Source organism: Misgurnus anguillicaudatus, chromosome 12, assembly GCF_027580225.2.
Source record: "Misgurnus anguillicaudatus chromosome 12, ASM2758022v2, whole genome shotgun sequence".
NCBI classification, from domain to species: domain Eukaryota; kingdom Metazoa; phylum Chordata; class Actinopteri; order Cypriniformes; family Cobitidae; genus Misgurnus; species Misgurnus anguillicaudatus.
The window spans coordinates 20,343,881-20,488,059 of NC_073348.2; the positions used below are offsets into that span (position 1 = coordinate 20,343,881).

General features: G+C 39.3%; 4 protein-coding genes and 2 long non-coding RNA genes across 9 annotated transcripts; 4 read left to right on the forward strand and 2 right to left on the reverse strand.

Annotated features, from left to right (window-relative positions):
- The first annotated feature begins 44,334 nt into the window (after positions 1-44,334).
- On the forward strand, positions 44,335-47,212 carry nfkbil1 (nuclear factor of kappa light polypeptide gene enhancer in B-cells inhibitor-like 1). The gene is made up of 4 exons (XM_055208877.2): positions 44,335-44,756; positions 44,862-44,974; positions 45,940-46,051; positions 46,525-47,212. The coding sequence occupies exons 1-4, from the start codon at positions 44,483-44,485 to the stop codon at positions 47,106-47,108; spliced, it is 1,083 nt and encodes a 360-aa protein (XP_055064852.2). The 5' UTR covers positions 44,335-44,482; the 3' UTR covers positions 47,109-47,212.
- A 700-nt stretch (positions 47,213-47,912) lies between these two features.
- On the forward strand, positions 47,913-64,851 carry atp6v0a2a (ATPase H+ transporting V0 subunit a2a). 3 transcript variants are annotated; one of them, XM_073874088.1, is made up of 21 exons: positions 47,913-48,186; positions 48,460-48,625; positions 50,211-50,289; positions 50,545-50,642; positions 54,553-54,690; positions 56,393-56,490; positions 56,765-56,891; positions 57,109-57,191; positions 57,284-57,377; positions 57,496-57,708; positions 59,088-59,238; positions 59,907-60,046; positions 60,168-60,325; positions 60,461-60,551; positions 60,667-60,785; positions 62,087-62,297; positions 62,382-62,519; positions 63,418-63,516; positions 63,618-63,735; positions 63,829-64,000; positions 64,079-64,851. In XM_073874088.1, the coding sequence occupies exons 2-21, from the start codon at positions 48,509-48,511 to the stop codon at positions 64,179-64,181; spliced, it is 2,547 nt and encodes an 848-aa protein (XP_073730189.1). In that variant the 5' UTR covers positions 47,913-48,186; positions 48,460-48,508; the 3' UTR covers positions 64,182-64,851. The 3 variants fall into 3 exon arrangements, with proteins under 3 accessions (XP_073730189.1, XP_055064848.2, XP_055064849.2); XM_055208873.2 differs by having other exon boundaries at positions 48,486-48,625; XM_055208874.2 differs by having other exon boundaries at positions 47,914-48,186; positions 48,486-48,625; positions 62,382-62,501.
- A 348-nt stretch (positions 64,852-65,199) lies between these two features.
- On the forward strand, positions 65,200-74,156 carry ewsr1a (EWS RNA-binding protein 1a). Of its 2 annotated transcripts, none has more exons than XM_073874091.1 (15): positions 65,200-65,270; positions 66,045-66,081; positions 66,173-66,224; positions 66,315-66,453; positions 67,124-67,337; positions 68,054-68,367; positions 68,540-68,729; positions 71,379-71,416; positions 71,733-71,750; positions 72,151-72,266; positions 72,668-72,797; positions 72,888-73,007; positions 73,087-73,326; positions 73,448-73,685; positions 73,769-74,156. In XM_073874091.1, exons 1-15 carry the CDS (start codon positions 65,255-65,257, stop codon positions 73,806-73,808), a joined length of 1,902 nt encoding a protein of 633 aa, XP_073730192.1. In that variant the 5' UTR covers positions 65,200-65,254; the 3' UTR covers positions 73,809-74,156. The 2 variants fall into 2 exon arrangements, with proteins under 2 accessions (XP_073730192.1, XP_055064851.2); XM_055208876.2 differs by lacking the exon at positions 71,733-71,750 and adding an exon at positions 72,061-72,072 and having other exon boundaries at positions 65,201-65,270; positions 68,051-68,367.
- Positions 74,157-75,088: 932 nt separating this feature from the next.
- Positions 75,089-77,947, reverse strand: LOC129447214 (uncharacterized). Its single transcript, XR_012372545.1, has 3 exons — positions 77,150-77,947; positions 75,705-75,782; positions 75,089-75,459 (listed from the first exon to the last, which is right to left on the reverse strand). It is a non-coding gene; the product is annotated as an uncharacterized lncRNA (long non-coding RNA).
- Positions 77,948-85,247: 7,300 nt separating this feature from the next.
- On the reverse strand, positions 85,248-101,793 carry LOC141369041 (uncharacterized). The gene is made up of 4 exons (XR_012372546.1): positions 98,957-101,793; positions 91,435-91,512; positions 85,726-85,816; positions 85,248-85,604 (listed from the first exon to the last, which is right to left on the reverse strand). It is a non-coding gene; the product is annotated as an uncharacterized lncRNA (long non-coding RNA).
- Positions 91,811-97,347, forward strand: LOC129418986 (uncharacterized). The gene is made up of 3 exons (XM_073874090.1): positions 91,811-93,369; positions 95,993-96,149; positions 96,323-97,347. Exons 1-3 carry the CDS (start codon positions 93,237-93,239, stop codon positions 97,008-97,010), a joined length of 978 nt encoding a protein of 325 aa, XP_073730191.1. The 5' UTR covers positions 91,811-93,236; the 3' UTR covers positions 97,011-97,347.
- Positions 101,794-144,179: the final 42,386 nt, after the last annotated feature.

Genomic DNA, 144,179 nt, shown 5'->3' on the forward strand with positions numbered 1-144,179 from the left:
TATGGGTTCAAGAATAACAAAATACTGGCAATTTAAAACTAGAAAGTCATCACTTTATTTTGTCCCATTGTTTTCCATTTTGTGGGTGGTAAAACTACTGTGCGCGTTGTTCAAATTCATTGAAATTTCGTTGTGCAGTGTCCCAAACCAAAAAGGGCACCAAGGGGGGTGGTACTATTAGTTATATTACTAGCATCAACTTAGACAAGTGATTATAAAGGGAAATATAATAACAAGAATTAAAGTGTGACAAAAAATATTCAATATGATTTACCTGCTGGGTTGATGGATCTTTGAATCCATGTTTGCAATGTTGAACTGCCTTTAGAAGCAGCCTCCCTTTCCGTTCTCTGTCTTTATTTTGTGAAGGCATTTGTGTTTTTTGTATTTTTGCCTACAAAGTGTGCCAACAACAGCAAATTTAGTGTTTATATTAACTTAGATCTGATCGGGAACATTAAATCCATTAGACAAGCGATAAGAATGTGGATATTTTGTTGTTGTTTGCTTGCTAAGTTGTTAGCACTTTTACATTTTACAAATACATAAACAAACTTCCAAAGGAGTAATTCTGCGGTTTAACAGCTGATATAATGTAATAAATCTACCTGTTAATGCAACGAACTTCAGAAACTGTCGTCCAGGCAGAGAGTGCACACAGAGATGCTGCGGGCGGGCGGGAAAACACGAAGTGGATTAGCGGAATCAGTGGATCTTTAGCGATCTTTAGGATCTTTTTATAGATCACAACCTTTGCGTGCGAAATTACGGAGGATAAAATACGGGAGATTTAAGGGAAAATACTAATACAGGAGAACGGCGGGAAAGAAGGGTAAAATACGGGACTTTCCCGGCCAAAACGGGATACTTGACGGGTATGAGTCACACCTCTCCACACCACGTTGAGGCTGACTGACAGCAAAGGCGACGCATGCGCTTTTAACTTGTAAACTCAAGGGTGTATGGGTAATGTAGTCTTTGCTCTCTGTGGGACGAATTAGGAAGTGTACATTGTGAAGAGCGCTCTGAAAAGCGGCAGCGCAGCCAAAGGATTAAAACCTATGATTTAAACAGATGTGCAAATGAGCGTTCCGGTACGCTAAAAGCACGTTCTGGGCTCAGGGAGAGGTGGTGGTACGCTCAAGAGCTATTTTTAGAAGTGGCGGTACTGAGTACCGGCGCGTTCCGGCCCACTTAAAGCACTGCTTATAACACATAATGACACACATCTTCGCCACCTATGTAAAATTAAGAAATGGTCACTGAACGAATCAGTGAACGAGTCTGAACGAATCATTTTGGTGAACGAACTGAAAATGAACGATTCACCTAAATGAACGAAAATTTCCATCACTATGTGTAACGTGCAGTTTAAAGTGCGCCACCGGTTTCTATGGCGATAACAACTGAAAGTCACGACCACGCGCTGCACTTTATTTCTCCTATTTTTTTTTATATAAAAGATGGTTCATTAATAATAATATCTAAATTTTGCTCAGAAATCACAGAGATGGTAGCAAAAAAAGCAATGCAAATGTCAAGCCCATTGCACTGAACGAGCAAAGCTCAAGCTGACTCCCCTTACGAAAATTAACCATGGTTTTATTGTGGTAAAAGTGTAGTAACCATGGTTTTTTTGGTGTATTGATTACTATCAGCAAAACCATGGTTTTACTGCACTGGTTTAAGTATGGTTTTTGAAAACCATGGTTTTGTGGTTACTATGGTTTTACTACAGTAACCATGGTTTTTTGGTTTTAACTGTAGTAAAACCATGGTTAATTTTCGTAAGGGTCAAGATATAACTGTGAGATATAAGTGAACTATTTGCACTCCGTTATGATGCAGTTTTGCAAAAAATTCAAATCTGTATTCCAGACGGAAGGCACTGGATACATTGCAGGAGGTGGCCAGGAAGAATTACTAAAGCAAGAAGAAGTGCTATATATTTTGAGTTTGTTTAATAAAAATTAAATTGAATTTTCCAAATTAGTGTCGGCGTATTTTGATTTTTAAAGTTTCATTTTACTAAATATGCCTATGGAGTGGGCCGGGGATTGCAGGGGCCGGTGGCAATGTAAGTATCTGAATATTTGCCGCGGAGCGAGGGCTTCGATTATCTCTCTCTTTTTTGACCATACATGTGTTTGCATCCCTGTGTACAGTGATAAAATGGTTGCCCCCTGTTTTATTTCCTGTATATTTTACATAGTTTAACCAAAATCTTTAAATCTGTAAAACTTTAGTTATCTAAGAATACTTACAAAATAAGCAATATACTAAACCAGAGGTTTGACTGTGGCTGGTTGCTTCCTGTAGTTGTTGTTGTGGTCTTTTCTGCTTTTGTGGAGAAATTGTGGCAAATATTTGCTCTCTGTACAGTTATTTTGTATAAAAGTATTTATAGTTAATGGTTTGTTGGTTTAAATCACCCACTCTGTGTCTGTAGTTATAGTGATGGTGTTTTTTACCTTAAAATAGCATTTCCAAAAAAGTTTCAGTCATTCATTCACTCAAAACAGGGTGAATGGCACTTTCACATTCGCTTTGCAGCCCTCTATCAGCCAAAACTGCACTAAAGAAGTTTCCAACCGTCGGGTCGCGGTCCTGTAGTTTGAGTAAAAACTACAAAAACTTGCTTTACGGCAGACCTACAACCCAATCAGAGTCAGCTTTGCTGCAGTAGGCTAAATTATTTACGACAGTGGTAATGGACATTTCCGCTTCCAACCTGTTGGGGGATGCAAAGAGCAAAAACTTGCTTTAAGCAAACTTTACTATAACCATGTATGTATTCTTCTTTCAGCTGTTACAGAGCTGAAAAACCATCACATCTACAACTTAACCACAGTAAGAGATGAGTTAGTTACAAACAACAGCAATCTGCTAGAGGAGAAAAAACAATGTCTATTGAATACTCGAAGTCTGTCAGAAGAAAGAGATCAGTTAATGAATGAAAGAAAAGAATTGAACAGATGGCTTACTGAACAAGGTAAACTTGTGTTTTTTAAACAAACATTAAAAAATCTTTTATTTTTAGTTTGATATAGTATTTTCACATTATTTCAGCATTGTGTGTATTTCAGCATTGACAATATGTAAACTTTTGTTTTAACAGATCGGCGCTCTGATAACTTTAAATGGATTTATTACAAATTTAGTTTTTATTACATTTCATCTGAATATAAGAGCTGGAGTAACAGCAGACGAGACTGTGAAGAAAGAGGAGCAAATCTGCTGATTATAAACAACAAAGAAGAACAAGTGAGTGATTAAGAATGAGATTTAATCTGTTTGTGTGTAGCTACATTAGTGTTAATGGTTGTCTGCTGTATGTGTTTGTATCTGATACATGTAATATTTTACTGTTTAATCATGACAGGAGTTTTTGCAGAAGGCTACAGCTGGTTATTATTATTGGATTGGTCTGAGTAAAGATGGAGGGGAGTGGAAGTGGGTTGATGGCACCAAATTGACATTTAGGTGAGAGATCATTACATTTAACTGAAGATCAGAAGGTGTCAAAGGTTTTAAACACTTGTACTTCATTGGTATTTCAGGTCCTGGATGAAAGGATACCCAAGCCATTATAGTCAATACTGTGGTCTTATATCTACATCAGGATTGGCTGATGATTCATGTTCTGTTAAATATACATGGATCTGTAAGAAGAGCATTTTAACATTACTCATGTGATAAATATGTACAGGCAATAATTTAAAACTCAATATCTTTTTGAAATACAGTACCAGCTCTTCTATTTAATAATTTAATAATTCAGATTTTTGTTATGCAATTTACTACTTGCGTTACGATATACAGTATGTATATATATATTTGTCAGAATTTCCACTCACCATTCCTATCACTATATGTTTCCACAATCCTCCATTAACATCACCAGCTCACTGTGATAAATCACCACACCTGTTAGTGCTCAGCTTCATCATTAGCTCAACAAAATCAGCTCTTTTCTCACACATCATTGTCTGATCTTTTCAATATCTGCCTGTTAACTTACCGGACTCACCATCCTCACGACTCCTCCTTCATCTTCATTGGCTGCTCAGCTGCTCTAACTGCTTCTCTTCATCTCCTACCAAGACAAAAGACTTTAACTAAGTTAAGCTCTTATTCCCTCATTTGCTCACCTGGTTGTTGCATCTGCCATCTGTACCAATCCAGATAAACCTTGTGAATGATCATAACTGTTATGTCATCTTCTGTCTGTGACAATGTTGTTGTAAATATATCTGTAAATTTTGTCTAAAATTGTGGTTGATTGTGACATAAGACATTTTGATTTAGATATGTGAACTTATGTTTCTTGTTTTTGAAGATTATATAAGCAGGTAAAGGTTTGTGTTGACCTGCTGAAGATCAGGAATAATTTTGAAAAAATCCTTTAAAGCGTAACTAAACCCCTGGTCAGAGCCTGACTCCACCCACTGGCAATATTTGAAAAATGCAAGAAAAGTGGGCAGATCCCAACGGAGATAGAGGGGACGGACTAAGCTTGTACCAAGTGTGTGGTGAGATCGTAACAAGGGCGTGGTGAGCTTGAACCTGCTTACGTCACGAGTTACTTTTTGGACCCAACATCCAATAGGAAAATTCAACTGCAGTACCCACCGTTCAACCTGAAGAGGGCAGCACTCAGACGTTTTTACACCATATATTATAGTATTGAAACACTTTATATCCAAATGTCAAAAAACTTACTAAAATCAATGAACAGCACTAATAAAGCATCATTCTTACAGATCATTAACTAAAAAAAGTTGGTTTAGGGTTTAGTTACTCTTTAAAGCTGTCTGTCAATTTTATGAGAAAGAATCTGAAATGCATAAATTACAATTTAGCTCTAATGTCAAATATTTCTAGGTCCGAATAAGGTATTTTTCATTTCACAGTCCTGTCATCCATCTAGGTGTTTTTCTAGTTTATGACAGGATCATGACAGCTCTGCACTGAAAAGCAGCATTTTTGTCAAGCAGCATTTTAGCATATATGTTTATGTTACTTGAAAAAAGAAAAAAATCCAACTTGATTTTAAAAGTTATGTCAACTTATCACAAGCCAAAACTTTGTAGATTGAATTGATCTGCAAAATCAATTTGTTTAAACTTCATTTTTTTACAGTGTGTGTTGTGTCTGGACCCTTACTCTCAGTTCTTGTATTGGTTTTAGTCCTCAGGGTCTAACCAAGTAAAATCACTTTCGTTGTCACAATAAAAGCAACCCACTGTCACGGTTTATCCGGTTGCCACATTATTTGTTCTCAGTAGTAGCAAAAACATCATAGCACTTGTTGTTGGGATTTGTGTCATGAATAAACAAACAATGGCTGCGTCAAAATACCCTCACTTGTGGTCTTGGCAACTTGAGAGCACGTGGACGTGTCACAGGTCGGAGCGGACCACCCCTATCATGAGTCATGCTCCTCCCTCAGTTTCCACCCCGAGGAGGTCCCAAAATACCCCTATAACAACACAGACAAGAAGATATAAAATTTAACAAGGTTTATTAATTTATTTAAAAGAAAGTTCTAAAAGAGCTGCCGTAATCAGATGAGGGGTTAGGGAATTTAATGTCGATGCCCATGCTCGTCCTCCTGAACTCGAGGGGGCAGAAAAGGGAATTCCCTTTTGATAGGCCTTGTGCACAACAGGTAAGTGGTCCCAAGTTCACTTCCTCACTTCACCAGGAGACAGCAGGTATCTTCCTCGCAACCTCTGGCCCTGGGCTTACACAAGGGAAATGACAGTTGAAGGTGCAAGGGTAAGTTCGTAGACAGAAAACACAACTCTTACTGTAGGTTATCCGAAGGTTTACGGTCCATCCACTGATCACTCTGTGTTTGTTGCACAACAGGGGTCCAGGGGGGTAGATCGCTATCACAACTCCAAATGTGGGCCAACAGACATGCAGGTGAGTGTAAAGGGCCTTTAACTCAGAACAGCAAGTAGGTGTATGGGGCCTTTAACTTCGGACAGCCGGTAAGTATACAGGCCTTTAACTTCAGCAGCAGGCAAGTATACGAGGCCTTTAACGTTGGGCAGCAAGTAGGTGTACGGGGCCTTTAACTTGGGACAGCAGGCAAGTATACAGGGCCTTTAACGCTCTGGACAGCAAGTAAGTGTATGGGGCCTTTAACTTGGGACAGAAGGTAAGTATACGGGGCCTGTAACGTTGGACAGCAAGAAGGTGGACCTGCAGGTGAATAGCAGAAAGCACACACTTCACTCACATTTGTCAACTTCTCTAGATTTTCGGTGAGCATACAACACCTTTCTACACGGGCATGGGGGGATGAAACCAGTCTCTGAATCGTGTGCAGATATAGAAAATGCCGTCCAATCCCACCACTCAACTCCTCGTATGCAGGGCTCTTGACTCAGCCTAGGATGTGATTACTGGCAAACATTTAGAACAGCACAGCACTCTTCCACGTGTACTCGCATCCATTGTTACTACACACAGACGAAACTCAGAGAGTAACAGGGCAGAGATAAGGGCAGCAGTATATCACAGAAGGGGTTTTGGTCCGTCACACTGTTATATTCAATTCACAGTACCTCACAGCAGATGTACTAATCCTCCGCCTCCACTTCTTCCCTTCAGATTTCCTTGTTACATCCGTTCGACATCTCTAGTTCCTTCAATACACAGTGAAATCATAACAACGCTGCAACAAGTATGATCTTCCACTTATCTTCCAGTGGAGTCAGCTTGATGTCCGCAGTTTCCTCGCCCAGTCTGTAACCCTGATTAGCCTTCTCCTTGTACACACTCAAACAGCTTTGCCCACAACAAACTCCACACAGATATGCTTCACCCGGAACAGACTTCACCCGCAGCACAACTTCACCCAGAGCAAAACTTCATGCTTCCGGTCTCTTCGCTACCCTATTTATGGGCCTCCTCTTCCATGCAATGTCCAATCATTGATCGTCACATCCAACTCAGCACACCTGATCCCAATTATCCTTGATTTCTCGAAGTCGGTCCGGGCGGAACTACTTCCGCCAGTTTGGTTCCGCCTGCACAAAGTCACTCCGTGACAGACGCGTCAGGAAGTAAGTGCGCAAGACTGTCCCATGTCTTAAAACTGGCAAAGTGCAGTGCCCTTAACGCACACTAAACTCACACTTTCTCGAATACCGCTTCGAAGTGGTATTCAAGGCTTAGTGTATCCCGTCATACATCACGTTCAGGATGTAGTAAATCGTGAGACTTTTGCACAAATCTCGCGAAGTGTTTTTTTTTTTAAAGTTGCCAGCCAGCGCCAGCCTTTTTAATGATTTTCACAAAAGTTGACTTCCAGAAAAATGTTCTTCTTTAAATATATAAACATACAATCTATCGAATGAAAGAACAGACCCTCTGCTTTCAAACAAAAAACAAAAAAAAAAACATTTCATCCTACCTTTAGTAGTTCTTTTGTAATCAGCTCTTAAATATGGGTAGGTTTCTGCAAAAACACCATATTTTGAGCAAAAAGCAGAGATAATTCCATTTTTGTGACAGACTTTTTATAGAGATCCCATTCAGAGCGATCTTTAAAACAGACACGGACATGCAGCCGCTTGCCATAGGGCAATACTTCCGGGTTTAAAAAGTTGCGGAAGGGCGCCACCTGGTGGATAATAGCTGTATTGCGGAAAGCCGGAAATACTCGTCATTGGCAGGAAAGCGTTTTCTCGTGATTGATGAGATATTTCGTCAATGGCGGCGAAAGAGTTAATTGTGACTTAATAAATGGATTTGACATATTTTGGTAATAAAACGGAAAGTGTTCCACATTTCATTGGTACAAACATTGTTGTGTATTTTGTAAAACATCTGTAACTGCTTTTATAACATTAAAACAACATTAATGGTGTTGTTTATTCAGGGACTACTACATAAACAATAAACTTTAATAAAGTTACATGCACAAAATTAACAAAGGCAAAGGCACAGTCCAGGGCGGCGCTGCGGGCGGCGCAGGCATGGCTGGACGCCAGAGCTGGACTGGAGACCAGTGTGGTGCTGGAGGCAGCAAGAACCTGGACAAAGAGAGGGGAAAACAAGAGGCCCTCAGGGCCAGGTTAGACAAGGCGCAGAGTTCAAAATCGGCTATCTTTGGCCGGACAGAGACTTCATGATTGGCCGTTTTAGATAGGGAACAGAGTTCAACATCAGCCATCATAGGCGGAACAGAGAGTTCATAACTGGCCATAACAGATCGAGCACAAAGTTCAGAGTTGGCCATCTTGTGTGAGGCAAAAAGTCCTTGCGAGTCGTATAGCGCTACTTTGTCTAGGATAGAGAGCTTATGGAGCTTAGGCGGGACCGTAGCTGACCTAAATGACTCATGGAACTCAGAGACAACCATCTCGGCCATTACAGGAAGCTCAGGGGGCTCGGTGACAGGCCTTATGGTCAGAACAGGAAACTCAGAAACGTTAGGCTCAGCAAACCTAGTCAGGGCAATTTGCTCACAAAACTCAACTCACAAGACTCAAGTCTTCTTATCCAAAATAGGAAGTGTTTTTGACTCACGTGACCTTAGTGACTTTGGTAGCTTAATAATGACAAATGGCTCAGTGGTGACTGATGGCTCAGAGACAGAAAAGGTAGGAGGCTCAGGTTCAGACCCTCTAGTTGTGGAAGAAAGATCAGAAGACACTGGTCCAAACTCTCTATCCGTGACAAGCAGTGCATCAGATAACTCCAATGAACTAGTCTCGGGGGCTTGGGAGACATCACATTGGACAGAAAGAGCATAGGACAGACCACACACACCCCTGGGTTAAGGTAAGCTTAGAAAAATCTGAAGAACGTACCTCTGTTGCCACACTGAGAGCAGGAGCAGGTATAATGATGGCCTCCTTAATAGGAAAAGTTATGGCAACGGCCCTCTGGGGAATGGGTGCAGGAAGGGGAACCAGAGTCTGAAACACAGGTGCAGGCATGACAGCCGCCATCCTGAGAACTGGTGTGGATGTAACAACGGCCTCATTAAAGGGATAGTTCACCCAAAAATGAAAATTCTGTCATCTTTACTCAACCTTATGTTGTTACAAACCTGTATAAATTTCTTTGTTCTGATGAACACAAAAGAAGATATTTTGAGAAATGTTTTTAACCAAACCATTTGTGGACCCCATTTACTTCCATATTATTCATTTTTCTTACTATGGAAGTGAATAGGGTCCAGGAATGGCTTGGTTACAAACATTTCTCAGAATATCTTCTTTTGTTTTCATCAGAACAAAAAAAATGTATACCGGTTTGTAACAACATAAGGGCGAGTAAATGATGACAGAATTTTCATTTTTGGGTGAACTATCCCTTTAAAAACAAGTGCAGATGTAAGGCTTTCTGAAGAACCGGCGCATGGATAATGGTGGCAGTCTCAAACACTGGTGCAGACATGACATGGGGTAGACTCCAGCAATTCAATGGAGAAAGGTGTTCTTTTAATAACCAGTCTGGAGCCTTGTCCTGGTCTAGCTGGCATGATGGGTTCAGAAATGACCGATTTTGGAGCAGAAGTGATTATTCCAGCAGTCCGCACTGACACCAATGGCGTATCTGCCAAACTGGAAACTAACCTTCTCGTCCTATAATCCGCCATAGACGCCGAACAGGCGGCCATCTTGTGACATGACTCAGGTGAATCAGATGACTCAGGTGAATCAGATTCAGGTAAAGCAGACAACTCAGGTGAATCAGGTGAAGCAGACGACTCAGATGAATCAGGTGAAGCAGATGAATCAGATGATACAGGTAACTCATGTGCGGTGGCAGCCATCTCGTGAAGTGGCTCGGATTTCACCATCGAAGCGACGGAGGGAGAGAGAATGACGTCACAGCTCGCGTCTGGACTTTCTCTTGCGTCGTCGATTGCGCGAACAGCAAGAGGGAGTAACGCTCACCGGCTCGACAGTTCTTAGCGCAGAGGCTGCGGGTCCCGCTTAGGGGCATTCCGACGTGGTTAGCGCACGTCCGGTGCTATGTATGTCCACGTAACGGGCGAAAAGAAAGAAATCAAAATCAACAACCCCACACAAATACTCCAGCCGAACGGGTTCACCCAGGCAATGGGTAAACCATAACTTAATCTCATTGTTATTGAGCCCTAAACCATGGGAGTCCTCCCAAAACCTCCGGGCGAATTCTTCTACCGATTCCTCCTGCGGGCACAGGAAAGCCAATCTAGCTCGACTCAATCTCCACTCCTCTTCAGACATAGAAGGAGAGAGACGAATGCCGGAACAACAAATCCTACCCGCGAGGCTCACAGACGAGCTAGATACTGCTGGATACTGTTGACGTTCCATTCTGTCACGACGGGCACACAGACGAAGAGAGAGCGGATCCAAATGCAGTACGAAAGAGTTTATTAAAGGTAACAAAAACAAAGCATAAACACGCAGGGCAACCACGTCGTAACAAACACAATGGAACATAAACAAGGGGTGAACAGGAAGTGACTAAATACAAAACATTAACCTTCAGAATACAGAAACAATGACACTAAACAAGGGGGAGAAGCAAGGAACAAATAAAAAACCATAGCAACTGAAGACGGGGTGGAGATAAAATCAGACAAAGGGAAAAACACAGGCAAAACTAGTTTCAAACATAACTCTCAAAATAATACTAAAACACAACAGCATAATACAATGCAACACAAAGACAAAGAACACAGGTACAATAATCAAACTAATCTTAAGCATTGCAAAGAAATAATAAACAAAACACACACACAGAATCCCAACACCTAAATGGCACCTGTAAGAGATGTGACTCTGCTCGATAAACGGAGACATCACGTGGCAAGGGAAAGCATTTGATTTTGAGGACCCGTTTGTGTCCGAAAACCTGTAAGAATCAGCCAAAGTGCGATTTATTGTACAAGGCAGACACCGAGAAATGATGTCTACTCAAGTAAACAGCCACGGCGCAGAGCTCGTACAGGCAAATGCCTTGTAAAGGGGTTTGCAATGTACAAGAAGAGGCCTCGCACTGTGCTCGCACACGACAGGCCCTGAAGAAACGCATTCCCTTTCGAGAAACGGTCTCTTAGGTCTGTCGTGTCTAAGCAGTGACTGAAGCACATGAGGGAAGCGGCCAAAGCACCCATATGGGCTTAGTTTATTGTGAATGTTTTGTGCGTATTGTGGCACATTCCGCACTGTGTTGATGGGAAAGGGATACATATGCACGTGGCTGCACAGTTTTTATAGCCTCGAACACCACAGAGGGAGGCTTATAGGGCGGAGCGCCTCACACTGCTCGGTCTGCCTTTCTCTCTCTGCGGAGCGTGTGTGATGGGCACATTCAAGAGCAGGGAAGGCACATTGTGTTTTCTACAGTTTAGCTGCGCCCCACAAGTGGCACGCTGGCGCCGCCTCTATACGTCGTCATGGCAGGCATTTGCAAGTACACTGGCGTTGTTCTATAAAAAAGCTTTAGGAAATCGGAAGAGAGGAGGACCTCCCATAACTTCAGCTTCTGACGCAATGTCGAGAGACTGTTCTCGAATGGGAACTGATCTTATATTCTCTTATAAATTACTGCAAGCAGGTGATTTACTGTAGATGTGTGACAAGAGAATTGTTTACTGGTTTTAACTGCATTATTAGTTGAAACATGACAAAATCACCAGCAGTCAGAGCAGACAGCGGCAAACAGAGGATGACCCTTATGAAAATTAACCATGGTTTTACTACAGTTATGGCCAAAAAACCATGGTTACTGTAGTAAAACCATGGTTATTTTGTGGTAACCATGGTTTTACTACAGTTTTACTACATTAGTGTAGAAAAACCATGGTTTTGCTCATAGTAATCAATTGACCAAAAAACCATGGTTACTACACTTTTACCACAATAAAACCATGGTTAATTTTTGTAAGGGGAGTTACTGCTGGAGAATGAATGAGGATGAAAAAAACTTTGTCTGCTGACACATATTTATGCATTTGTCAGAAGCTTTTATCCGACTGATGCTTTTATTATCTGTGTAATAATGCGTGTACTGTGTACTGTTATCTATTATAAAACAGCCAGTTCTGGTTCTTCATTCTGATTGGTTGAAACGCGTTCTCAGCTGTGATAAAACTCACCGGTAAACCCACGGCTCAAACCGTATTACATAGCTTGTATCACTGCGCCACTGTTGTTGTGTACTGTAGAAAATAACTGTCAAAATGTCGGATTTTGTTGTCAATTTTGATTTATTGGGTGGGCTAATTATATTATATTGTATTAATTATAATCCTCAACAATTGAACAATTAATGGCGATATCCAGATAAGTGTCAATAAATATTGTTGAGTTTTCTTGTTGATTAATCATTAATGCTTCCGTGAGGAGTAGTTGTACCGTATATTATCCACTGGGTGGCGATCTTACACAAACACTGATGCTTTCACTCAACACTTTAAAACTCAAGTGTATTTTTGGATCAGCGATCTGAATCGGATCTCTAACAAAAGTCATTCACAGAAATGGAATTATCCCAACATTTTGCTCAAAATTTGAGAGGATAAAAGAACAATTGAAGGTAGGGTGAAACGTTTTTATTTTGTTGTTTGAAAGCAGAGGGTCTGTTCTTTCATTTGATATATTGTATGTTTATATATCTAAAGAAGAACATTTTTCTGGAAGGCATTAATGTTTAACTAAAGCTGGGTGGCAACTCTTTTAAAAAACGCTGGCAGGGAAAGTGTTAAGCATGCTTCCAAGCATATTTGATCCACACGTCAACAGTTGCACGGTATAAATGTTAATGTATAAATTAGATGAATGTTAATTTATGAAAATAAACACCACAGTCTTAATGAATCATATTTTCATTGTGTCTTTGCTCCATCTGTTTTGCTTGGGAACCGCTCTGTTGCAGACACACTTGAGTCTGAGGAACTACTTTGTTTGGCGGAAGACTAATATCTGTACTAATATAATTACAACTTATTTGCTGTGTTTTAGTATATGAAATCCTGCTATACATAATTTGAAGCAACCGTTTTATAAACGCAATAAGCCCCAAGAAGCAGTGGGTTACCAGTGCATTTTATAACGGCTAAGGGGCGTTGTTAGGCACGACGCGAGCTTTATTGCTTTATTATCTACTGCTGTCTAATGTTTCCTGTCTCAACATTCAAAGAAAGAGAAAATAAATCAGTTGCTATGAGTTACAGTAAAATCAGATTAAAAAATATCTGTGTTTTAATATACTTTCAATACAGACAATTTGAACATTTTCGAAAATCCCAATCGGTGGACATTTTTAAAAAAGAGCTTAAAACTGTCTTGTTCAGGCAGGCTTTTTAAATTGTCCTTAGGACTTGTTTTTATTTATCTATGCGTTTTACTGTTTTCCATTTTAACTTAGTCTAATATGTACTCTGTAGCACTTTGAGATTCTTTTATGAAAAGTGCTTTATAAATAAAATTTATTATTATTATTATTATTATTATTAATTATTTTTACAGTTGTATTGTTAAAATGCATCTTATGTATCTTGAAGTGGATATTTACTATGAATATAACGTTCTGATTGCAATCTGTGCAATTGCGACACCATTATATATTTTTTGTTTTCCTAATGTATGTACTGTTTTTAATATATATTTATCATCAACCTGCTTTGCAACAATGCAAAATTGTATAAAACCTGACGTGTGTTACGTGACATTGCTTAACTCTTTCCTGTTCTGGCTACTTGAATATCACATGATCTTAACTTTGACATTTGAAAGTTTGACATTTAGTTTGGGGCAATGGAACCAACCTGTGTTGCAGCAACCTAAAAAATTGGCACTGGGTTATAATCTTTGACATTAAGAGATCAGAGATGTCTCAGATGATTTATAATAATGTGATCACATCTGAGACTCTGGAAATGGACAGAGGAGAGAGAGAGGAGATGATGGTGGACATCTATGAAAGTTCAGATGCTGTAATAAACAATGAAGTGATGATAAACACAGAGATGATGAGTACAGAGAGACAGCAAGCGCTTCAACATACAGGTACTCACATTCATTTATCAGTTGATTTATTGAAGTGAGAAAGAAAAGACAAATGTAATCTGATGTGTGTGATTTTCAGGAAGAGTCTCAGTGAAGAACAGAAGACACAGATCAGTTCAAGTGTGTTTGTGTTTACTGTCTGTTCTTCTGTTCACTGCTGTAATAGTCATCTGTGTCTATTTCATCAATGAGATTAACCAACTACTAACACACAACTATAACTTGACTAAAGACAGAGGAGAGTTAATAACACACAACTTGACTGAAGAAAGAGAGAAATTCAGAAACAAGAGTGATGAACTCCAGCGTGGCTTTTATGAACAAGGTAATTGTGTAAATAGATATGTATTTAATATACCCTTTTGAGCATTTTTTAAATACATGGACATCTAAATATACTGCTAGTTTAAAAGATGAGCACTCTGATTACTTCAAATGGATTTTATTCACTTCATACTTACACAGCATAATGTAGTTATTATAGGATAATATTATCTCAGAACTGACGAAGTTTATGTCTATTGCTTTAAAAGATCAGCGGCCTGATAACTTTAAATGGACTTACTACATTTCATCTGAATATAAGAGCTGGAGTGACAGCAGACGAGACTGTGAACAAAAAAGTGCAAATCTGCTGATTATAAACAACAAAGAGGAACAAGTGAGTGATGAAGAATGAGATTTGATTTATTTATGTGTTAATGTGTATCTACCCATTTTTGTCAGCTCTGTGTAATATTTCATTGTTTCATCAAAAATAGGAGTATTTGCAGAAGGCTATAGCTGGTCGATATTATTACTGGATTGGTCTGAGTAAAGAGGGAGGTGTGTGGAAATGGGTTGATGGCACCACATTGATTTTAAGGTGAGAGATCATTACATTTAACTGAAGATCAGAAGGTTTTAAAGTTTATAAACTCTTGTGTTTCATTAATGTTTCAGTTTCTGGATAAATGGAAATCCCAGACACAGTCATACATGTGCTGTAACGACTTTATCAGGATGGGTTAGTCATTCATGTAATAAGTATGAAAGATGGATCTGCAAGAAGAGAATTTTACAGTCACCGATCATATGCACATACAGTAAAATAAACTCATAAAAACTTTTCTTTAAACACCAACAGCAGGTTATGTTTAGTAATCTTGTTTGTTAATTTCATGTTAAGCAATAAATAAACTACCCATAAATCATGTTATGCTTTTGAATCTGATGATATCTGCATTTCTGTAGAAATTACAGTATTACTTGCAGCTGTGGTTGCCAGTAACTTACTGTAAATTTTACATTTATGTTATTTACTGGCAACAGTTTGTTCAAAGTTAAATGAACATGAAACATTCTCAGTCTTTATCTTTTACGGTAAGTTACTGGCAACCAGCTGCATAATTACAGCTAATTTTTACAGTGTGTGCAGTGCTAGAAATGATGACACACAAAGGTTTTCAGATAACAACTTTGTGTTCCTAATGCAAACTCTTGCATGGCTTTAGATTTATGGATGTATTTACCACTTCTTGAATGGCATGAGGATTAACACAATATTTTTTTGTTTAATTTTATAAACTTTTAAAGCGTATTAACAGCAGATCAAAGGTCACTGATGTGGTTGTTTTGATTAAGAGCTGAAGACAAAGTCATTTGTCTGTGGTGAAGCAGCCTGCTGTGCATGAGCAACACAACAGCATGTAACAAACACTGTATGTATACAGTATATGATATGTTAGTAGGTTTGATCTTGATAGACTGCACTGATGCTTTTGCTGTAGAGCAAGCCCAAAGATTTGCTACAGATTATAGTTATACACAGACATGCAACAATGAGAGCTATGATTGTTTTGATATCAGATTACATGTTGAGGACTTATTTGTTTGTGTAGAGTGTTATGAATAAACACAGAAAAAATTACTTTTCTGCTTACTACAAACCAAACCAAATAGGTGGTTATCGCAAATACAGTGGCAAGAAAAAGTATGTGAACCCCAAGGAATGAACTGTTTTTCTACAGTGATTTGCCATAAAATGTGATCTGATCCTCATCTAGGTCACAACAATAGACAAAAACAGTGTGCTTAAGCTGGCAACACACAAATAATTCTAGTTTCTTGTGTCTTTTTTTGAAAACACCCATTAAATGTCACAGTGCTGGAGGAAAATGTACAGTAAGTGAACCATTGGAGTTAATAGCTTGTTGAACCTCCTTTGGCAGCAATTACTTTAAGCAAGCACTTTCAGTAGCTCTGAAACCTAAGCCTAAGGTCTTGGTTTTGACTAAGCCACTCCAAATGATCCATTTTGTTTTTCTTAAGCCAGTCTGTGGTGGTTAAACTTAAATTCTTCTACTGAGCTTCAACTGGCAGACAGCCCACCTAACATTAGCCTGTAGGATATTTTGTCAATACAGATATCAGTCCTTTCCCTCTCTCCGTCGACCAGAGTCGAACGGAGTTTTCCCACTGGGTTTTTCTCCTGGGGGGGGTTCATCCCCGGGAGAGTCAGCCAACTTTGGCTTAACTTAGCACTTTACTGTATACGTTACATTATTACTACGCCCGCTTGTACGGTTTATTATTACTAAGAAACATATCGTCGCTGTCCGATGAAAACCACGTATGTCCATTTTGCCGATTTTGAAATTTTTCGATGGATTGAATGTCCAGGTTCATTTCCGTATACATTATGCATCATATACCTAAATGGCCAATGAAAAGTTGTGAAATCATGTGATCTGATTTTCACATTTATCCATTTGGTGTCAAAGCTGTCAATCACGCCACGTATCTCCCGCCTGTGAAGCGTCTCGTCGGTCTCGTAAAGTTTCATCGAAGCTCAGCACTGGTTTTGTGGTCCAGGGTCACATATGTTGCATTGTATGCTTATGGTGTGTTTTCTTGTACATATGTAATGAAATTCATTGTAATCATTTATTAAACGCGCTGCTGTTTTCTACGGTATGGTGCTTTTGCATTGTTCGGTTGAGCTGGTGTTGCAGGGACTGTTACATGTGTGCAGTCGACATTGTTGAGCAGGGCCGGCCCTGGCCAATTTGCTGCCCTAGGCAAGATTTCACCTGGTGCCCTTTAGAATCACAGAATCACAATTGTGTTCCAATCATTTTGTTCATACACAGAAACAAACTGCACAGCTTTGTCTTGTTTTTCTTTATTTTGAAAATATTTTGGAAACAAACACACACGCACGCACGCATACTGTGGCTATACTGCACTGAAGCGGCAGTTTAAAATATAAACCCAGAATTTAGCAAACGTCAAGAAAAAGAAAACGGAAACAACAATCAGACCTAGACGCGGGATTTTAATTACGTTACACAGACCATGTTTAAATTTCAATGTTTCTGGACAGAAATACCAACTTGTTTACTTTGTCTGGTATTAATAAGCTGCACATTGGAGTGCTGACTGCTCGCCGCGGTGCTGAAGACGCGTTCTGACGGAGTACTGGTGGCACATATGCACAGATATTTACGTGCAATCTATAGGAAAGTGGAGGAGTCATTAGTTGGGTTAGTAAAATAACGAAACTATAGCTTTTAAATAGAAGAAAAAAAATACTTTTTTGCAAAGAGATATTTTTTAAAAAAAAGTTTCAAAGTGCACAACTCTTCTCAAGTGGAAGAAAGCTATACTTTTCCCCTTACGTGCAATCGGAAAGCGCAGTTTGGTAAGTAAAATAACAAAATTATAGCTTTAAGTACAAAATAGTATTTAAAGAGAAATATTGAAATAAAAAGTGCAGAACTCTTCTTAAGTGGAAGTAATAAAGTAAAATAACGAATAATAATTATATAATAACGAATAATAATTTCCAATAGGTTGCACATAAATATCTGTGCTGCCACCAGTACTCCGTCCGAGCGCGTCTTCAGCACCGCGCCAGCACTCCAATGCGCAGCTTATTAATACCAAACAAAGTGAACAAGTTGGTATTTCTGTCCAGAAACATTGAAATTTAAACATGGTCTGTGTAACATTATGTAAATTCTGCGTCTCGGTCTGATTGTTGTTTCCGTTTTCTTGTTCTTGACGTTCGCTGAATTCTGGGTTTATATTTTAAACTGCTGCTTCAGTGCAGTATAGCCACAGAGCTATTTAACAAGCACGATCTTCCGAGATACTATGCAATAATTCATTAATAACTACTGTTTTCTTGTGCAAAATTAAATATTTATAGTTAAATGTTTATATACATATATTAAAATAATAATAATTTGGGCGCACGGACGCCCCAAGGGGTCGGCGGCGCCCTTAGCATTTGCCTATTCCGCCTATGCCCAGGGCCGGCCCTGTTGTTGAGGGTTTTATGCTGAGTATTTTCTTGTTGTTCACTAGCCTACGCTATGCCCATTTTTGATGCGCCGTTATTCAATATTTTTCCCGTCCTGCAATAATGTTTTTTATCTGATCTTTTGTCCCCACCACTTTTCAACACAAACGGACGCCCCTGCTATCATTACCATGTCAGTATATTGATTCATTGTCCCTTCATAGCTTGCAAGAGACATTTAATACACTTATAATTAATATTAAATAAACTAAGCGTATTTAACTAAGACGTAGGCTATTTAATAAACTGAGTGTATTCATCTGTCAATATGAAAAGCGACTTGGGCATTCTAATTAATGATCGGAAGAACGCGTATCGACCACCGTTACTGTAAAATATGCACGTATGTCCATTTAAACTCAATTTTGGTCAAATGTGGATTATATCATTACACTGGCAAGAATATGGTTACATGTAAAGATGCCGTACCAAGTATGACAACGCTACATTTAACTGCTTTTGAAATACAGTGTTTTCACTTCCTGAAAAGTAACTGTTTTGGACATACGTGAGTTTCATCGGGCAGCGACGATATACATGTGTATCCTTGTCTGTGATAACGCGCCGACAGGGAGATAAACATACTTGAACTTCTTAAACATACTTCAGATATATGCAAACATACACGCAGTCACTTGTTGAGGCACTAAAAGCGAGTGTGTTTGTGTGGGACGCCCTCCCACACCCCTGGTCCGCACGGCATCCAGCCTATATCCAATCATCAAATTATTGATTATGTGTTTCACGTGCTTCAGATCAGTCATGCCGAGGCGTTCCCCAAAGCGTTGCTATGGCGACGCAGCTCGAGTTCCTCGAAAGGGAACTGTTCATACAAAATTGTTAAAAAAAGGTTTTTAAGACCATTTTTGAGACATTTTAAAAATGATATACATATCTTGAGTGATTTATGTACCCATTAATCGACAGTGGTGGTTAACCTGCAACACACCCTTTAATATAAATGTCAAATTAGTACAAAGGCCATCTTCATTACAAAATCCACTGTAACCACCTGAATAAATCAATCTGAAAATCAAACATTTAATCTGACTTTCTGCTGTCTTAGACTGATCAAATTAAACAAAAACAGAAAACAATGATTATGAGAAAAGCATTATGGTATACCACGTGAAGATTATTTCTATAAATAGCTCTTTCCTGTTCTGGTCACTTGAATATCACATGATCTTAACTTTGACATCTGAAAGTTTGACATTTAGTTTTGGGCAAAAGAACTAACCTGTGTTGCAGCAACCTAAAACACTGACACAGTGTTATATTGTTTGACATTAAGAGATCAGAGTCCGAGATGATTTATGATGATGTGATCAGAACTGAGACTCTGAAAATGGACAAGAGACAACAGAGATGATGGAGGACATCTATGAAAATTCAGATGCTGTAAGAAATGATGAAGTGATGATACAGACAGAGATGATGAATACAGAGAGACAGCAAGAGCTTCAACATACAGGTACTCACATTCATTTATCAGTTGATTTATTGAAGTGAGAAAGAAAAGACAAATGTAATCTGATGTGTGTGATTTTCAGGAAGAGTCTCAGTGAAGAACAGAAGACACAGATCAGTTCAAGTGTGTTTGTGTTTACTGTCTGTTCTTCTGTTCACTGCTGTAATAGTCATCTGTGTCTATTTCACAAACCAACTACTAACACAAAACTATAACTTGACTAAAGACAGAGGAGAGTTAATAACACACAACTTGACTGAAGAAAGAGAGAAATTCAGAAACAAGAGTGATGAACTTCAGCATGGTCTTTATGAAAAAGGTAATTGTGTTTTTTGTTCAAAAAAGAGATATATATTAATATACCCTTTTGAGCATTTTTAAAATACATGGACATCTAAATATACTGCTAGTTTAAATGATGAGCGCTCTGATTTCACTATTTTATTTACTTCATACTTACACACCATATGTAGTTATTATAGGATAATATTATTTCAGCACTGACAAAGTTTATGTCTATTGCTTTAAAAGATCAGCGGCCTGATAACTTTAAATGGACTTACTACATTTCATCTGAATATAAGAGCTGGAGTGACAGCAGACGAGACTGTCAACAGAAAGGAGCAAATCTGCTGATTATAAACAACAAAGAGGAACAAGTGAGTGATGAAGAATGAGATTTAATTTATTTATGTGTTAATGTGTATCTACCCATTTTTGTCAGCTCTGTGTAATATTTCATTGTTTCATCAAAAATAGGAGTATTTGCAGAAGGCTATAGCTGGTCGATAATATTATTGGATTGGTCTGAGTAAAGAGGGAGGTGTGTGGAAATGGGTTGATGGCACCACATTGATTTTAAGGTGAGAGATCATAACATTTCACTAAAGATCAGAAGGTTTTAAAGTTTTTAAACTTTTGTATTTCATTAATGTTTCAGTTTTTGGTTATATGGACATCCCAAACACAGTCATACATGTGCTGTAACGACTTTATCAGGATGGGTTAGTCATTCATGTAATGGGTATGAAAGATGGATCTGCAAGAAGAGAATTTTACAGTCACCGATCATATAATAAATATGCACATACAGTAAAATAAACTCATAAAAACTTTTCTTTAAACACCAACAGCAGGTTATGTTTAGTAATCTTGTTTGTTAATTTCATGTTAAGCAATAAATAAACTACCCATAAATCATGTTATGCTTTTAAATTTGATGATATCTGCATTTCTGTAGAAATTACAGTATTACTGGCAGCTGGTTGCCAGCAACTTACTGTAAATTCTACGTCTACGCTATTCACTGGCAACAGTTTGCTCAAAGCCAAATGAACATGAAACATTCTCAGTCTTTATCTTCTACGGTAAGTTACTGGCAACCAGCTGCATAATTACAGCTAAGTTTTACAGTGTGTGCAGTGCTCCTAATGCAAAGTCTTGCATTTTATGTCTTGCATATTTATGGATTTATTTACCACTTTTTGCATGGCATGAGGATGAACACAATATTTTTTGTTTAATTGTATAAACTTTTAAAGCTTATTAACAGCAGATCAAAGGTCACTGATGTGGTTGTTCTGGTTTAGAGCTGAAGACAAAGTCATTTGTCTGTGGTGAAGCAGCCTGCTGTGCATGAGCAACACAACAGCATGTATATGTAACAAACACTGTATGTATACAGTATATGACATATTAGTAGGTTTGATCTTGATAGACTACACGGATGCTGTTGCTGTAGAGCAAGTGCAAAGATTTGCTACAGATTATAGTTATACACAGACATGAAACAATGAGAGCTATGATTGTTTTGATGTCAGATTACATGTTGAGGACTTATTTGTTTGTGTAGAGTGTTATGAATAAACACAGAAAAAATTACTTTTCTGCTTCCTACAAACCAAACCAAATAGGTGGTTATCGCAAATACAGTGGCAAGAAAAAGACTAAACATTCTGCTTAAGCTGGCAACACAATTAATTCTAGTTTCTTGTGTCTTTTTTGAAAACACCCATTAAACATTCACAGTGCTGGAGGAAAATGTAAGTGAACCATTGGAGTTAATAGCTTGTTGAACCTCCTTTGGCAGCAAACTTTCAGTAGCTCTGAATCAGACCTGCACATCATTCAGAAGGAATTTATGCCCATTCCCCTTCACAAAAGCGCTTCAACTCAGACACATTTGTAGGGTTTCTGGTGTAAACGGCTCTCTTGAGGTCACATTAAGGTCTTGGTTTTGACTAAGCCACTCCAAATGATCCATTTTGTTTTTCTTAAGCCAGTCTGTGGTGGATTTACTTAAATTCTTCTACTGAGCTTCAACTGGCAGACAGCCCACCTAACATTAGCCTGTAGGATATTTTGTCACTACAGATTTCAGTCATTTCCCTCTCTCCGTCGATCAGAGTTCTCATCTCCAGAACCAGAGCCTATGCAACCGGACTTAAACCGGCTCTGACTGTTAGAACAAAATAGAAGACACAAGGTCTCTGTCTCTATTGTGGAGCGACGGGGCCTAACATCCAGATGTGCCCCATCTATCCTCCAAGGCCTTCGGAGAGTGTCATACAGCCCGAAACCTCCTTCTACCCTCCTTTAAAAACCAAAGTTTTAATATCTGTTCCCTGTCTCTCTGTTACAGTTTTCACTCTCCTCGATTCTGTGTCCTCCGGCAACTTTATTTCAGCTAAAGTTTGCAAAAACTGTCCATTCCCAAACAAAAGACCATGTAGGAGTACATCTCCAAAGCCCTTAAACAAGGATACATCCTTCCTGCTGCTGTGAAGGTCATCACACCACTGATCTACTGGCTGTCCTTCAACTTGATGTCCAGCCGATACGCGACCAACGACCTCCGGCTGAACCAGTTTAATCCGCTTACCCACTTCCTATCCCTACCGTGTTTATATATATATATATATATATATATATATATATATATATTAGGGCTGTCAATAGATTAAAAAAATTAATCTAGATTAATCGCATGATTTCATGAGTTAACTGCGATTAATCGCAAATTAATCGCACATTTTATCCATTCTAAATTTACCCTAATTTAACACTTTTCAGGTTTTTAATATTCTAATCATATATACATATATAGATGCTTTATGCAAATGTATGTTAACAACAGTCTGTTTACATTTTAACAGAATCACCAGCCATTGTTTTGTATATGAATTTTCCTTTCAGAAGATTTTTCTTTCTCCATTTTTGTTTGCTGCTGCATCATTTGTGACCTGTGCTGGCAAGTTGAGTCGGAATTAGCAAATTTTTAAAAAATAGTTGTTCATATTTTGACATTCTCTATTAAAACATAGAACAATGCATGATTTGTTGAAATATAACAAAATATGACAGAACTACACGTGTTTGAAGTTGAAAGAGTCAAATTACCACAAAAATATTACCACATCAATACCTTAAAATCACTGGTTAAACTAATAGATTTAGCGCACACAAAGCAAAAACATCATCAATGTATGTTCAACTTTTTTTCCTTTTGTTTGATTGACATTGAGACAGACTGCTTAAAATCTAAATGATCTAATATAATGTTACACATCAGATAGTTTTACCCAACAGTTAACCAAACATTTACTTAAAACATAACAGATTATAGAGCCTACCTGAGTGAATTCTTATCAAAACAGATATTTAAAACTGTAATTTTGTGTAGATGTCTATATATCCGGGTCGCGCACTCGCGCGTCTGTGTGCACGCGCTTCAGATGTCAGTCAGTCAGCGTGAGGAGATCGCTTTTGAGTCTTGTCGCTCTTAATAACTCTTTAACATTAATCAGGTACCGAACTTTATCTCTCTTAATGACTCTTTAAACATCAAGCAAGTCCTGCAGTCTATTTTCTAAGTAATGCATAAAAGCGAAACCAAAATGAATTGAGACGCATTTTTGTATTAGATTAAGCATTAGGAGGACGGTAACGTTACACCTCTCAGACGTACAAACAAAGATCACATCAGATGTCCAACGAGCATTTAGAGCATTGGATTTGGTAGATGATTTGCTTAATGTTCTTATTTCTATGAAAACCTTTTACTCATTTAGAGAGAGTCACATCCGTCTGCGTCTCCGCCCATTCAACCACGGGCTGCACCAAGGGCCAAACAGAACCTGCGCCCCGCGTCAATCTCCGTCAATAAAACTAGTGGCGCCAAAATGAATTTGCGTTAACGCGTTATTAACGCGTTAATTTTGACAGCCCTAATATATATATATATATATATATATATATATATATATATATATATATATATATATATATTTAATATATAAATATATATATATATATATATATATATATATATTTAATATATAAATATATATTAATCTCTCCCAAGGGTTTTTGTCCTTCTAGGAGTTTTCCCACTGGATTTTTCTCCTAGGGGGGTTTTTCATCCCCGGGAGAGTCAGCCAACTTTGGCTTAACTTAGCACTTTACTGTATACGTTACATTATTACTAAGCTTGCTTGTACGGTTTATTATTGGCCACTGTATTCTACTTCTTATATTATCTATTGATTATTCTGCGTTCTCCCCTACATCTACTCATGTAAAGCTGCTTTGAAACGATTAACAATTGTGAAAAGAGCTATATAAATAAAATTGAATTGAATTCCATCTACTTCACCAGCTGCCTCCAGCTTTTCTTTGTGGCTAAGAAGAATGGGGCTTATGGCCATGTATTAATTTCCGGGTTCTAAATAACATCACCACTAAGTTTTGTTATCCCTTTTCCCTCATTCCTGCTGCCCTGAAACAGCTTTGAGGATGCCAGATCTTCTCTAAACTAGATTTACAAAGTGCCTGTAATCTGGTGCGGATACGTCCTGCGGATGAACGGAAGACAGCATTGTTACCCCTACTTGCCATAATGAATATTTGGTCATGCCATACAGCCTCGGCCTTGTCAACTTGATTGATTGATTGAATACTTTATTGAACAACAAGAAGTTCAAAAGGATAAAAACACAAAAAGCCCATAGGCTTATTTCCATTGAGGTAAATTCATAATCATATATATTGATGACATTCTAATATTTTCCAAATCCCTTGCAGAACATATACAGCACGTCTCCGCTGTCCTCCAAAAGCTCAGAAACTACCATCTATACCTGAAGGCTGAGAAGATAACATAAGATGGTCTCCACTCAAACAAACTAGGTGCTAGGTTGCTTAAAGACAATATCTTTATCTTCCTTCATCATTCATCAACTGAGTGTGCCAGTCCATTCCTGAATGGCCTAAATGACCACAAGATTTCACACCAGCAACTGGATGGACATAAAAAATACATTGATTTAAGGCTTCAAAGACACTTTTTGGCTTAGAAAGACCATATGCTAGGAGGCATGAATGTTCCTGAATAACTGACACCTGAGGAAACAAAAACTTGCAAAATGAGACGCATAATGAGCCTTTTAGGCAGGTATGTGTGAGGGAACTACAAGAAAGAATGTGAGGGCAAAAGAAGTATACTTGTTTTGTTCGTGGTTAATTTAAAATTTAGCTAAAAAATATAATCTAAACAAATAAGGGTCAAGGCACATTTTGAGAACACATTTTGAGGTGGACCACAGGCTTAGTGTGTCACGCCCCTCCTTAAGTTTCACCTCGAGGAGGTCCCCAAAGCACCCCAATGACCAGACACTACGAGGAAGATAAGTAAAATATAACAATCTTTATTAAGTTACTTAAAATCAGTTGGGGATGGCGAAAAGGGAATTTAAAATAACTATATCTCTCTTTCTCCTCCAGGAGACGACGGGGGTCCAGAGAGCGAAGGGAAGGGAGTCCAGCCAAGTAAGTAGTCCCCGGGAAAGGACCGGACGGAGCTCCTTCATCCCGGCCCACTTCCTGTGGTGTAAGTTATTTCCGTGGCGCCCTTCGTTTCTCCTGAAGGCAAAGTCAAACACATGGTAAGTAATAGAAGAAGTGGGGGGAAAGACAGGCGGCACTACCTGGACCCTCACGGGGAAGGTTGAATCCAGTTCCACTCCACAGGGCTTCTCCGAGCCCTCGACTCCAACGGCCGTACCAGGCCCTGAGCTGACTACGGCTGAAAGAGAAGGAGCAGGTGAGTGCAATATTTATTTCAACTTCTGATGTCGATATCTCTGTCTCTCCTAATCCTGTGTCCCTTCCGCAGGTTCCTCTTGTCCACGTGGAAGTGCTGCAAGGTAAGTTTAGCGTGAGTTATGCACGGTGAATATCACCAACAATCACAGGTTCTTGATTCTGCTGGGTTCTTCTAGGTGAGTATAGCGTTTAGCTAGAGGGCGGTAAGTATCACTGATAATCACAGGTTTTTGGGTTCAGCGTGAGGGTTTCTTCTAGGTGAATATAGCGTTTAACTAGAGGGCGGTAAGTATCACTGATAATCCCAGGTTTTCAGGTTCAGCGTGAGGGTTTCTTCTAGTTGGGTGCAGCGTTTAGCTAGAGGGCCGTAAGTATCACTGATAATCACAGGTGTTGGCTGGTGTTGTAGCGGGCTATGGGTTGAAAGAGGAAGGACCACCGCGGGAGCGGTTCACTTTCGTCTCCGCAGAGCCTTCTATATCTGGAGGTAAGAAGTCACTCCGTGACATGTACATATTCCTAACCTATATAGACAACCTATATAATCTATAATATATATCCTCTATTTAAATATTTTATCATTTCAAAGTATACCTTATAAAAACAAAGGTTTTACTACAGAAAAATTATAGCAAGCATGTTTTGGGCTAAATGCAATTTGTATTACCATGAAATTTAATCCATTAAAGGGGGCTGGTACTCATCGGTAGGCAGTACCTGCACTGATCAATTTTAATCTTTACCGTACCTGCACTTTTTCTTGCGTTCCGGCACTTTTCACATGTTGCCGATACTGTGACTCTCCAAGCCTCTTTCATGAGGTAAACATCTTTTGATCTAGTACAATTTAGAACAGAATTTTGTTTTTATCATCTTATGATGTTTTATTAACAAAGTTCGGGAGAAGCACGTTCAGATAATTAATCACAGGTGGAAGCACTCAGCCATTATACACAGGTGGAATCACTCAGCAATTATACACAGGTGGAAACACTCAGCAATTAACCATGAGAGGGTACATATAGACTCAGCAGTCTTACCTCGATCCATTGACAGTTTGTAGCATCCCACCACCACCCCTTCTCCACACTTCTAGTTCTAAAAACCACTTACACAGGGGGGGGGGGGTACTCTGGGTTCGGGCCAAGTCCGAGCTCGAAGCCCTCCCCCGGACAGCACGCCAAACACGCATTCTAAATTACTCTATAAATTATATGTAAGTGTGAACTCGTGAACTGATAATGATTTTATTTTAGTGTAATAGATTAACAAGTGAAATAATTTACCAATGAATGTAATAAATGTATCCCCAACTGCTAAGTAATCTTCTACATCTGACATACATACGCACACACAAAAACACGTACTAGCAATATCTAAGGTGCACCAGAGAGTACTGGAAAAATTTAAAGAAAGATTTCTATAGATACATTTAGTTCCTGCATCAGCTGTATTTGAATGTCACGTGTTGAGTGTCACACATTAACCACTGAAGTTTCCAATCTTAACAGCAGGTGCTTTACCACTAGACAACTAGACAGTGTTATATTGTTTGACAGTAAGAGATCAGAGATGTCTGAGATGATTTATGATAATGTGATCAGAACTGAAAGTCTAGAAATGTACAGAGAAGAGAGAGAGGAGATGATGGTGGACATCTATGAAAGTTCAGATGCTGTAAGAAATGATGATGTGATGATAAACACAGAGATGATGAGTACAGAGAGACAGCAAGAGCTTCAACATACAGGTACTCACATTCATTTATCAGTTGATTTATTGACGTGAGAAAGAAAAGACAAATGTAATCTGATGTGTGTGATTTTCAGGAAGAGTCTCAGTGAAGAACAGAAGACACAGATCAGTTCAAGTGTGTTTGTGTTTACTGTCTGTTCTTCTCTTCACTGCTGTAATAGTCATCTGTGTCTATCTCACCAATGAAAGAAACCAACTACTAACACAAAACTATAACTTGACTAAAGAAAGAGAAGATTTAAGTACAAACAACTATAACTTGACTAAAGAAAATAAGAGGTTACTTACAAAATACATTGAGATATTAAACCAGAGCAGAATCTTGACTGAAGAAAGAGAAAAATTCAGAAACAAGAGTTATGAACTCCAGCGTGGCCTTCATGAACAAGGTAATTGTTTGTTTTGTTTAAAAAAAACTACCCTTTTAAGCATTTTATAATGCATTGACATCTAAATCATTGGTTATCAAACTGGGGTCCCTGAGATGGCGCCACGGGCTCCACTTTTATGACATTTTATAAAATGCATTCATTTAGTATGAATTGTGTGTAATTAAACTTCAGAAAAATAAGGCTACTAACCAACAGCACTACATTGTAAATTTTACGTTTTGGTTAATTAAAAATGTATGTTTTTATGTCATTAAATTTCTTTGGGGTGGGCCATGCAGGCACAAGTGGGGTTACCGTATAAGGGGGGCCGCACGCCGAAAAAGTTTGAGAACCACTGATCTAAATAAATCATCTAAACTGCTATTTTAAAATATACTTTTGATGGATTTTATTCACTTCACACTTGTAGCATTAAAATTTTCACAATTGCATTCTTACATTGTGCATTACATCATAGTTATTGGATTAAAGTCTTTCAGCACTGACAAAGTTAATGTCTATTGTTTTAACAGATCGGCGGTCTGATAACTTTAAGTGGATTTATTACAACTGCAGTTTTTATTACATTTCATCTGAATATAAGAGCTGGAGTGACAGCAGACGAGACTGTGAAGAGAGAGGAGCAGATCTGATGATAATAAACAACAAAGAGGAACAAGTGAGTGATGAAAAATGAGATTTAATCTGTTAATAGGTATCTATCCGTTTATGTCCACTATCCGTAAAATTATAACAGGAGTTTGTGCAGAAGGCTATAGCTGGTCGATATTATTATTGGATTGGTCTGAGTCAAGAGAGAGAGTTGTGGAAATGGACTGATGATACCACATTGACATTAAGGTGAGAGATCATTACATTTAACTGAAGATTAGGTGGTTTTAAAGTTCTGAAACTCTTGTACTTGTTATTTCAGTTTCTGGATATATGGACATCCCAAACACAGTCATACATGTGCTGTAACATCTGCATCAGGATGGGTTAGTTGTTTATGTAATGGGTACGAAAGATGGATCTGCGAGAAGAGAATTTTAAAATCACTGATCATATAATAAATATGCACATACAGTAAAATAAACTCATAGTCTTTAAACACCATGCAACACCAGGTCATGTTTAGTATTCTTGTTTGTTAATTTTGTTTACTGTTAAGCAATAAATAAACTACCCATAAATCATGTTATGCTGTTAAATTTCATGATATCTGTTTTGTAATAGAAATGATGTGACAAAGGTTTTCAGATAACAAGTTTGTTTATTTTTAATGCAAATTCTTGCATGACTTAAGATTTGTGGATGTATTTACCACTTCTTGAATGGCATGAGGATGAACACAATATTTTTGTTTAATTGTATAAACTTTTAAAGCTAATAAACAGCAGATAAAGGGTACTTACTGTATGTGGTTGTTCTGGTTTAGTGCTTAAGTCAGTCAAATAATATGTGGTTAAGCAGTTTGCTGTGCATAAACAACACTACAGCATGTATATGTAACAAACACAGTATGTATTAGGTTTGATCTTGTTAGACTACACAGACACTGTTGCTGTAGAGCAGGGGTGAGGAAACCTGGGTCCTGGAGGGCCACTGTCCTGCAGGAAAACCACTTAGACCCTAAATGGTGTCGATAGGACTTCGTAGATGTTCCCTTTCAGTCGGTCACTACGACGTCACGTCGTGACCGACGAATTGGGAGCTCGCTTAGAGAGACCAATCTGCTTCGAATACTACTAAAACGCCAATGAACTTGGCATTGAGATATTTGCATAATGCTGGCGCCGCCCCGCCAGGTGCGTATATAAGGCGCACGTGCAAATAGGGAAATCAGCTTTTTATCGCTTCGAAAGCCGGCAGTATCTGCTACTGAGAAGCTACTTCACTCTGTTGGGATCGATTGCGGAAGTTGGTTGGACTGGCAGTACCACAGCGGACGCTTCGCAGTATTCCACAGGCTCTGCATCTTTTTTGTTTTGAGTTTAGTGTGTGCGTTGCCTTTCCCTGTGCGCATCATCAACTGAGCATCTGAGTGAATTTCCCTAAAAGAGTGATACGAGAGAGCTTTGTGCCTTGTTAAAGGCAGCCACTCTCTCGTATATCCGGAGATTAGCGTCCTTTTCAGGATGGCTTTTCGTCCGTGCGATCTTGGATGCGGGAAGTATATGGGTCCGAAGGACGGTCACGAGCGTTGTCTCTCGTGCTTGGGCATCGAGCACGCTGAGGCAGCGTTCGCTGGGGGTAAGTGTTCTCACTGCGAGAACATGTCCCTTGTGGATTTGCGGAGACGGTTGTCTTTCCTCCGGGAAAAACACAACCCACGTCCGACGAGCTCTGATCGCCGCCACGGTGCGGCTGTGAAGCTCTCGAAGGATGATCTCCGCATCACTGTGCTGAACCGGGCAGGGGATTCGTCCTCTGCCTCTCAGCCTCCTCATCCACAGCCGGTTGATGCGCCGATGGAAACTTCAGAGTCGTGTTCTACGATGTCTGTTGGATCTGTCGTGCCTCCCTCCGGGTCCACGGAGACCGCAGCATCCGAGGGTGGGCCCTCTACCTCTGAGGATCTGGATGTCTTCCCCTCTTCCGGACGGGTCGTGACGCCGGATTTCGATCCAGAGATGGTGGCCGTGCTCTCTCGAGCGGCGGAGACCGTCGGGTTAGAGTGGGTTCACCCCCCATAGCCCGAGCCGTCCCGCCTGGATGATTGGTTCTTTGGAGCTGCCCGGGTTTCACAACCCTCTCCGCCGGTACCTTTCTTCCCCGAGGTGCACGAGGAGCTGACCAGGACCTGGAGGTCGCCGTATTCTACCCGTTTACGGCCGTTTCAGCCCTCCCCCCTCACCTCCCTCACCGATGGAGCCGCTAAGGGCTATACGGGGATCCCCCCTGTGGAGCGTGCGGTTGTGATGCAACTGTGTCCGGCCACCGCTTCCACTTGGAAGGATCGCCCAGCCCTCCCCTCCCGTGCTTGCAGACAGTCCTCCGGTTTAACGGGGGCTGCCTATCATGCATGTGGAGAGGCGGCTTCAGCCCTGCACGCTATGGCGTTGCTGCAGGTCCACCAGGCCAAGGCCTTGAGAGATCTGCACGAGGGAGGACACGACTCGCCTGTGCTTTCGGAGCTCCGGGCCGCTACGGATCTGGCCCTCCGTGCTACGAAGGTCACGGCACAGGCGATCGGTCGTGCGATGTCCACGATGGTGGTCCAGGAACGCCATCTGTGGCTCTGTCTGGCCGACATGACGGATGCAGAAAAGAACAAGTTCTTGGATGCGCCCGTATCCCAGGCAGGCCTGTTCGGCGAGTCGGTGGAGTCGTTTGCCCAGCAGTTCTCCGCCGCCCAGAAGCAGACGGAAGCGATCGCTCAGATCATGCCCCGGCGCAAGCGACCTGCATCTCGCCCCCCAGCGCCGGCGGCCCCGTCTGCTCCTCGCCGAGGGCGCCCTCCGGCGGCTGCCTCCGCCCCCCCCGCTAGAATGTCTTCTAGACCACGGAGAGGGAACAGCCGTCGGCAGCCCGCCCCGCCCGCACCACCCGCTTCCCGTGGCAAACGGAAATCGAAGCGGCCCTGAGACGGGCGACCTGGAGTTGGATGGGATCACTCTACGGGAGACGGTGATGGCACCGCTCCTTCCACCGGTAGAGGGCCGGGTGGAAAATCTTTTGTTTCGTTTTGTTTCTGTTCCGCCGGCTTCTCAGCCGGCACCCACAAAACCACAAAAAGAGTGCATTCCTATTCCTTCTCCAGGTCTCCAGAGGATCGAGAGAGATGTGAGCGGGCAGTCAGATGCTCTTCCTCCCTCTCCTCTGTCGCCAGTGGGTGTTCTGAGGAGTTCGAGCTCTCCCCTTCGGAGACCGGACCACCAGCAACCCCTTCGGAGTCTGCGTCCTCAGCTGAGGAGACCGGACGACCGTTTACCTCAGCGGGTTCAGGTCAGTGTCACACACACACACATACTGTAGATGCTTATGCTGTCACGGCAGACGCACCGGCAGTCCCGCTTGTCCCGCCTCGCTGCCCCGCCGCGGGTACACCGGTAGTGCCGTTAATTCCTCTCGTACGGTCCCTGGGGGCTTGGCTTCAGCTTCCCAGTCCGTCTCGTTGGGTTTTACGCACGATCCGCCTCGGTTACGAAATTCAATTCAATCGGCACACTCCCAAATTTGCGGGCATACGTTTCACCACGGTGAAAGCGTCCGTTGCACATGTACTGCGTGCAGAGGTCGAAGTCCTGCTGGCGAAGGACGCGATCGAGCCGATCCCTCTTACCGAGATGAGATCGGGTTTTTACAGCCCGTATTTCATAGTACCCAAGAAAGGCGGCGGGTTACGACCGATTTTGGATTTGCGTGTCCTGAACAAATCTCTTCAGAAGAGGTCTTTCAGGATGATTACACCGAAACAAATTTTCAGTGCAATACGCCCCAAGATTGGTTTGCAGCGATAGACCTGAAAGACGCGTACTTTCATGTGTCCATTCTCCCTCGTCACCGACCGTTTCTCCGGTTTGCGTTCGAGGGACGGGCATATCAATACAAAGTACTACCGTTCGGGCTGTCTCTCTCTCCCCGTGTGTTCACGAAAGTAGTAGAGGCGGCGCTAAAGCCCCTCAGAGAGAGCAGTGTTCGCATTTTGGCTTACCTCGACGATTGGCTTATAATAGCGCATTCTCGGCGGACGCTGTGCGAACACAGAGATCTAACACTTCAACATCTCGCCCGTTTGGGTCTTCGGGTCAACTGGGAAAAGAGCAAACTCTGCCCCACGCAGAGGATCTCTTTTCTCGGTATGGAACTGGACTCGATCGATTTATCGGCGCGTTTAACAGAAGAGCGCGTCCAATCAATTCTGACTTGCCTCGGTTCATTCCGAGGGAAGAATGCGGTCCCTCTGAAACAATTTCAGAGACTCCTGGGGCGTATGGCAGCAGCAGCGGCCGTGACACCGCTCGGGCTGCTCCATATGAGACCGCTTCAGCGTTGGCTTCACGATCGAGTCCCGAGGAGAGCGTGGCGCGCTGGCATTCATCGTGTAACCATTACACCTGCGTGTCGCCTAACATTCCCCCCGTGGTCAGACCCCGCGTTTCTCAGGGCCGGCGTGTCCATGAGACAGGTCTCCCGGCATGCTGTTGTGCACACAGATGCCTCCGACACGGGCTGGGGAGCCACGTACGACGAGCTCACGGCTTCGGGGGTGTGGACAGCACCGCAGTTGCATTGGCATATCAATTGCCGCGAGTTATGGGCAGTATATATGGGACTCGTACGCTTCGCTCAGGAGCTGCGAGGGAAGGATGTACTAGTACGCTCAGACAACACTGCGACCGTAGCGTATATCAACCGTCAAGGCGGTTTGCACTCTCGTCACCTGTCGCATCTCGCTCGTCATCTCCTCCTTTGGAGTCAGAAGCATCTGAGGTCCCTTCGTGCCATTTACATACCGGGCTCGCTCAATACAGCGGCAGACGCGCTTTCCCGAGCGGCGCGCCCCGGCGAATGGCGACTCCACCCCCAGACGGTCCAGCTGATTTGGAGGAAATTCGGTCGAGCGCAGATAGACCTATTTGCGTCACCGGACAATACCCATTGTCGCCTGTTTTATTCACTAACCGAGGGCAGCCTCGGCGTGGATGCGTTGGCACACAGCTGGCCGCGGGGCATGCGCAAATATGCGTTCCCCCCAGTGAGTTTAATAGCACAGATACTGTGCAAAGTCAGGCAGGACGAGGAGAGCCTTTTAATGATCGCCCCATATTGGACGACCAGGAATTGGTTTCCGGAATTAATGCTCCTCGCGACAGCCCCTCCCTGGCGGATTCCCCTGAGGAAGGACCTTCTTTCTCAAGGAGGGGGCACATTATGGCACCCGCGCCCCGACCTGTGGAATCTCCACGTTTGGTCGTTGAGCGCGCGCAAGGTTTAAGTGATTTGCCCCAGGCGGTATCGAACACTATTGACGCGGCACGAGCTCCGTCTACGAGACGGGCTTACGCGTTAAAATGGAACCTTTTCGTCACCTGGTGCTCTTCGCAACGCGAGGACCCCAGAGAATGCCCTATTAACATTGTGCTTTTATATCTTCAACATAGGTTAGATGGTAGGCTGTCACCGTCCACTATTAAAGTTGATATCGCCGCTATATCTGCTCATCACTCACCTATTAACGGCAGATCAGTGGGCCAGCATGATTTGGTTGTTAAATTCCTGAGAGGCGCTCGCAGGCTAAACCCCTCGCGCCCTCCTTCTATTCCTCCCTGGGACCTGTCCATGGTGCTGAAAGCGCTACAGAGTCCTCCGTTCGAGCATTTGCAGTCTGCGAGTCTGAAGCTTCTATCCATGAAGGCTTTGACCCTACTAGCATTGGCCTCGGTGAAGAGAATAGGGGATTTACATGCATTCTCTGTTGACGATTCGTGCCTTCAGTTTGGTCCTTCTGTCTCGAGCGTGACCTTGAGACCCAGACCAGGCTACGTGCCCAAAGTTCCCACTACTCCCTTTAGAGATCAAGTGGTGAGCTTGCAAGCATTGCCTTTGGAGCAGGCAAACCCAACCGAGGCTTTGTTGTGCCCCGTACGCGCACTGCGATTCTACGTGGACCGCACGCAAAGCTTCAGGACCTCAGACCAGCTCTTTGTTTGTTATGGTGGCCAGCAGAAAGGGAAAGCTGTCACTAAGCAGAGGATGTCTCATTGGATAGTTGATACTATCGCCCTAGCTTACAATTTGCAGGGCATTCCTTGCCCCTTTAATTTGAGAGCGCACTCCACTCGGAGTGTTGCCTCATCTTGGGCATTAGCTCGTGGTTCCTCGCTTACAGACATTTGTAGAGCTGCTGGTTGGGCGACACCTAATACGTTCATTAGATTCTACAATGTTCGTATCGAGCCTGTATCCTCTCGTGTTCTGTCCTCACCAGGGAGGACACGGAGAGCAGACTCGCAAGTCGGCTTGCAGCCTCCGACTGAGGCTCCAAATTGAGTTTCAGTATGGAAGGCTAACAGAGCAAAAATGCGTAATGGTTTGATTTGCTCTCTCCACTGCCTTGACAGCCTTTGTTGCGGAGCATTGGCTGTCAGCCTTTCACTAGTTGTATTCTTACGAACCTACGTGTTTGGCCAGGGCCCCACATTGTGTCCCAGCGGGTTCCTTTGTGAGTATTATTCCGTGGGGTTAATCCTACCAGCCCACGTTTCCCTTAGCAGAGCACTGCTTTGCTTACACAGCCACGGCTGTCATTTACCTCAACTACGGTTGACTTTCGCCCACCATTAGCCCTTAACGGGGCGGTGGCTTCCGCAGCGTCCCTATACCGCTCAGTTAGGGCGCTTCCCAGTCGCTGGCACTACTGTGGGGTTAAAGGAACATCTAGTGCCCGGCCTTCTGCCTTAAAACCTAATTCTCCTATCCTTAAGTGGAACCGGAGGGCTTTATGCAGACACTGGAAGAGGTCAGCCCCTAGTGGCGTTTTAGTAGGGTTTCCCAATTCGTCGGTCACGACGTGACGTCGTAGTGACCGACTGAAAGGGAACGTCTCGGTTACGGATGTAACCCTCGTTCCCTGAAGGAGGGAACGGAGACGTCACGTCCCGTCGCCACAGGTGCTGCCACCTGCTGTTTAGGCCGGTCACCTTCCGGCTTTCTCAGCGAACAGAAGCTGATTTCCCTATTTGCACGTGCGCCTTATATACGCACCTGGCGGGGCGGCGCCAGCATTATGCAAATATCTCAATGCCAAGTTCATTGGCGTTTTAGTAGTATTCGAAGCAGATTGGTCTCTCTAAGCGAGCTCCCAATTCGTCGGTCACGACGTGACGTCTCCGTTCCCTCCTTCAGGGAACGAGGGTTACATCCGTAACCGAGACGTTTCTCGACTTTAGGACCAAATTCCAACAAAAAGAGGTTAACTTAACAAACTCGTTTAACTTATGCCAATGCAAGTAGGAGAGCGGTTTTAAAGACTGTAGGTCTGGTGGCTTGAAGGAAGGGCCTCGCAGTGCTTTTAGAACTATAGATATACCCCACACAAGACCGAGCGTGGTCGTGGAGGGTTCAGTCTCCTAGCGCCACTGAGAAATGACAAAGTTGTGTTTCCCAATAGATTGACCAACGACAGGAGCGTGATTCGCTGCTATAGCTGCCATATAGAGGGCATGGCCACCATCCAGCAGCTCCTGTAAAAAGGAGAGGATGTGGCCTTGTCACAGCCCTCTGGATCTAAGCTCTTCACTGCACACCAGTTAGAGAAGATCGACCACTTTTGTGTATAAAGGGGCCTTGTGGAAAGAGCCCTAGCCTCTGTTAAGGTGCATAGTACATGTCCTGAGAGGCATAAAGGTTGACATCAAGAGGCTATTCATGCAGGTTCCAAAGTTCCAACTGCGGATGGCAGATCGTGCCTCCCACCTGAAAGAGTATATCTTTCCTCAGCGGTATTCGCCACAATGCTGATTTCAGCATCTGCCTCAGGTCGGGGACCATTGCTGGTTTTGCCATTTACAGTAAGAAGGAATGAGTGGGGATGCCGCTGCCATTAGACCCAGCATTTGTTTGAGTGAAACAAGTGAACCCACTTTGAACAATATCGCCGCGAGCCTGATCGTAAGCACGCGGCCCGGTGTCAGCCAGGTTTGAGCTCTGTTGGAGTCAAGCGTCATCCCTGAAAACGTGGTCCACTGCATCGGGGTAAGGAAGCTCTTTTCAGGGTTGATTCTGAACTGTAAATTCTCTAAGTGTTGGAGTAGGACGGATTTGTGCGTACAAATTTCCTGTTTCGATTGAGCTAGAACAAGCCAATCTTCAAGGTAATTCACTTTGCGAATGCCGCTCTGTCTCAGGAGGGCAAGCGCAGCATCTGCACATTTGATAAATGTACGTGGGGCTAGAGATAATCCAAAGGGTAGGAACGTCTATTGGTATACTGTCCTGTTGAATCGCCGAATCTCAAGAGTGATCTTTGACGAGGGCAATCGGGATGTAAAAGTGAAAAATCCACTGATATAAACCAGTTGCCCGGTATAATTAATGCCATAATTTGATTTGTTGTGAGTGATCTGAAAGGCCGTCTGGAGAGAACATGGTTCAAAACACGTAAGTCTAGGATAGGTCTAAGGCCACAGTCTTTTTTCAGAACGAGAAAATAGCGACTGTAAAACCCTGACTCGCCGGTACCCGGAAGTGATGGTGTTTGTAGAATTCGGTCCGGAAAGACGTGAATTCAACCAGCTTGTCTGATAGACCAAATGAGACCATACTATTGGCGCATGTGTCACGGAGTGACTTTTTAGGGCGGAACCAAAAGTGAGAGAAGAGGTTCCGCCCTAAAAAGTCACTCCGTGACACATGCGCCAATATTATGGTCTCATTTGGTCTATCAGACAAGCTGGTTGAATTCACGTCTTTAGCCTGTGAAAATAAGAATTGGGCTGCTTCGGATGACGACGGCCCTGCTGCTGATGAGCCCAGTGATGTATGCCATAAGTTTGAATCTGAGTTCATCAGTGTCCTCACCAAGGCGGTCTTCCCCGGCCGAGCCTGAACACAGTCGCCTCGATGAATGGTTCCTCCAGCCGGGACGTCTTCAACCGTCCAGTCAAAGGCAAGCCCCATTCTTCCTGGAGGTTCACCAAGAGCTTACGCACTCCTGGCGCGCCCCCGCACTCCACCTGCACTCACAGTTTTGTTGCTTAAGTCCTCTCGGTGGTCGATGGTGCAGATGAACACGGCTATTCTAAGCTTCTGTCGCTCAAGGAATCATAGCTGCCCACCTCTGCCCCTCATCGGATATCGGCCTGAAAGCAAATCTCAGTCACCCAGCCAAACCATGCCGTATCACCTCTTCTCTGGTGTCCAAGTCCTACGCTGCAAATGGCCATGCCACTTCTGCCCTTCACACAATGGCAGTGCTGCAGGTATATCAAGCCAAGGTCCTTCGTGATATGGATGAGCCAGACGTTAAATGTCAATGGCCAGCCGGACGCTGGTAAAAGCTCTCCCTCTTCTCGCCCTTTAACGAAGCCGAGAGGTGACGTATGGTTTTGTTCCCACTGTTGTTGATACCTACTCACACATCGAGCTAAAGCTATACCCACCCTGTGAAACTCGTAAGCCCAGAGAAAGAGCCTGTGAATGTATTGATACCTACCTTACGTCGAGCTAAAGCTATACCCAGGGGCGGACTGGCCATCTGGCCCACCGGGCAGTTTCCCGGTGGGCCGACGTACTTTTTGGGCCGCTACATCTTTGTCTGCTGAGCAGCCCAGTTAGCGTCTTTTTTTCTAGACAGACCGGCCCACTGACATTTAAGCAGCAGCCCATTGGTTATTTTTGTTTATGACATTAAGCTGGCCCAATGACTGCCCAGCCCAGTCATCGTCCTTTCTTTTCCTAGATAGACCGGCCCACTCAGCAGCAGCCCATTGGTTATTTTTGATTGACATTAAGCTGGCCTAATCACCGCTTTGGTCGCTGTGCAAGCGAGCATGCGTCGTCGGTCAGTTCACGTGACAAAATAGAGAGAGAGAGATGGAGATAACACGCAAGGGAGGCGCAGATAAACTGCGTGACAAAAGATACAGGCTACTCAGCAGACGCTGCAAAGTGTGTTAAAATAACACAGCAAGACCTTCAACTCACGTCGCTGATGATGATGATGATGGTGGCGGTGGTGGCACTTGCACTGCAGCACCAGCACGCAAAGTGTGTCAGTGAGGAGAGGGAGAGAGACGAGAGATAAGTGAGTGTAGTGGCTGGCTGCGGTAAGCAGAACTGCTTTCAAAACACAAGTTTAGATAGATACCCCTTGATAAAACCGAGTCAAAAACACAAAATTATGGTGATAAAGCTGCAATAAAATAATTGCACTCTTTGCTCTGTGACTACGAGATTGTATCTGATTCTTAGATTTTTCGTTGATTGTCTGTTTCAAAACGTATAATTTCTCTTCAAGCAAAATCAAACAATCCAGGAAAACTAAACTAAACTAAACTAAACTAAACTAAACTAAACTAAACTAAACTAAACTAAACTAAACTAAACTAAACTAAACTAAACTAATAAATAACATGTTCTAGAAGTGTTTGTTGTGTCAACTCTCACTCTTTTCTGCTATTAATTGGGTTTAGTGCTTTTATGGAATTGGAGTTGCTATTGCCACATATTTAAAGTCGTGCAAAGATGGGTGGTATTTGTAATTATACACTGCAAAAAATGATTTTTAAGAAAAAAATTCTTAGTATTTTTTGTCTTGTTTTCAGTAAAAAATATCTAAAAATTCTTAAAATAAGATGGTTTTTCTTAATGAGCAAAATGACCCAAGAACATAAGTCTAGTTTTTACACCAAAAATTTTACATTTAAGTGATTTTGTGGAAAAAACAAGCAAAAAAATCTGCCAGTGGGGTAAACATGGGAATTTTTTTGCATTTAGTGTTAAAGAAAATGTTCAAGATTTGTTGCTTACCCCATTGGCAGATTTTTTGCTTGTTTTATGCACAAAATCACTTAAATTTGATATTTTTGGTCTAAAAACTAGACTTATTTTCTTGGGTAATTTTCATCAAGAAAAAGCATCTTAATTTAAGAATTTTTAGATATTTTTACTGAAAACAAGACAAAAATACTAAGATTTTTTTTCTGGAAAATCATTTTTTGCAGTGTAGTGTGGGCCGGTTTGGGCCAAAATGCCAGGGCCGAATTTTTGTCCCAGAAAGAAAGAGCCTGTGAATGTATTGATACCTACCTTACGTCAAGCTTAAGCTATACTCTAAAGCTATAGCTCCGTCCTGTCCTTTCCCTGTAGACCCTTACCGGTGTCGGCTGGATCTCCCCCTCTCCATTCCCTGGACCCCCATCTTCTCCTGGAAGAGAGAGAGAAATATTTTAGATTCCCTTTCCCCATTCCCAAACTCATTTTAAATAATTTAATAAAGATTGTCTTAAATTTTACTTATCACTCTCATGTGTCTGGTCATTGGGGTGCTCTTGGGACCTCCTCGAGGTGGAACCTAGGAAGGGGCGTGACTCACAAAGTCTGTGGTCCACTCCGACCTGTGACACATGGCAGGGGTGCTGATCCTCATTGGTGAAGAGAACTGGGAGAGAGAGCAGGCTGGGGCTGGGCCGGCTTGAGCTCATCATCTGAACAGCATTCAGGCTCACTGCTCCACAGCTTTTTCCGACTTGGTTGGTGAGGGATCAGCAGGGAGCATGGGAGGCAGTGCCGCATAAAGCGGTGATTCGGGCACGCTTCGATAGGGAGACACTCGTAGTGGGCTCAACCGGGAATCCATGAGTGCCACCTCGGCATGGCCAGGACCCTGGTAGAAGATGCACTTAGTGTGGAAATCCTAAAGAGGCAGAGGGGCTCGGAATGAGCCGCAATGCAGATGCGACATTATAACAATGCGCATCTGCTCTTTTCCATAAAGCATCAAGGGGAAATTGCTGAAGACGTGAATTCCGTTGCAGGGCGACGGACTTATATATTATTATATTATATATTATTCTGCCATAACCAATGACTGGCTGTACATTATCACTTTTATAGGTATATCTGTGTGAAGAGATTTTTTTAAATCACTCATGCTATGGTCAGTTTGTTTATGTTTATTGAATATATTACAGTTTCTTTACTGGGCAAGTTTGTATGTTTTTTTGCTTGTTTGTTTGTTTGTTTACCATCAGGTACAAGTCTTTAAATGTCTTAGCTGCAACTCAACAAATTGAAGAAAACATTATAGACTTAATTTAACTGATTGATTGCAGACCAAACCTTATACCGTGACAAAAAATGGTGAAGCAATTTCATGTTTTCAAAAACAGAAGCTTCATTCTGAAAATACTTGTTTGCATCAAGATAATAATGGGGTCAGATGTGGTAGACATCCAAAATGTGCACTGTTGATGTGCCTCCAGAAACATGGTTGGGAAAAACTTTCATAGGCTGATCAATTTGAGCAGTTTGTGGACTTATTATTGCCTTTCATAGTAGAAAAAACAATTACTATAGCTCAGTTTCATTTTTGGGTGAACTATCGCTTTAAAATGATATAAAATTAGTACAAAAGCCATCTACAACTACATTACAAAATCCACTGTAACCACCTGAATAAGTCAATCTGAAAATCAATCATTTAACCTGACTCTCTGCTGTATTAGACAAAATTAAAATTAAACAAAAACAGAAAACCATGACTATAAGAAAAGTATTATGGTATACAGTGGCGGCTGGTGACTGCTCTTCAAAATATTCAACATATGTGTTTGGAGTGTCATGTGTGTTGCTCATGTTTTCAAAATATGTGTTGCTTTATGTGAACCACGCGTCAAAACCGTTCATGACAAAAGAGACGCTCACGTTCACAAAATACACGCAAAACACTAACTTAAAAGTACTCACTGATTTATGAGATTATGCGAGTATCTGGCAAACGCAAGCGTCTTTTTTATCATAAACCCTTTAGATGCGTCTGCAGCAGGCACTTATTTTGACAAAACACATGATGCACATAGGATCACTCGAAGTGGCGAACACATATTTTGAAATGACGAATCACACACGATGGGCTACATACATGTTGTGACGAACTTCGCATCTTGCGCCCTCGAAAAAAGAAGTCACCGGCCGCCACTGATGGTATAGCATGTGAAGATTATTTCTATAGATAACTGTTTCCTTTTCTGGCCACTTGAATATCACGTGATCTTAACTTTGACATCTGAAAGTTTGACATTTAGTTTTGGGCAAGCAACCTGTGTTGCAGCAACTTAAAACATTAACACTCTGTTAAATGGTTTGACAGTAAGAGATCAGAGATGTCTGAGATTATTGATGAGGATGTGATCAGAACTGAGACTCTGGAAATGGACAGCGAGACAAGAAGTTCAGATTCAGTAAGAAATGATGAAGTGATGATAAACACAGAGATGATGAGTACAGAGAGACAGCAAGCGCTTCAACATACAGGTACTCACATTCATTTATCAGTTGATTTATTGAAGTGAGAAAGAAAAGACAAATGTAATCTGATGTGTGTGATTTTCAGGAAGAGTCTCAGTGAAGAACAGAAGACACAGATCAGTTCAAGTGTGTTTGTGTTTACTGTATGTTCTTCTGTTCACTGCTGTTATAGTCATCTGTGTCTATTTCAACAATGAGAGAAAACAACTACTAAGACACAACTATAACTTGACTAAAGAAAGAGAAGAACTGTACATGTGGCTTACTGAACAAGGTAAACTTGTGTTTACTTATCAATAAAAACTTTCTCTTTCTCAAAAAAGGTGAACAAATATATTATAGCATCGTGTATATTTCAACTAAAATCTAAATGGTTGTTTTAACAGATTGGCACTCTGATAACTTAAAGTGGATTTACTACAACTGCAGTTTTTATTACATTTCATCTGAATATAATAGCTGGAATGCCGCAGACGAGACTGTGAACAGAGAGGAGCAAATCTGCTGATTATAAACAACAAAGAGGAACAAGTGAGTAATGAAAAATGAGATTTCATCTTTTAATGGGTATCTATCCGTTTATGTCCGCTATGTGTAATATTTTATTGTTTTATGATAACAGAAGTTTGTGCAGAAGGCTATAGATGGTCAATATTATTATTGGATTGGTCTGAGTAAAGAGAGAGGGGTGTGGAAATGGTTTGATGGCACTACATTGACATTAAGGTGAGAGATCATTACATTTAACTGAAGATTAGAAGGTTTTAAAGTTCTTAAACTCTTTTACTTTATTGGTATTTCAGTTTCTGGATAAATGGAAATCCCAAACACAGTCATACATGTGCTGTAACATCTTCATCAGGATGGGTTAGTTATTTATGTAATGGGAACCAAAGATGGATCTGCGAGAAGAGAATTTTACAATCACTGATCATATAATAAATATGCATGTACAGTAAAATAAACTCATAAAAACTTTTCTTTAAACACCAACAGCAGGTTATCTTTAGTAATCTTGTCTGTTAATTTTGTTAAGCAATAATTAAACTACCCATAAATCATGTTATGCTGTTAAATTTGATGATATGTGCAGTGCTAGAAATTATGACACACAAAGGTTTTCAGATAACATTTTTGTGTGTTCTTAATGCAAACTCTTGCATGACTTAAGAATTATGGATTTATTTACCACTTTTTAAATGGCATGGGGAGGAACACAATATTTTTAGTTTAATTGTATAACATTTAAAGCTTATAAACTGCAGATTAAGGGTGGCTGATGTCATTTGTCTGTGGTTAAGCAGCCTGCTGTGCATAAGCAACACAATAGCATGTATATGTAACAAACACAGTAGTCATAAGACATGTTAGTAGGTTTGATCTAACTGCATGGATGCTGTTGATGAAGAGCAAGTGTACAGATTTACTACTGATAAGTTGTACACAGACATGCAACAATGAGAGCTATGATTGTTTTTCTACAGTACGTACTTGTAGGCCCTGCTGAAAAAAAACAATAAAACCATTACAGAAAATTCTAATGGTTTCCATTAAAATAGGAACCATAGCTTTTACCATTAAAACCACTACACTGTAGTGTGTTTTGGGCAATATTCCATTAGAACCAATAGAACCAATACATACCATTAGAGACCAACAAAAACCAATACAATGTAGTGTGTTTTTGGCCATATTTCATTAGAACCAATAAAATTCCCAATAAAACCATTAGAATTTTCTGTAATGGTTTTATTGTTTTTTTCAGCAGGGGGTATAAGGGAACAATATGCTAAGTTTGGGGTAATAAATAAATAAACTCTAAGTATTTTATAACTACAGTGTACCTAAACATTTCAATCATTTAAAAGCACATTTGCATGTTTAACATCAAAAAACATTTGTGTTTCATCCACTTTACAGTTTTAAATTTAAACTTTTTAAAAAATTTTAAGTTTTGGTATTTTAAATATTAGTATTTATTACCCGTTATTGGACATTGATCTGAACATTTTCTTTGGAACATAAAAAACGTGTCCGTCTATTTTGCACAGTTTTCTATTATATTTTAGTGTTGTGTTATAGTAACCAATGTACAAATAAAACATGTTATATTTTATGATTCAATATTAATTGTTTACATTTTTTTCAACAACTCACAAACCACCCTGGGATAAAGCCTAAGATTATTTGTTACGAAACAGCACCACCTGCTGGTCTATCTTCAAACCTGCGTCAAATAACCTCGGAACTATCGGGCTGCTCTTGTTGACTGCGGAAGGATTTTACCGACGTACCACACCAGGTGCAACGTTAATTTATATCCGTGTTTAAGCTCGAACGACCTCTCACATTCAAATGCGATATGAAATACATAATTTTGTTCGGATACCGAGACGGATTTTAATTACCGCATGTCTCCTAAAGAGTCCAGATGGGGAAAAGTAAGCAGAAAAGAATTTTGCGGTATTTGGAGGAGGGGAGTCTTTTAAAATTGAAGGCATACCTTCGTAAACACAAGGATCTGGAGCTGAACTTCTCCCATGGCAGAAAACTCAGAAGTCCTTTACACATTGCGTGTTCTCACGGAGACGATGCCATTCTCAGACTGCTGTTGAAACACGGTTCTGATCCTCTCCAAACGGACCTAAATGGTGATGTACCGTTACACCTGGCCGCGAAGAGAGCTCTTAAATACGGCAAAGAAGGTACAAAACTTCAGGTTCTTTCACAATTTATTTCCTAATATTAATTAACCATTTCATTGTGACGATAGTATTCGTCTGTAATGTTTTAAATCTTGTTAAACGCAGCCTATGATGATCTGGTGGTGCCATTGCGAAACCACTGTCCAGAAGCAATGGATATTTCTAATAAAGCAGGAGTGACTCCTCATGATCTGCTCCAATGGATGAAACCTAAACAGGTATTGTTATTAAAAAAAACTAGACTGCCACATTCAGAAATGTGATTGTAGTAGTTATACCCTTGAATAGGTCCCTATTGGGTTTAGCTTGTCTTCTAGCACAGTGGTTCCCAACCTTTCTTCTTGGGGTCCCCCTTAAAGGGACAGTTCACCCAAAAATGAAATTATGTCATCATTTACTCACCATAAGTTTCATATCTGTATACATTTCTTTGTTCTGCTAAACACATAGGAAGATATTTTGAACAATGTTTGTAATCAAATTGTTTCTGAGCACAATTGACTTCTATAGTATTTTTCTTTCCTGCTATGTAAGTCAATGGTGTTTTGTTTCCTGCTTAATTACAAATATCTTCCTTTGTGTTCAGAAATTGATACAGAATTGTTATAACATGATGATGAGTAAATAATAACATTTTAATTTGGGTGAACTATGACTATCGACAATCTGAACCCCTCCAACTCTACTCTGTCTTTCCTTTTGATTTTGCAGTTACGTTGACAAACATGTTGAGAGAAAGCAAAATTAAAATAATTATTTTACACACAAAAATATTTTAACTACCTTCTCTTAGCATTATTAGCATATATGATAAAATAAAATTTTAATAAAATGATTAATGAAACATTTTATAAATCCTTGTTTGAGCTTAAAGCATATCAGATCGCACACCCCCCTAAGTGGGGCCTGGACCCAAGGTTAGGAACCACTGTTCTAGAATGACCAGCTAAAAGTGGCCAAAACCAGCCCGCTAAACCAGCTAAAACTAGGATGGGAAATTATAAATAAGTTAATTTAATTTTTTCAAATTGCATTGCTTTTGGTGTGTTATAGAAATTGGTATAGAGACATGACAACCAAAGAATTTCTTACATTAATTCTGATGTGTTTGCATGATATAGTTTAATTTTCATAATACATTAATAAGTATAACAAAACCGTTATGTTAATTTCACCAAAACAGGGGGTCTTCAAAAATGAATCTTCACGTTCTGTTGATCCTGAGCAACAATGGAGAGAGAAGTTGTTGGGTGAATGTCAGGATGAGTTCTTTGAGACATTTGGACAGTATGAAAGTAAGATTTATATTCTTTATTTAATGTACATAAACCAGAATTTTTTATTGAAATGGCCAGCTGCAATCTGATTATGCAACCTTTGGATGTGTAAAGGCACATATGTCATTTTTAACATCCTTGCCTGCAAATTGAATTGTTTGCAAGGTAGGGTGCTGATACAATGGCCAAATAATCTGTTTGTAATCAGATCAATGGCTAAATTGAACTGAAAAGTGTTTATGTAAACACCTAATCGATCCGATTGAGATTAATCCCTATAAAAAAATTAAGTCTTGGAGGTTTGTTGAAAGCATTGTGAAATAAATATAAACAAGCCTAACTGCAAATTTTAATTTATTTTGTAATTTATGCTTGAAGGTGCAATCTCAAGCAGATTTTATGCTTTAATTGTTTTAAATGGCTGGTTGTCCTACACATCATTCATAACTTAATGCATGGGTTTTATTTATAAAATGTCCTTTCTATTCTAGATCAATTCTTATGGGATGAAAAGGACGAAGAAGACTTTGGGGACTGGGCTGACCGAATCCGAAAGGAGTATTTTGTAAAGCAACGTGCCAGAGAACAAAGAGAAGCAGCTTCCTCCGGACACAAGAGGTCCAAGGGGCGTAAGGAGACTGAAGAGGATGAAAGGAGCCGCAGGGAGCTGCTGAAGAAACTGGAGCGAGAACATGCTGAGTATCTGCAGCGTGCAGCCCGAAAAGAGGAGGAGACGCGGATGGGGAAAAAGAGGCGCTATGAGGAGAGTTGTGCTGCAACATTTCAGAGCTCCTCAAGCAAGGCACCTCAGGGATTTCTGGGATATGATGACATCCCATGGCCCGCTCCCCGCGGCTCACTGGAGGAAATGGTGGCCGTTATGTTGCACGGCACAGACAAATCTGATACGTCCGCCTTTCGGAAGTTACTCCGTCGGCAGCAAATCATCTGGCACCCTGACCGGTTCGCACAGCGCTGTGGAAGCCGTCTAGTTGAGTCTGATAGACAGAGAATTCTGGATACGGTTACTGCCCTCTCACAGGAAATAAACAGACTTGCACAAAATCTCAGATGACCAAATAAACAGCTTTCAATACATTTAATTGCAATTTGTAATTAAGCTTGTGTGTTATTTATTGTGTATGATACTTGTGGAAAATTTTAAATAAAAAAAGAGAGGATTTTGTGTAATGGTTTTGATTTTTGCATGATTGAAATAAGAGTAGCTTATGAGGTATATATTTTTTAAGGATACCTTACTTGAACAATTTCCAAAATGACTATACAGGCAACATAAAATTTGAATGAAAATGAATTAAAATAATTTCTCATTGGTCCACGCTGATACATCTTCACATTTTAGACACTTAAACAAAGGACAGGCAGCCGCTGGTCTTAAAGAATACGGCACAGAATATATTAAAGGATGCTGTGGTTGCCATATAATGTAAAAACCCGTCCCAATGTACAAACGTTTAGTAAACAATTAAAACGTTGGAGTACATACAAGTACATTAAATTATGCATTGTGTTTAATAAATGTTTAATAAAACCCTTTTGTAATTAAATACGACAGCATAGTTAGATCTGTTGCATTTTTTTTTTAAACAAATAGGACATTGAAATGTTTTTTAGCTAATACAAATTATATATTGCAGGTATTTTCATAATTGTGTTCCCTATTATTTTCACTTAAATAAATAAAAAACAGCTAAATTACACTATTGTATAATGTGTTCTGGATGCTCACCGTTGTTTACAAAATGATTTTGCCATGAGGGAATACTTTAAAATAGCAAGACGTTTTTCAATGTTTTTGTTTATAAGGGATTCAAATGATATTTTTATAAGTTATAACGGGTTTTTAATTGTAAATGGGATTCGTTAACAAAATAACTGGCAACCCATGGGTGCAATCTGTAACACCGGCACGGTTTGCGCTTTATGTGACTGAGCTTTCAATAGCGCGATTTCATTAACCATCAAACCTTTTCTATATCCTAATATTTTTAAGACGGTATAGTGCTTGTTGGTTTGCTTATCGACGCTATTTTCTGTACGCTTTAATCTTTAATGCTATTTCTGTCGTTCCAATGCCAAGACGACAATTAAAGGTACAGACGCCTATTGATTATTATTCTCCAGCCAGCTAGGTAAGATAATGACTGAATATCGCATCTATACCAAATTACATTTACAATCGTTATAATTTGCTAAATGTTTATGCTATGATTATTTATTGTATTGCTAAAAATAGTAGTTTAATCATTGACGGGACAATTTATCACGAAACGCATTTTATTATGAATAATTCAGTATCCCTATCTTGCGCGTGAACTTTACTGCCAGATGCATTGAGATAAAATGCTGTTTGTGTTACCACGCTCGAGTGAGGTTGCTGTCCATTGCCAAATTGAATTTTAAAGGCCTGACGCGGATTGTGTGATCAAAGGTGGCCGAAAGCGGACAGATAAAATGGGCTCGGGATTTAGGAGCGAGGAGATGTGCCTGGCGCAGCTGTTCCTGCAGTCCGGTTCGGCTTACGACTGCATCAGCGAACTGGGAGAAATGGGACTGGTTGAATTTCGAGATGTAAGTTTTGATTAAATCTGTGTCGAGCTATCTAACGTTACATAGCAGGCATATTGAGGGCATCATTTAAGCGCATTCGAAAGCAGCAATGTAGGATGCACCTGATGCCTCAGTATGCTTTCTTGGTAGCACGCAGCCTGCATTTTCTGTGGTAAACTTTAGTATACACTGTAGTAGTATACCATAGTGACGATTATACTATATAGGCTACTTGTGTAATTATTATGTATAGTATAATATTCTTTGTTGATAAATTGTGGTAAATGCTGTGCTATACTTAACTTTTTTGAGTACGCATATTAGTTGTGCTATGCATAGCACTGTATACTATAGTATTCTGTAGTAAATGCTGTGGTATATTTTTAAATTTACTATAGTAAATTTATAAACACTTTGATTTAAATTGCATCTTTAATTATGCATATTATATTGTGTATATAGTCTCATGCATAGCTCTGTATACTATAGTACTCTTTATTGTTAGTAGTAAAGGCTTTAGTATGCAGTACTTCACTATTCACAATAGTATTAAATCATATTGACTGTAGTAAAGTTCATAAACACTATGATTTTATGTGCATTTTTAGTATGCATATTATATTGGGCGTATAATCCTATGCATAGTACTGTATACTATAGTATTCTGTTGTATTACCTAGTAAATGCTGTGGTATACTTCAATATTTACAATTGTGATGCTCATAAACAATACGTATTAAATTGCATCTTTGAGGATGCATATTATATAAGGGTGTATAGTCAAATGCACTGCATACTATAGTATTCTGTAGTAAATGTTGTGGTATATTTTAATATTTACCATAGTAAATGTATAAACACTATTATTTAAATAGCATCTTTAAGTATGCATACTATATTGGGTATATGGTACTATGCACTGTATATTATAGTACTCTTTAGTAACTGTAGTGAATGGATAAACTAGCTCTGGTATTCTTTAATATTTACTATAGTGAAGTCCATAAACATTGTATTAAATTGCATCTTTGAGTACTATGCATATTTTGGCCTGTTTAGACAGAGCTGTTAAAGAGTGCCGGCCAGGTTATAAGCGATGAGTTGAATCAATACTTGCTTAAAAAAATCGAGCAAATCTTGTTAAAAGCCTGTGCTTTCTATTCTGCCCGAGGCAGTGTGTCATTAATTAACCCTTTAATATAGGACCTATTGTGTGAGATCTTTAGTTGTGGTAATGACATAATGAGTTGTTGACAGTAGTATGCTTATTTGTGTGCTAATTATTATTGCATGTAGCTTTGAACGTATTTATTGAGGTCCAAGTGGAATAAAAAGTAATATTTTTATCACAGGACTATTTAACTATTTTTTCATGAATGCTTGACAGGGACATTGAAATTGGCTTAGAAATGTAAATATTATTGTGCATTTCAATGCAGCTCCCGTTTACGTGTATGTGGTCATAGAGTACAAATGCTTTTGATAAGAAGTGAATATCATTGTCAACCAATGGCTGCAGTCTTAAATTGACCACATATGATCAAATTAATCGACTCTGTTGTAGTATGAACAATACTTGAACAAGATCATCTTTGGATTGTTTCAGCTCAACCCCAGTGTAAGCTCCTTCCAGCGCCGCTTCGTCAGTGAGATCAAGAGATGTGAGGAGATGGAAAGGATTTTGGGTAAGGGATCTTTATTAAACAGTTTCTGTACAATTTCAATATTTTTTATAAGTAGGATGCATATAACATCCTATCAATGCAGTTTTATTTGTGAGTAACACAACAGACAGGCACAAGAAAAGAGAATGCCTTTAGCTCTTAGGCTGAGGACTATTTTTGTATAAAAGAAAAGGCTTTGATCTAAATGTAGTTTTTTTTCATGTAATAAGACCCGTTATGCTCCAATTTGACAGCATTTCTTTGTATTTCGTACAGGGTATCTGCTGAGGGAAATAAGGAAGGCCAATATTGCAGTACCAGAAGCCGAAATTCTCCCTGCTGCTCCAGCACCCAAAAATGTCTTAGAGATCATGGTAAGTACTGAGATCCATTATTGACTGCTTTTTTAGACACAGTGAAAGCCAGACTGGCTCTTTCTAGTTCTAGTTTCGAACTGCTGTCTTGTTGAATTTTCAAGCAGAAATAAAAATGCTAATAAAACATGTTATTAGTGGCCAAGTCATTGCTGCTTTATACTTTGGATTAAGGATTTGACCAAACCCTCAACTTTGGCACAAGTAGGTCATGAGATTTATTATCTTGATATGATATATGATATAATTTAAACAAAACATATACAGTATTTCCACACAAGAACAAGACACATTATACATTACACCCTCTTAAATAATAGCCTAGAATATGCCTTACCCTTCTACAATTACATCACAATCACAGTACTCTTGATTTTTGACGTTTGTTTAAGCTTCTTATTATTCAATTCTAGGATTGCATGAGGCACAACAGAATTTTTCAGCTTAATTTTATCTTGGGACTCTATATCCGGTTTGATGGTAGTAATTCAAATTTATTTAATAAAGTTAAGCATTATGCAGGACATGATTAGGATCGGAAACTATATCATTAGCCAGTCTCATCAAATTATTATAATATGCTAAATCATATAGCTTCTCAAGGGGCTGACCTACGATCTTTGAACAGATTTTAAATAGATTGAACAAACTTAACAGACAATCTCCTATACCAAATGGAGTTGCAATATTGCAGTACATTCATTATCACAGATATAAAGAACATGAGAAGGATCTGTTTTCTTACTCCGAATGACCGAAGACGAAGATAATAGATTCTCTGCTTTGTTCTTTTAAAAAATGCATCAATATGATCATTCCATGATAACACATTGTCAATCATTACTCCTAAATACTTGTATGTTGTATTTACTCTCTTGTATAAGTATCAGATGTAAACACAAATATAATTTCTTCTGTTTTACTTTTGCTAATGTGTTAACAAGATTATTGTTCTCACACCATTCAACCAAACTAGTCACACCCTGTTGATGAAATCCAGGATTGTACTCATCATGCAACACATCTTTGCCTGGCAGAAGATAAAAGCAGAAAAAATTATATCTGATTTACATTAAAGGAAGGAGCAAGATGTAGACGGTCTCAGCAGTAACAACATAAACACGCGGCTTTCGTGGTCATCACGTAACTTACGGTAAACTCTGCGAGGAATAAATAACAACAAAGTCCTTTTAAAGTAGTTTATTTATATAACAAGCAAAATAAACAACACATAGATTCCATGCTACCTAGGAAACCAAAACATTTGTTATTTTCCACAAGGTATTTGTTTAAGAGTTAAAGGAATAGTTTACTCATTTTCAATATTAAACTATGTTATTACCTTAACTAAGAAGAGTTGATACATCCCTCTATCATCTGTGTGCGCGCACGCAAGCGCTGGAGCGCGCCGCAACACCTCGACAGCACCTGGCCTAGCCCCATTCATTCAATGGCTCCAATCAGAGATAAAGTCAGAAGTGACCAAACACATCAACGTTTTTCCTATTTAAGACAAGTAGTTATACGAGCAAGTTTGGTGGTACAAAATAAAACGTAGCGCTTTTCTAAGCGGATTTAAAAGAGGAACTATATTTTATGGCGTAATAGCACTTTTGGGAGTACTTCGACTCGGTGCAGTAACACCCTCCCTCTCCCATTATGAGAGGGAGAAGGGGAGCGGACTTTTTAGCTAGTCGGGGTACTCCCAGAAGTGCTATTGCGCCATGGGATGTAGTTCCTCTTTTAAATCCGCTTAGAAGAGCGCTACGTTTTATTTTGTACCACCAAACTTGCTCGTATAACTACTCGTCTTAAATAGGAAAAATGTTGATGTGTTTGGTCACTTCTAACTTTATCTCTGATTGGTACCACTGAATGAATGGGGCTAAGCTAAATGCTATCGAAGTGTCGCAGCGCACTCCAGCGCTTACGTGCACTCCAGCGCTTACGTGCATGCGCACAGATGATAGAGGGATGTATCAACAATTCTTAGTTAAGGTAATAACATAGTTTAATATTGAAAATGAGTAGACTATTCCTTTAAGTTTCAGCAACTAGTCAGACCATTAAACACAAACAGAACCGCAAGTAAAGTTCAGACCAGACGCTTATCGCGCCACTCCACGTACGCCCATGAAACGAACTATAGGTCTAGTCACCTGAATATTTTTGCTGATTTTTTTGGTTTTTAATTTTAAAGCTTGAAGGGTTTTCTGATTAATTTAAAATAAATAAACAGATTTAAACATTTGGCGCTTTTCCATTGCATAGTAACTCACGGGTTGGTTTGGGTCGGGTCAGCTTACTTCTGGGAGCTTTTCCACTGGGTTCAGTTCGTAGTACCCAATACTTTTTTAGTACCACCTCAATCTGGGTTTCAAGCCACCCGAGCTGATACCAAAACGTGACGCAAAACACTGAGTGGTCTGAGAGAGTCATCACTACCAGCGTCATCACTATAATGTAAAAGATTAGCTTTACCTTCATGCTAGCTTGCGCTGTCTCGAGTCCTGTTGTCATCTGTGTTCTGCTATAAGTTATCAAACTACCTTTTAGCAATGAAGATCATCCACAGGATGAGAATCAGGAACACCAAAAAAAAATTCAGACTTGCATTTTGTGGCGGCACATTCACGACGCACACGTCCGCATAAATGAAGCTCAGCAGAGCGCGTCGACCAATGCCAAGGGTGTTTGTACAGAAATGTCATGTGAGAAAGAGGAAGTGATAAACAAAATGTGCAAACATCTATTTGTGGTGGTCAATTTTAATTTTGTGGCAGACTGAGAAATAAATGAATGTATGGGAATGTACAACAGCGCTCTCACTTGTATGATGTCACAGCAGTAGGCAGCACAAATATAACAATACGCCTATAATCCCTCCCACTCCAAAGTGTTACTTAACTCGATGGAAAAGCTAACCAAGCCTAAAGTGAGGTGAGCTGACCCGACCTGACCCAAACCAAACCTTGGGTATTATGCTATGAAAAAAGTGCCATTTGAGACACCTCGGTCACCATTAAATTGACCCAAAAATGTTCCACTCTACCTTTGTCATATATTTGTTTCTTTGCTTTTTGTTGTCGATATCACTGTTGTTTCAGTTGTTTCATTTTAAACTAAACTTCCTCCTTAAACTGCCTAAAAAACATTTCAGACACTGACAATGTGGACTGAAAGAGAGGCAACACTTTTTGAAGGACAAAGAAAGACCTTGGGTGTTTAAATAATGACAAAATTTTAATTCTGACTGAACTATTCCTTTTAAAACCACCCACACACCATAACAATCGCATTTATGACACAGAATACTTGCATATATGCTCTAATATATACAGTTTGAAAGCATATGTTTGTTATATACAACATTTGCGACATTAAATCCATTGGGTTAATTCGAACAAAAGGAACAATATAATTAAAGTGCTTGCATATAAATAGCTATTTAGGATTATAGCCCCCAAAAGTCGAAGAAAATTCTCTCTATTGCAGTTGCATTGAATTACCGTAGGTATTTTAGCCGTAATGGCCGTATGCTGTGCTGGTTTTAGGGTAATTGATTTTACATGAGAGCTTTAGGCCTGGGTTGCAAGATCTAGCGCTGGGTAATTGAGCATGTCAAGTGGCCTGAAGTGATTGATTGTTGTACAATGAGGTGAGAGAAATCATGCTAAATGCAAATGGAGAAAATCGATTGTGCATTGCGGATTGGTAACACGTGGCTTTCTGGTGTGCGTTTTATGGTAATTTCCTATGAGTGGATATTTTTTGATGGCCTATTTATCTTGTTAAACATTGCTTACAGTGACACGTGCACAGAGTTTTATTGATCAGTATGTTGTTTCAGATGCATTTGTAATGCATCTATAATGAATGTATGAATAAGACATTGTTTCTATGTGTTTAGGAGCAACTGCAGAGGTTGGAGGTGGAGCTCAGTGAGGTCGCCAAGAATAAAGAAAAGCTCCAGCACAATCTCTTAGAACTGACAGAGTATACGCACATGTTGAGAATCACTCGAACCTTCATACACAGCCGCACCAGGGTGAGTCCATGTCACGTTTATGCTCGAACAAGCTGCTTTTTCACTCATTCGGCACTTTCCACAAATAGAGTTAGGTGTCCAATTTCTTTTGTTTTCAAGGGCACCTCATTTTTTTTTATGAAGAAGGTAGATATTATTTACAGTGAGGAAAATAAGTATTTGAACACCCTGCTATTTTGCAAGTTCTCCCACTTAGAAATCATGGAGGGGTCTGAAATTGTCATCGTAGCTGCATGTCCACTGTGAGAGACATAATCTAAAACATTTTGTTTAACTATTTATTTGTATGATACAGCTGCAAATAAGTATTTGAACACCTGTCTATCAGCTAGAATTCCGACCTTCAAAGACCTGTTAGTGTGCCTTTAAAATGTCCACCTCCACTCCATTTATTATCTTAAATTAGATGCACCTGTTTGAGGTCTTTAGCTGCATAAAGACACCTGTCCACCCCATACAATCAGTAAGAATCCAACTACTAACATGGCCAAGACGAAAGAGCTGTCCAAACACACTAGAGACAAAATTGTACACATCCACTAGGCTGGAAAGGGCTACGGGGAAATTGCCAAAGAGGTTGGTGAAAAAAGGTCCACTGTTGGAGCAATCATTAGAAAATGGAAGAAGCTAAACATGACTGTCAATCTCCCTCGAACTGGGGCTCCATGCAAGAGCTCACCTTGTGGGGTCTCAATGATCCTAAGAAAGGTGAGAAATTAGCCCAGAACTACACAGGAGGAGCTGGTCAATGACCTGAAAAGAGCTGGGACCACCGTTTCCAAGGTTACTGTTGGTAATACACTAAGACGTCATGGTTTAAAATCATGCATGGCACGGAAGGTTCCCCTGCTTAAACCAGCACATGTCCAGGCCCGTCTTAAGTTTGCCAATGACCATTTGGATGATCCAGAGTAGTCATGGGAGAAAGTCATGTGGTCAGATGAGACCAAAATATAACTTTTAGTCATAATTCCACTAAACGTGTTTGGAGGGTGGTAGCATCATGCTTTGGGGGTGTTTTACTGCACATGGGACAGGGCGACTGCGCTGTATTAAGGAGACAATGACCGGGGCCATGTATTGCAAGATTTTGGGGAACAACCTCCTTCCCTCAGTTAGAGCATTGAAGATGTGTCAAGGCTGGGTCTTCCAACATGACAATGCCCTGAAGCACACAGCCAGGATAACCAAGGAGTGGCTCTGTAAGAAGCATATCAAGGTACTGGCGTGGCCTAGCCAGTCTCCAGACCTAAACACAATAGAGAATTTTGGAGGGAGCTCAAACATTCCTGTTTCTCAGCGACAGGTCAGAAACCTGACTGATCTAGAGAAGATCAGTGTGAAGGAGTGAGCCAAAATCCCTCCTGCAGTGTGTGCAAACCTGGTGAAAAACTACAAGAAACGTTTGACCTCTGTAATTGCAAACTGTAAAGGCTACTGTACCAAATATTAACATTGACTTTCTCAGGTGTTCAAATACTTATTTGCAGCCGTATCATACAAATAAATAGTTAAAAAATCATATATTGTGATTTTTTTTTAGATTATGTCTCTCACAGTGGACATGCACCTACGATGACAATTTCAGACCCCTACATGATTTCTAAGTGGGAGAACTTGCAAAATAGCAGGGTGTTCAAATACTTATTTTCCTCACTGTAGCTAACACATCTTGAATAAATGTGTAAATGTGTGTATTTAGCATGAAGCCCTGGGTCCCCAGTATGAAGAGTTCCCCTCTCTGGACACTGAATCAGTAACTGGGTGCACCAATATGCAGAGGCTGGGTGCCAAACTCGGGTGAGTCTCATATCCTCCCAGACTAAACAGTGTGATGGTGAGCGGGTCTGGTAGATGGGTAATTGTGTTTTCATGACAAAAGACGCACGTCTCCAGGGGGATCTGCATTCAATTCACTGCCAGTTTGCCAGATGGTGTAGTTAGGGCAGATTAAAATGGGGCAATGCTAACCAGCCAAACATTGACCTCTGATGTATTCGTATTGTATGATTGCATCATATGATACAGGTTGTGGTGTTATACATGTGTGTGATTTTGCCACTGTATACTGCAGGTTTATCTCTGGATTGATACAGCGAGTGAAGGTGGAGGCGTTCGAGCGAATGCTATGGCGAGTCTGTAAAGGTTACACCATCCTCAGCTACGCAGAGGTGGATGAGAGCCTGGTCGATCTCGAAACTGTATGCAAAACTCATCCAAATCGTATATATCCTCCGTCAAAATGATTTTAAATGACTGTAGTTATATTCAAATGATATTTGCTCTGTGGTGCAAACACGCCTCTGTGTCTTTCACAGTTTCGAAGTGTTAATAATGCATCTGCTGCAGATTGAGCATGCTAAATTAATCAGGATGACTATGCGGTTTGTTTATGGAGATCTGTTTTGTGCTTGTCAGGGTGAGATAAATAAGAACGTAGTGTTCCTCATCTCCTTTTGGGGTGATCAGATTGGACAGAAGGTGCAGAAAATTTGTGACTGGTAAGTGAAAAGCTTTTATAGCTGAGGCCTATACTTTATTCACTTTTTAATGACATTACAAAATATTTATTCGTATAATTTTGTTTTATTAGTTACCACTGTCATCTCTACCCACATCCTGAGTCTGACGAAGAACGAGCCGATGTCATGGACAGTCTGCGCACACGTATAGAAGACTTACAAAATGTATGTGCCGTTGATTCGATTTTTTAAGTATTGCTGATGGTATTGCAGTAACCACCAGAGGATCACCACAATTACATTGGCCTGCAGTGTTATAATAAAACATTCAATTGTATATTAGGTTTTGCACCGCACTGAGGATTACTTGAAGCAAGTCTTGCATAAGGCATCCGAGTCAGCACATTCCTGGGTGCTACAGGTGAAGAAGATGAAAGCGATTTATCACATCCTCAACCTCTGCAGCTTTGATGTCACCAACAAGTGTCTGATCGCTGAAGTGTGGTGCCCGGTTAGTGACCTGACTAACCTCAGGAGGGCGCTAGAGGAAGGATCTGTGAGTATTAACTTTTAAGTCATGATTTTATTATAATTGCATGAAAAACAAATAAATAAATGTATGCTACATATCTAGGAAATTACACTACTGTAATTGTTTTGGGTCACTTTTTTGTATTTGATTAATATTTTTCATTTAGAATAAAAGTAAACTATAAAAAAATATAGAATAACACAAATGTAACTAGATTTAAGATTTATGTTGTGACTAAAAGTATCAAAACTGTATCAACATAAATCAAAACTGTTTTACATTTTAGTATTTTTAAAGTGGTTACCCTTTGCCTAAATTTGTAAAATTGTATTCTTGTCATTTTATAAAGCAGCAAAGTCTTACCCTAAGACGATTTTTAATCAATAATTTCAATCATTTGTTTATTTTATTTGTCATTCAGTACAAGTCATGCATTTCAAAAACATTTTTAAGTATAATTTTAGTTTTCTAATGAGATAAATTTATATTTTGACACAATAATGTTTTTGTATAGGGCTGGGTGGTATATCAGATTTTTTTCTAATAGACCCCTTCAAGGTTTGTAAACATTGAATGACTATCGGGTGCACGCGCAGCATGGGGTCAAACTGTTCATACCATTTATGCTTTCTATTTTAATCTAACAGGGCTGAAAATTTATGACTTACCTGAAATGAAGTGAGCACTACAAACACAAGTCTCTTTGATCTTTGCATTGTTCCAGTCTGCACGTTAATTACTTGCAGATTCTGCAGGAATCCCGAAAAACTTAACGGCAGACCTGGTGCGATTTTCAAAGCCCACGACGCAAGTATAGGCATTTTTGAGGATACCGAATAATACTCAACTCAATCTGCTGTAATGACTTTTCTGACCCCGACATGCGCAGTGGGAAGCGCCTGTGACGTGAACCGTGAAGGGGTCTATAGGATATGGAATAAGACAATACCGTCTATATCAGTATGGTCTGATAATACCCTTTGTGAAACAGAAGCTCTGCCATAAAAATACAACAATGTCAACAATGTTGTGCAGCTGTGTATTTTCAAACAGGGAGGAAAAGTCTTTGATTTAGATTTTTATTACATGCCATTTAAAAAATATATATTGTGACATCTCACATGGGGTGAGGTTTACATTGACTTGCATGTTAAAATGTATTACACTGATATATTTACCGCATGTCACCATTCAACCCAAAATTACAGAAATATGAATATTGGTCAGTATCGCCCAGCCCTATTTTTGTGTACAAATTAATTTGCAACACCCTCGGATCAAAACATTTTATTGATCATAAGAACCATTTGAGTCACATGAACATATGTGTATTTAAGTCAGTTATTGTCTGAGCTGTGATTAATAAGTGGTGTAATGTGATTTTCTAATGACTTTCTGGATAGAGAAAAGGTGACGCAACCGTCCCATCCTTCGTAAACCGTATCCCTAGCAATGACACTCCACCAACCCTCCTAAGGAGCAACAAGTTTACCTCAGGCTTTCAGAGTATAGTAGAGGCCTATGGAGTGGGAGACTATAGAGAAGCAAGCCCGGGTGAGTAGGCCTACACATTCAACAGTATGTTTTTCAAACAAATCTTGCAATAAACATTAAAGGTCACCTAATATGGCAATTTTTCAAAATGCAATATTAGTCTCAGGTGTCCCCAGAACTTGCCTGTGAAGTTTCAGGTCCAAATACCGTATCGATCACTTATTATAGTACGTTAAAAAGGCCCATTTTTGGGTGTGCAGAAAGTGCTGTTTTTGTGTAAGTGTATCTTTAAATGCAAATGAGCTGCTGCTTCCCTCCATATTTACTGTTATCTATACCAAAAACGTACAACGTTTTTAATAAAGCAGTTACCTTACTTCATTGTTCATAATAAACGTGCAGTAATGAATTATGTAAAGAGGATTTATATTAGAAATTGTGATCCAACTCTTTGAATGGTTTTGGGCGGGGCCTGCTCAAAGTGATGTCATTTTGCTCAGAAAATGCCAACAGCTTGTCCCATGAGACTGTTGAGGTTGAAAACACTAATGATTTAAAAAAAAAAGGAGGCAACACACAAACAACATATAAAACGAAATTTCTCATATTATGTTACCTTTAAATGATTCGAATCTTAAAAATGTTTCCATGTGAATGCTTTTGAACAAAAAAAAAAGAATTCAGTGAGATAAAAAAATATTTTAAAACATGCTTTTTTTATCCTACAGCTCCTTATACCATTATCACCTTTCCATTCCTGTTTGCGGTTATGTTTGGAGATCTTGGTCATGGTGCAGTCATGACCCTCTTTGCTTTGTGGATGGTGTTGACTGAGAAGGACCATACAAGGAGACGACTGGGAAATGAGGTCAGAAGGATCAAATGAATTTAGCTTAATTCTGTAAACTGTGTTTGTTAAGAGTAAAGTTATGAATCATGTTCGACAATAACTCAGGGTAACCTTTGAACGCTATTTCGTCTCTGCTCAGATTTGGAGGATCTTCTTTGATGGCCGCTACATCATACTGTTGATGGGACTGTTCTCCATTTACACAGGACTGATTTACAACGACTGTTTCTCCAAATCCCTCAACATCTTTGGCTCGGCCTGGAGCGTCAAGGCCATGTTTACAGAGCAACAGTGGTCGTAAGACAACAACAACAACCAAAAAAAAACCCATTAAAATCATATTAAAATACCATATGTGTGTATGTTATTAAAGGTTTCAAAATAATCCTACAAATCAATGCACCCTGTAATTTTTTCCTCTATTTGGCTCAGAAACGAAACTCTACAAACGAATGCTTTACTAACCTTGGATCCCAATATTTCTGGCGTCTTTTTTGGCCCTTATCCATTGGGCATTGATCCAGTGAGTACACATTCTCACAAGATTTATATAACAGACTTCAGTGGATGGCAGCCACATCCTGAAGAAAAACACTGATGTAATTTACAGAGCTTTTATTTGTTCGATTGGCCTATAGATCTGGAACATGGCTGTGAATCGTCTGTCTTTCCTCAACTCATATAAGATGAAGATGTCGGTGATCATTGGAGTCATCCACATGACGTTTGGGGTTGTGCTCAGTGTCTTCAATCACTTGTGAGTACGCTCAAATACAATTTCTGTTATAAATGTGACCCTGGACCACAAAACCAGTCTTAAGTCGCACAGGTATATTTGTAGCAATAGCCAACAATACATTGTATGGGTCAAAATATTGTTTTTATGCAAAAAATCATTAGAATATTAAAGGATTGGGCCATTTTCTTCAATTAAAGATTCAGATGATTTGCTCGCCACCATGTCATCCAAAATGTTGATGTCTTTCTTTGTTCACTCAAAAAGAAATTATGTTTTTTGAGGAAAACATTCCGGGATTTTTTTCATTTTAATGGACTTTAATGGCCCCCAACACTTATTAGTTTTAATGCAGTTTGAAATTGCGGTTTCGGCGGGGTTTCAAGGGACTCTGAGCTCTCAGGCGAGGCATAACGGTCTTATCTAGCGAGACGATTGTCGGTTTTGACAAGAAAAAAAATGCACTTTTGAACCACAACTTCTCTTCTTTCTCTGTCTGTGTGGCGAGCCAGGGCGACCTCACGTAATTGCGTAATGCCGTGGAAAAATCACATGTTACATATATGAAACGCACACTTGCGGAGCATTTTAAACAATAAACTGACACAAAGACATTTATTAGTATCATTTGACATACAACAACGTCGAGACGGTCCTCTTTCTCCACACTTGTAAACACTGGGGCGTAGTTTCGCATTCGTCATCTGTGACCTCTTGACGTGATGACGTATTGCGTGAGGTCGCGCTTGAGCGTCACAGGACCGGAGATGGACGAGAAGTTGTGGTTTAAAGGTGCATATTTTTTAGTTTTCTTGTCGGAAGTGACAGTCGTTTCGCTGGATGGGACCCTTGTGCCTCGTTTGGGATTGTTTGGAGTCCTTTGGGACTGCAATTTTAAACTGCATAAGCTGCATTAAAACTAATAAGTGTTGGGGTCCATTAAAGTCCATTAAAATTAGAAAAATCCTGAAATGTTTTCCTCAAAAAACATAATTATTTCTCGACTGAACAAAAAAAGACATCAACATTTTGGATGACATGGTGGTGGGTAAATTAGATGGATTTTTTAAAAAAAAATTTACTAATCCTTTAAGTAAAGGTCATGTTCCATTATTCGTAATTTTCCTACCGTTAATATATAAAAATGTGTTAATCATTAGTAATATCTGATTTTTCGTATCATCCAAAATAATAACCTTTGTGTTCTTTTATGATTATTTTTAACTACTATTATAAACATAAAAGACAGTTTTGAGTGATACTGACCTGTGACCCACAATTGGATAAAAATACTTTCTTTTGTTCCGTCTCTATATTTACAGACACTTCAGACAGAAGTTTAAGATCTACCTTCTCTTTCTTCCTGAGCTACTCTTTCTGCTTTGCCTCTTTGGATACTTGGTCTTCATGATCTTTTACAAATGGCTGGCGTTCTCAGTGCGAGACTCCCAGCTGGCTCCGAGCATTCTCATCCACTTTATCAACATGTTTTTAATGCAGGGGAACGACAATTTGCCCCTTTATCCCGGTCAGGTGTGTGTGCGAGTGTGTGTTTAAGAGCTCATCATTGAATCTGCCCGATAAATCTGCATCGGTGTGTTAATCCTTCTGTGACAGATGGGACTGCAGGTGTTTCTGGTTGTGGTGGCTCTACTGTCTGTTCCGGTGCTGTTACTGGGAAAACCTCTTTACCTCTACTGGCTGCATCATGGTGGGAAGAGCCTAGGGGTCCACAGGGTCTGTCTGTTTTTTTGTGTATGTATGTGTTCGTATCTGATGCAATGATATTATACGTTAGACTCTTCAAGAGAGAAAATCCCCAATCCCCAAAATCAAGAGATTAAAGGTTGTAACATAATTTTCATGACACTCAAGTACATTTCCCCTTCCAGAAAGTAAAACATCTTCATGCAATCCAATAACGAGACATTAAAAAAGGTAAATTATGTTAAAGGGTCATAAAAATAAGAGTCAGTTTAAATAAATGTTCGGTAACACTTGACAAAAAAGGGTTTTTTTGTTTGTTTGTTTTAAATTGTTAAAGGGCATCTATTGCATTGCTAAAAAACAATGTTATTTTGTATATTTGGTATAATTCAATGTGTTCGTGTGGTTTATGGTTAAAAACACATTGTTTTCCACATATCATACATTTTTGTAGCTCCAGATTTCACTCTCTTCCTGAAACGCACGGATTTGAAAAGCTTTGTGTCCCTGATTGGCCAGCTAATCTGTACGTTGTGATTGGCTTGAATACCTCTGACGTCAGCTGAAAATGTATCGCTCCTTACTATGTTTGAAAGATTCGCTCACAATGCAATGCTAACAAGAAACTTACAGGCTGTGAGTCCAAATATGGTAATGTTGGTCTTTACTACATCACCAATCCCAGGAAGTAAACCGTTGCCTAAAATCCGTGTGTTTGTTGTAGTCCAAGAAAAGAGATTTACGTTGGAGACGATAACTCGCGTCATTGTTTACTTTGGGGTTTGTACCTTTTTTGCATATCGTTAATGTACTAATACACACTTACACACCAAAGGAAATATAAAAACGTGAGTCGGACAATAGGTGCTCTTTAAAAATCCTAAAAAGTACTTTCAAGTCTAAATTATGCATACCAGATTTGTTACATCACATTCTTTGTGTGTAGGGCTACGAGAGAGTTCGGCGTGTGAGTGAGGAAGATCTGTCTCCATCTATAGTTCATGATGAAGAAGAGGGACTAAGCGACTCAGGGGGACCTAAGGAGGTTATAGCCGAACCATTATCCTCACAAACATGATCAACAGTAAAGCTATAAAGTTTAACTTCACTCAAAGAATGTCTCTAAAAGCTTTTTCCTCCTTGCAGTTTGATTTTGGGGATGTTTTCCTGCATCAAGCAATTCACACCATTGAGTACTGTTTGGGCTGCATCTCTAACACAGCCTCCTACCTGCGTCTCTGGGCTTTAAGCCTCGCCCACGCCCGTGAGTGTCTGTTTACACACACTCATATTTATTTTATTTTTAACACCCTGGTGTTTATGAACACTTTTTCAAAGGTGTATTTGTATGTCTCAGAGCTGTCGGAGGTATTGTGGGCGATGGTGATGCGTCTAGGGCTGAGGGTTACCTCTAAATTGGGCGTGCTCCTTCTTGTGCCTGTGTTTAGCGTCTTCGCCGTTCTCACCGTCTCCATTCTGCTGGTCATGGAGGGTCTGTCAGCTTTTCTGCACGCTTTGCGTCTTCACTGGTAAGCAAACACTATTATTTAGTCCACAATTTCTACTTTTCTGTTTATATTTGTTCTTTTTTTTCTCTTTTTTTGCAGGGTGGAATTTCAGAACAAATTTTACAGTGGAACAGGAATCAAATTTGCACCCTTTGACTTTTCCCTGTTACCCTCCGCCTTTGAGCAAGATGGGTTACTCTGACCTGTGGTGACACTTTGGCTATGAACAGAATAACATTGGCCGGTGGCATTTGGACACGGGACAATGACCCAGCAGTGCTGCTCTGTATGACCTGTAACACAACCGGTCATGGTTGGATGAGTAGCTGATCTGACAGTGCTTTTTTGCACCCACTATGCGGATTATCAGCGGTGGGATCCATCAACATGTGCTGTCAATCAAAATCCGATTATTATATTTATCTTAAGAGATATGACCTGTATTTGGTATTTCAACTTCATAAGCATTTGCTCTCATATCTATTTCAAAGTGCCATAACTATTTTTCAAAGTACAGTTTTGTACGCTACACTGAAATGTACTTCCACTTGCTTAGCTAGATTCTCTATGGGTCTGACACGTGCAGGTAAACCACGGTGTAGTAAAGGCTACACTGTGTTATAAACAATGCCAAATTAAATTTTCGATATGATATTAAAGCATAATTTAGAAAATGTAGAGCTTAATCCAGTTTCCAGAGTAGCATTAGTTTTTCTTTGTGTGTTCAAAGGAATAACATATTTTCATTGAAACATTTCTGTATTTAAATACATTTGCTTATGGTTTTAAATTAATAGACACACACTGCACTCCATGAAAACAAGGGAATACAATTTTGTTTGCTGTTTTCCATTAAAATTATTGTCTATTTATATTTGCGTTTCAGTCGTTTTCATTATTATACATAATGACGGGTATTCCTAGTGATATACTTTGATTATTTAATATTTGTCTTATATTCAACTCAAGGCATTTCAGGCATCTGCGGGGTTTATTTATATGGAGCCTTTAAAGTAGGTCATTCCATAGATTCTCCGGACGAATCCATTAAGCCAATCGTCATATTACATTTCCACGCTTATTGTTAAGGTTTGATGTGTTTGACCTGACGAAACTGCATTCAAGACAACCTTAAGTAAAATTTGTAACATTAAATAGCATTTATTTACGAAATAACTACGTTTATAATAAATTCACACCACTACATCTTATAATGGTAGCGTCCAGAGAGTGTCATCCACGCATGCGCAGTCCGCTACACAGAAGGCACACGAAATGGCGTCTGCTGCAGGTAAGAACTGTGTGAAATCTTTTGTGTCATTCAATTGCATTTGCTTGATTTTAAACAGTACGAGCTGTTAAACAGTTTTTATATGGCCTTGGTTAACACGAGATAAGTTTGCGTATTATAAAATGGTGGACTGATTAAATAGTTCTGTTACCACGTTTATCGGCTGACGTTGGTTGCGTTTAGCCGGTTCGGTCTGCCTGCGTGTGGATATGGGGGGAGGGGTTGGGAAAACTGCGGCATTTTACATTTGGCTGCAAACACATCCAATCAGTTTGCTAGCAGATGTTACTAAAATATCTTTTTTTTTAAAAATATGTTATATTTTTACCGAATTAGTTTAATTTTAAGTACCAGCGTCCCGGCCTGTTGCTTGGCAACGTTGCTGTAGTCTAGTGGCGGGCTAAGTATTGTTGGCTCGTTGATCTGTTGTGTAACTGTTTGTAGTAAAAAATGATCAGTTGTTGTTGTTGTTAAATACAAAATAGTTTTTTCAGTGTCTGCTTTGAAATACAAACAATGAGAATCTGTAATCTTTTTAGTGATTTTTTTTTAAAAATTGCAGTCTCCATCGCATTTGTCTATTAAATTTACTGTTTGAATCCTTGTCATTGTTCTTGGCAATTAATATTTGCTCTGGTTCTTTTATATTCTGAATAAACCAGGATAAACAGCATATATTGCAACATTTTTCCATTATCTAACCCTCTATACATTTACAAGTATTTGTAAATGCTTTTATATCAGTTATGTAAATGTATATCTTTTCACCAACAGATTACAATACTTACAGCCAGGCTGGAGGCCAGCAGGGGTATGTATACCTGAAAACGTATAAAACGGTTTATAATCTCTCATCCTTGTGAATAATGAAGTGGAGTAACTTATCTTTTGTTGTCCAATAGGTATGGCTCCTATGCGGCCCAGCCCTCGCAAAGTTACGGACAGAACACCCAGGTAAACAAGCCCAAATGTTTTTTTGCCAGTGTAAATGCAACACAGATTGCGTAGATGAGTTATTAAATGTTCTTGGTTTGTGTTCTGTAGCAGTCATATGGTCAACAACAAGGATATGGTTCATACAACCAGCCGGCGGATTCAACCTACTCTCAGACTGGTAGCACCTCAAGCAACTATGGTCAGCAGGCCTATGGAACTTCTTATGGACAACCACCACCAGCTAGTGGTGTGTGTTTGATCCTTAGACCTAATTCAGCTACTTTATTTAAAGGGACACTCCACTTTTTTGAAAACATGCCAATTTTCCAGCTCCCCTAGAGTTAAACATTTTATTCTTACAGTTTTGGAATCCATTCAGCTGATCTTTGGGTGTGGCTGTACCACTTTTAGCATAATCCATTGAATCCTATTAGACCATTAGCATCGTGCTCAAAAAATAACCAGAGTTTTGATATTTTTCCTATTTAAAACTTGACTCTTCTGTAGTTACATTGTGTACTAAGACCAACAGAAAATTAAAAATGCCTAGAAAATTGCAACTTTTAATTTTCCGTTGGTTTTAGCACACGATGTAACTACAGAAGAGTCAAGTTTTAAATAGGGAAAAATGTTGAAAATCTTTGGCGCTAATGGTCTAATCAAATTCAACGAATTATGCTAAGCTATGCTAAAAGTGGTACCGCCAGACCCGGAGATTGGCTGAATGATTTCCAAAACTGTAAAATTCTAACTTTTAACTCTAGAAGAGCTGGAAATTTAGCATATTGTCCAAAAAAAAGTGTAGTGTCCCTTTAAATAGATGTTAATTTCCTTTATATTGTTATGGGTCACAATTGTTAAAAATCTTTTTAAATGTGCTTGTTTTATATTCGATGATTTATACTCGTGCTTCTCAGGTGGTTATAGCGCCACTCCGGCCGCAGCTCAGAGCTACAGCCAACCTGCCCAGGGTTATGGAGCCAGCAGCTATGATTCAACTGCCACTACTGCTGCGGCTGCTGCTTCGGCCACCAGCACCAACCCAACCTCATATGGTGGGCAGGCCAGCTACGGCGCTCAGTCTGCTTATCCTGGATATACACAACAGCCTGCTTCGGCTGCACCTCCCAGGTATCTCACTGGCTGAACTTATGCATATTATAGAGGTCTTCTCGTGTCCAAAGAAATGTCTATGGGTTCCTTCGGCAAAAACGCAATCATTTTAAATTCATCGACATCCGATAGCGCTATTGTTATTTATGACCCGTGTCCAAAGCACGTGTGAAACTTTTAGACCTTAATCCGCTCAAGTCAGATCTCTGGTTTTCGGATGGACCCGTAAAGACCTTTAATCTCATAGGCTGTTTGTCAATTCCAAGAACGCAAAGAACGGACTTGCACTCTCGTGAAGATCGGTCTTGCCAGGCGACCCTGGAAGAACGAACTCAGAGGGTCGCGAGAACACAGAACGCACTTGTGAGAATTGAGATGTGTGCGATCTTCCTGTTGCTCACCTGACCTCTGCCATTGTTTGCCGCAATGACTTCTGGGGCGTAAAGCGATTTCAGCGTCAAGTCTGCACTTGATGCATTCTCGATATCAAGAACACATCTGGGTATTTTCATACGTCTTCTCTACTTGCGTTCTTGAGAATTGGAATTGAACTTCGACAGTTAATGATGACGTAGAGCGTGAACACAAGGACGCAAGATAGCTAAAGAATGCAAATTGAGAAACAGCCATAGTCTCAAAAGCTATCAACCTTGCTTCTGGAGTTCCACCTTTCATGAGAGTTTACTCTGTAATGTAAAGCCATGTAATAGACATCACTGTATTTTTTTCAGCAGTTACAGTGCTGGCAGCCAGCAGCCTGCTGGATATGAGCAGAGCTCTTATTCCCAGCAGCCTCAGCAAAACTCTTACTCGCAGCAGCAGCAACCGGGAGGATATCAAGGCCAACAAGGAGGATATGGACAGCAGAGCTCCTACAGCCAGCAGGGAGGATACCAACAAGCCACTCCCCAGCAGCCACAGGCTCCGCCTACCAGCTATGCTCCACCTTCTGGGTCCTATGGACAGCCTCCTGCGAGCCAGTACGGACAGCAGGGCAGCACTGGAGGAAGCTACGGCCAGTCAGATTACAAACCATCCAGCCAGTATGGTAAGTGATGGTTATTTATTGTTATAAATGAGTATTGCCCCAGCCCCCACCAATTCTATCTTGTATCAAAGGCTGGTGATAGGACAATCTCACTATAGGGCATATCTCCCAACACTAGTTAGTAGAGACCATGTCAGTAAGGGTTTAAGCCGGTCACTTTCCATTCTTCCAGGTAATTACAGACAGGACCACCAGAACGGAGGCGGCTACTCGGGCCCTGAGTCTGGAGGATATGGGGGCCCTGGAGAGGGCCGAGGCATGGGAGGGGGGGAGAACCGCGGGCGTGGCCGGGGTGGGTTTGACCGGGGCATGATGCGAGGAGGTGGTGGCATGCGAGGGGGCATGAACCGAGGAGGAATGGGGTAAGTGATTGTTTTTGCCGTCTCACCTCACCACCTCTCTTTCTTTCAGACAGGAGCTGAAAGAGGCCATACAGAGCTGAGAGCTGTGTGGTGTCATCTTTAGTGAAAATTAAATTGCCATTTAAGCAAAAATAGTTTTTAATAGTGTTTAAATAGGTTAATTTTAGACTCATCTATGCGATAAAACCATAGTGTAATACCACAGGTGTTCCTTTCATAGGAAAAGCAAATGTTTACATAACCCTGCTGCTCTCAGCTTTGCCTCATTATGGCCTAAGGTAAGATTAAGAACATGCTTTGGGGAAAAAAAAGATATTTGTGTCATTTAAGCCTTTTATCTTAATTTAAGACATAATAATACAGAAAGACATTTTTATTAACATATTCAGAAGTTAGCAGGGAATGAGATTAATAAACATAAAGCATGCACTAGAAGGTCCCTGCTCCAGATGGTCTGAGAAAAGCCATCAGTATTTAGTGTGATCCTGTAGGATAAATACAAATAGGGATGCACCGATACCACTTTTTTGTAATACGAGTACTTGCATTTCAGTACTTGCCGATACCGAGTACTTAATAAAAAAACATGATTTAAATTTACAGGTAACAGCTTTAGTCATATAATTTAACAAAAAAACAAGGGACTAGTTTTCCAGTTTGTTGTAAACTCTGCCTCTTTGGACAACACGAGGCATTAACCCCTTACACGCCGCTCAAACATAGACATTTCTCAGACCGTGGTATTGATCCCTGGTATCGGGGGACTTTTAACGAGTACTTTAGAAAATGTGGTATCGAGGCAGATACCCGATACCAGTATCGGTGCATCCCTAAAAAAAAGGTGTATTCACTTATTTCAAACAGAATTTAGTATTAAAATAACAGATTTGTGGTGTTAGTTTAATTTTAATTTACTGAATTAAGTGTTGATAGAAAGAGAAAATGGTGTAAAACAGGGTACCTGTTCAACTAGCATCCAGCTTAAATATTTATTGACTATGATTCTAATAGGTCTGGTTTGCAACCAAATTAACCCTTATTTTATAATTAACCCTATTGTTTTCCAAAGACGTTTTGTAAAAGCTGCTAGAGGCAAAAAGTTAAATTTGAAAGTGAATGCAGTGACGCTCCAAACAAAACAGATTTTTTTTTTATTCTGATGTTTCCCTTCGTTTTCATCTGTTGTGTCAAACACAGTGATATATAAAGTGAGAAAATTAAGAACTTGTGCATACATTTTAACTAGACTGTATATGCTTTAAAGAGCACCTATTTCATTGCTAAAAAACAACATTTTGGGTATTTGGTATAAAAGAATGTGTTCGCGTGGTTTATGGTTAAAAAACACATTATTTTTCACATACCTCTGACATCAACCCGAAATGTGACGCTCCTTACCATGTTTAAAAGCTGAGTCCGAAGCGGGATGAATTATAATAATGTCGGGTTTGTCCACGTCAACAAGCCCAGGAAGTAAACTGTTGTCTACAATACGTGTGTTTGTTGTAGTCCAAGAATAGAGATTTACCTTGGAGACGATAATTCGCGAAAACATAAATCGGACAATAGGTGCTCTTTAAGACTTAATATCAAACCGTAAAAATACACTGCATTCATTTTCCTACCTTCCCAGGAACGGGGTATGTCTTCTTTGTGACAATTTGGATTTGCAATTGTCTTGTGAATTATGAAACTTTAACATGCTTTGTCGCATTTATACGCTACAGGTAACAAAGTGAGAGCCATGTAAACACATCTATACTTTTACAGTACCACTACTCAGTTCTGGGCCGGCAGCCTTTTGAAATGGGGACTAAAAGTTGGTGGTGTCAACATTTAAAGCGAAGAAGTGGTCCAATTGTGTTTTCCTACAGGAATGAAAGAATTGTTTTTCAGCACCCCTATAAAATTGTATTTATCTAAACATATTCAAACATTTTGATAGCCTTTTTGCTTTGTGTAATTTTAAACATGGTAAACATTGTGTAGAGAGAAATGGTGTTAATGGTTTACTTGCTTTTCATTGTTTTTAATTGAAGTGCATGTACCAGCTTTATGTAAGCAAATTGTTTCAGATGTAGCCGCAGACATGCCACTCTTGATAAAATGGCCACCAAGAGGTCCTCACGGTTCATTTTTTCGCTTTTATCCAAATTGGGTTGCGTTGCTTTGGTGTCTATCAAGTGAATTAAATCCATTACTAGGTACAGGAATGGCCGAGTATGCTTGATTTCTTAAAACAGCTTGATATATGGCATGATCTGAATTTGCATTTGCATTCGAAAGGGTCTGTAGGATGGCTGCATCTGAAACAATTAAATACCAATTCAAGTGTACAAATATATAATGGGGTTTTACACTAAAAAATGGTAATAAAGATCAGCCCTCACTTCTGCTTTATATAACCCCAATACTGTTGAGCCACTAATGCAAGTTTGTACATTTAGGCATTAGACATTTTTTGTAATGCTACAGCATCCCCAACTGAGTGTTAATCTCAAATATTGTATTTAAAAGGGGGGTTATGGGGGACTCGTTGGGGGTCTGAGTTAGTTAAAACTGTGAAAATACCCCCATTACCCCTTTTGTGGTACGGAAGTGGCTGTTTTAAGGGAAATCGCCTTCATATCTTCGCTTATTCCCCCCCAGCATCGCTGGAGACAGAGGTGGCTTCATTAAGCCTGGTGGTAAGTTTAATGAGAATCACAAGACCATACACTAGAAATTCTCCACCTTTCATGGGTGCTTTTCCAAAGGGAAATATTTAAAACTTTGCAAAACTACACTGCCGGCTAGAATTTTAAAGAGTTTTTCTTATTGGTTGTATAAGAATGGTTCACTAAACTATTTATATTGGTAAAAAATCCTGAGTATGGACTCCTTCAATGAACACACGGGTTACTTTCAAATGACACATATAGGAGTTAATGGTAACTGGCCGACCCAGCCATGTAGTGTATCACCATTTCAGTGTTTACTATTTTTTTGAAGTTATCAAATCAGGTATGGAGTCCAATTTGGGTCCTTGGTTTTCAAGGGTTTTTGAATATTTTTTCGGTTTAAATCACACTGAAACAAAAAAAACAATAGATAGCATTAAAATAAGTTTTTCACAATAATTTAAAACATTTGGGTCAGCAGCACTATGGTATTTTGCCTCTGTCTTTGAATGGTCAGGACAAATGTGCCGGGACAGTCTTTTTTTACCAGGATTTGGTAGCATGATGATGATGATGATGTCAGGTGCCTTAGATACCCAGCCTGCAAACTAATTTGTTCCTCAATCTTTCCTTTTTCACCTGGTGTCCTTCTTGATGAAAATCTGCACCAGATGGTAACATGGGTAAGTCTGAACTTCTGGATTTCTACTGTGGTGTTCTGTTTTGATGTCGTTTTTTGTTAACAATCTGTCTGCCTGCAGGACGACCAGAAGAACAAGATGACTCGGAAAACAGCACCATCTACATTACTGGACTGACTGAGAATGCTACCCTGGAAGAAATGGCAGAGTTTTTCAAGCACAGCGGCGTTATTAGGGTATTTGATAGTGGTTATTCAAATATATATATATATATATATATAAATATAAATTTTTTTTATATATATATTTAATTATATATTTATATATTATACTATTATATATTTATATATTATACTATTATTTGTTTATATATTTTATTATTAATATTTATTTATATATTATATTTTTATTTGTTTATATATTATATTATTATTCAATTATTTTATTATTTATATTATATATTTTAGTATTATTATATTATTTATATTATTGTATATTTATTTATTATATCTGTTTAATATGGACAGCCATATTCCCCCTTTTCCTGGCTTTGCCGTATGTGATTATTTGTAAAATAACGTTAAAATAAATGTCTTTAGTTGGAAGTATGATGAGGTATTTTCACTTTCTCTCCCAGATAAACAAGCGAACAGGCCTGCATGCCATTAACATATACACAGACAAAGATTCTGGAAAACCCAAAGGTGATGCCACTTTGTCATACGAAGAGCCTCCATCTGCTAAGGCAGCAGTTGAGTGGTTTGATGGTAGGTTTTTTTTGGACTTGCTTTACCTAAAACGTCCTTTCTCATTTATTGAATAATTCTGAGACGTTAAAACTCAACGTTCCTCACCAGGGAAAGATTTCCAGGGCAAGAAATTAAAAGTCTCGATGGCACGAAGGAAGCCCATGATGGGGATGATGCGTGGGGGCATGCCAATGAGAGGAGACCGTGGTGGCATGATGGGACGAGGAGGTGGGCTGTGATGTCGTACTTATTTTTTATTATTATTATTATTAGTTTTTTTGTGGGTTAACAATCTCTTGTCCTATAGGAATGATGGGTCGTGGTGGGATGGGTAGAGGTGGTGATCGAGGTGGATTCATGCCTCGTGGTGGTCCCAGGGGAATGGGCCGTGGTGGACCAACCGGAGGAAACATGCAGCAGAGGGCAGGAGACTGGCAGTGTCCAAATGCTGGATGTGGAAACCAGAACTTTGCCTGGAGGATGGAGTGTAACCAATGCAAGGCACCTAAACCTGAAGGATTCGGACCTCCACCTTTCCCTCCTCCAGGTTATTTTCTTGTTACTTTCTATTTTAGAACCTTGGATCGTGCTAGTTTGAGCTTTACAACTGCTTCCGATATTTGCATTCGGAAGTTTGTGATTCAAATTTATATCTGTGTGATGTTCAGGGGGTGACCGTGGTCGCGGTGGCCCCGGCGGCATGCGTGGTCGCGGTGGAATGGACCGTGGAGGTCCCGGGGGACCCGGAGGCTTCCGTGGGGGCAGAGGTGGAGATCGTGGTGGCTTCAGAGGAGGACGAGGCATGGACAGAGGAGGATTTGGCGGAAGGGGTCGTGGTGGGCCTCCTATGGATGACATGGGAAGGAGGGGACGAGGAATGGGACCACCTGGTAAAATGGATATGAAGTAAGTTTTTAGATGCTTGTCTGAATGAAGTCATGAAGGGGTTGTCTTAACAAGAGAGTAATGCATAATCTCTGTTTTTACAGGGGAGACCATCGCCAGGACCGGAGAGAGAGACCATACTGAGAGAAGCGTCGCTGCTGGTCATAAACTTCCCTCGTTTGTTTTTCAAATGTTTTTAAAGCTGTAATTCCATATTTATAAATGGTATGGAAGTTGTTACTGCTTGGCCGTTAGTCCTCAATGAACGTTTAATTTTATTTTTTTAACTTTTGTGTTCCGTGCTCTTTTTGTTCTGTTTAAGAACCATCAGTAAAACCAGATGCACATGTTGTAAATTCTCAGTGTTCAGTGTGCTATTTGGATTTGTCATTAAGGTATTTGTGGAACTGTGAGGTTTTTTTAATCCCAATGCGCTTCATTTGCTTTACGCTGCTTTACTGTGTGCAAATGTTGAATAAAAAAAGAAAACCATTTTCTGGGTTCCTTCATCTACATTTGAATCATGTTCCTGTGTGGCTCAGTGGTAGAGCATTATGTCAGCAGTGCAAAAGTGAAGCTGCTGGTTCTTTGATTGGCCCCTGGTGGCTGGATGCAGTACAAGTCATAAACCCTGCCCTCTCAATACAAACGAACGGGACTTGGGTCAAATAAAAATTTAAAAAGATGTTTTTTGTCCTTTAAGGTAGTTATTACCCTGATATATGTTGAATTGTTCATTGTTGTGATAATTTAATTTTAGAATTGGGAGTGTCGTTATGATTGACAGCTGCTCTGAGTGGACTGTTGGAGCTCCTTTGAGGGAAGATTGAAGATCTAACTATACATTTTCGATTTTTGTGTAATTTCACACCAACAAAATAGTTGTATTTAGGTACATGTCGACTTTTGGGGACTTTAGCTTATTCACCATATCCCCAGAGTTAGAAAAGTCCATACATACTTTTTAAATATACGTGCCTGCCATAACTCTGTCTGATGCACCCACCGCTAGCTTAGCTTAGCATAAAGACTGGAAGTAAATGGCACCAGCTAGCATACTGCTCCCAATAAGTGACTAAATAGTGGCAACATTTTCCTATCAATATGTTGTGGTTTGTAAAGTCACAGTGTGTATAAACAAGGTAATTGGAGACAGCCATCTCTTAACCATATACTACTGGGAACTATATTCTCAGAAGGCGAAGCACTGCTACTTGGACGAAGTGATTTGCTCGCAGCACCTAAGATGCCCTGTGGTGAGGAGCAGAGCGTTTACGCAAGTGTTGCGCTAGACTAGTCTAATCCCTGTCCGGGAAACCACCCCTATAGTCACACAGAGTTTTTGTTATTTGATCTAGTTTACATTTAAAAAAAACTTTTTTTTGTTATATTGTAAGTGACAGTGAATACAAATCAGTACTGTGTTATATCTCTACGACAACTGCTGGTTTATGAAGTATTTCATGGTAACATCACTGATGTAAACAGTTACAGGATTGCAAAATTGACCAAAAAACATCCATTTATTTTCATTTTACTGAAAACCTTTTTTATTTAAATATGGCAATCTTCCACTGTGATCTTCAGTTTTTTAAATTTAGACATTTAGGGTTTTTAAGATCAGTCTTCAGTGTTTCAGTGGTGGTGTTTTGAATCTTTTTTAGTCTCTGTCTGAGTTGTCTTCACAGTTTCAGCACAGTGAATGTGCAGCATCCTCTCAGGTGTTTCAGATATCTGATTGACTGATGCCTGTATGAAGAGCTTTCCATCAGTCATGGAGTCTGGTTTTTAATTTCTAATTAAAAAACAGAAACATGTCAATTAATGATCATATTCAATTATAATTCAGATTCAGACGTTCTTAACACACCACGCACTAAAGCAAAATCTAAGATAATCGGTTCGACCGCAAAGATGATTGGGACTTTACCTAGGGGGAAAATCGACCCAAATTCAGCCCGATTACCTTTTGGTGTGTACCGGGATTTAGTCTAGTTTAGATTTGGTAAGAAATAAAGAGAGCTGTAATGGATACCATACCTCTTATTGTCCAGCTGCATGTTTTGAGATGTGCCCTTCTGCACAGCCTGCCACTCCTGAAGTGCCTCATCATTGATGCTAAAACAAAAACAATAATAGAATACACAGACTATGATTACGATTTGCTTCTGTAATATGAATTTGCAAAAAATCCAAATTTACCATATCATATCTTAAGTTAAAGGAATAGTCTACTCATTTTCAATATTAAAATATGTTATTACCTTAACTAAGAACTGTTGAATCATCCCTCTGTCATCTGTGTGTGTGCACGTAAGCACTGGAGCGCGCTGCGACGCTACGATAGCATTTAGCTTAGCCCCATTCATTCAATGGTACCATTTAGAGATAAAGTTAGAAGTGACCAAACACATCAACGTTTTTCCTATTTAAGACGAGTAGTTATACGAGCAAGTTTGGTGGTACAAAATAAAACATAGCGCTTTTCTAAGCGGATTTAAAAGATGAACTATATTGTATGGCGTAATAGCACTTTTGGGAGTACTTCGACTCGGCGCAGTAACACCCTCCCTCTCCCATTATGAGAGTGAGAAGGGGAACGGACTTTTCAGGCGAGTCGAAGTACTCCCAAAAGTGCTATTACGCCATAAAATATAGTTACTCTTTTAAATCCGCTTAGAAAAGCGCTGTGTTTTATTTTGTACCACCAAACTTGCTCGTATAACTACTCGTCTTAAATAGGAAAAACGTTGATGTGTTTGGTCACTTCTAACTTTATCTCTAAATGGTACCATTGAATGAATGGGGCTAAGCTAAATGCTATCGTAGCGTAGCAGCGCGCTCCAGTGCTTACGTGCACACACACAGATGACAGAGGAATGATTCAACAGTTCTTAGTTAAGGTAATAACATATTTTAATATTGAAAATGAGTAGACTATTCCTTTAAGACCTAAAATAGAAAGTTTCTGCAATACACCTCCCTGGACCACAAAACCAGTCATAAGGGTACATTTTTTAAATTGAGATTTACATATCATCATCTGAAAGTTGAAAAAAGGCTTTCCATTGATGTATGGTTTTTATTAGGAAAGATCAAAATATTGGGCCAAAATACAACTATTTGAAAATCTGGAAACGGAGGGTGGCCAGAAAAAGCTAAATATGGAGATTATCGCCTTGAAAGTTGTCCAAATGAAGTCCTTAGCAACTTCATCCACTTATAAAAATGAAGTTTTAATATATGTACGTTATGAAATTCACAAATATCTTCATAAAACATGTTCTTTACTTAATATCCTAAGAATTTTCATCAAGAAAAATCAATAATTTTGACTCATACAATGTATTGTTGGCTATTGCTATAAATATACCTGTGCGACTTATGACTGCATTTTTGGTCCAGGGTAACATTTGTTATTGACAACTGCGGTCAGGAAAAATTAGACAAGACAAATGCAGGACAAACAACAGAGATCTACTTACATGAGTTGATCATCTAACAACAATCCATCAAATGTTTTTACTATCTGTAAAACAAATTGAACTCACAGAAGAAGTTAAAGACAAAAATATGACAATTTCACCATATGTCACGATCCTGCCTCTATCATTCATGCTTTTCTAGTCTTTTGTCAGGATCGTGACAACGTTACTTGTTTTGTGTGGAAGCATATGGTCATTGTTTGCTTTGGTGTTAATTGGGTTAATTATCTTGCTATTGTTATATGCCCTACACCTGTTGCCCCCTTGATAAACTTGTGTTTGCTGTCATGTGGTGATGTGTTTGTATGTTTCCTGTATGAAGTCTATTAAGTCTAGTTATTTAAAGTTTAGTTTACTGTGAAGTTTATAGTTCAGTTTAGGCTAGTATGTTTAGTGTTTGCCTAGCTTTACGTTGTTCCCTTTCGAGAACAGTCCAAGACTTCCAGAAGTCCAAGACTTCTCATCGGGCTCATCCGGTATGGTCAAAGACCCTAAAAGTCCAAGACCCTAGAAGTTCAAGACTTCTCGTTGGGCTCAGCTGGTAGGGTCAAGACCCTAGAAGTCCAAGACTTGCAGGATGGCAAACGGCCCTGTCCCGTTTGCACATATGCTCTGGGCACCTTGCCAACTTGGCCAGTATAATCAAAGTCCCTAGAAGTCCAAGATTTGCAGGAAGGCAAGCGGCCCTCTCCCGCTTGCGCGTATGCTTTGGACACCTCTCGTCGGGATTGGCTGGTAGGGTCTGAGACCCTTGAAGTCCAAGACTTCTAGGATGGCAAACAGCCCTGTCCCGTTTGAACATATGCTCTGGGAACCTTGCAAACTTGGCCATTATAATCAAAGTCCCTAGAAGTCCAATATTTGCAGTAAGGAAAGCGGCCCTGTCCCGCTTGCGCGTATGCTGTGGACACCTCTCGTCGGGATTGGCTGGTAGGGTCTGAGACCCTTGAAGTCCAAGACTTCTAGGATGGCAAACGGCCCTGTCCCGTTTGCACATATGCTCTGAGCACCTTGCCAACTCGGCCAGTATGGACAAAGTCCCTAGAAGTCCAAGACAGCAAGCGGCCCTGTCCCGCTTGCGCGTATGCTCTGGACACCTCTTGTCGGGTTTGCCCGATAGGGTCATAGACCTTGGAAGTTAAAAACTTCCAGCCCAAGACTTATCGTCAGGCTTGGACAGTAGGGTCGGAGACCCTGGAAGTCCAAGAGTTCCAGAAGTCCAAGACTTCCAGAAGTCCAAGACTTCTTGTCGGGCTCTGCCAGTAGGATCAAAGACAACAGAAGTCCAAGACTTCTAGGATGGCAAACAGCCCTGTCCCATTTGCACATGTGCTCTGGGCACCTTGCCAACTCGGCCAGTATGGTCAAAGTCCCTAGAAGTCCAAGAATTGCATGAAGGCAAGCTGCCCTGTCCTGCTTGCACATATGCTCTGGACACCTCTTGTCGGGTTTGCCCGATAGGGTCATAGACCTTGGAAGTTAAAACTTCCAGCCCAAGACTTATCGTCAGGCTTGGACAGTAGGGTCGGAGACCCTGGAAGTCCAAGACTTCCAGAAGTCCACGACTTCTAGTCGGGGTCTGCCTGTCGCATCAAAGACAACAGAAGTCCAAGATTTGCTGGACGGAAAGCGGCCCTGTCCCGCTTGTGCGTATGCTTTGGACACCTCTCGTCGGGATTGGCCGGTAGGGTCTGAGACCCTTAAAGTCCATGACTTCTAGGATGGCAAACGGCCCTGTCCCGTTTGCACATATGCTCTGGGCACCTTGCCAACTCGGCCAGTATGGCCAAAGTCCCTAGAAGTCCAAGACAGAAAGCGTCCCTGTCCCGCTTGCGCGTATGCTCTGGACACCTCTTGTCGGGTTTGCCCGATAGGGTCATAGACTTTGGAAGTTCAAAATTTCCAGCCCAAGACATATCGTCAGGCTTGGACAGTAGGGTCTGAGACTCTTGAAGTCTAAGACTTCTAGGATGGCAAACAGCCCTGTCCCATTTGCACATATGCTCTGGGCACCTTGCCAACTTGGCCAGTATAATCAAAGTCCCTAGAAGTCCAAGATTTGCAGGAAGGCAAGCGGCCCTCTCCCGCTTGCGCGTATGCTTTGGACACCTCTCGTCGGGATTGGCTGGTAGGGTCTGAGACCCTTGAAGTCCAAGACTTCTAGGATGGCAAACAGCCCTGTCCCGTTTGCACATATGCTCTGGGCACCTTGCCAACCTGGCCAGTATAATCAAAGTCCCTAGAAGTCCAAGATTTGCAGGAAGGCAAGCGGCCCTGTCCCGCTTGCGCGTATGCTTTGGACACCTCTCGTCGGGATTGGCTGGTAGGGTCTGAGACCCTTGAAGTCCAAGAGTTCTAGGATGGCAAACGGCCCTGTCCCGTTTGCACATATGCTCTGGGCACCTTGCCAACTCGGCCAGTATGGTCAAAGTCCCTAGAAGTCCAAGACAGCAAGCGGCCCTGTCCCGCTTGCGCGTATGCTCTGGACACCTCTTGTCGGGTTTGCCCGATAGGGTCATAGACCTTGGAAGTTAAAAACTTCCAGCCCAAGACTTATCGTCAGGCTTGGACAGTAGGGTCGGAGACCCTGGAAGTCCAAGAGTTCCAGAAGTCCAAGACTTCCAGAAGTCCAAGACTTCTTGTCGGGATCTGCTGGTAGGTTCAAAGACAAATGAAGTCCAAGACTTCTAGGATGGCAAACAGCCCTGTCCCCTTTGCACATGTGCTCTGGGCACCTTGCCAACTCGGCCAGTATGGTCAAAGTCCCTAGAAGTCCAAGATTTGCATGAAGGCAAGCTGCCCTGTCCTGCTTGCACATATGCTCTGGACACCTCTTGTCGGGTTTGCCCGATAGGGTCATAGACCTTGGAAGTTAAAACTTCCAGCCCAAGACTTATCGTCAGGCTTGGACAGTAGGGTCGGAGACCCTGGAAGTCCAAGACTTCCAGAAGTCCAAGACTTCTAGTCGGGCTCTGCCAGTAGGATCAAAGACAACAGAAGTCCAAGATTTGCAGGAAGGCAAGCGGCCCTGTCCCGCTTGTGCGTATGCTTTGGACACCTCTCGTCGGGATTGGCCGGTAGGGTCTGAGACCCTTGAAGTCCATGACTTCTAGGATGGCAAACGGCCCTGTCCCGTTTGCACATATGCTCTGGGCACCTAACCAACTCGGCCAGTATGGTCAAAGTCCCTAGAAGTCCAAGACAGAAAGCGTCCCTGTCCCGCTTGCGTGTATGCTCTGGACACCTCTTGTCGGGTTTGCCCGATAGGGTCATAGACTTTGGAAGTTCAAAATTTCCAGCCCAAGACATATCGTCAGGCTTGGACAGTAGGGTCTGAGACTCTTGAAGTCTAAGACTTCTAGGATGGCAAACAGCCCTGTCCCATTTGCACATATGCTCTGGGCACCTTGCCAACTCAGCCAGTATGGTCAAAGTCCCTAGAAGTCCAAGACGGAAAGCGGCCCTGTCCCGCTTGCGTGTATGTTCTGGACACCTCTTGTCGGGATTGGCCGGTAGGGTCTGAGACCCTTGAAGTCCAAGACTTCTAGGATGGCAAACGGCCCTGTCCCATTTGCACATATGCTTTGGGCACCTTGCCAACTCGGCCAGTATGGCCAAAGTCCCTAGAAGTCCAAGATTTGCAGGAAGGCAAGCGGCCCTGTCCCGCTTGCGCGTATGCTCTGGACACCTCTTGTCGGGATTGGCCGGTAGGGTCTGAGACCCTTAAAGTCCAAGACTTCTAGGATGGCAAGCGGCCCTGTCCCGTTTGTGCGTATGCTCTGGACACCTCTTGTCGGGATTGGCCGGTAGGGTCTGAGACCCTTGAAGTCCAAGACTTCTAGGATGGCAAACGGCCCTGTCCCGTTTGCACATATGCTCTGGGCACCTTGCCAACTCAGCCAGTATGGTCAAAGTCCCTAGAAGTCCTAGACGGAAAGCGGCCCTGTCCCGCTTGCGCGTATGCTCTGGACACTTCTTGTCGGGATTGGCCGGTAGGGTCTGAGACCCTTGAAGTTCAAGACTTCTAAGATGGCAAACGGCCCTGTCCGGTTTGCACATCTGCTCGGGGCACCTTGCCAACTCGGCCAGTATGGTCAAAGGCCCTATAAGTCCGAGATTTGCAGGACGGCAAGCGGCCCTGTCCCGCTTGTGCGTATGCTCTGGACACCTCTTGTCGGGATTGGCCTGTAGGGTCTGAGACCCTTGAAGTCCAAGACTTCTAGGATGGCAAACAGCCCTGTCCCGTTTGCACATTTGCTCTGGGCACCTTGCCAACTCGGCCAGTATGGTCAAAGTCCCTAGAAGTCCAAGAAAGCAATCGGCCCAGTCCCGCTTACTCGTATGCTCTGGACACCTCTTGTCGGGTTTGCCCGATAGGGTCATAGACCTTGGAAGTTAAAAACTTCCAGCCCAAGACTTATCGTCAGGCTTGGACAGTAGGGTCGGAGACCCTGGAAGTCCAAGACTTCCAGAAGTCCAAGACTTCTTGTCGGGCTCTGCCAGTAGGATCAAAGACAACAGAAGTCCAAGATTTGCAGGAAGGCAATCGGCCCTGTCCCGCTTGTGCGTATGCTTTGGACACCTCTGGTGGGGATTGGCGGGTAGGGTCTGAGACCCTTGAAGTCCAAGACTTCTAGGATGGCAAACGGCCCTGTCCCGTTTGCACATATGCTCTGAGCAACTTGCCAACTCGGCCAGTATGGTCAAAGTCCCTAGAAGTCCAAGATTTGCAGGAAGGCAAGCGGCCCTGTCCCGCTTATGCGTATGCTTTGGACACCTCTCGTCGGGATTGGCCGGTAGGGTCTGAGACCCTTGAAGTCCATGACTTCTAGGATGGCAAACAGCCCTGTCCCGTTTGCACATATGCTCTGGGCACCTTGCCAACTCGCCCAGTATGGCCAAAGTCCCTAGAAGTCCAAGACAGAAAGCGTCCCTGTCCCGCTTGAGCGTATGCTCTGGACACCTCTTGTCGGGTTTGCCCGATAGGGTCATAGACTTTGGAAGTTCAAAATTTCCAGCCCAAGACTTATCGTCAGGCTTGGACAGTAGGGTCTGAGACCCTTGAAGTCTAAGACTTCTAGGATGGCAAACGGCCCTGTCCCGTTTGCACATGTGCTCTGGGCACCTTGCCAACTCGGCCAGTATGGTCAAAGTCCCTAGAAGTCCAAGATTTGCAGGAAGGCAAGCTGCCCTGTCCTGCTTGCACATATGCTCTGGGCACCTTTTGTCGGGATTGGCCGGTAGGGTCTGAGACCCTTGAAGTCCAAGACTTCTAGGATGGCAAACGGCCCTGTCCCGTTTGCACATATGCTCTGGTCCAAGACTTCTAGGATGGCAAACGGCCCTGTCCCGTTTGCACATATGCTCTGGGCACCTTGCCAACTCGGCCAGTATGGTCAAAGTCCCTAGAAGTCCAAGATTTGCAGGAAGGCAATCGGCCCTGTCCCGCGTGGGCGTATGCTTTGGACACCTCTCGTCGGGATTGGCCGGTAGGGTCTGAGACCCTTGAAGTCCAAGACTTCTAGGATGGCAAACGGCCCTGTCCCGTTTGCACATATGTTTTGGGCACCTAACCAACTCGGCCAGTATGGTCAAAGTCCCTAGAAGTCCAAGACGGAAAGCGGCCCTGTCCCGCTTGCGCGTATGCTCTGGACACCTCTTGACGGGATTGTCCGGTAGGGTCTGAGACCCTTGAAGTCCAAGACTTCTAGGATGCCAAACAGCCCTGTCCCGTTTGTGCGTATGCTTTGGACACCTCTCGTCGGGGTTGGCCGGTAGGGTCTGAGACCCTGGAAGTCCAAGACTTCTAGGATGGCAAACGGCCCTGTCCCGTTTGCACATATGCTCTGGGCACCTTGCCAACACGGCCAGTATGGTCAAAGTCCCTAGAAGTCCAAGATTTGCAGGAAGGCAAGCGGCCCTGTCCTGCTTGTGCGTATGCTTTGGACACCTCTTGTCGGGATTGGCCGGTAGGGTCTGAGACCCTTGAAGTCCAAGACTTCAAGGAAGGCAAACAGCCCTGTCCCATTTGCACATATGCTCTGGGCACCTAACCAACTCGGCCAGTATGGTCAAAGTCCCTAGATGTCCAAGACAGAAAGCGGCCCTGTCCTGCTTGCGCGTATGCTCTGGACACCTCTTGTCAGGATTGGCCGGTAGGGTCTGAGACCCTTGAAGTCCAAGACTTCTAGGATGGCAAACGGCCCTGTCCAGTTTGCACATATGCTATGGGCACCTTGCCAACTCGGCCAGTATGGCCAAAGTCCCTAGAAGTCCAAGATTTGCAGGAAGGCAAGCGGCCCTGTCCCGCTTGCGCATATGCTTTGGACACCTCTCGTCGGGATTGGCCGGTAGGGTCTGAGACCCTTGAAGTCCAAGACTTCTAGGATGGCAAACGGCCCTGTCCCATTTGCACATATGCTCTGGTCACCTTGCCAACTCGGCCAGTATGGTCAAAGTCCCTAGAAGTCCGAGATTTGCAGGAAGGCAAGCGGCCCTGTCCCACTTGCGCGTATGCTCTGGACACTTCTTGTCGGGATTGGCCGGTAGGGTCTGAGACCCTTGAAGTCCAAGACTTCTAGGATGGCAAACGGCCCTGTCCCGTTTGCACATATGCTCTGGGCACCTTGCCAACTCGGCCAGTATGGTCAAAGTCCCTAGAAGTCCGAGATTTGCAGGAAGGCAAGCAGCCCTGTCCCGCTTGCGCATATGCTCTGGGCAACTCTTGTCGGGATTGGCCGGTAGGGTCTGAGACCCTTGAAGTCCAAGACTTCTAGGATGGCAAACGGCCCTGGCCCGTTTGCACATATGCTCTGGGCACCTTGCCAACTCAGCCAGTATGGTCAAAGTCCCTAGAAGTCCAAGACGGAAAGCGGCCCTGTCCCGCTTGCGCGTATGCTCTGGACACCTCTTGTCGGGATTGGCCGGTAGGGTCTGAGACCCTTGAAGTCCAAGACTTCTAGGATGGCAAACGGCCCTGTCCCGTTTGCACATATGCTCTGGGCACCTTGCCAACTCGGCCAGTAGGGTCAAAGTCCCTAGAAGTCCGAGATTTGCAGGAAGGCAAGCGGCCCTGTCCCGCTTGCGCGTATGCTCTGAACACCTCTTGTCGGGATTGGCCGGTAGGGTCTGAGACCCTTGAAGTCCAAGACTTCTAGGATGGCAAACGGCCCTGTCCCGTTTGCACATATGCTCTGGGCACCTTGCCAACTCAGCCAGTTTGGTCAAAGTCCCTAGAAGTCCAAGACGGAAAGTGGCCCTGTCTCGCTTGCGCATATGCTTTGGACAGCTCTCGTCGGGATTGGCGGGTTGGGTCTGAGACCCTTGAAGTCCAAGACTTCTAGTTTGGCAAACGGCCCTGTCCCGTTTGCACATATGCTCTGGGCACCTTGCCAACTCGGCCATTTGGTCAAATTCCCTAGAAGTCCAAGACGGAAAGCGGCCCTGTCCCGCTTGCGCATATGCTCTGGACACCTCTTGTCGGGATTGGCCGGTAGGGTCTGAGACCCTTGAAGTCCAATATTTCTAGGATGGAAAACCGCCCTGTCCCGTTTGAATATATGCTCTGGACACCTTGCCAACTCGGCCAGTTTGGTCAAAGTCTATAGAAGTCCAAGACGGAAAGCGGCCCTGTCCTGCTTGCGCGTATGCTCTAGACACCTCTTGTCGGGATTGGCCGGTAGGGTCATAGACCCTGGAAGTTCAAAACTTCCAACCCAAGACTTATCGTCAGGTTTGGACAGTAGGGTTGGAGACCCTGCAGGTCCAAGACTTCTCGTCGGGCTCTGCTGGTAGGGTTATTGATGTATAAAAGTGATTTTTGCATAATATATTAGTGTGTACTATGTGTAATTTTAATGTATACTTATATATACACACACACATACATATATACATTTCAGAACATTTATTTATATATGCTTTTTTATTATTAATATATAATATAAAATATATAAAAATATAAATAAATATACATGTAAATGTTTCTTAAATACATACATGAATGTGTGTGTATTTATATATACATAATAATTATGTAAGATAAAAATAATAATTAAAAGATAAATTGCGATATATATATATATATATATATATATATATATATATATATATATTTACACACATACTGACTGTATATGCTTTAGTACTTAATCATTTGGCGTTTCTTTTATAAAAATGTTTGGCTTTATTCTGATATTTGGACTAGTTTACACAACGCAGCATAATTCTAATTTAAAAAAAACATGTCAATTAATTATCATATCAACGAAAGCGGTTAGCCTCTATAACAAGTATCTATCTTAATGCTTCATATAAACATGTTTCCCCTTCTACCTGTGTTGCAGTGTTTCTCATCAGAGAGTGTTTTAAAGTTTACCGTTCTTACCCTCACCACAGAATAAATCATGTGCAGAGATGTAACTTCTACAGAGCATCCAGTGGGCAGAGATTTTACCTGTGGCAGATGACACAAAGACGCACTTCCTCAATAAACACTTAAGTGACCACTGAATAATAAGAATAATAATGTAAATATAATTTAAAGGATGGGGCTAAGAAATAAAAGATCTACTCACCCTGAGCGAGGACACCCACTGTAGCCTGTAGAGCGATGGGTTGAAGCAGCATCTGGTTAGAGGGGTGGAGATCAGGGCATGTAGGAGGAACCTGCAAAATACATTCAATGAAGTTTATCTAATTGCATTTCTTCCTGTGTTAATGCATTTCAGGCTCAATAAAAACAAAATCAAGTTAGTCTACACCAGCACATTTTAACATTTATTCAAGATTTGATAAGACAGTGTACAGTGGTTTGACGTGGCTGGCTTGTTTTTAAAATAAATATCTTTGTGGGTTTGTTCCAAAATAGTTTTGGGACATTTTAAAACAAGGTATTTAAATATTTCATGGTAAATAACTATAGAGCTCTCTATACATGTTTTATATAAATGTTATTTATACTGTTTATACATATGATATTATATTAGCAAAAGCAAAGTAATAAAATGGTGTTTACTGTTACCATATTACCATATTACTACATCACAAAGCAGGACCCAACATCTAATCGTAGTGTTTTGTTATTTATATATTTTATGCCTTTACATCTGCCTTTTGTGTTTATTTACTTGACGCAGAATCATTTCTGATTTATAAAAGCAAGTCAATTAATTATCAAAAGCGCAAAAGTTGATGTTAAAAACAAAGTGTTTACTATGCTTACCGTAGGTGTTTCAAAAGTAGGGCCATTTCCACATTTACAGCGAAAGCTACTTCTCTTCTCTACTGAAAAATTTGGTTTAAGCTGGTTTTGCAAGCTTTGCCAGGCTAGGACCGGCTACTGCCACCTTAAACCAGCTGCCAGTTTACGCTGGTCTAAGCTGGATTTTTCTGTAGGGTTAAATGAGTCCCTGGGATAAAAAATTGCCTTAAGGCCACAGTCTTACGGTATACAATTTGGGCTCGTTTTGAAAATAATTATCTATGCGGACGTTTGTTTGATCAAACTAATTTGAATTTTTCATTAATTTTGGACGTTGAAAGGTATTTCAGTATTCCATTGTAAATAACGCTTAAGCGATTCGTTTCCAAAACTTTTCAGATCAATTTACACGACGCGAAACATACATCTCTGTATCTCTATTAAAAACACATAAATTAATTATCATAATTATGAACGAAACCAGTTAGCGTTTACACGAGTGTTTTTTCTAATGCTTAATAAGGTTTAAGATGTTTCCTCCCCTACCTGTCCTGCACTGTCCTCAGCAGAGTGTTTTAAGGTTTACGCCTGTTTCACACATACTCCGTATGCAGTGCGTTTGCGGTGCGTAATTTTTTACGTAGCCATGTTAACAGGTTAGAGCTTTCACACATCATACGTATGCGGTCCGTCCGGTCCGTTGCAGATGCGGTGCGGTGCAGCAGTGCTGCGATCGTTTCGGCAGCGAGTCTATTTTTGCTGTACGGCACGCAAGCTGCACGCGCTGATTTAAAGTGATAGCGCATGTTTTGTGGTCAAAATGAACACGGATTTACACAAAAATGCAGTAATTTCACCCTAAATGGATGTAAATAAAGTTTTTCAGTAGTTTTTTCTGTAATCTTATTTGTTTAATCCCCGTATGAAGCAATTAAAGCAAAACACTTACCACGAGTTGAAATGATATGTATAACATCTTGTTAAATATTCTACCGTGTTTATATACATGCATATACATAAAGTATGCTATTAATTTTACCATTGTTTAATTATACTAACATAGCCTTTTAGTTTTTTTATTTGTAAAACAACAGTAACCAAATGTATATTCTCATCACAATATCCATAACCATTGAAACTAAGGTAATACAAATCATAATCAATCTGACAAAAAACGTTTTCATTATATTAAAATTATGGTTAATTTTTCTAAGGAGAACTATACAAAATGGTCAGTTTGAAAGACGGGGAAGCGCACCTGTCAATCAGCGCTATTATAACAGAGCGAGGCAAGAGACGAACGTGCTCAGTAACGGGAGTAATATGGAATAATGTGTGGATCTTGAATGATTGTAAGAATACATTTGCTTTAAATATAACGTTTTGGGAAATAATGTTTTTTTTTTCAATTGTTATTGAGCTTATTTAGACTTGTTGCAGTTATAAAAGCGTATTTGGCGTATTTACCTCAGATTTTATTTCAGTAATGTTGCTGTTTTTCTGGTAATAATAACACAATTTGCATGTCAATCTTGCTTCCTTGTCTGTTTATTCATGTCATCATGCTGTTATTTTAATTATGTGAGAATATTTCTTGCCATATGAGACGTTCATTGCCGTTATATAAATACTCTCGTCTATGCAAATATATAAATAGTAGGAAATGTAGCCTATAATGTAACCATGCCTGTCACCTATATTTTCTTCTCAAAAGTTATAATGCTAATTTATATTTATGATATATGTGGAGATAAATAGACATTTGATCCTTTCATGTGTCCTGACCATTACACTAGAGATTTTAAACATCCCAACTCTATCAAATAATATCTAAAGTATATTGTTTTGTGAAAAAAAAACACAGCAGGCTATTATATTGTTTATTGAGGAGGGGCTTTTCAACAGAAAGTGTCAATCACATGATTATTTGATACGCAGAAGCAGCGGTTAGCAACTCACTGCAAACGGAGTATGTGTGAAAGCACAACGGATGCTTGACGGATCGCACCGCATACGTACTGCAATACGCACCGCAAACGCACTGCATACGGAGTATGTGTGAAACAGGCGTTACCGTTTTCTTCCTTTCTATGTATTGTCATCTGGTTGTCATGGATTCCATATTAGGTCATAGAAGGAATCGGGTCTGTAAAAAAATCGCGTCTGTGTCAAGTGACCATGACGGAATTTGAGTAAAATTTGAGTAAAGTTTTTTTTTATTTACCGTTAAAACAATTTTGCGGAGTAGGATAGGTTAACAAATTTAACGTAGATGAAGTGATAGTTGCCAACTGTATATTTATAGTTTTCTGCTGCCAAACGAACAATTACCCTATTTGTTTATTTTAAATAAAAGTAACTATCTGTTGACTTATGACTCGTGTTATAGCAAGCACAGGAATTCAACTCAGAAAAGATCATTTAAAATTTTAATATTTCTATCAGCTATTGTCGTCAGTGTGAAGGTTTATTAATTACTTTTTAAAAATCTTTTACCACTTTATACAGTTTTACTTTTTATAATAAAATATAATAACATTAATATTAATACATAAATAAATCAACGCGTATAGAAAGGTCATTAATGTCGATATGTTGATATCTATTAAAATATTATTTGGTCTACTTTCACATTAACCAGCTTTATGGTACCAGCGGATTTACTTTTTGAACATAATCAGATGTTTGAAAGACGAATTCACTATATAGGTTTGTTTAAAGTGTACTTTAAAAATCATTGTATACAATATTGCCATGTTAAAATAAATAATAAATATGTTTTATTACCAAATAAAAATGTTTTCTTTTACCACTTTAAACTCTTACATTTTCTATAATTTAATTGATGTAAATGTGAATCTATTATTTAAGCACTAGAGGGCGCGCGTGCTTCTCTCTGTCTGATTGTGGTCACGTGGGTTGAAGCGTCAAGGGCGCGTGTGCTGTGAATGGCTTTTAATGTAAGTTGTTCTTTGATTGTTTTCTAATTTAATTTCTTTATTTGACACACGTGGATGGCTCTCTGTATGTGTATGTGTAAAAATGTTAACTTTTCGAGCCTCTACAGTGGTTTAACTCCTGTCTTTATGCGTCTGATGTGTAGTAGGGCTAATCAGGGAAAATTGCCCAATCTGTCTACTTGTTTCCTCTAAGAAGCATTTTAAATAATTTTTTTCTTGTTTTAATTTTTGCATGTATTTTAAAAGCCTGAAGAAACATAGCCATTTAATACAAACCCCATTAAACTTGATTAGAGCTCAGTTGCAGCAATACCCAGCTTTAAAGTATGTAGCCTGAATTCAATGATGTCATCAGATGTATTCTTAAATTACCGTAACAATGTCTGTTAGATATCTTTTAACCTTTTAGCATTTGTTTTTGAGCCATTGTTTATGATGAGCCAATGGCTTTTATATTAATAACTATATGGCTCTACTGTCTTCTGTTATGAATGATAGAGATATTGCTGTTTCAGTTTCTCAAACATCATTAATTAAAACCTTCACCACACTCACTTAATATGTATTTATATCATTAATGTACATATTCTTTTTTTGCAAAATGGTTTTTGAATATGTTACCATTAAATGTCTTACACTGCATTAAAATAGCTGTATCAGGACAAATACAGGATGGGAAATCACAGCTAAACTTTAGGTTTGTCAGTTTATGAGGGAGAGTGCTTGGAAAGGTCATACATAGAAGTAAACTTGTGAAACATCCAGAAACCTTACGTATATGTGGATGTATAGGAACACATTACCATTTTAATGTGTTAAAATTACTTACTTCAGAAAGGTTACAGTACATCACAGCTAGGTAACGCTCGACACAGATCAGACACTGAAGCAGTTGACAACCAGTGACACTTTTTGAAAGGTAGGGCTGGGTATTGTTAGGAATTTCACAATTCGATTCAATTTCGATTCGATTCAATTCAATATTGATTTACTTTCTGTTGATTCAATAATAAGTAAATACACAAGCAATTAAGTACCCGAGTATATTTTTAAATAATGTGTGTAGTACTACTAATGTTTGATCACGTTGATGGTGAAGGCTTGAAAGAAGTGCTGCTGTTTGCCATCTTTGATCTTTCTGTTTTGATAAAGCGCGTCTTGTACAACGCTGAACGCTCTCACTAGAGTGTTGCCCACAGCGGCGCCACTTGCCTGGGGGGCTGAATTGATTCATAGGATTTGATGAATCGATATTGAATTGAGACACAAATAATTGCAATGCATTGATGAATCGATATTTTTACCCAGCCCTATTGAAAGGCATGACATAGTCTGAGATATACTTATAAATTGGAAAATACTCAAATAAAAACATCAAATTATTAGGCCTAAGGCAGATTCCAATCTCACAAACAGAAAATTTTGGGATTTCATAATAAACTTTAAAAAGCCAGTCAAAATGGTACACTGGTGTCCCTCGCAGTATAAGGTGGATAACAACTGCCATGGAAAAGACTCCATACCACCCATCCACCCACCCATCAGAACAAGGCCAAGCTGTTAAAATTTTTAGTATGTATAAATAACAAACATAATGTGATAAAAACACTACACTAAAAGGAAACATAGAGGGAACAGACTTCGCATTTTAGCAATATGGCATTAAATCTAGATGGACAATAATCAGGATGTGAATATGGACTATCAATTAAGTTTCATTTATTTTACCGTTAAAACTATTTTGCATCTTTAGTTGGATAACAAATTTAAATTATGACCACCTGCCTAATATTGTTTAAGTCCCCCTTTTCTTAATTTTGGGTTTACGTCTGCTTTGTGGATCCGTTTACACAATGCAGCATAATTTCTAATTAAAAAACAGAAACATGTCAATTAATGATCATATCCAATAATAATTCAGATTCAGACGTTCTTAACACACCACGCACTAAAGCCAAATCTAAGATAATCGGTTCGACCGCATATGATTGGGACTTTACCTAAGATTTTTACCTAGGGGGAAAATCGACCCAAATTCAGCCCGATTACCTTTTGGTGTGTACCGGGATTTAGTCTAGTTTAGATTTGGTAAGAAATAAAGAGAGCTGTAATGGATACCATACCTCTTATTGTCCAGCTGCATGTTTTGAGATGTGCCCTTCTGCGCAGCCTGCCACTCCTCAAGTCCTTCATCATTGATGCTAAAACAAAAACAATAATAAAATACACAGACTATGATTACGATTTGCTTCTGTAATATGAATTTGCAAAAAATCCAAATTTACCATATCATACAGCATTGTTCAAAATAATAGCAGCACAATGCGACCAACCAGAACAATCAAGGTTTTTAGTATATTTTTTATTGCTACGTGGCAAACAAGTTACCAGTAGGTTCAGTAGATTCTCAGAAAACAAACAAGACCCAGCATTCAGGATATGCACGCTCTTAAGGCTGTGCAATTGGGCAATTAGTTGAAAGGGGTGTGTTCAAAAAAATAGCAGTGTCTACCTTTGACTGTACAAACTCAAAACTATTTTGTACAAACATTTTTTTTCTGTGATTTAGCTATCCTGTGAATCACTAAACTAATATTTAGTTGTATGACCACAGTTTTTTAAAACTGCTTGACATCTGTGTGGCATGGAGTCAACCAACTTGTGGCACCTCTCAGCTGTTATTCCACTCCATGATTCTTTAACAACATTCCAAAATTCATTCACATTACTTGGTATTGCTTCAGAAACAGCATTTTTGATATCACCCCACAAGTTCTCAGTTGGATTAAGGTCTGGAGATTGGGCTGGCCACTCCATAACATTAATTTTGTTGGTTTGGAACCAAGACTTTGCCCGTTTACTAGTGTGTTTTGGGTCATTGTCTTGTTGAAACAACCATTTCAAGGGCATGTCCTCTTCAGCATAGGGCAACATGACCTCTTCAAGTATTTAAACATATGCAAACTGATCCATGATCCCTGGTATGCGATAAATAGGCCCAACACCATAGTAGGAGAAACATGCCCATATCATGATGCTTGCACCTCCATGCTTCACTGTCTTCACTGTGTACTGTGACTTGAATTCAGAGTTTGGGGGTCGTCTCACAAACTGCCTGTGGCCCTTGGACACAAAAAGAACAATTTTACTCTCATCAGTCCACAAAATGTTCCTCCATTTCTCTATAGGCCAGTTGATGTGTTCTTTGGCAAATTGTAACCTCTTCTGCACATGCCTTTTTTTAACAGAGGGACTTTGCGGGGGATTCTTGAAAATAGATTAGCTTCACACAGACGTCTTCTAACTGTCACAGTACTTACAGGTAACTCCAGACTGTCTTTGATCATGCTGGAGGTGATCATTGGCTGAGCCTTTGCCATTCTGGTTATTCTTCTATCCATTTTGATGGTTGTCTTCCGTTTTCTTCCACGTCTCTCTGGTTTTGCTCTCCATTTTAACGCCGGTTTCACACCGCAAGCGTGAGCAGCGCGTGAGCGGCGCGTGTTTTTTCGGCGCCCATGTTAACAAGTTTAAGCATGTACACCGCACGCGTGAGCAGCGCGTCATTGCGTAGCAGGAGCGGCGCCGAAGCAGCAGTGCTGCAATCATTTCGGCGTCTGCTCTATTTTTGCTGCGCTGCTCACGCTCAATTAAAGTGCCCGTGCATTTTTACTGGTTAAAATGTTTATAAATTGAGGCAAAAAGTGACAATTTAATGTTTTAAAAGTGTCAGGTGCTTAAAAATGGGCAATATGATGTGCATTTTAAACAGTCATCACTTTAATTAGTTTTATAATTCATCATGTTTATTCAAAATATACGCTGGCAAAGGAACAGCTACCTTGCTGACGTCAAACATTACAAACAAGCACGTGCAGGTGTCCGGTGTCACATTTAGGGTCTTCAGGGTTCTCAAGACGGCATAATGGACGACACTCGCCTCATCGTAGAAGTCGAAGAACAAAAAGTTCTGTATGATCCACAAAACATCATGTACAAGGACTTAAATGCGAAGGAAAAAGCATGGGAGGCAGTTGCAGCTGTTGTTAATGTCGATGGTAAGTAGTTTTATACATTTTCTACTTAATGTTTTGATAATGCATTATGTAACTATTTAATACATACATATTGAAAGGCATCGTGCAATAGATATAACATAGAAAGTGCATACGTCTTTGATGCTAGTGACTTTATTAGAAATGTATGACTTATTTCGAGCTGATTTCCAACAAGTCACTATTTAAATGTTAGAAGTCCGAAGAATGTTTGCAATTATGATATATATATATTTATACAACAGTTCTTTCTGGTTCTCGAATCTGATTGGCTAAGAGCTATACGATATTGTACTGATAACGGCACTGTAACCGATTCACCTTTCGTATTATGTATAGTACTGACAAGAACAAAGTTTAATAATAATAATCGAGTGCTCGTATCGCGTTAAGAATACATGAGAAAGCAATAGTAACGTTTCACAAGTATAGTTTTATTAACTTTTACCTCGCGCCAAAACAATAACAACACAAAAGACACTAAATATGAATAAAAAAACAAGTACAAGTTTGATCATGACACCAAATACTGCTGATTTGATCTCATTTTGACGATCATAAACAAACAAGGCCAACATGAGAGCCAGGGTATTTCTGTCAGAGATGTAGCCCAGAGAGGGCGGTGGTCAGCGGGGCGAGTGAACACTGATGTCCGCTCATGCTTTGGTTCTCATTCGTACCGAATCTCACTAAGCAAACGTTCAAACAGGCGCTATCTTTACTAATCGACTGCAGATTTAAATATAATACAGATACATTCTCGACTGAACTAATCTTAAAACTACACTTTGTGACCAAGAAACAGTAATATAAAGAAACGGCTTTTCCGTCCATTGAGTTGTTATGAGCTTCAAAGCAGCCGAAAGTTTTACCTGTCATTCTGGCCGCCCTAAAATCCGTGGCAGAAGTAGTAGTTCTCAAACAAAGAGGCTTTTAAAATAACTCCGTTGTTGTTTTCTAGTTTTCGTTTTTCAAACGTGTGCCGTCGAACTGTTGTATAAAAGCAATATCGCTCTCGGAGTCGTGTGATATAGCTCTATATCATCACGGCTGTGATTAGGCCAGAGGCACGAGGCCGCAGGCCGAGTGCCGGATATAGAGCTATATCACACTCCTACTCGAGCGATATTGCTTAAATATATGTGTGTGTGTGTGTGTATATATCAAATGTTATTAAAGGAGTTGCGATAAGGATGCTTATCAGAAATTGCTACATTTCTTTATTTCATAATAAAGTGGTCTTTAGCACACAGGTATGCTAATAGGATGGATAATAATACAAATGTAAAATAAATTCTCATTTTCTTTGTGTTGTGTACACATATAAAGACTGTAGAAATAATATTTACCAGACCAGCTTGACCAAAACCTTAAAAGCTGTTCATTCGCAGCAACTAACGTTTGTTTGTATTTTTTTGGAATGACAAACAATATTTTAATAGAAGTATATGTTTATTTTTTCAAACATTAAACACAAATATTTACAGAAGAATAGAAGATGCTATATATACACAGAAAGTGTGGGTTTAAAGTTAAAAAGAAAATAAACCGTTATCATTTCACAATGTACAGATTATATTTTGGTATTTTAGACATTTTAAGAACATTTTGTCCATGTTTACTTATGGTCTGTTGCTACACCTAGACCATATTGTCTTGCCAGGACACTCTACCTTCAGGTGAGCAGAAAAACGTGCAGAGCTTCTCACGCACATCATAAGCATCTCTGCTTCCTCTATTTCCACCCATATTTCTAACAGGTGGTAGCACCCCCCCTCTTTCTTCAGCCTCATCAAGCCATCTTTGATTTTGTGATGGATTAATGAGAAAATTGTGAAGGATGCATGCAGCAGTCACTATAGAGTCAGCATTTTCTGGCTTGACATTCATCCTCGTATGGAGTACCCTCCACCTGGATGATAGAATGCCAAAAGCACACTCCACAACCATCCTTGCCCTTGACAGTCTGTAATTGAAAATTCTTCTCCATCGTGGAATTCTATGCCCAGGAAAAGGTCTCATTAAATATGTTTTTAAAGGAAATGCAGCATCTCCAATCATGGTGTGTGGCATTGGGCCCTGAACTCCTGATCCTGGCAAAGGGCAGTCTTCAGGGACAGACAAAGTTTTGTCCTCCATTGCTTTTCCGAGAGCAGAACCACTGTACACACCTCCATCACTTGTTCTGCCGAAGTCACCAACCTGAACAAATGTAAACTTGTAGTCTGCATCTGCCAGCGCTAGGAGGACAATAGAAAAGGTCCTCTTATAGTTGAAAAACATGCTTCCAGAATGTGCAGGTGACACAATGGTAACATGTTTCCCATCAATAGCTCCTAAGCAGTTTGGGAAATTCCATTTTTCCCAAAAATTTGAGGCAATATATTTCCACATTTCCCCTGTTGGTCTAGGGAACTGGGATGCCATCATTTCACTCTCAATAGCTTTGCAGGTCATATATACAGACTGAGACACGGTGCTTATCCCTAATCGATACTGGAATGCCAGGCTGGTAAAACTCTCCCCAGTTGCAAGATATCTGTAAAAGAAATTAAAAAGTGTCAGTTGTAATATTGTATTATATAAACATAAATAAATATTTATATACATATTTCTTTTTTTACAGTGAATGAATGCAAGCGAAGATGGAAGGTGCTGAGGGATGCTTTTGGTAGACACAGAAAAGGGAAAAAAATGCCCAGTGGTTCTGCTGGAGGCACCGTCAAAGAATGGAAGTATGAAAGAGTGATGTCTTTTCTGTTGCCGTATATGCAGCCTAGAAGGTTAGTATGTTAATATTTTTGACTTATATTTTTACTTACTCTTATTATCCTTGAAAATTTTATTTAGCTTCACCAAATACATATAAACATAAAAACATTTCTTGTCCTGAATGTACAAGTAGACTTGTGTGTTTGTGTGAATATGTTATTAACATAAATTAATTCAATTATAGTTCCAGAAACACTCTGCAAATTGAGGAGAATGAACCTGTGGACATGTCTGTGGCCGAAGTGGACGTTGATCCAGACCTGGGTAGACCTTACAGCCCCCTTACTCTGATACAGAGGCCAGTAACACCCTGTCAGAGCTCAGAAGACCCCACACAACAGTCTGGCTCCTCCACACCACCAACAATTGGATCAAGGGGTCCCACCCCTATACCTCCCCCTATTCACCCCAGAGTACAGGAATTAATAACTGAAGGTCAGCAGCACAGACAGAAGAGAAGAAGAACCAATCAACAAAGTTCCACAGAGCAACAGTTACTAGACATTATTGCTCAACCAACAACAACGCCATCACCACACATCCCAAGACAGGAAGATGAGATGTACTATTTTGCACTCAGTTTAGTTCCAAAACTAAACCGGCTGCTTCCAAGGAACCGCACCAGGGCACAAATGCATATTTTAGGTTACCTGGCTGACCTGGAAGATGAAAATCAAAGACAACAAGCCACCCAGGCTCACACTTTGTTTCAAGGTACAGGTAGCCATCCCCCGCAAGAAGCAGCATTTCAGCCTTACCACCCCACACCCACCTATCAGGAACAACAAACCCATCACCCCCACCATGCAACACAACACCCAACAACATCTAGCACACCAGAACATTCTGCCAGTTACTATCAGCAACTGTAGTGATTTATATTATCTGGAGTTTATTTAATTTAATTGTGTGGTTTGGAAAATTATATTTTCTTATGTAAATAGTTGTTTGATTTAAATTATTATTGTTACTGTTTATTATTAAAGTATTGTTTTACTTTTAATTAGTATAATGTTAAAGCTGGCATGTTAATAACAGTTAAGGTTAAAATAACAGTTTCTGCATGTCTGTTCTGATGTGAAAGAAATTTAGAAAATAAATCTTTTTTATTTGAATAACCAAAGTCTCAGGTATAATTAATGTTACAAAGTAGTAAACAGTGTACATTTAAATGTACACAAATATGCAAATACGTCAATACACACACACACACAAATGATTTTTTTTACAATGGTATTCATTAAAATCCTTACCGTATTGTAACAGCAAGACGTTGCTTAGGTTCTATGGACCTCCGGTAGTTAGTTGTTTGCCTCGTAAGTTTGGCTCCGATTAGGGAGAGAATATGATCCAACTGCTCTGCACTCATTCTGAAGTACTTCAGGTGGCGATCACTGTCGAGCCGCAATTCAGACACAAGATGGAAATAAGCACCATATTCTCTCCTGCGTAGGTTTGCTGGGTGAACCCATAATCTGCGTCTCGTCTTCCTTCTCAACCTTCGTAGTAACATGTACAGCGCAATTGCCTTTCTTCTATCTACAACTGGGACTACACGGAAACAAAGATAAAAACATACTTTTGTAAATAAAACTGACTGACATAATCGCCATATCAAATACAGTTGTATTAATGTATAAAATAAAGAATAAACTTACCCATTCTGAAAAAAGCTGTGTGTTAGCTGCGTGCTGCAAACGCTACCGGTGTGAAAGAAAAATGGCTGCGAGCAGCAAACGCTCTGCTCACGCGCTGCTCACGCTACGCTCACGCGCTGCTACGCATGCGGTGTGAAACCGGCGTAAGGCATTGGAGACCATTTTAGCTGAACAGCCTATCATTGTTTGCAACTCTTTATAGGTTTTCCCCTCTCCAATCAACTTTTTAATCAAAGTACGCTGTTTTTCTGAACAATGTCTTGAACGACCCATTTTTCTCAGCTTTCAAATGCATGTTCAACAAGTGTTGGCTTCATCCTTAAATAGGGGCCACCTGATTCACACCTGTTTCTTCACAAAATTGATGACCTCAGTGATTGAATGCCACACTGCTATTTTTTTTAACACACCCCTTTCAACTAATTCAACTAATTGCCCAACTGCACAGCCTTAAGAGCGTGCATATCATGAATGCTGGGTCTCATTTGTTTTCTGAGAATTAACTGAACCTACTGGTAACTTGTTTCCCACGTAGCAATAAAAAAATATACTAAAAACCTTGATTATTCTGGTTAGTCACATTGTACTGCTATTATTTTGAACAATACTGTATCTTAAGTTAAGACCTAAAATAGAAAGTTTCTGCAATACACCTCCCTGGACCACAAAACCAGTCATAAGGGTACATTTTTTAAAATGAGATTTACAAATCATCATCTGAAAGTTGATAAAAGGCTTTCCATTGGTGTATGGTTTTTATTAGGAAAGATCAAAATATTGGGCCAAAATACAACTATTTGAAAATCTGGAAACGAAGGGTGGCCAAAAAAAGCGAAATATGGAGATTATCGCCTTGAAAGTTGTCCAAATGAAGTCCTTAGCAACCTCATCCACTTATAAAAATAAAGTTTTAATATATGTACGGTATGAAATTTACAAATATCTTCATAAAACATGATCTTTACTTAATATCCTAAGAATTTTCAGCAAGAAAAATCAATAATTTTGACTCATACAATGTATTGTTGGCTATTGCTATAAATATACCTGTGCGACTTATGACTGCATTTTTGGTCCAGGGTAACATTTGTTATTGACAACTGCAGTCAGGAAAAATTAGACAAGACAAAGTGCAGGACAAACAACAGAGATCTACTTACATGAGTTGATCATCTAACAACAATCCATCAAATGTTTTTACTATCTGTAAAACAAATTGAACTCACAGAAGAAGTTAAAGACAAAAATATGACAATTTCACCATATGTCATGATCCTGCCTCTATCATTCATGCTTTTCTAGTCTTGTGTCAGGATCGTGACAACTTTACTTGTTTTGTGTGGAAGCACATGGTCATTGTTTGCTTTGGTGTTAATTGGGTTAATTATCTTGCTATTGTTATATGCCCTACACCTGTTGCCCCCTTGATAAACTTGTGTTTGCTGTCATGTGGTGATGTGTTTGTATGTTTCCTGTATGAAGTCTATTAAGTCTAGTTATTTAAAGTTTAGTTTACTGTGAAGTTTATAGTTCAGTTTAGGCTAGTATGTTTAGTGTTTGCCTAGCTTTACGTTGTTCCCTTTCGAGAACAGTCCAAGACTTCCAGAAGTCCAAGACTTCCAGAAGTCCAAGACTTCTCATCGGGCTCATCCGGTATGGTCAAAGACCCTAAAAGTCCAAGACTTGCACATATGCTCTGGGCACCTTGCCAACTCGGCCAATATGGTAAAAGTCCCTAGAAGTCCTAGACGGAAAGCGGCCCTGTCCCGCTTGCGCGTATGCTCTGGACACCTCTTGTCGGGATTGGCCGGTGGGGTCTGAGACCCTTGAAGTCCAAGACTTCTAGGATAGCAAACAGCCCTGTCCCGTTTGCACATGCTCTGGACACCTTGCCAACTGGTCAAAGTCCCTAGAAGTCCAAGACAGAAAGCGGCCCTGTCCTGCTTGCGCGTATGCTCTGGACACCTCTTGTCGGGAATGGCCGGTAGGGTCGGAGACCCTGGGAGTCCAAGACTTCTAGGATGCCAAACAGCCCTGTCCGGTTTGCACATATACTCTGGGCACCTTGCCAACTCGGCCAATATGGTCAAAGTCTCTCAAAGTCCAAGACTTCTAGGATGGCAAACGGCCCTGTCCCATTTGCACATATGCTCTGGGCACCTTGCCAACTCGGCCAGTATGGTAAAAGTCCCTAAAAGTCCAAGACAGAAAGCGGACCTGTCCCGTTTGCGGGTATGCTTTGGACACCTCTCGTCGAGATTGGCCGGTAGGGTCTGAGACCCTTGAAGTCCAAGACTTCTAGGATGGCAAACGGCCCTGTCCCGTTTGCACATATGCTCTGAGCACCTAGCCAACTCGGCCAATATGGTCAAAGTCCCTAGAAGTCCAAGATTTGCAGGAAGGCAAGCGTCCCTGTCCCGCTTGCGCGTATGCTATGGACACCTCTTGTCGGGATTGGCCGGTAGGGTCCGAGACCCTGGAAGTCCAAGACGTCTAGGATGGCAAACAGCACTGTCCCGTTTGCACATATGCTCTGGGCACCTTGCCAACTTGGCCAGTATGGTCAAAGTCCCTAGAAGTCCTTGACGGAAAGCGGCCCTGTCCTGCTTGCGCGTATGCTCTGGACACTTCTTGTCGGGAATGGCCGGTAGGGTCTGAGACCCTTGAAGTCCAAGACTTCTAGGATGGCAAACGGCCCTGTCCCGCTTGCACACATGCACTGGGCACCTTGCCAACTTGGCCAGTATGGTCAAGGTCCCTAGAAGTCCTAGACGGAAAGCGGCCCTGTCCCGCTTGCGCGTATGCTCTGTACACCTCTTGTCGGGATTGACGCGTTAGGGTCTGAGACCCTTGAAGTCCAAGATTTCTAGGATGGCAAACCGCCCTGTCCCGTTTGCACATATGCTTTGGAAACCTTGCCAACTCGGCCAGTATGGTCAAAGTCCCTAGAAGTCCTAGAAGGAAAGCGGCCCTGTCCCGCTTGCGCGTATGCTCTGGACACCTCTTGTCGGGATTGGCCGCTAGGGTCTGAGACCCTTGAAGTCCAAGACTTCTAGGATGGCAAACGGCCGTGTCCCATTTACACATGCTCTAGGCACCTTGCCAACTCGGCCAGTATGGTCAAAGTCCCTATAAGTCCAAGACGGAAAGCGGCCCTGTCCCGCTTGCGCGTATGCTCTGGACACCTCTTGTCGGGATTGGCCGGTAGGATCTGAGACCCTTGAAGTCCAAGACTTCTAGGATGTCAAACAGCCCTGTCCCGTTTGCACATATGCTTTGGGCACCTTGCCAACTCGGCTATTATGGTCAAAGTCCCTAGAAGTCCAAGATTTGCAGGAAGGCAAGCGGCCCTGTCCCCCTTGTGCGTATGTTTTGGACACCTCTCGTCGGGATTGGCCGGTAAGGTCTGAGACCCTTGAAGTCCAAGACTTCTAGGATGACAAACGGCCCTGTCCTTTTTGCGCATATGCTCTGGGCACCTTGCCAACTCGGCCAGTTTGGTCAAAGTCCCTGGAAGTCCAAGGCAGCAAGCGGCCTTGTCCCGCTTGCGCTTATGCTCTGGACAGCTTTTGTTGGGATTGCCCGATAAGGTCATAGACCCTGGAAGTTCAAAACTCCCAGCCCAAGACTTATCGTCAGGCTTGGACGGTAGGGTCGGAGACCCTGCAGGTTCAAAACTTCTCGTCGGGCTCTGCTGGTAGGGTTATTGATGTATAAAAGTCATTTTTGCATAATATTTTAGTGTGTACTATGTGTAATTTTAATGTATATTTATATATACAAACACATACGGAAGAGGATTAGGGCCACTGGTGAAAAAAATATTTGAATTCTGACTTTAAACTCAGAATTCTCAGATTAAAGTCAAAATTCTGAGTTGAAAGTCAGAATTCTGAGTTGAAAGTCAGAATTCTGAGATTAAAGTCAGAATTCTGAGTTTAGAGATATATATTATTTATTTATTTACACACATACTGACTGTGTATGCTTTAGTACTTAATCATTTGGTAGCTTTTCTTTTCTAAAAATGTTTGGCTTTATTCTGATATTTGGACTAGTTTACACAACGCAGCATAATTCTAATTTAAAAAAACATGTCAATTAATTATCATATCAATGAAAGCGGTTAGCCTCTATAACAAGTATCTATCTTAATGCTTAATATAAACATGTTTCCCCTTTTACCTGTGTTGCAGTGTTTCTCATCAGAGAGTGTTTTAAGGTTCACCGTTCTTACCCTCACCACAGAATAAATCATGTGCAGAGATGTAACTTCTACAGAGCATCCAGTGGTAAGTCAGAATTCTGAGATTAAAGTCAGAATTCTGAGATTAAAGTCAGAATTCTGAGATTAAAGTCAGAATTCTGAGATTAAAGTCAGAATTCTGAGATTAAAGTCAGAATTCTGAATTCTGAGATTAAAGTCAGAATTCTGAGATTAAAGTCAGAATTCTGAGATTAAAGTCAGAATTCTGAGTTTAAAGAGATATATATATATATATATATATATATATTATTTATTTATTTACACACATACTGACTGTGTATGCTTTAGTACTTAATCATTTGGTAGCGTCTCTTTTCTAAAAATGTTTGGCTTTATTCTGATATTTGGACGAGTTTACACAACGCAGCATAATTCAAAAAAAAAAAAACCATGTCAATTAATTATCATATCAATGAAAGCGGTTAGCCTCTATAAAAAGTATCTATCTTAATGCTTCATATAAACATGTTTCCCCTTCTACCTGTGTTGCAGTGTTTCTCATCAGAGAGTGTTTTAAGGTTTACCGTTCTTACCGTTCAATTTCAGAATTCTGAGATTAAAGTCAGAATTCTGAGATTAAAGTCAGAATTCTGAGATTAAAATCAGAATTCTGAAATTGAAGTCAGAAGTCTGAGATTAAAGAGATATATATATTATTTATTTATTTACACACATACTGACTGTGTATGCTTTAGTACTTAATCATTTGGTAGCGTTTCTTTTCTAAAAATTAAAATCAGAATTCTGAGATTAAAGTCAGAATTCTGAGATTAAAGTCAGAATTCTGAGATTAAAGTCAGAATTCTGAGTTTAAAGTCAGAATTCTGAGTTTAAAGAGATATATATATATTATTTATTTATTTACACACATACTGACTGTGTATGCTTTAGTACTTAATCATTTGGTAGCGTTTCTTTTCTAAAAATGTTTGGCTTTATTCTGATATTTGGACGAGTTTACACAACGCAGCATAATTCAAATAAAAAAAAACATGTCAATTAATTATCATATCAATGAAAGCGGTTAGCCTCTATAAAAAGTATCTATCTTAATGCTTCATATAAACATGTTTCCCCTTCTACCTGTGTTGCAGTGTTTCTCATCAGAGAGTGTTTTAAGGTTTACCGTTCTTACCCTCACCACAGAATAAATCATGTGCAGAGATGTAACTTCTACAGAGCATCCAGTGGTAAGTCAGAATTCTGAGATTAAAGTCAGAATTCTGAGATTAAAGTCAGAATTCTGAGATTAAAGTCAGAATTCTGAGATTAAAGTCAGAATTCTGAGATTAAAGTCAGAATTCTGAGATTAAAGTCAGAATTCTGAGATTAAAGTCAGAATTCTGAGATTAAAGTCAGAATTCTGAGATCAAAGTCAGAATTCTGAACTCCGAGATTAAAGTCAGAATTCCGAATTCCGAGATCAAAGTCAGAATTCTGAACTCCGAGATCAAAGTCAGAATTCTGAATTCCGAGATCAAAGTCAGAATTCTGAGATTAAAGTCAGAATTCTGAGTTTAAAGAGATATATATATATATATATATTATTTATTTATTTACACACATACTGACTGTGTATGCTTTAGTACTTAATCATTTGGTAGCGTCTCTTTTCTAAAAATGTTTGGCTTTATTCTGATATTTGGACGAGTTTACACAACGCAGCATAATTCAAAAAAAAAAAAAAACATGTCAATTAATTATCATATCAATGAAAGCGGTTAGCCTCTATAAAAAGTATCTATCTTAATGCTTCATATAAACATGTTTCCCCTTCTACCTGTGTTGCAGTGTTTCTCATCAGAGAGTGTTTTAAGGTTTACCGTTCTTACCGTTCAATTTCAGAATTCTGAGATTAAAGTCAGAATTCTGAGATTAAAGTCAGAATTCTGAGATTAAAATCAGAATTCTGAAATTGAAGTCAGAAGTCTGAGATTAAAGATATATATATATTATTTATTTATTTACACACATACTGACTGTGTATGCTTTAGTACTTAATCATTTGGTAGCGTTTCTTTTCTAAAAATTAAAATCAGAATTCTGAGATTGAAGTCAGAATTCTGAGATTAAAGTCAGAATTCTGAGATTAAAGTCAGAATTCTGAGATTAAAGTCAGAATTCTGAGATTAAAGTCAGAATTCTGAGATTAAAGTCAGAATTCTGAGTTTAAAGAGATATATATATATATATATATTATTTATTTATTTACACACATACTGACTGTGTATGCTTTAGTACTTAATCATTTGGTAGCGTCTCTTTTCTAAAAATGTTTGGCTTTATTCTGATATTTGGACGAGTTTACACAACGCAGCATAATTCAAAAAAAAAAAAACATGTCAATTAATTATCATATCAATGAAAGCGGTTAGCCTCTATAAAAAGTATCTATCTTAATGCTTCATATAAACATGTTTCCCCTTCTACCTGTGTTGCAGTGTTTCTCATCAGAGAGTGTTTTAAGGTTTACCGTTCTTACCGTTCAATTTCAGAATTCTGAGATTAAAGTCAGAATTCTGAGATTAAAGTCAGAATTCTGAGATTAAAATCAGAATTCTGAAATTGAAGTCAGAAGTCTGAGATTAAAGAGATATATATATTATTTATTTATTTACACACATACTGACTGTGTATGCTTTAGTACTTAATCATTTGGTAGCGTTTCTTTTCTAAAAATTAAAATCAGAATTCTGAGATTAAAGTCAGAATTCTGAGATTAAAGTCAGAATTCTGAGATTAAAGTCAGAATTCTGAGATTAAAGTCAGAATTCTGAGTTTAAAGTCAGAATTCTGAGTTTAAAGAGATATATATATATTATTTATTTATTTACACACATACTGACTGTGTATGCTTTAGTACTTAATCATTTGGTAGCGTTTCTTTTCTAAAAATGTTTGGCTTTATTCTGATATTTGGACGAGTTTACACAACGCAGCATAATTCAAATAAAAAAAAACATGTCAATTAATTATCATATCAATGAAAGCGGTTAGCCTCTATAAAAAGTATCTATCTTAATGCTTCATATAAACATGTTTCCCCTTCTACCTGTGTTGCAGTGTTTCTCATCAGAGAGTGTTTTAAGGTTTACCTTTCTTACCCTCACTACAGAATAAATCATGTGCAGAGATGTAACTTCTACAGAGCATCCAGCGGAAAGTCAGAATTCTGAGATTAAAGTCAGAATTCTGAGATTAAAGTCAGAATTCTGAGATTAAAGTCAGAATTCTGAGATTAAAGTCAGAATTCTGAGATTAAAGTCAGAATTCTGGGATTAAAGTCAGAATTCTGAGATTAAAGTCAGAATTCTGAGATTAAAGTCAGAATTCTGAGATTAAAGTCAGAATTCTGAATTCTGAGATTAAAGTCAGAATTCTGAATTCTGAGATTAAAGTCAGAATTCTGAGATTAAAGTCAGAATTCTGAGATTAAAGTCAGAATTCTGAGTTTAAAGAGATATATATATATATATATATTATTTATTTATTTACACACATACTGACTGTGTATGCTTTAGTACTTAATCATTTGGTAGCGTCTCTTTTCTAAAAATGTTTGGCTTTATTCTGATATTTGGACGAGTTTACACAACGCAGCATAATTAAAAAAAAAAAAAAAACATGTCAATTAATTATCATATCAATGAAAGCGGTTAGCCTCTATAAAAAGTATCTATCTTAATGCTTCATATAAACATGTTTCCCCTTCTACCTGTGTTGCAGTGTTTCTCATCAGAGAGTGTTTTAAGGTTTACCGTTCTTACCGTTCAATTTCAGAATTCTGAGATTAAAGTCAGAATTCTGAGATTAAAGTCAGAATTCTGAGATTAAAATCAGAATTCTGAAATTGAAGTCAGAAGTCTGAGATTAAAGAGATATATATATTATTTATTTATTTACACACATACTGACTGTGTATGCTTTAGTACTTAATCATTTGGTAGCGTTTCTTTTCTAAAAATTAAAATCAGAATTCTGAGATTGAAGTCAGAATTCTGAGATTAAAGTCAGAATTCTGAGATTAAAGTCAGAATTCTGAGATTAAAGTTAGAATTCTGAGTTTAAAGTCAGAATTCTGAGATCAAAGTCAGAATTCTGAGATTAATGTCAGAATTCTGAGATTAAAGTTAGAATTCTGAGTTTAAAGTCAGAACTCTGAGTTTAAAGTCAGAATTCTGAGTTTAAAGTCAGAATTCTGAGTTTAAAGTCAGAATTCTGAGTTTAAAGTCAGAATTCTGAAATTAAAGTCAGAATTCTGAGATTAAAGTCAGAATTCTGAGTTTAAAGTCAGAATTCTGAGATTAAAGTCAGAATTCTGAGTTTAAAGTCTATCTTAATGTTTCATATAAACATGTTTCCCCTTCTACCTGTGTTGCAGTGTTTCTCATCAGAGAGTGTTTTAAGGTTTACCGTTCTTACCCTCACCACAGAATAAATCATGTGCAGAGATGTAACTTCTACAGAGCATCCAGTGGTAAATCAGAATTCTGAGATTAAAGTCAGAATTCTGAGATTAAAGTCAGAATTCTGAGATTAAAGTCAGAATTCTGAGATTAAAGTCAGAATTCTGAGATTAAAGTCAGAATTCTGAGATTAAAGTCAGAATTCTGAGATTAAAGTCAGAATTCTGAGTTTAAAGTCAGAATTCTGAGTTTAAAGTCAGAATTCTGAGTTTAAAGTCAGAATTCTGAAATTAAAGTCAGAATTCTGAGATTAAAGTCAGAATTCTGAGTTTAAAGTCAGAATTCTGAGATTAAAGTCAGAATTCTGAGTTTAAAGTCTATCTTAATGTTTCATATAAACATGTTTCCCCTTCTACCTGTGTTGCAGTGTTTCTCATCAGAGAGTGTTTTAAGGTTTACCGTTCTTACCCTCACCACAGAATAAATCATGTGCAGAGATGTAACTTCTACAGAGCATCCAGTGGTAAATCAGAATTCTGAGATCAAAGTCAGAATTCTGAAATCAAAGTCAGAATTCTGAGTTTAAAGTCAGAATTCTGAGATTAAAGTGAGAATTCTGAGATTAAAGTGAGAATTCTGAGTTTAAAGTCAGAATTCTGAGTTTAAAGTCAGAATTCTGAGTTTAAAGTCAGAATTCTGAGATTAAAGTCAGAATTCTGAGATTAAAGTCAGAATTCTGAGATTAAAGTCAGAATTCTGAGACTAAAGTCAGAATTCTGAGATTAAAGTCAGAATTCTGAGTTTAAAGATATATATATATTATTTATTTATTTACACACATACTGACTGTGTATGCTTTAGTACTTAATCATTTGGTAGCGTTTCTTTTCTAAAAATGTTTGGCTTTATTCTGATATTTGGACTAGTTTACACAACGCAGCATAATTCAAATAAAAAAAACATGTCAATTAATTATCATATCAATGAAAGCGGTTAGCCTCTATAACAAGTATCTATCTTAATGCTTCATATAAACATGTTTCCCCTTCTACCTTTGTTGCAGTGTTTCTCATCAGAGAGTGTTTTAAGGTTTACCGTTCTTACCCTCACCACAGAATAAATCATGTGCAGAGATGTAACTTCTACAGAGCATCCAGTGGTAAGTTTCTTTTCTAAAAATGTTTGGCTTTTTTCTGATATTTGGACTAGTTTACACAACGCAGCATAATTCCAATAAAAAAAAAAACATGTCAGAATTCTGAGTTTAAAGTCAGAATTATGAGTTTAAGGTCCTATTCTGAGTTTAAAGTCAGAATTCTGAGATTAAAGTCAGAATTCTGAGATTAAAGTCAGAATTTTGAGATTAAAGTCAGAATTCTGAGTTTAAAGTCAGAATTGTGAGTTTAAAGTCAGAATTCTGAGATTAAAGTCAGAATTCTGAGATTAAAGTCAGAATTCTGAGATTAAAGTCAGAATTCTGAGATTAAAGTCAGAATTCTGAGTTTAAAGAGATATATATATTATTTATTTATTTACACACATACTGACTGTGTATGCTTTAGTACTTATCATTTGGTAGGGTTTCTTTTCTAAAAATGTTTGGCTTTTTTCTGATATTTGGACTAGTTTACACAACGCAGCATAATTCCAATAAAAAAAAAACATGTCAGAATTCTGAGTTTAAAGTCAGAATTATGAGTTTAAGGTCCTATTCTGAGTTTAAAGTCAGAATTCTGAGATTAAAGTCAGAATTTTGAGATTAAAGTCAGAATTCTGAGTTTAAAGTCAGAATTCTGAATTTAAAGTCAGAATTCTGAGTTTAAAGTCAGAATTCTGAGTTTAAAGTCAGAATTCTGAGATTAAAGTCAGAATTCTGAGATTAAAGTCAGAATTCTGAGTTTAAAGTCAGAATTCTGAGTTTAAAGTCAGAATTCTGACTTTTAAGTCAGAATTCTGAGTTTAAAGAGATATATATTATTTATTTATTTACACACATACTGACTGTGTATGCTTTAGTACTTAATCATTTGGTAGCGTTTCTTTACTAAAAATGTTTGGCTTTATTCTGATATCTGGACTAGTTTACACAACGCAGCATAATTCCAAAAAAAAAACATGTCAGAATTCTGTGGTTAAAGTCAGAATTCTGAGTTTAAAGTCAGAATTCTGAGATTAAAGTCAGAATTCTGAGATTAAAGTCAGAATTCTGAGTTTAAGGTCAGAATTCTGAGTTTAAGGTCAGAATTCTGAGTTTAAGGTCCTATTCTGAGTTTAAGGTGAGAGTTCTGAGTTTAAAGTCAGAATTCTGAGTGTAAAGTCAGAATTCTGAGTGTAAAGTCAGAATTCTGAGTTTAAAGATATATATATATATATATATTATTTATTTATTTACACACATACTGACTGTGTATGCTTTAGTACTAAATCATTTGGTAGCTTTTCTTTTCTGAAAAATATGTTTGGCTTTATTCTGATATTTGGACTAGTTTACACAACGCAGCATAATTCTAATTTAAAAAAACATGTCAATTAATTATCATATCAATGAAAGCGGTTAGCCTCTATAACAAGTATCTATCTTAATGCTTCATATAAACATGTTTCCCCTTCTACCTTTGTTGCAGTGTTTCTCATCAGAGAGTGTTTTAAGGTTTACCATTCTTACCCTCACCACAGAATAAATCATGTGCAGAGATGTAACTTCTACAGTCTACAGAGCATCCAGTGGTAAGTCAGAATTCTGAGTTTAAAGTCAGAATTCTGAGATTAAAGACAGATTTCTGAGTTTAAAGTCAGAATTCTGAGATTAAAGTCAGAATTCTGAGATTAAAGTCAGAATTCTGAGATTAAAGTCAGAATTCTGAGTTTAAAGTCAGAATTCTGAGTTTAAAGTCAGAATTCTGAGTTTAAAGTCAGAATTCTGAGTTTAAAGTCAGAATTCTGAGTTTAAAGTCAGAATTCTGAGTTTAAAGTCAGAATTCTGAGTTTAAAGTCAGAATTCTGAGTTTAAAGTCAGAATTCTGAGTTTAAAGTCAGAATTCTGAGTTCAAAGTCAGAATTCTGAGTTCAAAGTCAGAATTCTGAGTTCAAAGTCAGAATTCTGAGTTCAAAGTCAGAATTCTGAGTTTAAAGAGGTATATATTATTTATTTATTTACACACATACTGACTGTGTATGCTTTAGTACTAAATCATTTGGTAGCTTTTCTTTTCTAAAAATGTTTGGCTTTATTCTGATATTTGGACTAGTTTACACAACGCAGCATAATTCTAATTTAAAAAAAAATGTCAATTAATTATCATATCAATGAAAGCGGTTAGCCTCTATAACAAGTATCTATCTTAATGCTTCATATAAACATGTTTCCCCTTCTACCTGTGTTGCAGTGTTTCTCATCAGAGAGTGTTTTAAGGTTTACCGTTCTTACCCTCACCACAGAATAAATCATGTGCAGAGATGTAACTTCTACAGAGCATCCAGTGGTAAGTCAGAATTCTGAGTCTAAAGTCAGAACTCTGAGTCTAAAGTCAGAACTCTGAGATCAAAGTCAGAACTCCGAGATTAAAGTCAGAATTCTGAGATCAAAGTCAGAATTCTGAAATCAAAGTCAGAATTCTGAGATCAAAGTCAGAATTCTGAGTGTAATGTCAGAATTCTGAGTGTAATGTCAGAATTCTGAGTGTAAAGTCAGAATTCTGAGTGTAAAGTCAGAATTCTGAGTGTAAAGTCAGAATTCTGAGTGTAAAGTCAGAATTCTGAGTGTAAAGTCAGAATTCTGAGTGTAAAGTCAGAATTCTGAGTGTAAAGTCAGAATTCTGAGATTAAAGTCAGAATTCTGAGATTAAGGTCAGAATTCTGAGATTAAGGTCAGAATTCTGAGTTTAAGGTCAGAATTCTGAGTTTAAGGTCAGAATTCTGAGTTTAAAGTCAGAATTCTGAGTTTAAAGTCAGAATTCTGAGTTTAAGGTCAGAATTCTGAGTTTAAAGTCAGAATTCTGAGATTAAACTCAGAATTCTGAGTGTAAAGTCAGAATTCTGAGTGTAAAGTCAGAATTCTGAGTGTAAAGTCAGAATTCTGAGTGCAAAGTCACAACTCTGAGTGTAAAGTCAGAATTCTGAGAGTAAAGTCAGAACTCTGAGTTCAAAGTCAGAACCATGAGTTCAAAGTCAGAACTCTGAGTTTAAAGTCAGAACTCCGAGTGTAAAGTCAGAACTCTGAGTGTAAAGTCAGAATTCTGAGTTAAAAGTCAGAATTCTGAAATTAAAGTCAGAATTCTGAGTTCAAAGTCAGAATTCTGAGTTCAAAGTCAGAATTCTGAGTTTAAAGAGATATATATTATTTATTTATTTACACACATACTGACTGTGTATGCTTTAGTACTAAATCATTTGGTAGCGTTTCTTTTCTAAAAATGTTTGGCTTTATTCTGATATTTGGACTAGTTTACACAACGCAGCCTAATTCTAATTTAAAAAACATGTCAATGAATTATCATATCAATGAAAGCGGTTAGCCTCTATAAAAAGTATCTATCTTAATGCTTCATATAAACATGTTTCCCCTTCTACCTTTGTTGCAGTGTTTCTCATCAGAGAGTGTTTTAAGGTTTACCATTCTTACCCTCACCACAGAATAAATCATGTGCAGAGATGTAACTTCTACAGTCTACAGAGCATCCAGTGGTTAGTCAGAATTCTGAGTTTAAAGTCAGAATTCTGAGTTTAAAGTCAGAATTCTGAGTTTAAAGTCAGAATTCTGAGTTTAAAGTCAGAATTCTGAGTTTAAAGTCAGAATTCTGAGTTTAAAGTCAGAATTCTGAGTTTAAAGTCAGAATTCTGAGTTTAAAGTCAGATTTCTGAGTTTAAAGTCAGATTTCTGAGTTTAAAGTCAGATTTCTGAGTTCAAAGTCAGAATTCTGAGTTCAAAGTCAGAATTCTGAGTTCAAAGTCAGAATTCTGAGTTCAAAGTCAGAATTCTGAGTTCAAAGTCAGAATTCTGAGTTCAAAGTCAGAATTCTGAGTTTAAAGAGATATATATTATTTATTTATTTACACAAATACTGACTGTGTATGCTTTAGTACTAAATCATTTGGTAGCTTTTCTTTTCTAAAAATGTTTGGCTTTATTCTAATATTTGGACTAGTTTACACAACGCAGCATAAATCTAATAAAAAAAAACATGTCAATTAATTATCATATCAATGAAAGCGGTTAGCCTCTATAACAAGTATCTATCCTTAATGCTTCATATAAACATGTTTCCCCTTCTACCTTAATTGCAGTGTTTCTCATCAGAGAGTGTTTTAAGGTTTACCATTCTTACCCTCACCACAGAATAAATCATGTGCAGAGATGTAACTTCTACAGTCTACAGAGCATCCAGTGGTAAGTCAGAATTCTGAGTTTAAAGTCAGAATTCTGAGTTTAAAGTCAGAATTCTGAGTTTAAAGTCAGAATTCTGAGTTTAAGGTCAGAATTCTGAGTTTAAGGTCAGAATTCTGAGTTTAAGGTCAGAATTCTGAGTGTAAAGTCAGAATTCTGAGTGTAAAGTCAGAATTCTGAGTGTAAAGTCAGAATTCTGAGTGTAAAGTCAGAATTCTGAGTGTAAAGTCAGAATTCTGAGTGCAAAGTCAGAATTCTGAGTGCAAAGTCAGAATTCTGAGTGCAAAGTCAGAATTCTGAGTGCAAAGTCAGAATTCTGAGTGCAAAGTCAGAATTCTGAGTGCAAAGTCAGAATTCTGAGTTTAAAGAGATATATATTATTTATTTATTTACACACATACTGACTGTGTATGCTTTAGTACTAAATCATTTGGTAGCGTTTCTTTTCTGAAAAAACTTTAAACTCAGAATTTTAAAGAGATATATATTATTTATTTGTTTACACACATACTGACTGTGTATGCTTTAGTACTAAATCATTTGGTAGCGTTTCTTTTCTAAAAATGTTTGGCTTTATTCTGATATTTGGACTAGTTTACACAACGCAGCATAATTCTAATTTAAAAAAACATGTCAATTAATTATCATATCAATGAAAGCGGTTAGCCTCTATAACAAGTATCTATCTTAATGCTTCATATAAACATGTTTCCCCTTCTACCTTTGTTGCAGTGTTTCTCATCAGAGAGTGTTTTAAGGTTTACCATTCTTACCCTCACCACAGAATAAATCATGTGCAGAGATGTAACTTCTACAGTCTACAGAGCATCCAGTGGTAAGTCAGAATTCTGAGATTAAAGTCAGAATTCCGAGTTTAAGGTCCTATTCTGAGTTTAAAGTCAGAATTCTGAGATTAAAGTCAGAATTCTGAGATTAAAGTCAGAATTCTGAGATTAAAGTCAGAATTCTGAGTGTAAAGTCAGATTTCTGAGTTTAAAGTCAGAATTCTGAGATTAAAGTCAGAATTCTGAGATTAAAGTCAGAATTCTGAGATTAAAGTCCGAATTCTGAGATTAAAGTCAGAATTCTGCATGAGTTCAAAGTCAGAATTCTGAGATTAAAGTCAGAATTCTGAGATTAAAGTCAGAAATCTGAGATTAAAGTCAGAAATCTGAGATTAAAGTCAGAATTCTGAGTTTAAAGTCAGAATTCTGAGTTTAAAGTCAGAATTCTGAGTTTAAAGTCAGAATTCTGAGTTTAAAGTCAGAATTCTGAGTTTAAAGTCAGAATTCTGAGTTTAAAGTCAGAATTCTGAGTTTAAAGTCAGAATTCTGAGATTAAAGTCAGAATTCTGAGTTCAAAGTCAGAATTCTGAGTTCAAAGTCAGAATTCTGAGTTCAAAGTCAAATTCTGAGTTCAAAGTCAGAATTCTGAGTTTAAAGTCAGAATTCTGAGTTTAAAGAGATATATATTATTTATTTATTTACACACATACTGACTGTGTATGCTTTAGTACTAAATCATTTGGTAGCTTTTCTTTTCTAAAAATGTTTGGCTTTATTCTGATATTTGGACTAGTTTACACAACGCAGCATAATTCCAATAAAAAATATAGCTGCAAGCAGCAATGCCGGGGTCAAGCCGAAAAGGGCACAAAAGGATGTAAAATTGAGATTGGATAAGCAAATTGAAGAACCTAGGTAAACCTAATAATTTTAGATGAAAAAACAAAAAAGTTATCAACAAAAATAATCTAAGTTCTTGTCTACTGCAATCGTCCTTCTATTATTGACAATCATGAAACATTAGAGCACTGATGGACATGTGAGTGGTGTTTGCAGTGGCAAAACGGGTCACATCATGTTATAACAAGTTTAATAACTCAAAAGAGACCATCCCCGTGTCTCTACAATGTTCTGATGCAGAGATATAGCTTTTGCAAAAACGGTTGATAAGGTATTCTCAATGGTTGCTAGGGAGTAAATTGGCAACCACCAGTGATTATAGTCAAAGCCATGAAAGGAATAATCCATGATGACTCATGGTTTTAGATGTGTTGTTGCAGTAGTTTTAGGCAAAAATACCATATTCTATGTCAAAACCAGTAGGTGGCGCAATGAAAAAATTGTGCATGCAACATCAGGTCATGATTGTGTTACATCTAGCTAGTTTTATGACAATACACTTTAGTTTAGTTAAGAAACAGTTGTATGACCATAAGGCTGGCTTGTTATCAAAGGTTTTGTTCAATTATAAGGCCATCTAGTGGTGCAAGCACACAATTTTTTTTGTGTAGCCTCAGAATGGGCTCATGCATCAGCGTATCAAATCTGGTGAAAAAATATGTTTTCGTTACGAAGTTACAACCATTTATGTCTAAAAAACACAAAATTTGAAGGTAATTTTTCGTTTTTTGCAATTTTCGGCCATTTCTGATGAAAATTTTAATATAACGCCAATAGAACTTTTTGTTCAGAAGGTAAGGTTAGTTTCTTCCTATGGTGTTTTCGAGTCGATCGGAAAAACGTTCGCGGAGATATTCACGCGTGTTTTTTAAGCGCTATTTTGCTGCGCAGGGTTAACCGTAAGGCGAATTCTGGCATGTTTAGTATCGTTGGACTCGGCAACTATTCAGAACTCCAAAGAAACAAGTCCCGTGAAAACACTTCAATCGGAGCCAAAGTTATAGGCATGTAAACCATATGTCTGACCACTAGGTGGCGCTGTGACGAAACTCTGCATGCACCCTTAGTTCCTGACTGGCATCACAAGCACCAAGTGTCATGTCAATAGGCCTAAGTTTCACGAAAATACAGCCTAAAATCTGTTTTTTTGCGCTCTACGTAAAATTCGTTAAGGCGGTATACAAGAACGGATTGATGTATCGAAATTCTTTTGATAACTTTTTGCCATGAGTGTCTCTAGATGATACATACCAATTTTTGTGGCAATCGGACAAAAGCCCTAGGACGAGTTCGAAAAAGTAGAGTTTACGAATAATTCAAAATGGCGGAAAATTGTCATGACGGAAAATGACGGCATAGGGTCCAATCAAATCGTCTTGAGCCAAGGAATCAGAGGGAACAAGAATTTTGTTTCTAGGACTTACGGATCAGAAGTTATAAGCAAAAACATAAGTGCAACTTTGGACTGTTGGTGGCGCTAGCGGGTTAGAGATAGAGACTCCAAATTTGCTGTGGGGACACATTGGACTGTCCTTTATCAGTGTGCCAAATTTCATAACTTTCCTACGTACGGTTCTATGGGCTGCCATAGACCGCAATGGCGGAAGAAGAATAACTAATAACGAGCACGCCAAAATGTGTTTGAGCCTGTATCTTTGCAAAACTTTTGCGTATTAATATGAGACTTGGTATATGTCATAACAGTGATGACCTGAGGGTGCATGCACCATTTCGTCACACTGCCCCCTACTGGTCACGACATATAAAAAATGTCTATTTTTGCTTATAACTACTGCAAACTTGACTGTAACATGTTTCCCCTTCTACCTTTGTTGCAGTGTTTCTCATCAGAGAGTGTTTTAAGGTTTACCATTCTTACCCTCACCACAGAATAAATCATGTGCAGAGATGTAACTTCTACAGTCTACAGAGCATCCAGTGGTTAGTCAGAATTCTGAGTTTAAAGTCAGAATTCTGAGTTTAAAGTCAGAATTCTGAGTTTAAAGTCAGAATTCTGAGTTTAAAGTCAGAATTCTGAGTTTAAAGTCAGAATTCTGAGTTTAAAGTCAGAATTCTGAGTTTAAAGTCAGAATTCTGAGTTTAAAGTCAGATTTCTGAGTTTAAAGTCAGATTTCTGAGTTCAAAGTCAGAATTCTGAGTTCAAAGTCAGAATTCTGAGTTCAAAGTCAGAATTCTGAGTTCAAAGTCAGAATTCTGAGTTCAAAGTCAGAATTCTGAGTTCAAAGTCAGAATTCTGAGTTTAAAGAGATATATATTATTTATTTATTTACACAAATACTGACTGTGTATGCTTTAGTACTAAATCATTTGGTAGCTTTTCTTTTCTAAAAATGTTTGGCTTTATTCTAATATTTGGACTAGTTTACACAACGCAGCATAAATCTAATAAAAAAAAACATGTCAATTAATTATCATATCAATGAAAGCGGTTAGCCTCTATAACAAGTATCTATCCTTAATGCTTCATATAAACATGTTTCCCCTTCTACCTTAATTGCAGTGTTTCTCATCAGAGAGTGTTTTAAGGTTTACCATTCTTACCCTCACCACAGAATAAATCATGTGCAGAGATGTAACTTCTACAGTCTACAGAGCATCCAGTGGTAAGTCAGAATTCTGAGTTTAAAGTCAGAATTCTGAGTTTAAAGTCAGAATTCTGAGTTTAAAGTCAGAATTCTGAGTTTAAGGTCAGAATTCTGAGTTTAAGGTCAGAATTCTGAGTTTAAGGTCAGAATTCTGAGTGTAAAGTCAGAATTCTGAGTGTAAAGTCAGAATTCTGAGTGTAAAGTCAGAATTCTGAGTGTAAAGTCAGAATTCTGAGTGTAAAGTCAGAATTCTGAGTGCAAAGTCAGAATTCTGAGTGCAAAGTCAGAATTCTGAGTGCAAAGTCAGAATTCTGAGTGCAAAGTCAGAATTCTGAGTGCAAAGTCAGAATTCTGAGTGCAAAGTCAGAATTCTGAGTTTAAAGAGATATATATTATTTATTTATTTACACACATACTGACTGTGTATGCTTTAGTACTAAATCATTTGGTAGCGTTTCTTTTCTGAAAAATATGTTTGGCTTTATTCTGATATTTGGACTAGTTTACACAACGCAGCATAATTCTAATTTAAAAAAACATGTCAATTAATTATCATATCAATGAAAGCGGTTAGCCTCTATAACAAGTATCTATCTTAATGCTTCATATAAACATGTTTCCCCTTCTACCTTTGTTGCAGTGTTTCTCATCAGAGAGCGTTTTAAGGTTTACCGTTCTTATCCTCACCACAGAATAAATCATGTGCAGAGATGTAACTTCTACAGTCTACAGAGCATCCAGTGGTAAGTCAGAATTCTGAGTTTAAAGTCAGAATTCTGAGTTTAAAGTCAGAATTCTGAGTTTAAAGTCAGAATTCTGAGTTTAAAGTCAGAATTCTGAGTTTAAAGTCAGAATTCTGAGATTAAAGTCAGAATTCTGAGATTAAAGTCAGAATTCTGAGATTAAAGACAGATTTCTGAGTTTAAAGTCAGAATTCTGAGTTTAAAGTCAGAATTCTGAGTTTAAAGAGATATATATTATTTATTTATTTACACACATACTGACTGTGTATGCTTTAGTACTTAATCATTTGGTAGGGTTTCTTTTCTAAAAATGTTTGGCTTTATTCTGATATTTGGACTAGTTTACACAACGCAGCATAATTCCAATTAAAAAAAAACATGTCAGAATTCTGAGTTTAAAGTCAGAATTCTGAGATTAAAGTCAGAATTCTGAGTTTAAAGTCAGAATTCTGAGATTAAAGTCAGAATTCTGAAATTAAAGTCAGAATTCTGAGTTTAAGGTCAGAATTCTGAGTTTAAGGTCAGAATTCTGAGTTTAAAGTCAGAATTCTGAGTTTAAAGTCAGAATTATGAGTTCAAGGTCCTATTCTGAGTTTAAAGTCAGAATTCTGAGATTAAAGTCAGAATCCTGAAATTAAAGTCAGAATTCCGAGTTTAAAGTCAGAATTATGAGTTTAAGGTCCTATTCTGAGTTTAAGGTCAGAATTCTGAGTTTAAAGTCAGAATTCTGAGTTTAAAGTCAGAATTATGAGTTTAAGGTCCTATTCTGAGTTTAAAGTCAGAATTCTGAGATTAAAGTCAGAATTCTGAGATTAAAGTCAGAATTCTGAGTGTAAAGTCAGAATTCTGACTTTAAACTCAGAATTTTAAAGAGATATATATTATTTATTTGTTTACACACATACTGACTGTGTATGCTTTAGTACTAAATCATTTGGTAGCGTTTCTTTTCTAAAAATGTTTGGCTTTATTCTGATATTTGGACTAGTTTACACAACGCAGCATAATTCTAATTTAAAAAAACATGTCAATTAATTATCATATCAATGAAAGCGGTTAGCCTCTATAACAAGTATCTATCTTAATGCTTCATATAAACATGTTTCCCCTTCTACCTTTGTTGCAGTGTTTCTCATCAGAGAGTGTTTTAAGGTTTACCATTCTTACCCTCACCACAGAATAAATCATGTGCAGAGATGTAACTTCTACAGTCTACAGAGCATCCAGTGGTAAGTCAGAATTCTGAGATTAAAGTCAGAATTCCGAGTTTAAGGTCCTATTCTGAGTTTAAAGTCAGAATTCTGAGATTAAAGTCAGAATTCTGAGATTAAAGTCAGAATTCTGAGATTAAAGTCAGAATTCTGAGTGTAAAGTCAGATTTCTGAGTTTAAAGTCAGAATTCTGAGATTAAAGTCAGAATTCTGAGATTAAAGTCAGAATTCTGAGATTAAAGTCCGAATTCTGAGATTAAAGTCAGAATTCTGCATGAGTTCAAAGTCAGAATTCTGAGATTAAAGTCAGAATTCTGAGATTAAAGTCAGAAATCTGAGATTAAAGTCAGAAATCTGAGATTAAAGTCAGAATTCTGAGTTTAAAGTCAGAATTCTGAGTTTAAAGTCAGAATTCTGAGTTTAAAGTCAGAATTCTGAGTTTAAAGTCAGAATTCTGAGTTTAAAGTCAGAATTCTGAGTTTAAAGTCAGAATTCTGAGTTTAAAGTCAGAATTCTGAGATTAAAGTCAGAATTCTGAGTTCAAAGTCAGAATTCTGAGTTCAAAGTCAGAATTCTGAGTTCAAAGTCAAATTCTGAGTTCAAAGTCAGAATTCTGAGTTTAAAGTCAGAATTCTGAGTTTAAAGAGATATATATTATTTATTTATTTACACACATACTGACTGTGTATGCTTTAGTACTAAATCATTTGGTAGCTTTTCTTTTCTAAAAATGTTTGGCTTTATTCTGATATTTGGACTAGTTTACACAACGCAGCATAATTCCAATAAAAAATATAGCTGCAAGCAGCAATGCCGGGGTCAAGCCGAAAAGGGCACAAAAGGATGTAAAATTGAGATTGGATAAGCAAATTGAAGAACCTAGGTAAACCTAATAATTTTAGATGAAAAAACAAAAAAGTTATCAACAAAAATAATCTAAGTTCTTGTCTACTGCAATCGTCCTTCTATTATTGACAATCATGAAACATTAGAGCACTGATGGACATGTGAGTGGTGTTTGCAGTGGCAAAACGGGTCACATCATGTTATAACAAGTTTAATAACTCAAAAGAGACCATCCCCGTGTCTCTACAATGTTCTGATGCAGAGATATAGCTTTTGCAAAAACGGTTGATAAGGTATTCTCAATGGTTGCTAGGGAGTAAATTGGCAACCACCAGTGATTATAGTCAAAGCCATGAAAGGAATAATCCATGATGACTCATGGTTTTAGATGTGTTGTTGCAGTAGTTTTAGGCAAAAATACCATATTCTATGTCAAAACCAGTAGGTGGCGCAATGAAAAAATTGTGCATGCAACATCAGGTCATGATTGTGTTACATCTAGCTAGTTTTATGACAATACACTTTAGTTTAGTTAAGAAACAGTTGTATGACCATAAGGCTGGCTTGTTATCAAAGGTTTTGTTCAATTATAAGGCCATCTAGTGGTGCAAGCACACAATTTTTTTTGTGTAGCCTCAGAATGGGCTCATGCATCAGCGTATCAAATCTGGTGAAAAAATATGTTTTCGTTACGAAGTTACAACCATTTATGTCTAAAAAACACAAAATTTGAAGGTAATTTTTCGTTTTTTGCAATTTTCGGCCATTTCTGATGAAAATTTTAATATAACGCCAATAGAACTTTTTGTTCAGAAGGTAAGGTTAGTTTCTTCCTATGGTGTTTTCGAGTCGATCGGAAAAACGTTCGCGGAGATATTCACGCGTGTTTTTTAAGCGCTATTTTGCTGCGCAGGGTTAACCGTAAGGCGAATTCTGGCATGTTTAGTATCGTTGGACTCGGCAACTATTCAGAACTCCAAAGAAACAAGTCCCGTGAAAACACTTCAATCGGAGCCAAAGTTATAGGCATGTAAACCATATGTCTGACCACTAGGTGGCGCTGTGACGAAACTCTGCATGCACCCTTAGTTCCTGACTGGCATCACAAGCACCAAGTGTCATGTCAATAGGCCTAAGTTTCACGAAAATACAGCCTAAAATCTGTTTTTTTGCGCTCTACGTAAAATTCGTTAAGGCGGTATACAAGAACGGATTGATGTATCGAAATTCTTTTGATAACTTTTTGCCATGAGTGTCTCTAGATGATACATACCAATTTTTGTGGCAATCGGACAAAAGCCCTAGGACGAGTTCGAAAAAGTAGAGTTTACGAATAATTCAAAATGGCGGAAAATTGTCATGACGGAAAATGACGGCATAGGGTCCAATCAAATCGTCTTGAGCCAAGGAATCAGAGGGAACAAGAATTTTGTTTCTAGGACTTACGGATCAGAAGTTATAAGCAAAAACATAAGTGCAACTTTGGACTGTTGGTGGCGCTAGCGGGTTAGAGATAGAGACTCCAAATTTGCTGTGGGGACACATTGGACTGTCCTTTATCAGTGTGCCAAATTTCATAACTTTCCTACGTACGGTTCTATGGGCTGCCATAGACCGCAATGGCGGAAGAAGAATAACTAATAATAAATATAGCTGCAAGCAGCGATACCGGGGTCAAGCCAAACATGGCAAAAAATGATTCATACGTGATGACTGTCATGATTTAAGATCTAAGTTTGCATTAGTTTTATGAAAAAAATTGCATTTTTTTCGTATCTTGAGACCACTAGGTGGAGCTGTGCCGAAACAATAGATGGTGCCTCAGGGCATGACTGTGATGACACATACCAAATTTAGTGTAAATACAATAAAGCGATACGGAGATATAGCCTTAAATGACTTGACCACTAGGGGGCACTGACCAAACAATAAATTGTGACTCAGGTCTTGATTGTGATGACATTCACCAAATTTGGTGTAAATACAATAAAGAGATGCAGAGATATAGCCTTAAATGACTTGACCACTAGGGGGCACTGACCAAAAAATAAATTGTGACTCAGGTCTTGATTGTGATGACACCCACCAAATTTGGTGTAAATACCATAAAGAGATGCAGAGATATAGCTTCAAATCTCTTGACCACTAGGGGGCACCGGAAAGTTTACAAGTCCTCCCAGAACATGTTGCTGATGAACCATACCAAGTTTCATAACAATACGCAATTGCGTTTCTGAAATACTTGAACTTAAAGAAAAATTCAAAATGGCCGACACACAAACTGGCCGACCAAAAACCATTTGGTATCGTTTTATTCGCCATGCCTCACGAAATCTAACAAGACCAGTTTCATAATTTTACATTCAAATTTGCAGTAGTTATAAGCAAAAATAGACATTTTTTATATCTCGTGACCAGTAGGGGGCAGTGTGACGAAATGGTTCATGCACCCTCAGGTCATCACTGTTATGACATATCCCAAGTCTCATATTAATACGCAAAAGTTTTGCGAAGATACAGGCTCAAACACATTTTGGCGTGCTCGCCCTCGCATTCTTTGATACGTTATACGACAACGGATAGGTCTACCGAAAATCTTTTGATAACTTTTTGTCTAGAGTGTCTCTAGATGATGCATACCAAAAATCAAGCCAATCACACAAGCGCTCTAAGAGGAGTTCGAAAAAGTAGTTGTTCAATATAATTCAAAATGGCCGACAGGAAGTAGGTTTGACTCAGACATATTTGGTACAGTCGGACTCAGCATGAGCCAAGGAATCAATAGAGTGAAGTCTTATGTCATAGTGGCAATTTAATCAAATGATATAAAGATTTAAAAAATTGTTTTTACATATCCTGACCACTAGGTGGCGCTGTCCTAAAGATTTATAAGTGCGCTCAGAACATGTCACTGATGAACCATGCCAAATTTCGTAGAGATACACCATTCTGTTTGTGAAATATTGAACTTAATGAGAGAATTCAAAATGGCCGACACCCAAAATGGCCGACCGAAAACCGTTTGGTATCGTTTGACTCGGCATGCCTCAAGGAATCTAACAAGACCACCTTCATGATTTTAGACTGAAGTTTGAAGTAGTTATAAGCGAAAATAGGCATTTTTCGAATCTCGTGACCACTAGGTGGCGCTGTGACGAAGCGTTGCAGGCACCCTCAGGTCATGACTGTTATGACATATACCAAGTTTCGTGTCGATACAATAAAGTTTTGCGAAGATAAGGCCTCACGTCCGTTTTGGCGTGCTCGCCGCCATATATGTTGTCAATTTATATGAGAACGCATTGGTCTATCAAAAAGCTTTTGATAACTTTTTGTCATGGGTGTCTCTAGATGCTACATACCAAAGGACATGCAAATCAGACAAACGGTCTAGGAGGAGTTCGAAAAAGTAGGTTTTACGAAAAATTCAAAATGGCGGAAAGATGTGCATGACACAAATGACATCAATGTGTGCATTTGAATCATCATGAGCCAAGGATTCAGAGGAAACAAGAATTTAGTTTCTAGGACTCACGGGTCAGAAGTTGTGAGCATGAACATAAGTGCATTTTTGGACTGTTGGTGGCGCTAGAGGGTTTGAGTCAGACACACCAATGTTGCTATAGTAACTTCTGAGACTGTCCTCTACATGTGTGCCAAATTTCATAACTTTCCTATGTACGGTTCTATGGGCTGCCATTGACTTCAATGGCGGAAGAACAAGAAGAAGAATAATATATAATAATAATAATAATAAGAAAACTAACAATAACAATAGGGTTCTACGCCCCTTCGGGGCTTGACCCCTAATAATAAATATAGCTGCAAGCAGCAATGCCGGGGTCAAGCCAAAAAGGGCACAGAAGAAAGTAAAGTTGAATTGGATAAGCAGATTGAAGAACCTAGATAAACCTAATAATTTTAGATAAAAAAAACAAAAAAGTTATAAACAAAAATAATTTAAGTTCTTGTCTACTGCAATCGTTCTTCTGTTATTGACAATCATGGAACATTAGAGCACTGAAGGACATGTGAGTGGTGTTTGCAGTGGCAAAACATGGGTCACATCATGTTACAACAAGTTTAATAACTCAAAAGAGACCATCCCCGTGTCTCTACGATGTTTTGATGCTGAGATATAGCTTTTGCAAAAACGGTCGATAAGGTATTCTCAATGGTTGCTAGGGAGTAACTTGGCAACCACCAGTGATTATAGTCAAAGCCATGAAAGGAATAATCCATGATGACTCATGGTTTTAGATGTGTTGTTGCAGTAGTTTTAGGCAAAAATACTATATTCTATCTCAAAACCAGTAGGTGGCGCAATGAAAAAATTGTGCATGCAACATCAGGTCATGATTGTGTTACATCTAGCTAGTTTTATGACAATACACTTTAGTTTAGTTAAGAAACAGTTGTATGACCATAAGGCTGGCTTGTTATCAAAGGTTTTGTTCAATTATAAGGCCATCTAGTGGTGCAAGCACACAATTTTTTTTGTGTTGCCTCAGAATGTGCTCATGCATCAGCGTAGCAAATCTGGTGAAAAAATATATTTTCGTTACGAAGTTACAACCATTTATGTGTAAAAAACACAAAATTTTAATGTAATTTTTCGTTTTTTGCAATTTTCGGCAATTTCTGATGAAAATTTTAATATAACGCCAATAGAACTTTTTGTTCAGAAGGTAAGGTTAGTTTCTTCCTATGGTGTTTTCGAGACGATCGGAATAACGCTCGCGGAGATATTCACGCGTGTTTTTTAAGCGCTATTTTGCTGCCCAGGGTTAACCGTAAGGCGAAATCTGGCATGTTTGGTATCGTTGGACTCGGCAACTATTCAGAACTCCAAAGAAACAAGTCCTGTGAAAATACGTCAATCGGAGCCAAAGTTATAGGTGTATAAAACATTTCTCTGGCCACTAGGTGGCGCTGCAACGAAACTGTGCATGCACCCTCGGTTCCTGACTGGCATCAGAAGTACCAAGTGTCGTGTCAATAGGCCTAAGTTTGACGAAGATACAGCCTAAAATCAGTTTTTTTGCGCTCTACGTAAAATTTGTTAAGGCGGTATACGACAACGGATTGCTGTATCGAAATTCTTTTGATAACTTTTTGCCATGAGTGTCTCAAGATAATACATACCAATTTTCGTGGCAATCGGAGAAAAGCCCTAGGACAAGTTCGAAAAAGTAGGTTTTACGAATAATTCAAAATGGCGGAACAATTTTTATGACGGAAAATAACGACATAGGGTCCAATCGAATCGTCTTGAGCCAAGGAATCAGAGGAAGTAAGAATTTTGTTTCTAGGGCTTACGGATCAGAAGTTATAAGCAAAAACATAAGTGCAACTTTGGACTGTTGGTGGCGCTAGTGGGTTAGACATAGAGACTCCAAATTTGCTGTGGGGACACATTGGACTGTCCTTTATCAGTGTGCCAAATTTCATAACTTTCCTACGTACGGTTCTATGGGCTGCCATAGACCGCAATGGCGGAAGAAGAATAACTAATAATAAATATAGCTGCAAGCAGCAATGCCGGGGTCAAGCCGAAAAGGGCACAAAAGGATGTAAAATTGAGATTGGATAAGCAGATTGAAGAACCTAGGTAAACCTAATAATTTTAGATGAAAAAACAAAAAAGTAATCAACAAAAATAATTTAAGTTCTTGACTACTGCAATCGTCCTTCTGTTATTGACAATCATGGAACATTAGAGCACTGAAGGGCATGTGCGTGGTGTTTGCAGTTGCAAAACATGGGTCACATCATGTTACAACAAGTTTAATTAATCAAACGAGACCATCCCCGTGTCTCTACGATGTTCTGATGCAGAGATATAGCTTTTGCAAAAACGGTTGATAAGGTATTCTCATGGTTGCTGGGGAGTGAATTGGCAAACACCAGTGATTATAGTCAAAGCCATGAAAGGAATAATCCATGATGACTCGTGGTTTTAGATGTGTTGTTGCAATAGTTTTAGGCAAAAATACCATATTCTATCTCAAAACCAGTAGGTCGCGCAATGACAAAATTGTGCATGCAACATCAGGTCATGATTGTTTTACATCTAGCTAGTTTTATGTCTATACACTTTAGTTTAGTGAAGAAACAGTTGTATGACCATAGGGCTGGCTTGTTATCAAAAGTTTTGTTCAATTATAAGGCCATCTAGTGGTGCAAGCATACAATTTTTTTTGTGTAGCCTCAGAATGTGCTCATGCATCAGCGTATCAAATCTGGTGAAAAAATCTCTTTTCGTTACGAAGTTACAACCATTTATGTGTAAAAAACACAAAATTTGAAGGTAATTTTTCGTTTTTTGCAATTTTCGGCCATTTCTGATGAAAATTTTAATATAACACCAATAGAACTTTTTGTTCAGAAGGTAAGGTTAGTTTCTTCCTATGGTGTTTTCGAGTCGATCGGAAAAACGTTCGCGGAGATATTCACGCGTGTTTTTTAAGCGCTATTTTGCTGCGCAGGGTTAATCGTAAGGCGAATTCTGGCATGTTTGGTATCGTTTGACTCGGCAACTATTCAGAACTCCAAAAAAGCAAGTCCCATGAAAATACGTCAATCGGAGCCAAAGTTATAGGTGTATAAAACATTTCTCTGGCCACTAGGTGGCGCTGCAACGAAACTATGCATGCACCCTCGGTTCCTGACTGGCATCTCAAGTACCAAGTGTCGTGTCAATAGGCCTAAGTTTGACGAAGATACAGCCTAAAATCTGTTTTTTTGCGTTCTACGTAAAATTCGTTAAGGCGGTATACGACAACGGATTGGTGTATCGAAATTCTTTTGATAACTTTTTGCCTTAAGTGTCTCAAGATGATACATACCAATTTTCGTGGCAATTGGACAAAAGCTCTAGGACGAGTTCGAAAAAGTAGGTTTTACGAATAATTCAAAATGGCGGAAAATTTTCATGTCGAAAAAAGATGCCATAGGGTCCAATCGAATCGTCTTGAGCCAATGAATAAGAGAAAGCAATAATTTTGTTTCTAGGGCTTACGGATCAGAAGTTATAAGCAAAAACATAAGTGCAACTTTGGACTGTTGGTGGCGCTAGCGGGTTAGACATAGAGACTCCAAATTTGCTGTGGGGACACATTGGACTGTCCTCTATCAGTGTGCCAAATTTCATAACTTTCCTACGTACGGTTCTATGGGCTGCCATAGACCGCAATGGCGGAAGAAGAAGAAGAATAACTAATAATAATAATAAGAAAACTAACAAATACAATAGGGTTCTACGCCCCTTCGGGGCTTGACCCCTAATAATAATTATTATAAAAAGAAAACTAACAAATACAATAGGGTTCTACGCCCCTTCGGGGCTTGACCCCTAAATATAGCTGCAAGCAGCGATACCGGGGTCAAGCCAAACATGGCAAAAAATGATTCATACGTGATGACTGTCATGATTTAAGATCTAAGTTTGCATTAGTTTTATGAAAAAATAGCAATTTTTTGTATCTTGAGACCACTAGGAGGCGCGGTGCAGAAACAATACATGGTGCCTCAGGTCATGACTGTGATGACACATACCAAATTTAGTGTAAATTCGATAAAGCAATACAGAGATATAGCCTTAAATGACTTGACCACTAGGGGGCACTAACCAAACAATAAATTGTGACTCAGGTCTTGATTGTGATGACACCCACCAAATTTGGTGTAAATACAATAAAGAGATGCAGAGATATAGCCTTAAATGACTTGACCACTAGGGGGCACTGACCAAAAAATAAAATGGCCGACCAAAAACCATTTGGTATCGTTTGACTCGCCATGCCTCACGAAATCTAACAAGACCAGTCTCATAATTTTACATTCAAATTTGCAGTAGTTATAAGCAAAAATAGACATTTTTATATCTCGTGACCAGTAGGGGGCAGTGTGACGAAATGGTGCATGCACCCTCAGGTCATCACTGTTATGACATATACCAAGTCTCATATTAATACGCAAAAGTTTTGCGAAGATACAGGCTCAAACACATTTTGGCGTGCTCGCCCTCGCATTCTTTGATGCGTTATACGACAACGGATAGGTCTACCGAAAATCTTTTGATAACTTTTTGTCTAGAGTGTCTCTAGATGATGCATACCAAAAATCAAGCCAATCACACGAGCGCTCTAGGAGGAGTTCAAAAAAGTAGGTGTTCAATATAATTCAAAATGGCAGACAGGAAGTAGGTTTGACTCAGACATATTTGATACCGTCGGACTCAGCATGAGCCAAGGAATCAATTGAGTGAAGTCTTATGTCATAGTGGCAATTTAATCAAATGATATAAAGATTTAAAACAATTTATTTACATATCCTGACCACTAGGTGGCGCCGTCCTAAAGATTTATAGGTGCGCTCAGAACATGTCACCGATGAACCATGCCAAATTTCGTAGCGATACGCCATTCGGTTTGTGAAATACTGAAATTAATGAGAAAATTCAAAATGGCCGACACCCAAAATGGCCGACCGAAAACGGTTTGGTATCGTTTGACTCGGCATGCCTCAAGGAATTTAACAAGACCTCCTTCATGATTTTAGACTCAAGTTTGAAGTAGTTATAAGCGAAAATAGGCATTTTTCGAATCTCGTGACCACTAGGTGGCGCTGTGACGAAACGTTGCAGGCACCCTCAGGTCATGACTGTTATGACATATACCAAGTTTCGTGTCGATAAACAAAAGTTTTGCCAAGATACGGCCTCACGTCCGTTTTGGCGTGCTCGCCGCCATATATGTTGTCAATTTATATGAGAACGCATTGGTCTATCAAAAAGCTTTTGATAACTTTTTGTCTGGGGTGTCTCTAGATGCTACATACCAAAGGACATGCAAATCGGACAAACGGTCTAGTAGGAGTTCAAAAAAGTAGGTTTTACGAAAAATTCAAAATGGCGGAAAGATGTGCATGACACAAATGACATCAATGTGTGCAATTGAATCATCATGAGCCAAGGATTCAGAGGAAACAAGAATTTAGTTTCTAGGTCTCACGGGTCAGAAGTTGTGAGCATGAACATAAGTGGATTTTTGGACTGTTGGTGGCGCTAGAGGGTTTGAGTCAGACACACCAATGTTGCTATAGTAACTTCTGAGACTGTCCTCTACATGTGTGCCAAATTTCATAACTTTCCTACGTACGGTTCTATGGGCTGCCATTGACTTCAATGGCGGAAGAACAAGATGCAGAATAATAATAAGAAAACTAACAATAACAATAGGGTTCTACGCCCCTTCGGGGCTTGACCCCTAAATATAGCTGCAAGCAGCGATACCGGGGTCAAGCCAAACATGGCAAAAAATGATTCATACGTGATGACTGTCATGATTTCACATCTAAGTTTGAAATATTTTTATGAAAAAATAGCAATTTTTTTGTATCTTGAGACCACTAGGTGGGGCAGAGCCGAAACAATAGATGGTGCCTCAGGTCATGACTGTGATGACACATACTCAATTTAGTGTAAATACGATAAAGCAATACAGAGATATAGCCTTAAATGACTTGACCACTAGGGGGCACTAACCAAACAATAAATTGTGACTCAGGTCTTGATTGTGATGACACCCACCAAATTTGGTGTAAATACAATAAAGAGATGCAGAGATATAGCCTTAAATGACTTGACCACTAGGGGGCACTGACCAAAAAATAAATTGTGATTCAGGTCTTGATTGTGATGACACCCACCAAATTTGGTGTAAATACGATAAAGAGATGCAGAGATATAGCTTCAAATCTCTTGACCACTAGGGGGCACCGAAAAGTTTACAAGTCCTCCCAGAACATGTTGCTGATGAACCATACCAAGTTTCATAACAATACGCAATTGCGTTTCTGAAATACTTGAACTTAAAGAAAAAATTCAAAATGGCCGACACACAAAATGGCCGACCAAAAACCATTTGGTATCGTTTGACTCGGCATGCCTCAAGAAATCTAACAAGACCAGTCTCATAATTTTACATTCAAGTTTGCAGTAGTTATAAACAAAAATAGACATTTTTTATATCTTGTGACCAGTAGGGGGCAGTGTGACGAAATGGTGCATGCACCCTCAGGTCATCACTATTATGACATATACCAAGTCTCATATTAATACCTAAAAGTTTTGCGAAGATACAGGCTCAAACACATATTGGCGTGCTCGCCCACGCATTCTTTGATGCGTTATACGACAACGGATAGGTCTACCGAAAAGCTTTTGATAACTTTTTGTCTAGAGTGTCTCTAGACGATGCATACCAAAAATCAAGCCAATCACACGAGCGCTCTAGGAGGAGTTCGAAAAAGTAGGTGTTCAATATAATTCAAAATGGCCGACAGGAAGTAGGTTTGACTCAGACATATTTGGTACAGTCGGACTCAGCATGAGCCCAGGAATCAATAAAGTGAATTCTTATGTCATAGTGGCAATTTAATCAAATGAAATAAAGATTTTAAACAATTTATTTACATATCCTGACCACTAGGTGGCGCTGTCTTAAAGATTTATAGGTGCGCTCAGAACATGTCACTGATGAACCATGCCAAATTTCGTAGCGATACGCCATTCTCTTTGTGAAATACTGAACTTAATGAGAAAATTCAAAATGGCCGACACCCAAAATGGCCGACCGAAAACCGTTTGGTATCGTTTGACTCGGCATGCCTCAAGGAATCTAACAAGACCACCTTCATGATTTTAGACTCAAGTTTGAAGTAGTTATAAGCAAAAATAGGCATTTTTCGAATCTCGTGACCATTAGGTGGCGCTGTGACGAAACGTTGCAGGCACCCTCAGGTCATGACTGTAATGACATATACCAAGTTTCGTGTCGATACATTAAAGTTTTGCGAAGATACGGCCTCACGTCCGTTTTTGCGTGCTCGCCGCCTTGTATGTTGTTACTGTATACGAGAACGCATTGATCTATCAAAAAGCTTTTGATAACTTTTTGTCTGGGGTGTCTCTAGATGCTATATACCAAAGGACATGCAAATCGGACGAACGCTCTAGGAGGAGTTCGAAAAAGTAGGTTTTACGGAAAATTCAAAATGGCGGAAAGATTTGCATGACACAAATGGCATCAATGTGTGCATTTGAATCATCATGAGCAAATGATTCAGAGGAAACAAGAATCTAGTTTCTAGGACTCACGGGTCAGAAGTTATGAGCATGAACATAAGTGGATTTTTGGACTGTTGGTGGCGCTAGAGGGTTTGAGTCAGACACACCAATGTTGCTATAGTAACTTCTGAGACTGTCCTCTACATGTGTGCCAAATTTCATAACTTTCCTACGTACGGTTCTATGGGCTGCCATTGACTTCAATGGCGGAAGAGAAAACATAATAATAATAAGAAAACTAACAATAACAATAGGGTTCTACGCCCCTTCGGGGCTTGACCCCTAATTATTATAAAAAGAAAACTAACAAATACAATAGGGGTCTTCGCCCCTTCGGGGCTTGACCCCTAAATATAGCTGCAAGCAGCGATACCGGGGTAAAGCCAAAAATGGCAAAAAATTATTCATACGTGATGACTTTCATGATTTAAAATCTAAGTTTGCATTAGTTTTATGAAAAAATAGCATTTTTTTCGTATCTTGAGACCACTAGGTGGCGCTGTGCCAAAACAATAGATGGTGCCTCAGGTCATGACTGTGATGACACATACCAAATTTAGTGTAAATACGATAAAGTGATACGGAGATATAGCCTTAAATGACTTGACCACTAGGGGGCACTGACCAAACAATAAATTGTGACTCAGGTCTTGATTCTGATGGCACCCACCAAATTTGGTGTAAATACGATAAAGAGATGCAGAGATATAGCTTCAAATCTCTTGACCACTAGGGGGCGCCAAAAAGTTTACAAGTCCTCCCGGAACATGTTGCTGATGAACCATACCAAGTTTCATAACAATACGCAATTGCGTTTCTGAAAAACTTGAACTTAAAGAAAAAATTCAAAATGGTCGACACACAAAATGGCCGACCAAAAACCATTTGGTATCGTTTGACTCGGCATGCCTCAAGAAATCTAACAAGACCAGTCTCATAATTTTACATTTAAGTTTGCAGTAGTTATAAGCAAAAATAAACATTTTTTATATCTCGTGACCAGTAGGGGGCAGTGTGACGAAATGGTGCATGCACCCTCAGGTCATCACTGTTATGACATATACCAAGTCTCATATTAATAAGCAAAAGTTTTGCAAAGATACAGGCTCAAACACATTTTGGCGTGCTCGCCCTCGCATTCTTTGATGCGTTATACGACAACGGATAGGTCTACCGAAAATCTTTTGATAACTTTTTGTCTAGAGTGTCTCTAGATGATGCATACCAAAAATCAAGCCAATCACACAAGCGCTCTAGGAGGAGTTTGAAAAAGTAGGTGTTCAATATCATTCAAAATGGCCGACAGGAAGTAGGTTTGACTCAGACATATTTGGTACAGTCGGACTCAGCATGAGCCAAGGGATCAATAGACTGAAGTTGTATGTCATAGTGGCAATTTAATCAAATGATATAAAGATTTAAAAAATTTTTTTACATATCCTGACCACTAGGTGGCGCCGTCCTAAAGATTTATAGGTGCGCTCAGAACATGTCACTGATGAACCATGCCAAATTTCGTAGCGATACGCCATTCTGTTTGTGAAATACTAAACTTAATGAGAAAATTCAAAATGGCCGACACCCAAAATGGCCGACCAAAAACCGTTTGGTATCGTTTGACTCGGCATGCCTCAAGGAATCTAACAAGACCACCTTCATGATTTTAGACTCAAGTTTGAAGTAGTTATAAGCGAAAATAGGCATTTTTCGAATCTCGTGACCACTAGGTGGCGCTGTGACGAAACGTTGCAGGCAGCCTCAAGCCATGACTGTTATGACATATACCAACTTTCGTGTCGATACAATAAAGTTTTGCGAAGATACAGCCTCACGTCCGTTTTGGCGTGCTCGCCGCCATATATGTTGTCAATTTATATGAGAACGCAATGGTCTATAAAAAAGCTTTTGATAACTTTTTGTCTTGGGTGTCTCTAGATGCTACATACCAAAGGACATGCAAATCGGACAAATGGTCTAGGAGGAGTTCGAAAAAGTAGGTTTTACGAAAAATTCAAAATGGCGGAAAGATGTGCATGACACAAATGACATCAATGTGTTCATTTGAATCGTCATGAGCCAAGGATTCAGCGGAAACAAGAATTTAGTTTATAGGACTCACGGGTCAGAAGTTATGAGCATGAACATAAGTGGATTTTTGGACTGTTGGTGGCGCTAGAGGGTTTGAGTCAGACACACCAATGTTGCTATAGTAACTTCTAAGACCGTCCTCTACATGTGTGCCAAATTTCATAACTTTCCTATGTACGGTTCTATGGGCTGCCATTGACTTTCGGCGGAAGAACGAGGAAGAAAAATAATAATAAATATAGCTGCAAGCAGCGATACCGGGGTCAAGCCAAACATGGCAAAAATAATTCATACGTGATGACTGTCATGATTTAAGATCTAAGTTTGCATTAGTTTTAGGAAAAAATAGCAATTTTTTGTATCTTGTGACCACTAGGAGGCACTGTGCCGAAACAAGAGATGGTGCCTCAGGCCATGACTGTGATGACACATACCAAATTTAGTGTAAATACGATAAAGCGATACGGAGATATAGCCTAAAATGACTTGACCACTAGGGGGCACTGACCAAAACAATAGATGGTGACTCAGGTCATGATTGTGATGACACCCACCAAATTTGGTGTAAATGCGATAAAGAGATGCAGAGATATAGCTTCAAATCTCTTGACCACTAGGGGGCGCCGAAAAGTTTACAAGTCCTCCCGGAACATGTTGCTGATGAACCATACCAAGTTTCATAACAATACGCAATTGCGTTTCTGAAATACTTGAACTTAAAGAAAAAATTCAAAATGGCCGACACACAAAATGGCCGACCAAAAACCATTTGGTATCGTTTGACTCGGCATGCCTCACGAAATCTAACAAGACCAGTCTCATAATTTTACATTCAAGTTTGCAGTAGTTATAAGCAAAATTAGAAATGTTTAATATCTCATGACCAGTAGGGGGCAGTGTGACGAAATGGTGCATGCACCCTCAGGTCATCACTGTTATGACATATACCAAGTCTCATATTAATACGCAAAAGTTTTGCGAAGATACAGGCTCAAACACATTTTGGCGTGCTCGCCCTCGCATTCTTTGATGCGTTATACGACAACGGATAGGTCTACCGAAAAGCTTTTGATAACTTTTTGTCTAGAGTGTCTCTAGAAGATGCATACCAAAAATCAAGCCAATCAGACGAGCGCTCCAGGAGGAGTTCGAAAAAGTAGGTGTTCAATATAATTCAAAATGGCCGACAGGAAGTAGGTTTGACTCAGATATATTTGGTACAGTTGGACTCAGCATGAGCCAAGGAATCAATAGAGTGAAGTCTTATGTCATAGTGGCAATTTAATCAAATGATATAAAGATTTTAAACAATTTATTTACATATCCTGACCACTAGGTGGCGCTGTCCTAAAGATTTATAGGTGAGCTCAGAACATGTCACTGATGAACCATGCCAAATTTCGTAGCGATACGCCATTCTGTTTGTGAAATACTGAACTTAATGAGAAAATTCAAAATGGCCGACACCCAAAATGGCCGACCGAAAACCGTTTGGTATCGTTTGACTCGGCATGCCTCAAGGAATCTTACAAGACCACCTTCATGATTTTAGACTCAAGTTTGAAGTAGTTATAAGCGAAAATAAGCATTTTTCGAATCTCGTGACCACTAGGTGGCGCTGTGACGAAACGTTGCAGGCACCCTCAGGTCATGACTGTAATGACATATACCAAGTTTCGTGTCGATACAATAAAGTTTTGCGAAGATACGGCCACACGTCCGTTTTGGCGGGCTCGCCGCCATATATGTTGTGAATTTATACGAGAACGCATTGGTCTATCAAAAAGCTTTTGATAACTTTTTGTCTGGGGTGTCTCTAGATGCTACATACCAAAGGACATGCAAAACGGACGGACGGTCTAGGAGGAGTTCGAAAAAGTAGGTTTTACGGAAAATTCAAAATGGCGGAAAGATGTGCATGACACAAATGACATCAACATGTGCAACTGAATCATCATGAGCCAAGGATTCAGAGGAAACAAGAATTTATTTTCTAGGACTCACGGGTCACAAGTTGTGAGCATGAACATAAGTGGATTTTTGGACTGTTGGTGGCGCTAGAGGGTTTGAGTCAGACACACCAATGTTGCTATAGTAACTTCTGTGACTGTCCTCTACATGTGTGCCAAATTTCATAACTTTCCTATGTACGGTTCTATGGGCTGCCATTGACTTTTGGGTGGAAGAACGAGGAACAAGAATAACAATAATAATAATAATAATAATAATAATAATAAGAAAACTAACAATAACAATAGGGTTCTACGCCCCTTCGGGGCTTGACCCCTAAATATAGCTGCAAGCAGCGATACCGGGGTCAAGCCAAACATGGCAAAAATAATTCATACGTGATGACTGTCATGATTTAAGATCTAAGTTTGCATTAGTTTTAGGAAAAAATAGCAATTTTTTGTATCTTGTGACCACTAGGAGGCACTGTGCCGAAACAAGAGATGGTGCCTCAGGCCATGACTGTGATGACACATACCAAATTTAGTGTAAATACGATAAAGCGATACGGAGATATAGCCTAAAATGACTTGACCACTAGGGGGCACTGACCAAAACAATAGATGGTGACTCAGGTCATGATTGTGATGACACCCACCAAATTTGGTGTAAATGCGATAAAGAGATGCAGAGATATAGCTTCAAATCTCTTGACCACTAGGGGGCGCCGAAAAGTTTACAAGTCCTCCCGGAACATGTTGCTGATGAACCATACCAAGTTTCATAACAATACGCAATTGCGTTTCTGAAATACTTGAACTTAAAGAAAAAATTCAAAATGGCCGACACACAAAATGGCCGACCAAAAACCATTTGGTATCGTTTGACTCGGCATGCCTCACGAAATCTAACAAGACCAGTCTCATAATTTTACATTCAAGTTTGCAGTAGTTATAAGCAAAATTAGAAATGTTTAATATCTCATGACCAGTAGGGGGCAGTGTGACGAAATGGTGCATGCACCCTCAGGTCATCACTGTTATGACATATACCAAGTCTCATATTAATACGCAAAAGTTTTGCGAAGATACAGGCTCAAACACATTTTGGCGTGCTCGCCCTCGCATTCTTTGATGCATTATACGACAACGGATAGGTCTACCGAAAAGCTTTTGATAACTTTTTGTCTAGAGTGTCTCTAGAAGATGCATACCAAAAATCAAGCCAATCAGACGAGCGCTCCAGGAGGAGTTCGAAAAAGTAGGTGTTCAATATAATTCAAAATGGCCGACAGGAAGTAGGTTTGACTCAGATATATTTGGTACAGTTGGACTCAGCATGAGCCAAGGAATCAATAGAGTGAAGTCTTATGTCATAGTGGCAATTTAATCAAATGATATAAAGATTTTAAACAATTTATTTACATATCCTGACCACTAGGTGGCGCTGTCCTAAAGATTTATAGGTGAGCTCAGAACATGTCACTGATGAACCATGCCAAATTTCGTAGCGATACGCCATTCTGTTTGTGAAATACTGAACTTAATGAGAAAATTCAAAATGGCCGACACCCAAAATGGCCGACCGAAAACCGTTTGGTATCGTTTGACTCGGCATGCCTCAAGGAATCTTACAAGACCACCTTCATGATTTTAGACTCAAGTTTGAAGTAGTTATAAGCGAAAATAAGCATTTTTCGAATCTCGTGACCACTAGGTGGCGCTGTGACGAAACGTTGCAGGCACCCTCAGGTCATGACTGTAATGACATATACCAAGTTTCGTGTCGATACAATAAAGTTTTGCGAAGATACGGCCACACGTCCGTTTTGGCGTGCTCGCCGCCATATATGTTGTGAATTTATACGAGAACGCATTGGTCTATCAAAAAGCTTTTGATAACTTTTTGTCTGGGGTGTCTCTAGATGCTACATACCAAAGGACATGCAAAACGGACGGACGGTCTAGGAGGAGTTCGAAAAAGTAGGTTTTACGGAAAATTCAAAATGGCGGAAAGATGTGCATGACACAAATGACATCAACATGTGCAACTGAATCATCATGAGCCAAGGATTCAGAGGAAACAAGAATTTATTTTCTAGGACTCACGGGTCACAAGTTGTGAGCATGAACATAAGTGGATTTTTGGACTGTTGGTGGCGCTAGAGGGTTTGAGTCAGACACACCAATGTTGCTATAGTAACTTCTGTGACTGTCCTCTACATGTGTGCCAAATTTCATAACTTTCCTATGTACGGTTCTATGGGCTGCCTTTGACTTTTGGGTGGAAGAACGAGGAACAAGAATAACAATAATAATAATAATAATAATAATAATAATAAGAAAACTAACAATAACAATAGGGTTCTACGCCCCTTCGGGGCTTGACCCCTAATAATAATAAGAAAACTAACAATAACAATAGGGTTCTACGCCCCTTCGGGGCTTGACCCCTAATTAGTCAAAAGAGACCATCCCCATGTCTCTACGATGTTCTGATGCAGAGATATAGCTTTTGCAAAAACGGTTGATAAGGTATTCTCAATGGTTGCTAGGGAGTAAATTGGCAACCACCAGTGATTATAGTCAAAGCCATGAAAGGAATAATCCATGATGACTCATGGTTTTAGATGTGTTGTTGCAGTAGTTTTAGGCAAAAATACCATATTCCATCTCAAAACCAGTAGGTGGCGCAATGAAAAAATTGTGCATGCAACATCAGGTCATGATTGTGTTACATCTAGCTAGTTTTATGACTATACACTTTAGTTTAGTTAAGAAACAGTTGTATGACCATAGGGCTGGCTTGTTATCAAAGGTTTTGTTCCATTATAAGGCCATCTAGTGGTGCAAGCATACAATTTTTTTTGTGTGGCCTCAGAATGTGCTCATGCATCATCGTATCAAATCTGGTGAAAAAATCTCTTTTCGTTACAAAGTTACAACCATTTATGTGTAAAAAACACAAAATTTGAAGGTAATTTTTCGTTTTTTGCAATTTTCGGCCATTTCTGATGAAAATTTTAATATAACGCCAATAGAACTTTTTGTTCAGAAGGTAAGGTTAGTTTCTTCCTATGGTGTTTTCGAGTCGATCGGAAAAACGTTCGCGGAGATATTTACGCGTGTTTCTTAAGTGATATTTTGCTGCGCAGGGTTAACCGTAAGGCGAATTCGGGTATGTTTGGTATCGTTGGACTCGGCAACTATTTAGAACTCAAAGGAAACAAGTCCTGTGAAAATATGTCAATCGGAGCCAAAGTTATAGGCATGTAAAACATAAGTCTGACCACTAGGTGGCGCTGTGACGAAACTCTGCATGCACCCTTAGTTCCTGACTGGCATCACAAATACAAAGTATCGTGTCAATAGGCTTAAGTTTGGCGAAGATACAGCCTCAAATCCGTTTTTTTGAGCTCTACGTAAAATTTGTTGATGCGCTATACGACAACGGATTGGTTTATCAAAATTCTTTTAATAACTTTTTGCCTTGAGTGTCTCTAGATGGTGCATACCGATTTTCAAGGCAATCCGGCAAAAGCTCTAGGACGAGTTCGCAAAAGTAGGTTTTATGAATATTTAAAAATGGCGGGAAAATTTTCATGACGGAAAATGACGTCATAGGGTCCAATCGAATCGTCTTGAGCCAAGGAATCAGAGGAAACAAGAATTTAATTTCTAGGACTTATGGATCAGAAGTTATAAGCAAAAACATAAGTGCAAATTTGGACTGTTGGTGGCGCTAGCGGGTTAGAGATAGAGACTCCAAATTTGCTGTGGGGACACATTGGACTGTCCTTTATCAGTGTGCCAAATTTCATAACTTTCCTACGTACGGTTCTATGGGCTGCCATAGACCGCAATGGCGGAAGAAGAATAACTAATAATAAATATAGCTGCAAGCAGCAATGCCGGGGTCAAGCCAAAAAGGGCACAGAAGAAGGTAAACTTGAGTCCGGATGAGCAGTTTAAAAAACCTAGCAAAACCTCCTGATTTCAGACAAATTAATATAACAGTAATCAGCAAAAAAGCTGTGTTCTTATTCAGTGAAATCTCTCCCTCACGTCTTGAGGAGCATTGACAACTAGAACACTGAAGGAAATGTGAGTGGTGCTTGCAGTGGTAATACTCAGCTCACAAAATGTTACTGTGGTGTTAATGAGTCAAAAGAGCCCACCCCCATGTCTCTACGCTGTTCTGATGAAGAGATATAGCTCTTGCAAAAACAGTTGATAAGGTATTCTCATTGGTTGCTAGACAGTAAATTGACATCCACCAGTGATTATAATCCAAGCCATGAAATGAATAATCCATGATGACATGTGGTTTTAGATGTGTTGTTGCAGTAGTTTTAGGCAAAATTTTCAATTTTCTATCTCAAAACCACTAGGTGGCGCTGTGACAAAATTGTGCATGCAACTTCAGGTCATGATTACGTTACATCGAGCTAGTTTTATGACTATACACTTTAGTTTAGTGAAGAAACAGTTGTATGACCATAGGGCTGGCTTGATATCACAGGTTTTGTTCAATTATAACGCCAACTAGTGGTGCAAGCAAGCAATTTTTTTTTTTGTAGCCTCAGACTGTGGTCGTACATCAGCGTATCAAATCTGGTGAAAAAATCTCTTTTCGTTGCGAAGTTATAACCATTTATGTGTAAAAAATACAAAATTTAAAATGTAATTTTTCGTTTTTTGCATTTTTCGGTCATTTCTGATGAAAATTTTAATATAACGCCAATAGAACTTTTTGTTCAGAAGGTAAGGTTAGTTTCTTCCTATGGTGTTTTTGAGTCGATCAGAATTACGGTCGCGGAGATATTCGCGCGTGTTTTTTAAGCACTATTTTGCCGCACAGGGTTAACCGTAAGGCGAATCCTGGCATGTTTGGTATCGTTGGACTCGGCAACTATTCAAAACTCCAAGGAAACCAGTCCCTTGTAAATATGATGATCATAGCCAAAGTTATAGGCCTATAAAACATTCGTCTGGCCACTAGGTGGCGCTGCAACGAAACTGTGCATGCTCCCTCAGTTCCTGACTGGCATCTCAAGTACCAAGATTTGTGTCAATAGGCCTAAGTTTGGAGAAGATACAGCCTAAAATCTGTTTTTTTGCGCTCTATGTAAAATTTGTTGACGCGCTATACGACAACGGATTGGTTTATCGAAATTCTTTTAATAACTTTTTGCCTTGAGTGTCTCTAGATGCTGCATACCAATTTTCGTGGAAATCGGGGAAAAGCTCTAGGACGAGTTCGCAAAAGTAGGTTTTACGAATAATTCAAAATGGCGAAAAAATTTCATGACGGAAAATGATGTCATAGGGTCCAATGGAATCGTCTTGAGCCAAGGAATCAGAGGAACCAAGAATTTTGTTTCTAGGGCTTACGGATAAGAAGTTATAGGCAAAAACATAAGTGCAACTTTGGACTGTTGGTGGCGCTAGTGGGTTAGACATAGAGACTCCAAATTTGCTGTGGGGACACATTGGACTGTCCTTTATCAGTGTGCCAAATTTCATAACTTTCCTACGTACGGTTCTATGGGCTGCCATAGACCGCAATGGCGGAAGAAGAATAACTAATAATAATAATAAAAATATAGCTGCAAGCAGCAATGCCGGGGTCAAGCCGAAAAGGGTACAAAAGGATGTAAAATTGAGATTGGATAAGCAGATTGAAGAACCTAAGTAAACCTAATAATTTTAGATGAAAACACAAAAAAGTTATCAACAAAAATAATCTAAGTTCTTGTCTACTACAATCGTCCTTCTGTTATTGACAGTCATGAAACATTAGAGCACTGAAGGACATGTGAGTGGTGTTTGCAGTGGCAAAACATGGGTCACATCATGTTACAACAAGTTTAATAACTCAAAAGAGACCATCCCCGTGTCTCTACGATGTTTTGATGCTGAGATATAGCTTTTGCAAAAACGGTTGATAAGGTATTCTCAATGGTTGCTAGGGAGTAAATTGGCAACCACCAGTGATTATAGTCAAAGCCATGAAAGGAATAATCCATGATGACTCATGGTTTTAGATGTGTTGTTGCAGTAGTTTTAGGCAAAAATACCATATTCCATCTCAAAACCAGTAGGTGGCGCAATGAAAAAATTGTGCATGCAACATCAGGTCATGATTGTGTTACATCTAGCTAGTTTTATGACTATACACTTTAGTTTAGTTAAGAAACAGTTGTATGACCATAGGGCTGGCTTGTTATCAAAGGTTTTGTTCAATTATAAGGCCATCTAGTGGTGCAAGCATACAATTTTTTTTGTGTGGCCTCAGAATGTGCTCATGCATCATCGTATCAAATCTGGTGAAAAAATCTCTTTTCGTTACAAAGTTACAACCATTTATGTGTAAAAACACAAAATTTGAAGGTAATTTTTCGTTTTTTGCAATTTTCGGCCATTTCTGATGAAAATTTTAATATAACGCCAATAGAACTTTTTGTTCAGAAGGTAAGGTTAGTTTCTTCCTATGGTGTTTTCGAGTCGATCGGAAAAACGTTCGCGGAGATATTTACGCGTGTTTCTTAAGTGCTATTTTGCTGCGCAGGGTTAACCGTAAGGCGAATTCGGGTATGTTTGGTATCGTTGGACTCGGCAACTATTTAGAACTCAAAGGAAACAAGTCCTGTGAAAATATGTCAATCGGAGCCAAAGTTATAGGCATGTAAAACATAAGTCTGACCACTAGGTGGCGCTGTGACGAAACTCTGCATGCACCCTTAGTTCCTGACTGGCATCACAAATACAAAGTATCGTGTCAATAGGCTTAAGTTTGGCGAAGATACAGCCTCAAATCCGTTTTTTTGAGCTCTACGTAAAATTTGTTGACGCGCTATACGACAACGGATTGGTTTATCAAAATTCTTTTAATAACTTTTTGCCTTGAGTGTCTCTAGATGGTGCATACCGATTTTCAAGGCAATCCGGCAAAAGCTCTAGGACGAGTTCGCAAAAGTAGGTTTTATGAATATTTAAAAATGGCGGGAAAATTTTCATGACGGAAAATGACGTCATAGGGTCCAATCGAATCGTCTTGAGCCAAGGAATCAGAGGAAACAAGAATTTAATTTCTAGGACGTACGGGTCAGAAGTTATAGGCAAAAACATAAGTGCAATTTTGGACTGTTGGTGGCGCTAGTGGGTTAGATATAGAGACTCCAAATTTGCTGTGGGGACACATTGGACTGTCGTTTATCAGTGTGCCAAATTTCATAACTTTCCTACGTACGGTTCTATGGGCTGCCATAGACCGCAATGGCGGAAGAAGAATAACTAATAATAATAATAATAAAATTAAGAAAACTAACAAATACAATAGGGTTCTACGCCCCTTCGGGGCTTGACCCCTAATTAAGAAAACTAACAAATACAATAGGGTTCTACGCCCCTTCGGGGCTTGACCCCTAATAATTATTATAAAAAGAAAACTAACAAATACAATAGGGTTCTACGCCCCTTCGGGGCTTGACCCCTAAAAAAACATGTCAGAATTCTGAATTCTGAGTTTAAAGTCAGAATTCTGAGTTTAAAGTCAGAATTCTCAGTTTAAAGAGATATATATTATTTATTTATTTACACACATACTGACTGTGTATGCTTTAGTACTTAATCATTTGGTAGCGTTTCTTTTCTAAAAATGTTTGGCTTTATTCTGATATTTGGACTAGTTTACACAACGCAGCATAATTCTAATTTAAAAAAAAACATGTCAGAATTCTGAGTTTAAGGTCCTATTCTGAGTTTAAAGTCAGAATTCTGAGATTAAAGTCAGAATTCTGAGATTAAAGTCAGAATTCTGAGATTAAAGTCAGAATTCTGAGTGTAAAGTCAGATTTCTGAGTTTAAAGTCAGAATTCTGAGATTAAAGTCAGAATTCTGAGATTAAAGTCCGAATTCTGAGATTAAAGTCAGAATTCTGCATGAGTTCAAAGTCAGAATTCTGAGTTTAAAGTCAGAATTCTGAGTTTAAAGAGATATATATTATTTATTTATTTACACACATACTGACTGTGTATGCTTTAGTACTTAATCATTTGGTAGCGTTTCTTTTCTAAAAATGTTTGGCTTTATTCTGATATTTGGACTAGTTTACACAACGCAGCATAATTCTAATTTAAAAAAAAACATGTCAGAATTCTGAGTTTAAAGTCAGAATTCTGCATGAGTTCAAAGTCAGAATTCTGAGTTTAAAGAGATATATATTATTTATTTATTTACACACATACTGACTGTGTATGCTTTAGTACTAAATCATTTGGTAGCTTTTCTTTTCTAAAAATGTTTGGCTTTATTCTGATATTTGGACTAGTTTACACAACGCAGCATAATTCTAATTAAAAAAAAAAAGTCAATTAATTATCATATCAATGAAAGCGGTTAGCCTCTATAACAAGTATCTATCTTAATGCTTCATATAAACATGTTTCCCCTTCTACCTGTGTTGCAGAGTTTCTCATCAGAGAGTGTTTTAAGGTTTACCGTTCTTACCCTCACCACAGAATAAATCATGTGCAGAGATGTAACTTCTACAGAGCATCCAGTGGTAAGTCAGAATTCTGAGTTTAAAGTCAGAATTCTGAGTTTAAAGTCAGAATTCTGAGTTTAAAGTCAGAATTCTGAGTTTAAAGTCAGAATTCTGAGATCAAAGTCAGAATTCTGAGATCAAAGTCAGAATTCTGAGATCAAAGTCAGAATTCTGAGATCAAAGTCAGAATTCTGAGATCAAAGTCAGAATTCTAAGTGTAAAGTCAGAATTCTGAGTGTAAAGTCAGAATTCTGAGTGTAAAGTCAGAATTCTGAGATTAAAGTCAGGATTCTGAGTTTAAGGTCAGAATTCTGAGTTTAAGGTCAGAATTCTGAGTTTAAGGTCAGAATTCTGAGTTTAAAGTCAGAATTCTGAGTTTAAAGTCAGAATTCTGAGTTTAAGGTCCTATTCTGAGTTTAAAGTCAGAATTCTGACCTTAAACTCAGAATTCTGACCTTGAACTCAGAATTCTGATTTTGAACTCAGAATTCTGAGTGTAAAGTCAGAATTCTGAGTGTAAAGTCAGAATTCTGAGTGTAAAGTCAGAATTCTGAGTTTAAAGTCAGAATTCTGAGTTTAAAGTCAGAATTCTGAGTTTAAAGTCAGAATTCTGAGTTCAAAGTCAGAATTCTGAGTTCAAAGTCAGAATTCTGAGTTCAAAGTCAGAATTCTGAGTTCAAAGTCAGAATTCTGAGTTCAAAGTCAGAATTCTGAGTTCAAAGTCAGAATTCTGAGTTCAAAGTCAGAATTCTGAGTTTAAAGTCAGAATTCTGAGTTTAAAGAGATATATATTATTTATTTATTTACACACATACTGACTGTGTATGCTTTAGTACTAAATCATTTGGTAGCTTTTCTTTTCTAAAAATGTTTGGCTTTATTCTGATATTTGGACTAGTTTACACAACGCAGCATAATTCTAATTTAAAAAAAAATGTCAATTAATTATCATATCAATGAAAGCGGTTAGCCTCTATAACAAGTATCTATCTTAATGCTTCATATAAACATGTTTCCCCTTCTACCTGTGTTGCAGTGTTTCTCATCAGAGAGTGTTTTAAGGTTTACCGTTCTTACCCTCACCACAGAATAAATCATGTGCAGAGATGTAACTTCTACAGAGCATCCAGTGGTAAGTCAGAATTCTGAGATTAAAGTCAGAATTCTGAGATTAAAGTCAGAATTCTGAGATTAAAGTCAGAATTCTGAGATCAAAGTCAGAATTCTGAGTGTAAAGTCAGAATTCTGAGTGTAAAGTCAGAATTCTGAGTGTAAAGTCAGAATTCTGAGTGTAAAGTCAGAATTCTGAGTGTAAAGTCAGAATTCTGATTTTAAAGAGATATATATTATTTATTTATTTACACACATACTGACTGTGTATGCTTTAGTACTAAATCATTTGGTAGCGTTTCTTTTCTAAAAATGTTTGGCTTTATTCTGATATTTGGACTAGTTTACACAACGCAGCATAATTCTAATTTAAAAAAACATGTCAATGAATTATCATATCAATGAAAGCG

Excerpts from the sequence above, each read along its gene's own strand:
- nfkbil1 (XM_055208877.2), top strand. The coding sequence starts at position 44,483 with ATGGGGAAAAGTAAGCAGAAAAGAATTTTGCGGTATTTGGAGGAGGGG. Across the intron at positions 44,757-44,861 it reads TCTTAAATACGGCAAAGAAG|CCTATGATGATCTGGTGGTG; the intron begins GTACAAAACTTC and ends TGTTAAACGCAG. Across the intron at positions 46,052-46,524 it reads GACATTTGGACAGTATGAAA|ATCAATTCTTATGGGATGAA; the intron begins GTAAGATTTATA and ends TTTCTATTCTAG.
- atp6v0a2a (XM_073874088.1), top strand. The coding sequence starts at position 48,509 with ATGGGCTCGGGATTTAGGAGCGAGGAGATGTGCCTGGCGCAGCTGTTC. Across the intron at positions 54,691-56,392 it reads TCATACACAGCCGCACCAGG|CATGAAGCCCTGGGTCCCCA; the intron begins GTGAGTCCATGT and ends GTGTGTATTTAG. Across the intron at positions 63,517-63,617 it reads ACTCAGGGGGACCTAAGGAG|TTTGATTTTGGGGATGTTTT; the intron begins GTTATAGCCGAA and ends TCCTCCTTGCAG.
- ewsr1a (XM_073874091.1), top strand. Across the intron at positions 68,730-71,378 it reads ATGAACCGAGGAGGAATGGG|CATCGCTGGAGACAGAGGTG; the intron begins GTAAGTGATTGT and ends ATTCCCCCCCAG. Across the intron at positions 73,686-73,768 it reads CCTGGTAAAATGGATATGAA|GGGAGACCATCGCCAGGACC; the intron begins GTAAGTTTTTAG and ends CTGTTTTTACAG.
- LOC129418986 (XM_073874090.1), top strand. The coding sequence starts at position 93,237 with ATGGACGACACTCGCCTCATCGTAGAAGTCGAAGAACAAAAAGTTCTG. Across the intron at positions 93,370-95,992 it reads AGCTGTTGTTAATGTCGATG|TGAATGAATGCAAGCGAAGA; the intron begins GTAAGTAGTTTT and ends CTTTTTTTACAG. Across the intron at positions 96,150-96,322 it reads CCGTATATGCAGCCTAGAAG|TTCCAGAAACACTCTGCAAA; the intron begins GTTAGTATGTTA and ends ATTCAATTATAG.